The following is a 144,179-nucleotide window of genomic DNA, read 5'->3' on the forward strand; positions in this document are numbered from 1 at the left end:
TTTTCTTATCATGAAGTGATACCACACCAAACATGCAGACCTATGTTAGGCTTTTAGTGGCCATGAATAACTCTCTAAGCAAATAAAAATTTTTCTTCCATAGGTTTACATCCCTTTTGATGCTAGAAATTTTATTTGAATACCATAAGCTACATACTTCATCAAGAAATACAAAGGTCATTTTTAAAGAACAGAAACCATAGGGCAGCTAAAGTCACACCAACAAACCAAATCTTCAGGCTATTTGAACACAAGTGTGCAATTTGTCCTAAGTCTTTGTGTAAATCCCTAGGATTTATAATATTTACAGCAATGATTAATATATTTATGGAGCAATTAGAAGATGCTATTTACTGTTCAAAGTCCTTTATGTGTATTTTTATTGAATCTTTGCAGTTACATTAGAAAGCAGCAACTATTGTCATTTTTATTTTACAGATAAAGAAATTGAGGCAGATTGCTCAAGTTCACACAGCAAGGAGAAGAGCCAAGATTTAAGCATTTTGTTATAACTAATGAGTATTAGCCTAAAGAAATTAGTTAACTTTGTCTTCAAAGACACTGCTTCTTTTGATGTTCACAGAGTGCTTAGGATGAATTTGTCAACACTAAGGAATTAGGAAATTTAATAATTCAGTCTTTCCTTTCACCTATTCCCCAGGGGGGTGGGGGGTTACCTAGTACAGCATTGAGAAGACACAGTGGACATAATCAATTGCTCCTATTCACTACCATGGGCTTCCCCCACCCCCTACCCCCAAAGGGTAAGGCCTATAGGGTTATCAAGGGCTCACTGAGGAATTTTATCTGTCCAAATCAGAGTATGATAGCTACAAAAATTCTACCAAAGAGCTGGACTTCTGGGTTGTATTATACACACACACACACACACACACACACACACACACACACACACACACCCCTTTTCCTATTTCTCAAAGCAGTCACCCACCCTGAGGGAAACTTAAACTTGCTAAGAAAGTTTTTCTCCACACACAACGCTTAGCTATATCTGAAGGGTGAAGACAGCTCCCATATTTAAGTTTTCATTTTAAAGCAAAGGTGCGGGGGGTGGTAAGCATGGAAAATGGTCTATTCTAGCTCTGGCAGTTTATACTGGAGTTTTTGTTGTCACACGTAATCAAGTGTCAACTGGAGCAGCTATTCTAAAATAAAATTGGATCCACTTTTTCCTAAAAATTCAAAAGCCATCTTGTTACCATTTTCCCCTGAGGTTGCCATAGATCAAATAGAGAGATGAAAGTCAAAATAAACCTCATTCCGACTATCACCTAAGCATTGCAAGGAATGTACAAATAAAATGAAATACTGGGGCAGGGGGAGCTTGTAAAATTCTGGCAATAGAGTAATTAATGCCAGATGAGTGTCTGAAACACATTTCTTATGATGTTGACTGTTCTCACTTTTATAGTTTGTATTATCATTTTAAGTTTTTTCCCCTTCCTATTCTTTCAATTCTAATTCAAGCTAAAAGAGTAGCTATTTTCAAGGTTTAGAGCTTCAAAAACATCCAGTTTCTTATTTGAAGGCAAGATGGTTTTATATTCAAAATCTGTAATTTAGGCTTCCAACTGATTCCAGGCAATAAACATGCTATTCTTTTCTCTGACCTCTTTGCCCCAAATTTGGCTTTTGAAAATTAAGTTTGCCAGTGATGTAGACAGCTACAATGAACTTTAAAGCAGTACTTTTTTTTCAGGCAACTTTGAATGCCTAAGAGAAAAATCAGAACCCTGCTTCTATCCACTCACTGGGTTTCCAAGAAGTGTCAGGTACTGTGTCATTCTAAATCTAAACCATTATCGTCTTTCTAATAGGCTTTTGTCCTTTGACCCATTCCAGTCAGTCATACAGTGAAAAACATCATCAGTACAGTCTCAGAGATGCCAATCTAAGAAGCCACTGCTAAATTGTTCTTATTCTTATAGGTTTTTAAGTATAGATGAAAGCCCTTGGGCCATTCTCACTCCCAAAATTACACATGGAGTTTGCTCACTCAGATTAAGCCTAAAATGGTGCTTTCCTTCAGGCTATTAAGAGATTCTATATCCTGAATAAATAATGACAAAATGTAGCACCTCCAAAACTGGAATCCATTCATTTTACAGAGTAAGTTAAAATAAGTCACAGGATGGTATTCAACAGCATTCTGTAAAGGCCACTAGGGGTTTCTGTCCAAAGGATAATGACTATTGTCTGCATTTGCTCACTATATTCTTTCAGTGAACATGTTATTATTTCTAAAACTAAAATGTTACTTTATTAGAAAAAATCAAAATATGTTACGATTTAGCAGAGTTTCTGCTGAAGTATTTAATGATAAGTATCTTAGAAGAAATGTATATCAAGTAGTATGCAAATGTAAGCAGCTAACATTTTATCTAAGATCCTTTAACTCGGCTTTCAACAAAATTGTGATGCTCCTATTGTAATGTTGGCACCATTATCAGACAACAGTTGTGTTGATAAAATCTCCTGCTCAATGTCTAGATACCTGAGTGAAATGACAAGTTACTAAGCTAGCAGAAACAGTTCCCAGTTTAAATCAAACTGATCTGTTGCCACGGGTTTACAAAGCAAAATGACCTATCACCCCACCCCCCACCCCAAGTAGTTTGTGTTGCTGTAGTTAGGCTAATGTGTGGTGTGGGAATGTTCTGACTGTGTGGAGAAAGTTAGTCAGCAGAGTTTTCTGACAGTTCTATGAAGAATGGAGCCTGGATTAAGGCAATGCTTAGATTCTGAAGTTTTAAAGAAAACATTTTCTTTATTCAGAATATCGAGGTAGAATGACAAGTAAATCTTTAGCAGATCCAGCCTATTTTTTTTTAATATTTTATTTATTTGACAGAGAGAGAGAGAGCAAGAGAGGGAACACAAGCAGGGGTAGTGGGAGAGGGAGAACCAGGCTTCCCACTGAGCAGGGAGGCCGATGCAGGGCTCTATCCCAAGTCCCCGGGATCATGACCTGAGCTGAAAGCAGATGCTTAACGACTGAGCCACCCAGGTGCCCCAAGGATCCGACCTACTTTTGAGAGACAACAAAAAGCCCACCCTCCAAAGTAACAGGCTTTGGAGAGTAATACTGACTATATTCAAAGATACAGTTTTCAGAGGGATTGCAGTGGAGGAGACAAAAATGATGTAAGTGAAGCTCATACCTTAGGTTTCTGTTGATATTACTTGTCCACTAGAAACTGACTTGTCTAAAGATTGGTTGTCTATTAAATTGAATTCCAGGATCTAGGAGGCACTTTAAAGCCAAGTAAACCTCAAGGCTTTTATCCTGTTTTTACCAGTTTTGTTAAAACTAAAAATTAAAGAGCTGGTGCTCGTCACCATTGTGATTTACAACAGAACAGAAATGCTTGAAATTCTTGATGCCAACAGCTGTGTAATTTTTGTGTTACCCTGGCAATGTTCATGTATTTGTAATGATGGTAAAGAATTACTGGTTAGTTATGTACGGAGGAAGAAAGTCTCTGGCTCTAAGACCTTTCCAGCAGAAGAGATTTAGCATCATTATTTCTGAAATATGACCTTCCCCGGCAGCATTTCTAATTATACTCGCAAATTAGAACTAATACACTCTGAAGACCAGACTCATCATTGTGATTTAGTGTTCAGTTCTGTTGGAAAGTGAGCACTCATTGCAGAAAAAATGGTGTTAGGAATTGTGGACTGAAAAAAGGCAGGCTTTTGAATGTATCAATTCCCCTTGTTAGTAAATAACAGTAGCAGTAATTATGGACCATAGAGCACATTCTCAAGCATGCTTTGAGAGAAATACATCATTGTCAGCACTCTGGCCTTGGTTATGTTCTCCTTAGCATCGAGAGAAGGAGTTTGAACAAAAGTCATCTATGGAAACAGAGCATATGTTTAATAAATTTCAAGCTGCTGTATAGCTTCTCCACCAAGCTCTTTCAGAAAGGAAAATGAAGGACATCAATGAATTACTTACATCTATTTTATAAATTGGCAGTCCTTGGCAAGGTACATTTGAAAGGATAACAACAACCATCAGAACAACATCACAAACTGGCTTTTAGGGTTTTGGGATTTATAAAATCTCACAGTATTGTCCCCATAGAATTTGAGTCTTTTTTATTCTACTTTTCAAACCTCCATTAGTTCCAAGCCTCTTTTTTTGCTATTTTTTTGTATTTCACTAACTTTCATATGTGTTTACCCAGGTAGTTTACATCACGAAGAAAAATGGTGTCAAAGGAACACAGAAAGCAAAGGGAAAGGATAAATTTAAGATTTTCCTTGGAACTTCTCAGTGTTCTCATGAATTATGTGTCTGGGCCTCATTCCAGTGGTCTCTGATATACAGCCATAACCTCAGACTGTGCCAGTATTCAGAGCATTTTCAAAACATTGATACAATCACTCCTTTTTCAGCATGATAGAGGCAGATAGGAAATTTCCTTTATTTCGCTCCTTTTAAAAACACAGCTACATATAAACCCAGGGTAAGATACTCAGCTGCTTGATAATGACACCAGATAATTAGCAATTGCTTCGCATGTACTATATACTCATGTTCATTCATGAAATCCTCACAACTCTGAGGTAGGTATCATGGCTATGGTCATTTTTCACACGAGAGAATGGAGGCACTGACAAGGAAAAAAAATTGCCAAAACTTACAACTAGTGATTGGTTGAGCAGTTCAGCCACCATCTGTACCTATGCTTTGAACCCCCTTCAGACTACCCTTGGTTGCCTTTGAATAACCCTCTTGATTTCAGCCAAAATGGTCTTCCCGCCCTTACCCTAGAACCAATACACAAAAACAAATTCACATAACTGGAAAACACATTCATTCTGAATGTCATACTTGAGCTACTTGAGGTCAGAACCCTTGTTCGTGTTTGAGATTCTCTGGTATGTGGCAGGGATTCTACTGGACACAGAAGGGATGGTAGTCAACTAAGGAAATCTAGTCCTTGCTCTCAAAGGTTCTGGTCTCAAAGACTGTACATTAGATTCTCGGCTTTAGCTACCACGTATCAACATCATCTGGGAAACTCATTTCTGAGAGCCAGACACACCCCAAAATAATTACATCTGATTATCTAGGAGTGGAATTAGTAACTAGAATTGGCTTTTTTTTTTTTTTTTTTTTTTCTTTAAAGACCCCTAACAATTTCATGTCTGGCCAAGATTAACAACTCTCATCTTCTGGTCTATTGGTCAGATAGACGATATAGTCATAGCAAAAACCCCTATAAAACTTAGTACGAAGTATGAAAAAGTTTGATGGTAGATTATAATAGGTTTGGGATGGATGTCAAAGAGATTGCTCTAGAGAAGCATCCATTAAGCTAACACTAAAATAATGAACCGAATTTAGTAAGATGAAGTCACTCTTGTGAGCATTCCTGGAAGAGCGGAACATGTGGATGCCCAGGCCTTAGTGTGTTCCAAGAACAGACAAGGGCATTATTGCCAGAGTGTGATGCAGCAGGTATATGAAGTGAGTCTGAATAAATATTCATGGTTCCTGTTATAGTCTGGGAAAATAAAGTGAAGGAGATCCTCAGCTTTGATGTCCCTCTCCTATATTTTTAATTCTCCTTCCTATAAACTCTGTAGATAACATGCAGAAAAATAAAACCGGAAAGGTAGATGCAATCTCAAACGAGCTTACTCCATTTCCCTTGTAAAATAGTTCTCTTGATTGAACATTTCACAGATTCTGCTTTGTAGGAAGCAAAGAGGCAGCACGGTAGATCCTAGAAAAAGACATCACAGAACGCTTGCACACAGCCTGAGGGGCTGGCTATGGGCAGATAGTAGAGGGCTGGTATGAAACCGCCTCTGTGGACTTCTGTCTCTGTTCTAGTTTTAGTCTTAAGAATGATTTCTATATAAAGACCTCTTCTCAGCAATAGCCATTGACCCAATTGCTTGGTTGTGTTATTGTCATCACTGCCCTCTATCCTTCAAAAATACCATCGTCCACTAAAATTTTAAGTTATCCCCTCTAGAGTTGACCCCCAACCAGGTGACTGGGACAGCCTTGCCTTACTTTGGTCACCAAGTCATGCACTAAGTATTCTCAGCCTCCTCTGTTTTACCATGTGACAGAAGACACCATTCCTCCCCTATTAGCAGCAGGAACATATTGCAGAAAACTGGCATCTTGTTTGATTCTTAACTCTACGGCAGGCAGCCACAAGTCTCCCTGATGTATGTAATCATTTAAAAGTCAGATACCATTTTAAAATTTAGAAATTAAACATTCCTTGCTACCTCAAATATACATACATATAACATACATATCTGTAATATATAGATAGAAAATTCAATTTAAGAAGTTTGATGCAAACAATTTTATTTTAAGTTAAACAGAAAAGAACCACACATCAATTCAAGAAAGAAAATGTAGAATTGGCACAATGTTCTGTGAAGTCTCCAGAAATTTCATGTACCAGTTTATTCAAAACCTGAGGCCAAATGGGGCAGGATGCATCCTCTTTGGGGCTCTCACCTGCTCTGGCTCCTTCACAGCCAGCATTTCTCGACCAGAATTTACAGTATTTGCAGGTGGAACTCTGCTGGGCATGAAGCCCGCACACACTGGTTTGACAAAGGAGGACTGGGTTCTGAGCATTTCGGGAAGACCTATGTATGAGAGGTCTGGTGAGGCTTGCAGGAGGTAACCCTTCTTGGCTTGCAGGCTTTTGCCTGCTAACTCTCTAATCCTCCCCTTTCTCAAATTCCGTCTCCTTTCTTGCTCATCTAAAATGCATGTTCCTTCTTTTGGAAAGGTGCTTTAGATCATGGATAGCTGTACCTCTCAGGAATCTCAAAGGTCACAAGACATGGGATAGCTCTTCTAAGGTTGAATCATAAGAAATTGCCATTTATTTTAGGTCAAGAAAGGCCAAGTAACCATTCCATAAGTTTCAAGCTGCTATTGGTAAAGAGAATGAGGTTCTTCAAGTTTTCCAAGTTCCGTGGTCCCATTCACCAATATTCAAAACATGGGATTCAGAAAGCTTCTCTATGGATAAAAACAAAGTGTTTAGGCCTCTGAGATTATAGTGTATACTTGGGAGCTTGAGGTCAGAAAGCCAGAATAAACTTGACCCCGAAACCCACTGCCATTTTATTCATACATGAACATTCATAGGTCAGCTGATGGCTCCTAATCTAATTAGGTCCAGAACCTAAAAAATTCAGGAAGTACCTGAGGCAGGAAGACAAGGGGCTGAAAATCACGAAGTACCGGTGTACTAAGAGCTGTCCTTAATGTTCCTCCTGATGGCCTCAGGAGCTCTTGTCAGCTCACACTGAACAGGACACATGAAAAAGGCCTATTTTTCTATACTCACCAACAGTTTTAAAGAAAAATGAACCTGCTTGTTTAGATTCAGTTCTTTTCGAATACTTTGTTTAGAATTAAGATTCATATATACTTCAAGTTTTCGGTGACCATTTCAGACTAATATACTCTTTATTTTAGTGATGAGACTGATTATGTTAGCTAAAAATTGCAAAGAAAAGCCATATCGGATTCTAACCTGCAGGAGTTTTAACAGTCTAATATTTCTAGAACCTTGCCTGGAAACCAGAGTCATTTGATATATACTTAGTATTGGCTTGTCATGCAGAATATTAAATTTATGCTTAAATCCTAGGCAAGTGATTCAGAGGTACTGGGCTAATTTTGTCTTCCAAATTTGCATGAAGTAGACTCCCCACTCCCATTTGTAATACCTGCTACAACAGAAGTGCAAGTTCTTAATACTACAAATAGGTATTTTTAAGATACTTTAATTATAATCAAAGAGATTATCTTCTCATCTTCTGATTTTATGTTCTTCATAAAGAAACTTTGTATTTTGTTTTGGACTTTAAACACTTTAAATCCAGAATCCTTTATCTTATTTCAATAGTTAGCAAATATAAGCTAGTTGGAAAAAGTGACCTTTTGAAGAATTTTAATAGTTAAAATAGTTTGTGATGTCCCAGAGAAAATACCAACCTATTCTTTAACAATGTGAATTTGCTATTGTAACATTTAACAAAAATCTTAACTTGGGAATATAGACCTATTAGGTTTTCCAGAAAAAAATGTTTTTATCCTAATGATCAGCAGTATTACCACTTATAGTAATAGTACATATGTAGCTCTCTTGTACAGAAAATATGGTTAAAATTCGATATTTCATTAGAAAAATAGGGTATTTAAGTAAAGCAAAATGTTACTTAGAAAATCAAAAATGACATGCCTTATTTTGATTGTGGAATAGTGTGATGTTTTATTGTTTCTTCAGTGTTATAATGCTATTTTCTAATTATTTGAACTTATAAAAAATAGGTGATTGGGGATTTTAGTCCCATTTTCAGTCTTAGAAGGCAATGATAATCAAAATTTAATCTAGCCAACTTGAATTGTTAATTTAAGACAATGCTTTCTCAATTACATAAGTTGACAGATCTGTGGTTTAGTTCAGAAACCATTCTCTCACTCATTGACAAAATTTGTAATAGTCATGAAACCTATCTACCTACATATATCAGGAAAACATTGGATGGAAACCAAAAAAAATCATAAGGCAAACACTTAAAACTTATTTGCTATTATATATTTTTGGCTGATTATCCATTATCTACACAAATGAATGAAAATAAACTGGCTGGGGAAGGAAGCATGTGGGGAAAAAAAGCGAACAAAGTAGTATATCAGGATCTTGTCTTAAAATTGCATTTAATTTTGATACCAATTTAGCAGGTCAGGTTTTGAAAATACTTCAATATCCAAATTCCTATGTAAAGATCACAGGGTTGTTTTTTTTTTAATTTTTTAAAATTTTATTTTATTATGTTATGTTAATCACCATACGTTACATCATTAGTTTTTGATGTAGTGTTCCATGATTCATTGTTTGCGTATAACACCCAGTGCTCCATTCAGTACGTGCCCTCTTTAGTACCCATCACCAAGCTAACCCATCCCCCACCGCCCCCCCTCTAGAACCCTCAGTTTGTTTCTCAGAGTCCATAGTCTCTCATGGTTCATCTCCCCCTCCAAATTCCCCCCGTTCATTTTACCCTTTCTACTATCTTTTTTTTTTTTTTTTTTAAACACAGGGTTTTAATAGGTTATTCCTGACATTGAGAGAAGAGGGCGTAATTTAGGACATAAATGTTAATTAATGATACTGAAGTTTGGGCAGTGTCCCTATCCTCTATCATTGATTAGGGTGGTTATTGAGGACAGTTGGTTGATTCTATTTGAATTTGACTAAGACGCTTAAAATATTTAGATTTTCAGTTGTATTTATTGCAAATAAATTTCTGGAATACATACCTATCTGTCATAAAGCCCATGGATATACTGCGGTATAGTAATTTAGAGCCTTCCTGCTAGATGAACCAGCAGCAGCTGGAACTTAAGTAAAAATGTAGAATCTGAGGTGCCACTGGAGCCCTGTATCTTCCAGAACATTTAGATGATTTGTACATGTATTAAAGCTTGAGAAGCGCGGACATCATAACTCAACAGTGAAAGCTTGCAAACTTTTCCTTTAAGATCAGGAACAAGAGAAGAGTACCTATTCTCACCATTCCTAGTCAACATAGTACTGGAACTCCAAGCCAGAGCAATCAGGCAGGAAGAAGAGGCAACAAAATTGGACAGAAAAATGTGTTCATAGGACATTTTATATACAAAATTCTGAAGATTCCATCAAAAAGTTAGATGCAATGAAAGATTTCAGTAAAGTTGCAGGATACAAAATGGATATTGGAAAGTCAGTAGCATTTTTAGATACTAATATCTGGAAAAGAAAGGATCCCATTTACAACAGTATCAGAAATAGTATACTTAGGAATAAGTTTAACCAAGAAGGTGAAAATCCCTATACTAAGAACTATAAGACACTGATGAAAAAAGTCAAATACACATAAATGGAAATGTATCCCACTTTCATGGATTGGAAGGGTATTGTTAAAATATTAAGCTATCCATTCTACCCAAAGCCATCTATATAGTCAATGCAATCTGTCAAGATTCCAATGGTCTTAAAGGTGAGAACAAAAGAAAAACAGAACAATGATTTTAAAGTTTATATGGAACCAAAGAAGATCCCAAATAGCCCAAGTAATCCTGAGAAAGAAGTACTTGGAGGTATCACACTTCCTGATTTCACGCTATATATATATATATTATATATATATATATATATAATATATATATATATATATTACACACATATACATACATCTAGCATGGTGTGGTATTAAAACAGATATATAGAATGGCCCTGGTATAGGACAGTGTGTAGTGGCATATAAACAGACACATGGACCAATGCGATATAATAGAAAGCCCAGAAATAAAGCCATGCATATATGGTCACTATTTGGGGAGTCGATACTCAGTGGAGGAAGGAAAAAACTCTTCAATAAATCATCCTGCTAAACTGGTACTCACATTGAAGATTGAGACATGACCCCTATCCTAGACCACTCACAAACATTTAAGTTGTTAATCCATTTTTAGTTAATTTAAGACAAAAACTCCTAGATGAATATACAGGAAGAAAGCTTCTTAATATGGGTCTTGGCAATGGATTTTTGTATGACATCTAAGGCATAAGTAACAAAATCAAAAACAAGTGGGAGGATGTTAAACTAAAGCTTCTGCACAACAAAGGAAATGATCAACAAACTGAAAAGACAACCTATGGAAAGGAAAAAGATTTGTAAACTGTGTATCTGATATAGTTAATATCTAAAATATGTATAGAACTCATAGAACTTAATAGCAAAAAACCCACAAACACCCAAATAATCCAATTAAAGATGAATAAAGGATCTGAATAGACGTTTTTCCAAATCAGATCTACAAATGGCCAACAGGTTCATGAAAATGTATTCACCATCACTAGTTATGAGAAATGCAAATCCCAATCAAAATGAAACAGCCATTCTAACAGGCAGGACACGCTGCCAAGATGTGGAGAATCCCACTGTTGGTGGGATTGTAATTTGGTATAGCCACTATGGAAAACCGTAAGGTTTCTCAAAAACAAAGCTTCTGTAGGAGCTAGTAGGTCTACTTCTGGGAATATATCCAAAAAATAAACACATTTCAAAGAGATCTGCACCCCCATCTTCATAGCATTATTTACAATAGCTGAGACATAGGAAACAAACTGCCCCCTCAATGGATGAATAAATATGGGATATAAAATTGGTAATCATTCAGCCCTAAAAAAGGAAATCCTGCCATTTCCAACAACACAAATAGACCTTGAGGGAATTACACTTAGTGAAGTCCGAGACAAATACTATATGATCTCACTTCTATGTGGAATTTTTTAAAAAACAAACTCCTAGAAAAACATCGGATTTGTTATCAGAGTTTAGGAGCAGGTAAGTGGATGAAGATGGTCAAAAAGTACAAACTTCCAGTTATAAGTATTAGAGACCCACAACATGAGTGCTACCACACTGATGTATACGTGAGAGTTGCTGAGTAGATTCTAAGAGTTGTTATCACAAGGGAAAAACATCTTATCTATGAGATGAGCGTTAAGCATATCACGGTAATCATTTCATAATATAAGTCAAATCATTATAGTGTATACCTTTCACTTATATATAGTGCTATTTGTAAATTACATGTCAGGGAAACTAGAAAAAAGTCTTGAGAAGCACTGGCTTAGAGCTTGGTCTCTCAAGTCCGGAACAAACTTCTAAATACTGGTTTCTTCACTTGTAAAATAAGACTAATGATACCTTCTACCACTTTTCCTGTTCCATTTTGGAGATTAAACAAGACGTATACAGATTGATTAGCATGATGCCTAGCTTAAAGATAGCATTCAATAAGTAGTATTAGTGGTTATTGGTAAGCCACATAGCATAACAGGATCGTAGGCCTATAAATCAAGTGCAGTTTAATATTTGAGACTGTAAGTACTAACAAAAACAAGAACAAAACCTCAGTAGATAACATACATGTTCTAGGCATGAGTTGAGCAATGACCACCGATGAAATAAGCATTCTATTTTTTTCTTAAACATGAAAAACATTTGAATATATTCCTCTCCAAATATATAAGTATTTTTTAAGTTTCTTCAGAAACTTAAGACTTTTATATAATCTACCTCAGCCTCTGCTCTAATAACTTATACTTCTAAACATTTTGTCTTATGTGTTTTCTGGGGTTTTAGTAAATCATTGTGGTACCGTGAAATGAACGATTTTAACCAGTATAGGATCTACCTTGCATTATCATGTTCTGTGGGACTTTAGGGGAGATGGTAGGGGAAAAAATTCATGAATTCATTCATTCACACACTTGAGTGTTTACTATGTTTCAAGCACTTGTCTAAGCAATGTAGTTACAAAACTGAATAAAAGAAATGAATTTACCTGCCCACATTATTAGAGATGTACATATCTGAGATTGTAAAATGTAAAATAATTTTGGGTGGTAAAATTAGAAGTGGACCATGCTTTTTGGCTAAATTGATAGTATAAAATATAACCCATAAGTTATGAAGTCTTTTGTTATTTTCCTTCACTTATGCCTTCCTTTATCGACCATAACAATCTGATAAGAGGTAGTATGATATTTAGTATTTCTGAGTATGTATTAAAAAAAATCAAACCCACATTTAATGTTGTAATTCTTGTCTCCACCACTTTGTACCTTTTTTTTTAAGGTTTTTATTTATTTATTTGAGAGAGAGAGAATGAGAGATAGAGAGCACGAGAGGGAAGAGGGTCAGTGGGAGAAGCAGACTCCCTGCTGAGCAGGGAGCCCAATGCGGGACTCAATTCTGGGACTCCAGGATCATGACCTGAGCTGAAGGCAGTTGCTTAACCAACTGAGCCACCCAGGAGCCCAACCACTTTGTACCTTTTCAACCTTGGGTAACTTGGTTCATATTTAGGTCTTAGTTTTCTTATGTATGCAGAAAAAAAAAAATCAAGGAAATAGTACTGATTATCTGAGCTTTGAGAATACTGAATGAGGTAACATGTGTTTTGTACTTATAGTGTCTAATATTGTGATACTAGGTATGTAGTGCTTATAATTATTGTAATATATAATCAGTCTTCTGTTGGCCTGTATTCAGTTTTCACCATAATTTCATCATACACTGATTTATACTTTTAGTTCCACAAAATGATCCTCCTTTGGCCGTGAATTCCATCTGATAAATAACCTGCATGTACAGCAACATCGTAACATCGTTTCATAGGAGACCTACTATGGGATAAAGAGGTTGCTGGAGTGCTTTAGGGGACACTAATGGGGATAGATTAGTGATTTTAAAAATGGGGCCTAAACCATGAAAGTGTACTTGCACTCAGAAACATTGCTTGGCATCAATTGCTTGGAAGGGGTCAGGAAAAGATGTGACGTTCTTATATATAATCTTCCCAGTTACCTAAGATGTTGTAGGGATCACTTCCTCTCATAGATGAGAACGTAGGCGAGACAAAACTTAAGGTATCAGTGTAACAGAACTAGAGAACTGTTTAGTTTTTGACCTGAGGTAAATCACGGCTAAAGTCTAGGTTTCATTTTACTTCACATTACCCTCACAAAGACAACTAGAGATAATTCTGAGGAAGTTGAATGGGGTCATAGTATGGGTCATCTTGAATGCCCTGTAAGAATTTACATTTTAACCTCAAAGTAGTGTGGAGTCACTGAAGGTATACAAATCTAAAAATATCAAATAAATTGCCTTTATGAAGGACCAAAGGTCAAAGGAGAAAAGTGTTATTTTCCAAGCTTCCTATTCTTTATTTGAGTGACACGAAGGTTTTTTCACGGTTTTTCTGGAACTAAATATCTAACTTAGGTCTTGAGGCATTTGTTATCCTCTGGTTTGAAACCTGATTAAACTACCAACTTGTATGACCTAGAGTAAATTGCCTCAGTGCACTTTAAAATGTGGATAATATTTATTTTAAGAGTGTTGTGTGGAGATGAGATAAGCTAGTATGCGCAGGGCGTCTGACATAGTCATATGTTGTTTTTTACTATGTAGTGTAGGTTTTGCTATTTTTGTCAATGTTATAATATTCAGTACAACTATCTTGTTACATTTCACAAAAGGATATCAAACGCCAGGGGGAAAAATGTAATGGTGGAAGGAGAAATTCTGGCATATAGGGTAAGGAATTCCAGTAATAGCCAGTAACAAATAAACATTTACAACAGCTTACCTCTACTGTGCAGATTGCTATAACCTGGTACAGCTACTATAAAAATAATGAGTTTAATGTTCTTAATGGAAGACATGAATTATTCAACAGTCTTCTTTAAATCACTATTTTTTAGCTTTGGCAAGTATTGATATTATACGGTTTGTGTTCAGGTAGTACAGATCAACAAAATTTTAACAAAATGTAACAGAGGATGGGGTGCCTGGATGGCTCAGTCAGTTAAGCGTCTGCCTTCAGCTCAGGTCCTGATCCCGGGGTCCTGGGATCAAGCCCCGCATCAGGCTCCCTGCTCAGTGGGGAGTCTGACTCTCTCCTCTCTCTCTGACCACCTCCTCCCTGCTCACGTTCGCTCTCAAATAAAATCTTTAAAAAAAGAAAAAAAAGAAAGTAACATGTTTTTGGTCAAGTTGTGCAGTCAAGAAAGCTGGTGCTATTATGCCTCTTATACAAGTCTCAAAATATTAACAGAAATATACCCTAAGACAGTACATGTCATTTCTCATTTATAAAGGTCATCTTGATAATAACAAAAATATATCCAGTGTGTTTTGGAAGAATGGAGTAGGGAGACCCAAATGCAAGTCAAGTCAGGGACGACTCCTTAGAGACAATCTGCAACTGCCAAGGGCAGCCATAAAAGGGGGATGTAGAAAAAATCCATATGTGTACAAACACAGGAGGATCACCAGCCAAAGCCTTAAATATGGTTTTAACAGGAACCTATACATTCAGGGTTTTAATGTGACTGGGACAAAACATTAAGTTTATAATGAGCTCTTGTTCCACTAGAGTCAGTACCTTAGCTGTGCTAAATTTAAAACTGAGTAGTGATGTGTAATGGAAGACCTATATATTTGTTTTACATATTAAAGTACCTAAAATAAGAATACTGGACACTATAGATTTGAAGGAATGGAAAATGGGAAACAAAGCAAGGGAAAGAGTTTTGAGGACAGGGGAGCTAGTTGCCAAACTTTCAGGAAGTTTAAGAGGATTTGGGAAACACCATTATTAGCATACCAACATCCAGTCCTCATTACTGTCAAATAGATTCAACCCCAATTTTGTTCAGGTGGCAATATATTCAGGAGGTAGGTTTCTCTAGCACTCCAGGGAAGGAGTCACAGTCAGTCAAAACTGATCAAAGCATTAGTGTTTCAACTAATTACTTCCAGTAATTGGTTAAGGAGTGGGTATATTAGTCTGTCCAGATCAATGAAACTCAAGGGCAATTCTGCTGGGAGCATAGGGTATGTGTCTTCCAAAACAAAACAAAACAAGTTTCCCCCTGGTAAGGGGAGACATGCAAATAAATCATATCTTCTTCCCTTAGATGGTATCATAAAAGGACAAGGTACCTAGAGATGCTATAGTCCTCATGTGACCAAGAACTTGGGGGAAAAAAAAAGATTTGGCAATGACCCTGGGCAAAATGGAGCTCCAAGATTCACCATTGCTGGACTGGACTATCCCACTTTCACCAAGGTTGTATAAAGATCCTGGTAAGCTACATCCAAAGGAGTGAAAAGTTTATGAAAGACCTCTCATGCCATATCAAGTTTAAACTTTCTACTACAATTATACAGGAATCAATTAATTTAAATACATGAAGTGATATGGTCAAGGTTGCACTGTATGACAGGGCAAATGGGGACTAGAAAGGATTAGTGAGGGACAAGACTTGTGTCAAGAAAAACAGCAAAGACAGAACTTATAAAACTCAACACCCCCCAAAATAATCCAATTTAAAAAAATGGGCAGAAGGCACCAGCAGACATACCTCCAAAGAGGACATCCAGATGGCCAACAGACACATGAAAAGATGATTATTACTTACCAGGGAAATGCAAATCAAAACTACAGTATCACTTCACACTTGGCAGAATGGCTAAAATTTACAAGAAACAGGTGTTGGTGAGGATGAGAAGAAAAAGGAACACTTGTGCACGGATGGTGGGAATGCCAACTGGTACAGCCACTGTGGACAACAGTACGGAGCTTCCTCCAAAAGTTAATAGAACTAATCTACAATCCAGCAATTGCACTATTGGGTATTTACCCAAAGGATACAAAAAGACTAGTTCAAAGGGATATATGCTCCCTGATGTTTATAGCTACATTATTTACACTAGTCAAGATATGGAAGCAGTCTAAGTATTCATTAATTGAATAATGGATAAAGATGTATTACACACACACAGCATTATTCAGCCATGAAAAACAATAAAATCTTGCCATTTGCAACATGGATGGAGCTAGAGAATATATACTAAACAAAGTAAGCTGGACAAAGAAATACCACAGGATTTCACTCCTGTGGAATTTAAGAAACAAATAAGCAAAGGGAAAAAAAGACAACAAACCAAGAAACAGACTCAATTATAGAGAACTGATGGTTACCAAAGGGGTGGTGGGTAAGGGGACGGGTCAAGTAGGTAATGGAGATTAAGGAGGGCACTTGCAATGAGCACCAGGAGATACACAATAGTGATTCAATATTTCCATACATCTGAAATTAATGTAACAGTTAAGTGGAATTAAAATTAAGACTTAAAAAACCACAAATAGTTATTGTAGTCAAATACCAGGACAGGGTAAGAGATGGGTGGGAAAAGGGAATTTCATTAAATGTGTTAATAGTAGCATGCAAAAGCAATTTGTTATTACAAATAAAGATGGAATTAAAAATAACACTTTCATATTTCAGTACTTTGATTTGCAGGAAGTGCTTAAGATTACCATTCCTAAAAAAAAATTCATTTTTATCTAAGATACACATATTATACATATTATTGTAATCAAAATTCAGAGTCACTGTTTAAAATGTACTTTTTACTAATAAATCACAGCATGCTATATTGAATAAACAGACACAGACCAAATTAAAATTTTGTGGCATGAATTTGTTATTTTGTCATTATATGTAGACTAAAGGGAAAATTGTTTTCTTGGAATTACCTGCTGGAACAGGATTTTTAAAGTATTGACTCTGAATTGGATAAAGCATCTGGAGTTATGCTCTGATAATATTTAGAATTCATACCAATGGGATACCATTAAAATATTGAGCAACAATACTGAGATAATTGTGTTTACTTTAAAGTGTTCTCATTTTAATGTGAAAATTACACACATATTCTTTATACTTTCTTTATCATGCAATAAAAAGTTCCATTAGATGCTAAGAAAATCATACTTTTCAGTGCTAAAGAAAGAAGTTGGATCTTGGATGCCTAATCCAGTAGAAGTTTTAGTTAATTTTAAAATTAAGCGTTGATCATTTAAGATGCTTTAGATTATTTAAAATACAGCATTAGAATCCTATTAGAACTTATTTACTTTAATACACATCAACATAGGGAAATTTATGGGAGGCAGAGAGAACTCAGTGGTATATTTGCAATCAGAAGGATCCCGAATATAGAGAAACAACCGTCAGGCAACAAAGAATTTGACAAGAGCATCTTCTATTAAGCCGATTTTCTTATATCTGCTTAATAAAATGTCTTGTTAACTGATATCCAATTAAGGTTTATCCTCATTTGTCTCCCAGCTGGGTTTCTATCAAACCACACTCCGGAAGAACCATATAACTTTATTGGATTGTGTAAGCACTCCTGTGTGTTTGTGGTTGCATGTGCACATTTGTATATTGCATGTGTCAGACTTTTCTGTACCCAGAACTGTGCTAGCAATGAAGAATAATGAACAAGGTAGACATAGACTCTAAGCTCTCAGGGCAGGGCCAACAGGAAAGATGGATACTAAGCAAAGTTAGGATTACAAATAGGATGGGTGTATATGGAGCTAAGAGTTTTCAGAGGATGCATTTCTCTAGGATCAGTCTTTGCTGATAAAGTTTAAGGATTAGTGGAACAAATCAGAAAAATCTGTATGAGTGTTGGAGATGGGATAGGACACTGCATGTCAAGAACATAGTAGTGTCATGTATCTGGTATCTTTGAGGAACAATTTGAGCCTGGTTATCATTTTTAGAGTCAAGAGAATTCTGGAGAGTTGGAGAAGGCGGGATGAGACAGATCTGGAATGCTAAGTCTATCGTGAACAGTGTTCATGGAGTTTCGTCCTGTTTTAAGGGCACTGAAAAGGCTTTGAATGATTTATATGTAGCAAGAGACATAATTTTATATTTTTGAACACTGTTGGTTGAGATGTAGAGAGGAGACTGGAAAGGAGTAAGATTGGGTAAGGAAGGGGGCATTACCTAAGAGCTGCTGTCGAAGTTTAGGAAGATGGTGACCTAGACTGGGTCACTGATCATAGGCATTGATTAAAGCAGTTGGATTCAAGAGCTTTTTAGGAGAATCAAAGGATTTTGAGTAACTGATCAGCATCTAAGAGACTGAATCTTGGTGCCTGTGTTTCTACCTGAGCTTTATCATTTTCTACCTACAAAGAATAGGCAAATGGCCTTCTTTATCTGAAGAAAAAAAAAAGTAAAAATACTGCCTTATTAGGTTGCTGTTAATCTTGAAGGTGATCAGTGTAAGGAATTTAGGGTAGTCCCAAATAATGTAGTAAGTACTTTAAAATATTAGCATTTTCTACATGTCATTGATTAGATTTTGTAAAGGAAGGCAAGAGCCATGTATAGGACTTAGGTTTCTGGATTAGGTACTATATTGGAGTATTTTGTTATACCAGAATGGGAAGCATTTGGGCCAGAGTGGGGGGGGAAGGTCAGTGACATTCCAAGATGGTGAACTTTGATACATCAGATCTCCAGTGGAACATCAACCAATATGTAGGACATAGGAATGTATAACCCAGAGTAGAAACCAGCAACAGTAGGCCTTTATCAGCACACATTTCCTATATAAAGGGTAAGGGGTTAAACAGGCACATTAAATTAGACCTGGATACAAACCCCAGCTCTGTTAACTTCTTAGTTGTCCTGGCGAAAATCTTTGAGGCCCACTTCTCCTACTTTTAAGAAGTGATTAGGATAGCATCAAATTGTATGAAGTATTTGAAGCTATATGTATACATCAGTCGGGGGTAATGAGCTTCCAGGGATTTTGCCCATTTGTCCTTGACAGCAGCTTCTGCAAACACTGAACACTGTGTGGACACCAGCTGGTCACCTGCAAGCAGAGCCTCACGTATCAACCACGCAGCCTTGCTTCCTGCCCCAGGAAGGAAGGTATATTGAGGTTTTGCTAGAGCAAGACTTGCTTACATATACAACTAGAAAGTGCAAGGGAATTCTGTTTTTTCTTATTCCTTCCCCAGATCACCCTATCCTGAAAAGTAGTGGTCTTCTCGAGACATATTCTGGAAGAATCATACAGGCAGTCTTAGATAGCAAACAGTGGCCAATCAAGTAAAAACCCATTAGATTTGTTCCCCTTCCTATTTGCCTCACCCCCTCTCTGTGCTTGCTTTCTGCAATTCACATAAGAACATAAGACTTTTCCTCGGGCTTATGGTTCCTGGGACATCTAGGCGTGGCATTTTCCCTCTATGTGACCCTAGCACAGGGTAATGCCACTAGGTGACTCACTAATCTAACGGAAATAGGGGATGTCCTTGTTGGTGTTAAGTGGGCAGTGAAAACTGCAGTGCCACGATAATCACTAGGACTTTTACTGGTGGTAGTTCTGGCGCAGAACAGTGACACTGGAGGATCCTGAAAGGACTTCCTGCCATGGGCACACCAAAGCTATAGCTATATAGGGAACACATTTCTTCTGAAAGAAATTCAATAACTGAGCTACTCTTACAAACTAGGCAAATGAAGGGGGAAAAAAAACCCCACACTGAAGTAGGTAGGAGAGGCTGGCACACAGTCCCACAATGAACCCCACCCCTAGCATGGCAGGTCACAACTGGGAGGGCACTCATAACCCCAGGCTTCTCCCTAACGAGAGAAAATTTGAACCCTGCATCTGGCACCCCAACTTTGAAGACTTGTTCCTGACAAATAAGACCCCCAAAACAGCTAGTTTTGAAAGCAAATAGGTCTTGCTTCCATGAGACCCACAAATCTACAGCAAACTGAAAAAATGTTCTAGAAGGACTCATGTGTAGAGGCAACCACAGAAAGCACCTACTCTTTTTGTGACACTTAATTGCTCATCTTAACTACTTGGCCTGAGGGATAGGTATCTAATTTAACACTTCCGAGAGACTCTAATCCTTCCCTCAGAGCGCAGGCACTATCATCAGTTTTCCTCGGCCTTGCTCTAGGTCAGCAGTATCTTCTGAGAAAGAAGTTCTGAACTGATACTCCAGTTTTTGCAACTGCCATCTGATGGACACAACTTGATCACCCAACTCTGTTAGCCAAGTGGGGCTTACATCTGTGGGCCGCACCAGACTGCATCAAATGGAGGAAGAGTTATTAACTGGCTACCCACCCCCAGGGCACAGCACAGACAGCAAATTGAAATGCACCCCTAGTCTTTCTATGACAAAGGCTTATTAGCTTAACTTTCAGGGCTGTGGTCTGATGGTCAGGCTTCTTATTAAATAGATCTCAAAAGTGACTAATTTCTCCAGGGATCAGAGACACCAACAGGTAACCACCTTTACAGTCTTCCTCTGCCCTACCAAAGGTTGGTGTTTGAAAAAGGAGCATGCATACACATCAGGCACTCTGGCTTTTGTCGCTGCTGCCCAAAGGACACATCCCCTGGTAGTCTGGCTCTGTTGTCCATCACAAGCAGGGCTTGGGTTCCCAGGTTCAATGGGACAGTGGCAAACAGACTGTTCTTAACTGGCTATCACACCAGGACTTCTTGCACAGGCAGCAAACACACACGATCAACCAGTGTTCCCTTGAAAGAGGTATATTTGCACACTTAAAGAGCTACTGCCTGAGTAGCTCAGATGGAGGTCCTCCCCTTTGAGACACTGACCAGTATTGGCACACCTTCCCCTACTGGGAGATACTAAGGTTAACGTAGATGTCTTAGACAACAAAGAAGGTTTGAGAGCCAACCAAGAGCCAGGGCAGACTTGACCAATAAGGTCCATCCCCTACACATGGCCACACCTTCAAGATTGGGAGACATGGCTGTTTTACACCTGATACAAAGAAACCAGCAGTCCAGCAAAATGAAGAGGAATATGTTCCAAATGAAAACAAGATAAAACCAAAGAAAAAGACCTTAAGGAAATGGAGAGAAGTGATTTACCTGATAGAGTTGAGAATAAGTCAGACGATCATGAAGCTCAGGTAGAGAAGAATTAATAAGTATCAAATAGGAGTCCCAGACTGAATAAACTGAATACATTTGATAAATTAAACTAGATGCAGCAGGGAGGAAAAAGGATCAATGAACACTCAAACACAGGGCAGTGAAACCACCCAATCAGAGTAAAGAGAAGACAGCTTAAGAGATTTATGGGACAACACCAAGCAGAACAACATTTGTATTATAGAGGTCCCAGAGGGAGAGGACAAACAGGCAGAAAACTTCAAGAAATAATTTCTGAAATCTTCCCTAATCTGGAGAAACACATCCAGATCCAGGAAGGCCAGAAAGTTCCCAATAAGATGAACCCAAAGAGACCCACAAAGACACACTAAAGTGTCAAAAGGTAAACACAGGGAATCTTCAAAGCAGCAAGAAAAAAAAAAAAAAAACTTGTTACATACCAGAGAAGTCCCAGAAGTTTATTGGATTTTTCAGGGAAACTGGCAGGTCCAGAAGAGAATGGCACAAAGTATTCAAGATGCTCAAAGAAATGGCCAACCAAGAATTGTCCTTCAGAATGGAGACCATTTTCCAGACAAGTTAAAGGAGTTTACCATGAGACCGGCCTTATGAGAAAGGTTGGAGAAAGTTTGCTGAGCTGAAAAGAGCACTAATTAGAACAAAAATTATAATCCTTACTGGTAAAGGTACAATAAAATTTAGAATAATGTTGTAAATGCAATGGGTTAGTCACGTACATGAAAGTTAGAAGACAATAGTAAAAATAACTATAGCTGTAATCATTGGTTAATAGATTCACAAGATAAAAAGATGTAAATTGTGACATCAAAAATATCAAATATGGGAGGAAAAGTCAGTAAAATTATCGATCTTCATAACACATTCAAGCTTAAGTTGTAATCAACTTAAAATACATTGTTATGTACAAGTTGTTTTACATAAGCCTCATTAACCACAAAGCAAAGCCTATAGTGGTTACAAGAATGGTAAAGGACTCTAAGAAATACTGTAAGATCTCACATGTGAAATGGGAAAAAAAAAAAGAGCTCATAGACACAAAACAGATTAGTGGTTGCTGGAGGTTGGGGGTGAAGACAGAAAAAAAAAAAATACAACCTTTGTTAAAAAACTAGTCCTAGGGATGTAATGTAGAGCATGGGGACTACAGTTACTACTGTATTATATAATCGCAAAAGTTACTAAGGGTAGATCTGGAAATTATCACAAGAAAATAAATGATGAGTGTTAACTAGACTTATGGTCATGTAGCAATATGTACAAATGTCAAATCATTATGTTTTACACCTGAAACTAATACAATGTTATCTCTCAATTGTAGCTCAATAAAAAAAAATCAATACCTTCCTGTGTGCTAAAACATGCCACAACCAAGAAAACAAGAACCACACAGCTATATTTAGGTAGTGGCATGTTGATTGTATCGAAAGGATCATGTAGCTTTTCTGCCCATGGACGCCATGAGTAAGCATCATTAAATTCTCCCCTCCCACCATGGTCCTAAGAGTCTCCTAAGGATCCTGAGCAACTGTGGAAAGTTTGAGCTTTTGAAACAACCCGTGAGAGTCTGAGGAGCCATTGTGAGCAATGGGGAATGCTCACGGACTGTGTGGTAATGAGCGCGCCAAACAGGAATCACTCCAGAGGCTTTGGGTAGGTCACATAGGCCACCGTGGAGGAAGTGGATGCTGCTAGGAATGCAAGGCCACACAAAGTGGACAGAAGAGTTGTGGAACCAAAGAGGGCTGTCTCAACTGAGGATCCTCCAAGACCTGGTGCCTACTTCACAGTGAAGAAGATTTGTGTTAATGGCATTAACGACAACACTGAAGAACATCTAAGAGATTATTTTGAACGCTATGGGAAAATTGAAATGATTGAAACCATGACTGACCAAGGCAGTGGCAAGGAGAGAGGCTTTGCTTTTCTAACATTTGATGACCATGCCTCCCATAGACTGTCCTTCAGAATGCCACACTGAATGGCAGCAACCGTGAAGTAAGGAAAGCCCCACCTAAGAGATGGGTAGTGCTTCATCCAGCCAAAGAGGTCAAAGTGGTTCTGGAAACTTCGGTGGTGGTCATGGAGGCGGTTTTGGTAGGAATGACAACTTTGGTCATGGAGGAAACTCATGGGCAAGGCAGCTGTGGTGGTGGTCGAGGTGGTGGTAGATATGGTGGCAGCGGGGGTGGCTATAACAGATTTGGTAATGACGGAAGCAATTTTGGAGGTGGCAGAAGCTCTGGCCCCTACAGTGGTGGAGGCCAACACTTCGCCAAACCAGGAAACCAAGGTGCGATGGTGGTTCCAGCAGCAGCGGCTATAGGCATGGCAGTGGCAGAAGGTTTTCATTACTGCCAGGAAACAGCTGAGTGGGAGAGGAGAGCCAGAGAAGGGACAGGGCAGGTTACAGCAGATTTGTGAACACAGCCAAGCACAGTGGTGGCAGGGCCCAGCCGCTACAAAGACTCCATGTTTAGTTTCTGTTCTGTGGAAAGTGTAAAGCATTCCAAATAAATGGTTTTAATGTAGGGTTTTTGTTTTTGTTTTGCACCCATACTATTGGTTGCTAAATGTAGTAGTCTGATTGGGATACCAAGTAAGTCTTAAAAAAAAAAAAAAAAGACGACCAAGTACAGTCTCTATTTTGATGGTTATGTTCTGACCTACACTCCTTGAATATACTAAGTATACAACTAATTCTAAACCTAGCACAGAAACCCTCTTATCAAGAGCATGAGTCAGTTATGCACTTAATGAGATGGCTTTAAATTTTTTAAGTTTGCAATTCTGAGGATTGTTTTAAGTATAAAAAACTCCTTTGGAAAAATGTCTGTTCATGTCTTCTGCCCATTTCTTGATTGGATCATTTTTTCTTTGGGTGTAAAAAAGAAGATAATAGGAAGGGAAAAATGAAGGGGGGAAATCAGAGGGGGAGATGAACAATGAGAGACTATGGGCTCTGAGAAACCAACTGAGGGTTCTAGAGGGGAGGGGGTGGGGGGAATGTGTTAGCCTGATGATGGGTATTAAAGAGGGCATGTACTGAATGGAGCACTGGGTGTTATACACAATGAGTCATGGAACACTACATCAAAAACTAATGATGTATGGTGATTAACATAATATAATAAAAAAGCAAACAAAGAAAAACCAAAAACTCCCATCCAAACTAGGTAAGGATCCTTAATTTTGACAATTCAGTATTAATAGCCATGTATTCCTTTCACCCTAAAATTCAGACTAGATATTTCTATGTGGATAATACTGTCATCATGTTGAGCTTCTGGGAAGTTTTGTTATGTGATAAGCTTATTTTGAAAAAGGAAACTAGGACGCCTGGGTGGCTCAGTTGGTTAAGCGACTGCCTTTGGCTCAGGTCATGATCCTGGAGTCCCGGGATTGAGTCCCACATCGGGCTCCCTGCTCAGCAGGGAGTCTGCTTCTCCCTCTGACCCTCTTCCCTCTCGTGCTCTCTATCTCTCATTCTCTCCCTCTCAAATAAATAAATAAAATCTTAAAAAAAAAATCCAAGAGGACTGTTTAAAAAAAAAAAAAAGAAAAAGGAAACTAAATGCATCAAGAGCCTTTCATTTCACATTTATGTGCTCTTAACCAAAATAAATAGTTCAGCATTTCAATTAGTTTTGGTGTTAAAATTTTAAAGATTCTGTAAGATATAAGTTTAACAAAACTGAGGTTTTCAAATTTGTTATTCAAGTTTACAAAATGATTATATAAAATAAATTTTTTGTCTTCTTTTAAATATCTATTCATTTATTCATATTTTTATCAATACTTCCTTTCCTTAGTATCCTTACTCCAAAAGTACCCCACACATAAATGGTCAATTAATCTACAACAAAGGAGGCAAGAACATACAATGAGGAAAAGATCTCTTAAATGGTGTTGGGAAAACTAGACGGCTCCCTGCAAAAGAATGGGATGATCACTTTCTTACCCGATACACAAACTCAACCTGTATTAGTGATCTAAATGTGAGACCTGAAACCATAACACAACACAAAACAAAACAAACAAAAAACACACAGGCTGTAATCTTAGACATAGGCCTTAACAATGTTTTTCTAGAAGTCTCCTCAGGCAAGGGAAACAAGAACAAAAATAAATGGTGATTACAACAAAATGAAAAGGTTTGGCACAGCAAAGGACACCAACCAAATGAAAACTTTCTGAAAGAAGATATTTGTACAGGATTTATCTAATAAGTGGTTAAATATCTAATCTATATAAAGAATCTATAACACTCACTGCCAAAAAAAGTCTGATTAAAAAATGGACAGAGGATCTGAATAGACATTTTTCTAAAGACCTACAGATAGCTACTAGGCACATGAAAAGATGCTTCCCCCATCACTAATGCTTCCCAGTTGCAAATCAAAACCACAGTGAGGTATCTCACCCCTCAGTCAGAATGGTATTAAAAAGTATGAAGTATCAAGACAAGAACTAGTGTTGTCAAGGATATAGAGAAGAAGAGGAACCCTCATGCACTGCTGGTGGGAACGCAAATTGATACAAACACTAGAAAATACGGAGTTTCTTCAAACAAGTTAATAGAAATACATATGAACTGATAATTCCACTACTGTGTATTTACCCAAAGAAAACAAAAACACCAATTTGAAAAGATGTATGCACCTCTATGCTTACTGCAGCATTATTTATAATAGTCAAATTATGGAAGCAACCCAAGTGCCCATGCATAAATGAATAAAGATGTGAAATATATACAATGGCATATTAGTCATAAAGAATGAGATCTTGCCATTTGTGACACATGAATGGAACCAGAGGATATTATGCTAAGTGCAATATGTCAAAGACAAATACCATAGGATTGCACTCACATGTGAAATCTAAAACAAAACTAAAGAGAACAAACTGGTGGTTGCCAGAGGGTGGGGGGAATTGAGGTGATGGGCAAAATAGGTAAAGTAGATTAAGAAGTCTAAACTTTCAGTTATAAGTTACAGAGATGAGGAGCACAGCATAGGAAATCTGGTCAACATCGTAACATTGTATGGTGATTGACCCATGGTGACTACACATACCATGGTAGGCATTGAGTAATCTATAGAACTGTTGAATCACATTCCTGAAACATATACTATAGGTCAACTTCAGTGAAAATATTAAAGATAAATATTTAAAATATATTTAAAAGCCATACTGCTTACAATTATAGACATTTATACACAAATATCAAAATACCCAATCAACTATCACCAACACATAATGTAGAAGCTGTTTTAATTTTGCACTTACAGTTTTATAGGCAGATAAAAGGTAAAATAGATGTTTTATAATATTAAAGTCAAAGAAATAGTAAAGAAGGTGTTATACTTTCACACACATGCTCTACGTTTGATAGTAAAGTTACTGCTCTAATTACCATATCAAGTTTATGTGTATTTCTCTTTGAACACATCCACTCTACTTACATTCCAAAATTTTGTAGCGTTTTCTTGACTATCCAAAGAGCTGATTTTCATTGTAGGCTCATTCCATTATAGAAACAGGCAAAACAGAATACTCCTTTTCCCAAATTAAAACAACTTTGGACAGAAGCCAAATCACCAGGACCTAAAAGTGTTTTGTCTGGGTCCAAGAGTAGGTGTTGGATATAAATTTTGGCATTTCTGTTACTCAATGCCATTAGTCCGTATCCCCCAAAACTATTCCTTATAATGACTATTTTTACAATTTTGCCTTTTATTTGGCAAGAAAATGATTAAGGTCATTTGAATCAGAGTTAAGACCACTATCCCTCTAAAAAATCTGCAGGAATCAGTCACTCATGAACTATTCCCTCTGATGCTCTTTGCTGGGCTTCACATTATCTGAATAGGTTTTTAACACCTTGGATATGGTTTTAAATTATAGTATCAGTGCTAGCACATATGGGGCCTTTCTGAGAATGGGAAAAAACCCTGGGTCTCTGTCCTTGGATATTGGACTTGATGAAAGGATTAAGATACTTGTATCTACTACTTATTACTGTTAAACTACCCCAAATCACATGGCTTTAAGCAATCACCAACCTACCCCCACCCCGATTCCGTGGGTTGGCTGGGAAATTCCTCATCTGTTTTACTTAGCCTTCCTTTGAGACTACACCTAACTGGCAGATCAGCTGGTCTCTCACACCTACCTACTATAAGTGTTGGATGCTGCTTAGGGCACCTTGCTTCATAGCTTCATGTAAGTCTCTCATTTTCCCAGAGTCCAGACCGATTTCTTTACATGGTGATCTTAAAGTAGGGATTCAAGAGGCCAAGATGAAAAGCTGCAAAGCCTCTTAAAGCCTGCTTTTGCAATTCACAAAAAGTCACTTCTACCATATTATAAATTTGGTCAAATCAATACACAAGGACAGTCAAGATACAAGGTTAGAGAAACAGACTTCACCTTTTGAAGAGAATTGCAAAATTATATTACCCCACTTTTAGATTTAGAACCACACTCCTCTGGGCTGACACAACATTGGGGACCATTGTTCATTTCAGAAAAAGAGGCTTCTGCCTCCAAAGGTACCTAGCTGTATAGCCAGATACAAGAATGAAAAGTAGAGGGGAGATAAGCTTGAGTTCTGAATGTCCACTTGGCTGGACGTCTTTGTTCAATGTACAACCTGTACAACTGTATTTGATGGCCTAGCATGTCCCCTTAGATTAATTCCTGAAAGTCCTGATGGATAGTATTGAGGTTATTTTCATGAGGATAACTAGAGAACAAGATAACTATAGTAAAAGCATCTGGGTACAACGGTATGATAAATCAGCTTTATTTTGTGCTAATCAAGTATTTGGAGTAATACTGTTTATATTTTCAGGTGTCAAGTTTCCTTTACATATTTGAAGATCAATGGAAAAGGCATTCAAATATATCAACAATTGAAATAACTAAAAGAGATTTTATGAAACACTCAAGTGGCTATGTAACAGACCTCACCAACATGAGGGTTTTTTTTTTTTTAATTTTATTTATTTATTTGACAGAGAAAGAGAGACAGCGAGAGAGGGAACACAAACAGGGGGAGTAGGAGAGGGAGAAGCAGGCTTCCTGCCGAGCAGGGAGCCCGATGCGGGGCTCCATCCCAGGATCCTGGGATCATGACCTGAGCTGAAGGCAGGCACTTAATGACTGAGCCACCCAGGCGCCCACCGACATGAGGTTTTATCATCTGGCAAAGCCATTAAACCAATCTATATAACACACAGATTACTAAGAAATGCAAAGCAAATATATGTTCAGTACTCATAGTACTTGATGTATAGGTGTTAAATTAGTACTTGAGGATTGAAGAATTAGGGATTCCTCAGCAACACTGATTTTGATTCGGCACTTTACTACATGTGAGAAACTTCATTCATGTTATGGTGTTCCCAACACCATCATATGAATATTTTGAAGACTAAAGTAATTTGCTATGGAGAAAACCCACCTTTTTATATGCCAAAAGTTTCTCTAGAAGAATGATCAAGAACCTAATATAGCTGTTAAATTTACGCACAGAGGGAACTGTGTGGGCAGTAAGGAGGGAAAGAATTTTCACATATACCCTTTGGAAACTTGAGATTTTTACATAAACATATTACATAAACACATTTATTGAAGTAGTGCTGAGATTCTATGACTGGGAGGGGGAAAAAACCCCAAAAAACAATTGCACTGTATTGTTTCCAAAGCATTTTAGCTCTTCATTTTCCAATTTACACCTATCCAGCACAAAAGCAAGGCACCTGACCTCTTCAAATGTTTCTTTTACTTAAGAAAATTGGCCAATGTACAAGACGACAGGAATTTGAAATTCCTCCCTCCTCCAGCTAATGGTGGAAGGTTTCTGCTGACTCATTGCATCCTCATTAACTCCATCTTATGTTTTGGCCTAGGTAGAAACCCAGTGGGTAGTCATGGGATAATATATTTTTATGAATAAAGCTAATTGGCATGTATGCGACTTTACTCCCTGACCCTGCCCTCATTAGAGCTGATCTCTAACCACCTTAGTGAGTTAGTTGCTTACAGCTTATCAAGTGGAGTTCTGCCTTTTAATGTAGAGAGATAAGGTAAAGAAAATAACAGTTCTTGACTTTCATATGGGGAAAAAAATGGCAGTAAGAATAGAAAATATTTCCCCGTGAAAGCTCAGATATCGACAGATCTTTAAAAAAGCCACAAAGCTAGGAAGAACTCGGTTCCTATACTTAGTACCCATGCCAACAATAAATTAAGGTCCAGTTAGAGAGGGTTGAATTCCTACTTTTTCTGGATATCTTGTCAATCAAGATTTATTCTGATTTTCATCAGCTGGCTCAGTATCTTCTTACTGATTGATTAAAGAGATGTTATAGACGGACAATAGGGATGAAAAGCCAAGCTAACAAATTATATACCCTACTTGCAAATGTTGATAACCACATACCACCATCCTTCTGAAATATGCAAAGTATTTTTGCAACGGCAGAACCAGCCCACACACGTACAAGTTCAGAGTATCAGCCGTGTGTATACAGCCAGTATAGAAAGTTTTAAGATCAGAGAACTCAGACCACCTTTTCTGTTTTTGTACAGAGTCCAAACCCACTCCATGAAATGAGAGCTATATAACGTAGAGCACTAAAGAAAAATAATCAAATGGTAGTATTTGGGGATATTTTATCTAGTCCTTTTTCTGACTGGATGTATAGATGTAGGCGGTAGCAGTGGGTAGTGGTGGGGATGGGGTGGTAGAAACAATTCTGGTAGGTGTGTTATTTTGGCAAAGCTCACTTAGGTTTCCACTCAATAGTAGTCAGCATTTTATTGTTGCTACACAGGGCTAAACACTTGGGGGGAAAGCTAGTTGTGGATAAGTCAGCTACATTTGCTACTGTGCAACTTACTATGTAGCCACTTATTGTAACGGAAAAATCCTTAAGAGATCTCTAAGTTGATCAGACGTCAAAATCCTATGCCCAGCGGCAATGACAAAGAAACCAAAAGGACAAGCATCAGCCTAGAGCCTTATAGAATACTGTGGCAATTCCAAGACAGCCCTGGACTTGAGTCCTGATACTGCCATTTTCCAGGTGTGCAATTTGAAGCCCTTTGTCCCCTCTAAGCCTTTAGTTATATAAGTAACAGGATATGTTCTGAAGGATTGTCAGGCTGATTGAGAAAACATGTCAAATGCTTACATTAGTATCTGGCTCAGTGGCTATTAGTCTTTTCTATCATATTGCATAGAAGTCAACTCTTCTAGAGTTTAGAGTGAATATGGCATTTTGTACTTTAATAACCTAGGAGGGTTGTTTGTCCTTGTCCTTGGCAACATTCTAACTTTCTAAGTATTGCAAAATGGAAGTGTGTGAAGTTGATGGTTTTAGTTTCTAATTACTTGTGAGATTGAGCACTTTATTTTTTTTTAGCTTTTTAAGCTTCTATTAGCCTGAATCAACTTTGTATCACTTATGTTTTTCTATGGTTTTCCTACATCCTATTGATCACAGAACACCCTGACAGGTTTTAAGTATCAAGTCCTTACTTTCAAGTGTCAAAAATATGTTCTCATTATAGAGTTCAATAGCATCCTTGATTGAAAAATAAAACTTTAATGTAATCAAATACTTTTACCTTTATTATGTACTTTGAATTATTTAAAAAAAAAACTCTCATCTTTCCAGTTATTTTTATTTTTTTTCCAGTTATTTTTAAAAGATTTTATTTATTCTAGAGATAGAGCTCTAGCACATGTGCTAGAAGGGTGAGGAGCAGAGGGAGGGAAAGAGAGCCTGATCCAGGACCTGATCCCACAACCCTGAGATTGCAACGTGTGCTTTAAAAAAAAATGGGGTCCTTAACCAAATAAGCCACCCAGGCACCCCCAGGTTTCTAATTCCTTATGTCATGAATTCAGTTTTTTCATTTGTCTGCTAGAAAAGAGACTTCCTCCCCATGGGTGGAGCCAATTTTCTCCCTCCATTAGTCCATCCTTGCCCTATATGGATTAATACCACCCCTATCATACTAGTTCCCATACATACACTTCTGTTCTAGGCTCTTTCCAGATGCTCTGTTCCTTCCTTTGTTTACATAACACTGTTATTGCTCAACTATTCATCATGTCATATCTGGCAAGACAAGTCCCTACTATTCTTTGTGGTTTCTTTAAATTTTATGTTCAGTTTGAAAAGGATTTAAAATACTTTCTGAAGTTTAGCACAGGATTGGATATAATTTATAAACAGACCAAAATCACTTAATACTGTGCATTAATGACATTCTTTTAAGTGTCATAAGAGTTTTAAATGTTCTAAATAATCATGGTGTCTTTCTTCCTTGGTTAACTTCACTATAGAAATGAGCAGTATTTTAACTTATATTTTCTAATACTAGTTGTATATAAAAACTAGGATGACAAATCTAGCAGTCTTCCTGAACAAGCTTGTTTGAAGATTTTTTTTGTGTTCAATCTACTGAATTTTTTGAAGATTTTTATTTATTTATTGAGAGAGAGAGAGAAAATGGTAGAGAGCATGAGAGGGAGGAATGTCAGAGGGAGAAGCAGACTCCCTGCTGAGCAGGGTGCCCGATGTGGGACTCGATCCCGGGACTCCGGGATCATGACCTGAGCCGAAGGCAGTCGCTTAACCAACGAAGCCACCCAGGAGCCCTCAATCTACTGAATCTTCTCTGCAGGATGAGGAGCACTTAAAAATGCTGAAGTCCCATTTATTAAAGTATTGATTCCTGAGACCACTCCAGGATAAAGTCCTTTTAATGTACTTTGGTAAGTAGTATTTCATTTAGTTGTCATACTTAAGTATAGTTATATGGACTTTAACCTTACTTTATACCATTCTTATCCAGTATTAGAATTAAGATCACCATAATCACCTAAAATTAGTGTTAGTGGCTTAGTTTGGTTTTCCCAAGAAATAGAGCCTAAGAAATGGGTTTATGTAGTATATTTGGCAAGAGATCCAGGAGTAGGGAAATATCAGGAAGAAAGCCAAAGAAGTGTTTCAAACCTACTGCTGTGGGAAATGGGGACCAATTCTGCTCTAGGTCCCCTGAAAGGTGCACACAGCGGCTCCCAGAAGTCGGTGTGTAGAACAGCCAGGTGGAGCACCTGTCAGGTCTCGTCTTTCAACTCTGGGAGCATTAAGTCGCCAACAGCGTTTAGGCTGCATTTGTGTGTGGAGCCAGCCGGCACTTCACACCTTGGCAAAAGTCAAAAGCCAATAAAAAGCTGGTTAGTGTAGGAGGTGGTGGGAGGGTCAGAACTTGAAAGAAATGGCCTAAGATCTGCTGACATCAGACGGGGTTGCGGGGATAGACATGGGGGTGCCAAAGCAGGTTACTACAGTCCATTTTTCTAAGCAGATCCACTTGTGTTCATTTTGTTATCACTGAGTCTTTGATATTAAGGCTGACTTCAGTCAAAAATGCAAGCCCTGTTGTAAGCTTCAGTCAATACCTCTGCAACTGACCGAAGGCTATTAATTTGTATTGATCTTGCTCTTCAACCCATTTTAGACTTCTTAGCCATTACTAGGATTTCTGCCGGGCTAGGTAACTTTCTAGGTTGGGGTGGTCTTGGCCTTTGATCTTAGCATTTATGGTTCCTACAATTGCCCATTCATCATTATCACCAGGCATGGAGGCACTAGGAGATGCCCTGAGTTTCCTTATGAATATAAAAAACTTACAAAATGAAACCTATTACCAGATAATATATGAAGTGTACATAGTTGTAATACTTTCCCAACAGGACTCCCTTTAACAGAGAATATTATGAAGTTTGTTTAGAGTTTAATGGCTATTTGTAATGAACTCTAATTTACTAGTTTTAGCATTTGGATATTAAAACGTTCATATAAGTGTTTTTTATTTCCTTATATGTATATGTTTTGTGGTGTAAGTACAAAGTCAGAATGGGTATTTTTAATACCTATCATCCATCAGACACTTATCCTTCCACATTTTAAAGAAAAATGAAGTTGAAAGGGAAGAAAATTTGTACACATGGTGAGTTTTTGTGAGCTCATTTCCTCATGGAAACTTGATGTATAGAAGCCAGCTTTCTCTTGGCAACTGAGGTGGGCACAGTACTCCATTCTGAAAGCTACTCAGATCTTACTTCAGTCAGGCTTTGACTTGGCACCAACATGACTCTGTTGAACATCACTGCACAGACTTGGCATGAAGGTTAATTTTACTCCTTTACAACTTTCCACGGATTTCAATGGGGAAAAAATACCTTAGAATGACAAGAATTTTACAATAGTTTTTCCTCATTTAAGTCCAGAAGTTATTTCCTGTTACCTCTTAATTTCAGATTTTAAGGGTGAAAAAAAATTACCCAAAAAGTACTGGTAATGCAGAGGGTTTAAAAAAAAAAAGAAAAGAAAAGAAAAAGAAAAAAAGAAAGTGCTCTAGTTCACATCCTTTTAAACTCCCTGAAGTCATGCCTAGGATATTCAGGTAAAACAAGGACTCAAATATTTCTACTTATTTTTATTGAAGCTCTTCAGAATTTCAGAAGCACAGAGACTGAGAATTAGTTCTAAATTTCAATCTAGATTTCAATAGTATTTAAAAAAAAATGCCTCTCTACACTTTTTTTTAGCCACTAGTAATTTAAGAGCCAGCTCTCTTGGTCTGTAAGAGATCTTGGTCTCTTTCAGTAAATACTGTCAGTTGTAAAATAAGATGTTTTTAAGAGTTCTTTCCCAGTATTTCAAGAGTGTTACTGCCAAGAACAAGTGTTACATGATGTGCCAATTTCATAAGTTAGATATTGAAACAAGACTGCAAGTTGTGATCTAGTATCATATTTTCCAGGTATCAGAACAGTGCTGTCCAGCTATTAGAAAAATCTGTTAAAACCACTGATGCTCCAGGTATTATAAGGGGCATAAAAAGTTACTCTCCTTAGATTTGCAAAAATTTAAGCACACTTTAGATCAGATATTGTACTACAACCTCAGTGTAAAAATTCAGTGGCAGTTTACCCCTATTTGAAGATTGTTTTGAGCTTGATTTTATGGAGGATCTAGACGAATCAGGTTAGTATTTTACATTCTCAAATCTTTTAAAACCAGTATAGATGTTTTAAGGGTCAACAAATTACATAAAGATGACGAATGCAGAAGCATTAGCCTTCAAAATACTTTGAAGGTTACACATTTTCTAGAAGTGCTCCTAAATATCAAGGTACCAGTTTAAAAAAAAAAAAAAAGCAATAGGGGCTCCTGGGTGGCTCAGTCGTTAAGCGTCTGCCTTCGGCTCAGGTCATGATCCCAGGGTCCTGGGATTGAGCCCCGCATCGGGCTCCTTGCTCTGCAGGAAGCCTGCTTCTCCCTCTCCCACTCCCCCTGCTTGTGTTCTCTCTCTCGCTGTCTCTCTCTCTCTCTCTCTCTGTCAAATAAATAAATAAAATCTTAAAAAAAAAAAAGCAATAGATTTCCAAACAGTTCACAAAGGAAATGTATTTAGAATTCTCCTTTAGATTACCAGCTATCCCTTAGAACTGTAAGGGTTTAAGGGATTTATTTCGGTCACAATTACATTCAACTACTTTTGTGCTTTTGACTTGCTGGTATTTTGAGGAAGTTTCATATAGAATAAGTTTCCCATGTATAGCCAACTATGCAGTCACAACTCAGTTATGTTTGTATTTCTCTATATGGAAAAACTAACAAGTTCTACTTAACATAAATAATGCTACTCTCGAGGCTAATAGAATCATCTGGAAAAATCATAGCATACAGAGAGGTCTACAGTGATCTGTAAGTCCATTGCTTCTCTAACAGTTCAGGAAAGCTTGTTGAACTTTTAGGGGAAAGGTCAATCACAACTTCTCCCATGTTTGCAAGGAGTAATGCAAGAATAGTACATAGAGGCCAAAAGATACTCTCAGTATTCTTAAAGTTAGAATAAAGGATATAGTCCTATTTGTGCAAGAATGACTGAACTTTAGACTCAACTATCCAGTTCTAAGGTGGTTGTGAAATGGGACATACCCCCTCACGTCAGCAAATACCACACATTGCTCTCAGGAGGAGGACTGGGGAGCACCTTAGAGTTTTCTCCTCAGAATGGTTATGGGTGAGAACACATTAACCCGATCTATCCAAAGGCACTACATAACCAACTTCTTTCCTTATTTTCCCCACCACAAATTAGGTTGTCACATTGTTCAATCTAATAAAAATCAGATGTTTATTGGAGGTTAAGGGACATCAGATATTCCAATAAGATGCCTAAATGTATGAAGACTCTCCAAGGGAAAACAGACATTGATTTCATCTCGAAAATACTCTGACCAATTCAGAGTCCTTAAGTGCTGGTACTTAAGTCTGACTTGTTCCTCCATTTTTGAATTCCACACATTTTCAGGCATATTTGCCCCAATAGGAAATGCCTATACACCCACTTGTAAAACCTGCGTCACATTGAAACTTGCAGTATTATTACCTTTCTACTCTTAGACTCCATCTCAAGCCAAGCAAATCCAAGGTTTATTATGAACCACTTTCCTTGGACTCAACGAATTTGAGCATCAGCTGAGCTAGTGCTTCTCTTGGGGTCTCAAACTAGTAGTTTATGCCTCAAGACCTCCCTAGCATTGTGTATCTGACACCATCTTGGCTGCTAATCATAACTAGTTGTTTTCTATTTGTCTTTCCTAAATGGCCTACAGACTGTTCTAGCCTCTAAACCAGTGGTTTTCAACTTAGCCTGCACATTAGTGTTACCTGGAGCTCTTAAATAGGTCGATGCCTGTCTCATTGCATCCCCTGAAGTCAGAAGCTCTGGAGGTGGTGAATGAGGTTTCTTAATCTTCTCCACACTCCCCACCCCATGAAAACCAATTAAATAAAGCCTCATTTTAAATGGAGTCCAGAAGCTCTGAAAAAGGAGCTCATATACATACCACTGGCAGCAACTTGCATAAGGAGCCGGGAGAAGGAAGATAATTCTTACCTGACAAAGGCGGACACTTCTCTCGCAGAAGCTGATCTCACTTTTAGCGGGGAAAAGAAAGACGATCTTCCCCCAGCCCCAACAACGCATTAGTGACTGCTTGCAGCCAGGGAGAAACTGCTACAGCCTCAAACTCTTGTTGTTTTCCAAAGAACTTCTGTTCAAAACTACCCTCCCCAGTTTCCTCTTAGAACCAGTAAGAGCGGACCTTGCTTCCCGTCCTTCCAACATGCCTATGGTTTTGCCCCGGCTGACAGGCCCTGAGCTGAAATTCTCTGATATCCCTAAAAAAGCCCCATGTTTGGCTAGTAACATAACTACTTTTAAGGTCTTCATCCCCTATCCCCATCCCAAATCTGTGACTCAGCCATCAGGGCTTACTAGCCCACCCGAGGCCCTCCTGGCAGCCTCTTAAGGAGGCCATAAGCAGCCCCTGTGGCAGGTCCTAAAAATACCCCTGCTGGCACAACTGAAACCCCATTAGCTTCAGTCACCTATCAAGTTCAACTACCTGCACAAAGCAAGCTTAAAGACTTTTCGAATTAGTCTCCTACTGTTGCTGTAACAGATTACCAGTAAGTTAGTGGCTTATAACAAATGATATTTATTTGCTTACGGCTCTGGAGGTCAGAAGTCCGAAGTAGGTCTCTCTGGGCTAGAAGCAAGGCGTTGGCAGGGCTGCATTCTTTCTGGAGGCTCAAGGGGAGAGCCGCTCTCCTTACCTTGCCTGGCTTGCAGAGGCTACTCATACTCTTCGGTGGGGGGGCAGCCCATCGACCTGAAAACGGGCGACTGCCTCACTCTGACTTCTGCCTCCTTCTTCAGCTTATAGGGACACTTGTGATTACTTACATTGTGCCCACCTAGGAAATCCAGGCTCCTCTCCCCATCTAAAAGTCAGCTGATCAGCCACCTAATACCATATGCAACCTTAATTCCTCCTTGCTGTATGATATAACTTACACTCAGGGGCTAGGGATTAGGATGTGATAGCCTTGGGGGCGGGGAGCCCTGTTTTCCTCTACCAATCTCAGGCTTCAGAATTACAAACAACTGTGCTACTATAAAAGCCTACGTCTGGCTTCAAATAAAATGCCCTCTGCCAAATGCCACGTCCACAATACCATGCCTCTCAGGCCCCCAAATGCCTTAATCACTTCATATATTTTACTCCCTTAGCATTTACTCCATTTCTCTCAGTTCTAGATATTTGTCTGTTCACACCCACTATCAGCAACATATTTCCAACCCCAAGTTCTGCTCTCCTCTTCCAAAAGTCTTAGCAAAATGAAAGAGTGTGTTTTAAGTTCAATATGGTGTTCAGGATAGCGGGAAGTTTTAATATCTTTCATCCCTGTTCAAAGAGCTTTTGTTTAATTTCTTAGAATAATATCCGATTACTCCAAAACAGTAAAACATTATATTCCAAATATAATATCCTTGGGATAATACCTCAAAGGTGTATTTTTTATTCATGGTACATGTGAATGAGAGGGAGCTCTGCTTCCCATAGTCATTCTAGGACCCAGGCTCTATCTGTGTACGTGGCAATTCTACAACTTAAATCCTATAAATATTCAGCTCTTGTATGTGAGTAAACCCCCAAGTTATTTAAAAGCTAGGAATTATCCTTTCTTTTCCACATATAACTCCTTTTCATTAAAAGGCTTGTCAGTCTTATGTACTAGATATTCCAAATTCAACCACTTCTTACCACGTCCACCATTACCAATCTTTTCTCAGTGGATTTGGGAGTATACATCATATACACAGTGAAATCCTCTTTTGTTTAATACTTTTAAATGTTTTAAATGGCATGCATGTCTTTTCCAATTTCTTTGTGTGTGAGGGGGGATAGTATATATAAAATAATACATACAAAAACACTTCCTCATTATATATCTAAAGTTATTTAATAGCATTTATTCATGTATGGATTCATGGTATACTTTATAAAGCAACATATTGCTGGTATAGGGAATCCACATAAAATGCAATATTACATTTTATAAAATATTTTTTTAAACTAAGCACCACACTGAAAAAATATAGATAGAATTACCAAATAAATGAATAAAATTGAACAAAAATTCACTTTATTACATCAGTTGGTAGGAAATATTGCATTTATATCTGATTGACGGTATAATCAGTGTCACTCTTCTATAGAACTAGAAGCAGTTTAAGCAATTGAAGCACTCTTTCTCATTGATAGCTTTATTTATAAATGAGCTCTGTTTCTCAATAACAAAATTTTCTTTTTTAAATTCGTCTTACGTGGCTTTATTAGGATGCATTAAAATAGAAGATAAATTTTATAAAGTGCAAAAGACAATTACCTAGTTTTGGGAGTGTTAAATTAATCATTACATATAAATGTTCTAGGAGGAAAACGCACGCCCGTAGTAAGTACCAACTCTTGATATAGCAATTATTGATATTATAGCAGTTTTCATAGACTGGTAGTGGGATAAAACTAGTTGCAGCGTGTTACTGTAAATGGGTGGAAAGAAAAACTCTTATAAGACATGTAAATCACCCACATTGAAAAAAATTTCATAATGTTAATGAGTCTTGCATGGCCATGATATTCTCTAGTACCAACTTGTTTCAACTCTCAACATGTTAGAAGTATGGTCCACCTCTCCACAACCCTTATTTGGAAGAGGGATGAGCAATGTCCAAAGAAGAAAGTACTGGATTATGTCAATTCTTGAGATTTTTTTTTTATAAAGATTTTTTATTTATTTATTAGAGAGAGAGAATGAGAGATACAGAGCACGAGAGGGAAGAGGGTCAGAGGGAGAAGCAGACTCCCTGCTGAGCAGGGAGCCCGAAGTGGGACTCGATCCCGGGACTCCAGGAGCATGGCCTGAGCTGAAGGCAGTCGCTTAACCAACTGAGCCACCCAGGTTCCTAATTCTTGAGATTTTAAGGAGTGTTGAAACCCTGTTTCCCAACAATTTGGTTCTCTCATAGAGCTGCCAATCAGACTTTTTTCCAGGAAGGAATAGGATGTGGGGAACAAAGGTAGAAGGAAATGTAGATAAAATTAAATGTCCTTATAACCTGCAGCCCATTGACAAATACTTGAGGCAGGGAGAGTGTAACATTCCTCCAGGAAGCTCCCCGCTGTCTTAAGGTTAATGATTTGCTAGAGGGAGAAACACCTTGGTTTGACAATAGCCAGGCCTCCAGGATTCTGTAAGTCTCCTTTAGCATATGAGAATCCTTTTGGAAACTTCCCCTTGTCATTACCTCACCCAACTCCATAGCATATAATCAGTTGCTCCTCACTGTCCCAGGTCAGCCGCTCTTTCTGCCCACAGGTCCCGTCCCCATGTTTTAATAAAACCACCTTTTAGCACAGAAGACATGTTAAGAATTTTTCCTTGGCTGTTGGCTCTGAACCCCACCAGATCACATCAGAATATATTATGATGACTGAAATTCAGGTGATGAAATTTGAGTGGCTAAAATTCAATTATGCTACATTTAATTTAATTTACATTACCTCAGCTCTAATTTATCTACTGCTGTTTACTAGACATTTATAAAGATGAAGTGCATCACCTGCTCTTGAATCCTGCTGTGGGGAAAAGAGGTGTATTTATTCACAACTCAGAAAACTAGATTGTCATACATGCCACAACAATGGCATGAAAAGGAATTTTTACCAGGAAATTATTAATAAGAAAAATTACCATGGAGCTCGTCCCTAAACAGTAAACAAAATGTTGAATATATAGAGAATATAAGAAAAAAATTGCAAAGAGGGGGGAAAAAAGAAGAAAGGTATCAAGTTTCAAATAAGAATGCAGGTAACTGGACTTCTCTTTCTGTCAGCTAAGATAACATCTATGGCCTAATCTAAGAGTGAAAACAGATCTTAGGATCCATCTCCAGCTATATTTTATCTCCTAGAACACATTTATTATTTAATCCTGTAAGATAAATGGTGATGGCTTGTTATGATGACTTTTTTTGTGTGTGCATTTATCAACCCCAAATTTTCGATTCTGAGGATGCTTTTATTATAGCACTAATCAAAGGCCGTTGCTCAAGTGGATTTGGCCTCTTCAACCATAATGTTACTTGTTCAATTTGCTTTTATCAGATTGATTACAGAAAAGCTTAGCTGTTTTTGTGTCTGAACAAAGAGCAGAGACTGCCTAGCTCAGAGACTTGTTTAAATCTGATAAATTACTTAAAGAACCCTTTTGGGTTCATTTTCAGTGATGCATTTTTACGTTTATTTTACATTCATTTGTTGGGCAACATTCAGGTTGTTTTCAGTTACCCTCCATAGTAACACTAAATATCATTGCCATTTTATCCATGTTTCCCCTTCTATTTTCTTTTTTTTCTTTTTTTTTTTTTAAAGATTTTATTTATTTATTTGAGAGAGACTGAGAGATAGAGAGCACGAGAGGGAAGAGGGTCAGAGGGAGAAGCAGACTCCCTGCTGAGCAGGGAGCCCGATGTGGGACTCGATCCCGGGACTCCAGGATCATGACCTGAGCCGAAGGCAGTCGCTTAACCAACTGAGCCACCCAGGCGCCCTATTTTTTTTTCTTAAAAGTTTTCCTTAGGAAAGAAGTGCAATTGTGTCAAATTGTGTGAATAAGTCTAATATCCATGGTAAACACTGCCAAATGCTTTCCAAAAAAACTGTGCTAAATTCCCAATATAAAGGTAATTATGCCTCTTTCTCTGTTCCCCTGTCTCAGTCGGAAATGCTGTATGGGGTCAAATAACCCCTCCCCAAACTTTGAGATTCATACTAAAGTGCCGGAAAGCTAATACAGAGAGTATTTTTAATTTTAATTTACAGATGAAATATATAGGACAAGTATAACTATGTCCAGAGGAACTAAGAATAAAATTAGATATAGAAGAAACTTTTCTGGGGTGCCTGGGTGGCTCATTTGCTTAAATATCTGCCTTTGGCTCAGTTTATGATCCCAGGGTCCTGAGATCGAGCCCCTGAGCAGGGAGTCTGCTTCCCCCCCTCCCTCTACCCCTCCACCCTGCTTGTGGTCTCTCTCTCTCTCTCTCAAGTAAATAAATAAAATCTTTTTTTTTAAAGAAACTTTTTTTTTTTTTTAGTTTGAAAACAACCCGTTTACCCTGCTTGTGATCTCTCGCTCTCTCTCAAATAAATAAAATAAAATAAAATAAAAATAAAAAAGAACCTTTTTTTTCCCTGTATTTTGAAAACAACTGCATAGCAGGATGAGTTAATAAGAACTACCCTGCCCAGTACAAACAGCTAGGACCTCCTAGATAAAAAATGTAACAACAAAAATAAAGTTAAATTCAAACTTGATCTTGAAAGAAAGGATGATTCCATTTTGTGGAAACTCCTGAGCTGCTACCATAGCAGCTTTGGGTAGAGAGAGAGAAGAGTAGGAATTTTTCTTGGAAATGGGCCTATGTTCTAGGTCTCTAGACAGAGACAGGAATTCAGGTGCAGATGATTTATTCATGAATGCTCTTCAGAAAAGCCTGCAAAGAGCAAATGAAAGGAAGGCAGAAAAAGGAAAGGCCTTGCCACAACCCATAGGGAAGATTCTGGAATATAAAGCCTATTACAGAATAATCCATCCCTTGGGGCAAGGGGTTTACACTTTTATAGTCTGACTTCCCTGCAGCATGAGCTGCGGCCTGGGGCATGTCAGTCAGGTACCCTCAGATCAGATGGCTCCCTTCAACAAAAGGCAATTTGTTAAGGGAAGAGGGCAGTGGTAATTTCATATCATCATTCTGTACTTAGAGCAGCTGGGGGATTGATAGCCTGGTGGGGAAACGGTATCCGTGAGGGAACTGGAGCGTTCGCTACAAGCATCTAAAGTTGGTGCTGTCACTTTGGAAAGCTTGTTGTCTCATAAAAGAAAGCAAAATATTCTACCTAGTGACCCAAAGAAAACAATGAAGCTTGTCTCGCACTGTGACTTTAGTTGGAAAACAGAAAAAAAGTCTTTCATGAAAAGTACAAATCTCAAGCCCCCTCCTCGCATGGATATGAACAACAAATCTAAATTACTCACATGTGAAGGTAAATGACAAGCCCAGAAATTGATATAAAAACTGACACTGGTGTGGTTAATACCATTGCAAAGCCCAGGAGGAACGAACACCATGTTTTTTCTTGATTTTTTCCAGTCCCCCCTCACTTGGTTGGATGACGACTGACAGGACACTGAAGATGAGCTCTCCAAGAAAGATAAAGTCCACATAAAGTAACACCTCCTGTGTGAGATGAGTCAGGAGAGACCATACTAACAAGAATTAGAAGTGGAATATTAGCTAGAAATAGTGACTAGCAAGCAGATTCCCTTCCATAGAGAATCTTTAAAATATTTGCTTTTGCAAACCCCTTCCACTGCTTTTTAAGAAAATAACCAAGCTAATTGATTATTGAATTTCCTATCTAGAAAATGGTACTGTGTATTTGTGTATATATGTATTTACGTAGGAGTATATGTATGTTTGTATGTGCAAGGTATTTGCCACCTTGTGTCACTTTGGCCTGCTTTTCAGAGTCCAGAGCTCTAACACAACCCAGACTGTGACCAGAGTCAAGGCAGTTGTGTCTGGCTCTGGGGAAGAGTTAACCTGCTTTCTGCCTCGTAATGAAAAGAGAAGAATCTGATGTCCTCAGTTCTAGAGCCTTCCCAGAATTCGGGAGTGTAAATTAGCCAACTCAAGTTGGTTCATCCTTAGCTGAAATTCCATCTTTCCTTTTCCCTGCTGTTGCCATTACTGTTTGCTCGTTTGTTAGCTCTGTTCAAGATGATGACAGCACTGGTCTGTTGTTTCTTTGCTTGTTCTTTCTCTTTGGTTTTAGGGTGTGTGTGTGTGTGTGTGTTTACTCCTTTATTGTGATATTTGTGGCATTTTAACAAATTAGAGATTAAAGCATGCACTTAATGTGTCAAATTGACATGGAATTCATTCTTTTTACTTTCAGGATCAATATTACCAGAGGGCTGTTACTAATCATAACAGATCACTAGATTGTGTAGATTGTGGCTTTCCTCTAAGTCACCTGTGTTTCCCAGTTCATTAACCTATGGTTTTAATTTTATTATTTCCATCCTTCTGCTTGTAGTGTCATTATTCTACTTTTGTCTCTCTAACTTCTTTTTTTTAAAGATTTTACTTATTTGACAGAGAGAGAACAAGCAGGGAGAGTGGCTGGGAGAGGGAGAGGGAGAAGCAGGTTCCCCACTGAGCAGGGAGCCCGATGCAGGACTTGATCCCAGGACCCTGGGATCATGACCTGAGCCGAAGGCAGCTGCTTAACCAACTGAGCCACCCAGGGATCCCTGTCTCTCTAACTTCTTATACTGAAATATTACCTCATGATTTTTGCCCTTTCTTCCAGTTATAAATGTAATGGTTTAAGGCTAGAAATTTCTAAGCTCTGTGTATATATGTATATATCCCACAGTTTTGGGTAAGAATATTTCTACTATTCAGTTCTAAAGAATTTCTCATTTCCAATACAATTTCCTTTGTAACTAATAGAATATTAAAATGTTTTCATCAACCTAAGCAGTTATATATGAATGTATGATATTTTAGGATCTCTGATTTGAATTGTACTTAAAGGTTTGTGGAGTGTATGAAACCAAGTTTTTCACATTTGTTAAAATTTACTTCGCGCCTTGTCAGGTGGTTGATATTGAAAAATATTTAAAGTGGGCGCCTGGGCGGCTCAGTTGTTTAGCGTCTGCCTTCGGCTCAGGTCATGATCCCAGGGTCCTGGAATCGAGTCCCACATCGGGCTCCCTGCTCGGCGGGAACTCTGCTTCTCCCTCTCCCACTCCCCCTGCTTGTGTTCCCTCTCTCGCTGTGTCTCTCTCTGTCAAATAAATAAAATCTTAAAAAAAAAAATATTTAAAGTATGCTTAAAAATGTGTATTTCTAATGGGTAAGTGTAAAATTTTTATTAGGTAAGATGATACTTAATGCTGTTATTCAATATTTCTAAATCATTACTCTTTTGATTGTATTTTTCCATCTTCTTTGAGAATTGTTCCTATTAGCATTGTCTTCAAAGGCACTCGGGATTTTCTATATAAGCCATCATGCCATTTGAAAATAAAAGCAATTTATTTTTTGTTTCTTATATTTTGCCTGTTACATGTTTTATTTATTTTTTTGCATTATCATACTGGCCAGGTATTTCAGTCAGATATTCAATAAGTGCAGTAACAGTGAATCTCTTTGCCTTGGTCATAATCTTATGGGGAAAGCATTCATTCTTTTACTGTTAAATGGAATACTGTATTAGCTCTAGGTTTTCTGTACATGCTCCTTACCAGTTCGAGGAAGTTCCCATTCTTATCCACTGAGAGTTTGTAACATGAATGAATGTTCCATTTCATTAAATGTGTTTTTCTGCAAATAATGATATTGTCAAATGCCCCCCTCCACCTAGAGTTAGTTGATGTGTTGAATTATATTGAAGAGTTTCTGAATATTGAGCTGGGCTTATGTTTTTTTAGATAAACCCCACTTGATATTGATATATTTTCATTTTCACATATTGTTGGATCCTGTCTGTTAATATTTTGAAGAGTTTTGCATCTTTATTTACGAAGGATAGTGCGGTTTTCTCATGTTTTGTCTACTTTTGGTAACTGGGTGATACTGGCCTCATATGGCGAATTGGGAAGCATTCTCCACTTTTCTATATTCTTGAACAGTGTGTGTAGAATCGGTATTATTTCTTCCTTAAGTTTTTGGTATAACTTACAAGTAAAGCTCTCTGGATCTGAAGTGTTCCTTGATTGAAGGTTTTTAACTATGAATAGAATTTCATTACTAGGTAAGGGATTATTCACGTTATCTCTTCTCGAGGAATATTTAATAGTTTGTACATTTCAAAGTATTTGTCAATTCATCTAAGTTGTCAGTTTTATGGGTATGAACTATTTTGTAATGTTCCTTTATCGTCTTTGGAATGTCAGTCTTCAGTGATGATATCACTTTCATTTCAGAAACTTGTTATCTGTGTTTTCTCACTTTTTTTCTTCCTCACTATAGCTTCAAGTTAATCTGTTATACTGAGCTATGCTTTCACCAAATTCAAAATGAAATAAAGCCTCGATTTATTCATATCGTTCAACAATAAGGCCAGACTGGCAGGTGGTTGTGGAAGCCTTAGGTGGTTCTCTTTGTATTTAATGATGAGTTCGAAGCTTGAAAGTGTTAACGTGCTATAGTGGATAATTACATCTTAAAAGAGCACTGTTTTTCCATTTTAATGCCTGATGATTTCAGTTGGTAAAAGAGTGAAGTAATCCTGGAAAATACTAATGGCAGTGGAGAACCTGCATTAATCCCAAAGAGATAGCTTATATTCTCCAATCATTTCTGATGAGCCAAGAGAAAATGTAAAATATCTACATTTATTACAAACAATTTAGCTTACTGATTATTGTGATTTGCATTCTATTTACATATTTGCTTTTCAGAGCTAAATTGATCCCAACATAAACTGTTCAAGAATTTCTGGTAATTAAGTTACACATACTTAGTTCAACTCCTATTACCCTATGTGTTAGTATGTATCCCCCCCCTTAGGCTGGGGAGACAGCATTTTACAGCTTACAGTACTTTATCCTCATCAGGACTCTTGATGAAGCTGAGACTATGGTGGGAAAAAATCACCTTGTCTGGTTCTCAGTGGAGAGCAGATATATCTGGTCAGAAAATGGCTTCATATACTATGACAATGTCTCTGTACTGTACTGTATTTGATAATCAAAATCATTCTGTGTTCCTATCATTTAAGTTACAAATTCAATGACATGCTAGGCCTGTCCTTAATGGTTTAGTAGTATATCAAAGCCATAATCCTAGAGACGAGAGCACTCTTTAGGGGACCAGGTCCATGCCAGTCCTCCCACTTATGCAAGCAAAACTTACATCCTCAGGTTTCACGTGGGCCACATCCCCAGATCTTATCGCATAGCCTGAGCTTATTAAATGTTATTTTGAATCTAATGGAAGGGATTATCCACATCTGAAGACTTCTTCTAATAAGATTACTGTCACACATATTTGATTTTGAGCCTGAATATCATAAAATGCATCATTCTTTACACTGTACTGAAATTTGTCTCTCCATACCCTTGACCCTTCTGTGCTATTTCTGCCTCCTAAAGATGAGCAGTTACTCTAATCCCTTTTCAAATCAGCCCCATGCCAAATCTATTCAAAGACATTTCCCAAATGACTTCTTTTTTAACTCCCTGATTCCTCAGATTTTTCTCCAGATATAATACTTTCAAGAGCTCTCATTATTTGACTTCTTTTTCAGTTATATTAGGATTTATGATTATATATTTATAATACAGTAGCCCCTTCCAAAGTAAAAGGGTTAAGTTTCTAAAAATTCCTCTGAAAGTGTATTAAGAACATGTATGATTATGTTATAAAATGAAAAGGATGGGTAGGCTTAGGTAACAAAAATAAGCTTTTATCCAACCCAGAAGAAGAACTTTATTCCAGGGGTTGTATTTTGTAGCTCATCATCCAGAATTATTTATCTCCTAAAACTACAGTGGATGTTTCTCTGAAGCTGCTTTTCCAAGAATAGGGTCTGTTATGGACAGAACCGTATCACTGAAAAATAGATATGTTGAAGTTTGAACCCTGGGACCAGTGAATTTGACCTTTTCAGAAACAGGGTCTTTGCAGACATACTTGAATTAATATGAGGTCATTGGTAGGGAAGCTAATTCAATATAACTGGTATTTTTATAAGAAGAGGGAAATTTGGGTACAGACACACAGGGAGACCATCATGTGAAGACAGAGGCAGAGACTGGAGTGAAGAAGAATCCATCAGCCAAGAAATACCTGGGGATAATAGAAGCTGGAAGAAATAAGGAATGATACTCTCCTAGAGGCTTTGGAGGAAGCAGGATCATGATGACACCTTCACTTGAGACGTCTAGACTTCACAACTATAAGAGATTAAATTTCTGTTTTAAGGGGCACCTGAGTGGCTCAGTCGTTTAGGTGTCTGGCTCTTGATTTCAGCTCCAGGTCTTGATCTCAGGACTGTGAGTTCAAGCCCCGTGTTGGGTCCCACATTGGGCTCCATGCTGGGTGTAGAGCCTACTTAAAATAAATAATTAATTAATTAATTTCTGTTGAAAGCCACCTACTGTGGTCATTTGTTATGGCACATTGTTATGTGAATCTAAAACAGGGTCAAAATATTCATTAGCAAAACAACTCAATTGCTACAGCAATTTGGGTTCTTGTCTTCAAAAATTAGATTTATGATGCTACACTCTGATTTCATCATCTTCTTGAGCTCACTGACTAGGGACATACTCTAACTGGGGGCTTTTATATTTCTGAAGTTGGCCATAAATGGCTAGTGTCAAACACCAGAGCAAAAAAAGCCTTCAGAGAAGAAAGCTGGATAGTGGGACATAGAGGCAATGTCTTTCTAGGTATCCATCTCGTTGGTCTGACGTACTAGGAATATAGCCATGGTTGAAGGTAACCTTCCATTTTTTGAGGCTATCAGTATCTCTTCAGTTTTCTAGGTTTTATTTTTTACTAATAATACTGAATAGGTAAGGAAAAAGAGGGACATTGCATGAAATAATGATATTTTAACAAAATAAGAAATACTCTCTGGCAGTGAAGTACAGGATAAGTGAGAGTAAAGAGACAGTGGAATCAAGAAAACAAACACTTGGATTGTTGTTGCAAGATGCTAATGGTGTAAAACGAGAACCATAATCTATAGGAAAGAAACTATAGGCTATTTGATTTCGAGAGAACACAAACTTAGTACTGGAAAATCCGTGAGCTTTTTTCGACATATTAAGAAAAAGAGAGTGAGAGACGCTTCACATTTATTCATAATATGACTGATGCAGTGCTTTACAATTTTCAGGTTTAATTGGTTTTATCTCAGATGAGATGAACTTAGTTTTTAAACCTTGAATAACTAATGGGAAAAATGAAATGTTTTAATACCTATTCATTTTTAATGAGCAAACAGTATGTTAGGGGAAAATTACATAAAGAATTTTTAATGATGGCAGCTCAGGGTCATTGCCTTAGGCCTGGTTCATTCTCCACACGCCTGTTCCTCTGTGGCCTGATAGCCTGCTGTCTGCTCATTCGGCAATCTCAATTAGAGGAAGAAACAGAACCAAGATTATTTCTTCTTGCTTTAGAATTGAGAACAATTTTATTTTCAGAGAAATCTAGAACCACTACTCTAAATTCTATGAGGATATGTGCATATAAGAGTTAAAAGAATTCCAAAAGTGATGTACTCTATTTATTGCCAAAATATAAAGCTGATTTATATTCATTTATACTGAAAGTAGGACACACTTGACAGCTATTAATCCATACAGTAATTAACATTAGCTTTGCAAGCTGAAGATAATATAAAAAGCTTATGCTGTGATATAAAATGTTTCAATGGATCATAATTAACACACAAGTTGAGTTTCTGATTAATCATTTTTCTTAGATTGTTTTATAGGTTATGCCTAATTAATGAAAATGAATATAAAATTTTGGTACTGTATGCTGGAAGTCCAAAAAAAGAATTACTATCCTTTCACTTTTTTATTATTCTTCATGTATTGTTTAAAATTTGGGTGGTTTCATATGAGATTATTATTACCACAAAGTCTTATTTCATTAAAAAAAAAAACCAGCATCTTGCTTTCTTTCTAGAACTCTAAAGAGCATATTAGGAGTGCTGCTATAGAAAAATTTAATTCTTAAATCGTACTTTATAAAGACTAAATATATGCAGGATTGTCACTCACTGACTACTTGTTTATAGAAAAGTATTTAAATTTTTTATATTCTATATCAAAATCTATTCCAACCTCTTAGGAAAACATTAAAAATGTAGATGTTAAAAATCATGTCATAACATATAAAATCGAATTCCTTAAACAGCTGTTTTTTTATTTTTTCTTTCTTTCTTTATTTTTAAAAGATTTTATTTATTTGACAGAGAGAGACACAGCGGGAGAGGGAACACAAGCAGGGGGAGTGGGAGAGGGAGAAGCAGCCTCTGCTGAGCAGAGAGCCCGATGCAGGGCTTGGTCCCAGGACCCTGAGATCATGACCTGAGCCGAAGGCAGACGCTTAACGACTGAGCCACCCAGGCGCCCCAATAGCCATTTTTTTAAATGAGAAATATGTGGTAATTTACTACTAAAATTGCTATAGTACTGTTCTTGTACCCAGAATGCCCCCTTTAAAACATCTAATATGACCTCATTATTTTATTTGAAATATTATGAATGCTAACCAAATTTCTTTTGAATATTAACATGCTTTGGTAAAATGACTGAAATAATGAAGATTTTGTCTCTGAAAAAGTAACTCCAATCCCTTTACTTGTGTTCCATGGATGATAGATAATAAGCCAAGGTCTGGATGCCTTTCCTACGTGGGAAAGGTAATATTTTTCTGTTTTATGAGGACAAATTACATTCCTGGTCTATTTAGTCACATTCAATGAATACCACTTTTTTCAAAGAATTTATATAAAGTCATAAGTTATTACTACTGCAAAACAACTCAAACCCCTACAAAACGCCCCTGATTAGCAATGAATTTGAGGTATTGCAAATTGTTATCTTTTTATCCTTTTTAATCAAATTAATTTTCAAAGTTTTCAATTATCTATTCTTAGCTCTCTGATTACCATTCAACCTAGATATTAATTTATACCCTAAAATCAGTAAACCCCTTCAGGACTTACATGAACATCTGCAGGGCAAAAGTCATTCAATGCATTTTAGCTTGGAGTCAAAGGCTACTGCTGAAAGAACATTATATCCCTTTGGTTTGAATTTATATCTAGATTTTAATCCACCATAACAGTCTCATTCTTTCTAAAATAACCTTGCTTAAGCAAAAAACCATCTGTATATCAATTTATTGGTAAAATTTCTGTGATGGCATTCTTCATATTATTTCAGCAAGTGCTGGGATTTATTGACCATCTCAGTGCAAGCCAGTCAGTGAAAATAGAAATCATAAATGTGCAAAGAACCCCAGCATGCCTTCACTAAAGATGAGAGTAAGCTAACTCATCCCAGGGGAGTATAGGTGAGTATGGAGCTTTCCTGTCCAGAAGGTAGGGACATCAACACAAGTTGTGCCCTTAGGCAGAATGTGTCCCTTCTGGAAACTCTCTTCCTTTCTCACATCACAACCTCCATTACTGCATTTGGTTCTCTGGTTCTTCATTTTTTTTAATTTTGTTATTGTTATGTTAATCACCATACATTACATCATTAGTTTTTGATGTAGTGTTCCATGATTCATTGTTTGTGTATAACACCCAGTGCTCCATGCAGAACGTGCCCTCTTTAATACCCATCACCAGGCTAACCCAACCTCCCACACACCTCCCCTCTAGAACCCTCAGTTTGTTTTTCAGAGTCCATCGTCTGTCCTGGGTCATCTCCCCCTCCGATTTCCCCCCCTTCATTCTTCCCCTCCTGCTATCTTCTTCTTCTTCTTCTTCTTCTTCTTCTTCTTCTTCTTCTTCTTCTTCTTCTTCTTCTTCTTAACATATATTGTATTATTTGTTTCAGAGGTACAGATCTGTGACTCTCTGGTTCTTTTAACTTCCCTGCTCTACCCGAAATCTCTGCCTCTCTTCCATTTCCAGCACCTCTTGGATCTTGACAGTCTTCACAATTACATTGTGGGAAATAAGCTAAGCCTGTTCCTTTTCCCATTGGCTTTGACCTTGGGTACACCTATACCTGGGAAGTACATGAGTTTTCCCAAAGAGTACATGGACTTGGACACCTGAGATACATAGTTTCCACATGAAATTCTTCCCACTGGTTTTCTCTCTCACCTCACCCTTCCTAGTTGCTCTCTCTCACACTCTACAAAAGAAGTATAGACTTCTCGGCCAGGCTGAGTCTTCCTATGCTGCATTTTTAAGTGTGTAAAAATCCCTAAGGCACCTAATAAAGGGATATTTCCAAATCTTTTCTATTTCAGTAAGATCTATTTTCCATCTTTTGAGAGAGAGTAAATTTTCTCTCTCCTTGAATGGAAACTAAAAGAGAACCAGTGGTCTTAGGGTCTGTATTAATACAAATATTTAAGGTGAAAAATGTATTCAGTCTTTTCATGATAGAAAGCAATTCTAATTTAGGTTCTTGGTTAGACAATGAGGACTGGGTTTGCCAATTAGTTTAGGTGGTGGATATATTTGATATTAATTGAGCTAAACCTGCAGCTCCAAAGTTTTCCTGAAAATATATTTAAAGCATGTGATAAAATATATACCTTTTAATAAAAAATATAAACTTAGAAAATATGTATTGAGATTAAAAACAATTTGATTTTCCAAATTAAATGTTTTAAACAAAAATTCTTTCTCAGAGGAAAATTAACAGGTATAATATACTTCCAAGAAACTAAAAACATGATTGATTTTAATAATTGGGGAAGAAATCTTTTTATATTTCTTTGCCTCCACAAAACTGAAAGGGGCGGCAAATGGAATTGTCAGAAAATAAATGAACAAAAATTAACTTGTAATGATTAATCACTGTGTGCTTTCTGGCCTATAACTCCAAAGGCATGGAAATCCTTGAATGAAATATTATAATGAAACACCTTCCATTCTCATTTACATAAACACGTTTTCTCAGGGCTGACATCTGAAAAATATATTGCTATAAAATTTATTATGTACTTGTGTATCATTCTAGCAATAAGTATTAGGTTTTTCCTGTCATTAATTAGGTTGCTGATTAGTCATCAGCAAAATTTATAGCATTTTATGTTGTTTTTTATTAATCTATTAATAATTGAAATGAAAACTCAATTTACATAACATCCTTTAAAACTTGGAGGCTTCTAATCATAGAAATAAAAATTGCATTTGAAGTGTAATGTGGAGTATGATGAAGGGTTATTCATTGCAGGGATGTATGATATGGGGATCAGTGAAAGAAACTGGCATAAAATTCTGTTACGAAGATCAAGTGTTAGCACAGATTTTAAACAAAAAGGAGACATCAAAAACTTGCCACCTGTTAAAGAAGTGCTCATTTAAGTATTTTTTTTTTAAATGCATGGTTATTATTGTCAGCACTGTGTCATTGGATTACATTGTATACAGGTAAAATCTAAATGTGGTCTTTGTATGTCAGAGATAATGTACTATGTTGGGAATTAGATACTTAGCGAGTCTTTAAACTCATGATTAAACTCGTTAGATTGTAGCCTCAGTTGTGCACCAGTGTGCATGACTTTTCTAAATCGTTTTGGTCACTATTAAGAAAAATTATTTGCCAGCTGGCTGTAGGATTCTACCGGTTTCCTCTGTGGGTGAGGGAAGGGGAAGAAGAACAGGAACAGTTCCGGGTGGCTCAGCTACCCTCCTTCCTTGCTCCCCTTCTTCTCCCTTTGCTGCCTCATTCCCCTCCCCTTGTTTTCTTTTGCCCCAGGCTACCATATTTAAAAAAAATTAAAATCATACTAACATAACATAATAAAAAAATTAAAAAAATTAAAATCAGACATATGGAATTACAAATCATTTTCCACCAAGCAGCTATTGCCAGGTCTCTACAGGCAAGTTTTATATCCCCCTGGCATATCTAGTGTAAGTTTTGAACCTTATTATGATGGAGAATACCTGCCTCCTTCCTAACCTTAAGTCGAACTACCAGACCATTTTTAATTGAGTCCTAGGAAATGTCATAAAAATGACCAAGGCACCTCTTTTCCTTTCTTTAATTTTTACCATTCTTGACTTTTTAAAAAAGATTGTCTTATTGAGATACAATTGATAGAAAGCATTCTATTATTTTCAGGTGTACAACATAATGATTTGACACACTGCGAAAGTATCACCACAGTGAGTCCAGTTAGCGTTCATCACTACATATAGTTATCACTTTTGTTCTTTTGGTGAGAACTTTTAAGATCTATTCTCTATAGCAAATTTTCAAATATGGCTAACTGTTGTCACAATGCTCTACATTACATCCCCAGGACTTGTTTATTTTACAACTGGAAGTTTGTACCTTTGACTCCCCTCACTCATTTCGCCCACTCCCAACCCATGCATCTGACAACCACCAATCTGTTCTCGTATCTATGAGTTTGGTTATTGTTGTTTTTGAAGACTCCACATATAGCCGAGATCATATAGCATTTGTCTTTCTCTGTCTGACTTTTAGACTTGACTGGAAAAGAACAGGGGAGGTTTACTTTCTTTCTCTTTCTCTTTGTCTCTCTCCTCTTCCCTCCCTCCCCCTTTATAAATGGGACTCAGCATAAAGAATGTATATAGAGCCTACACACCTTTTTATATTTACTGTTTCTTGTTACAATTCAATGCCAGGTGATTAGCCACTTATTAGTCCGGATTTCTTTAATTATTAACAAAATTAAAATGTACAATACAGAGTTATTTCCTGGGGTTCTACATTATGATGAAAATGTGGGCTTTGTGTGGGGTTTGTTAGATAAATTTAATTATGATGCTGGATTCTGTCCTTAGGCATTTTCTAAACTCTTTAGAATAAAAGCTTAACACTAAAATAAAAGTATAAAGGAAGTAATTATTTGTTCTCAAGGCAGATTTGTGTCTGTACCTTTGTACTTTATTAGAAGAGATTAGCTTCCAAGGAGACAATTTCTATGATTATTATATTTTGAATTTGCCCTCCTTAACCTCGGTTGTTAAATGCAAAGGGAGTGTTGGTAATGAAACAGTAGATAGGACCCTTCATATTTATAATTATTGCTTATTATGTAAATTTTGAGCTAATTTAAGAACCATATTAGGATAATTCATCTTAATAGAGCCACTTAATAAGTACATCTTAATAGCCCATTGGCCTGGTTTATGAGTAAGATTTAAACTTTAAACTCTGTATGATGGTTTTACCTTGATTTTCTTCCATGTTATGAGTAAGTAGAAGTGGAATGATATTTTAATTATTATCAAATTTTATGAAATATTTACATTTTTATTTAAAAGTAAAAATTTAAAAATGAACATAGTTAAATTGTTTTGCAAATGATTATTCTCAACATATGCAACTGAACATTTTTTTGGAGGCTATTTTAAAGATTTTATTTATTTATTTAATTGACAGAGAGAGACAGCAAGAGAGGGAACACAAGCAGGGGGAGTGGGAGAGGGAGAAGCAGGCTTCCCGTGGAGCAGGGAGCCCGATGCAGGGCTCGATCCCACGACCCTGGGATCATGACCTGAGCTGAAGGCAGTCGCCCAACCAACTGAGCCACCCAGGTGCCCCAGAGGCTATTTTATTTTGTGTTTTCATACTATCAGTTGACTTTATTCAATTGGAAAAAACAAATCAAAAATCAAACAGATAGTGCTAAATGCCTTAGATCTCTCTTGTTTCAAAGGAAAAAAATGTAAATAGCTTTTTCACTGTTACACTACACAATGGCTTTTCTCATATTCTGAGTTTCTTGCAAATATCAGTGGTATAACTATTAGTAATAAGGTTCACCAAGCGTATGGCTAAGCACTTTACAGACTTAATCCAAACCAATACCCCATGACGTTAGTTCTCATGCACCAAATTTAAGCACGTTGTTCAACATTGCAGTACATGTAAACAGTCATATCCAGGAAGTCAAAAAAGGCCTGAATGCTCTGAAGAGTAAACCACACTTCTAAGTTTCCACTATAAAAAAAAAAAAACAACAAACAATTTGGGTTTCAAAGGTCAGATTTTGAGGTCATTTATTCATAAACAACAATTTAAAAATGGACTGTGTGTGATCTCCTGATATGTTTCAACAAGAATTCAGATTCAGTGGTATAAAGCAGACATTATCCTCATTTTCTTTGTCTTATATTCCATACAATAATTTTTTTAAAATTATGGGTGACTGAAGAACTATATAGAAAATTCTTAAATAAAATCGCTAATTGGTCCTTTATCACTGACAACTTTTTTGTTTGGTAAATGCAAACAGCCATGACTTTTTTTTTCCTTCAGAAAAATCCTGAACAATCTAGGAGAATTGTTAAGCAAAAGAGCACTCTTACAGCCATTGCATCCCTACCCACCCAATAATTTCAATGTTGCAGTTTATGTACAGAAATGGATTCAACTCAAGTCAATATAATTTAATTTGAATAGGACAAATATATTTTAATTTGGATATTTTATAATTTAATAGAATAGGATGGAATAGAATAAAATAGAATAGGCAGACCAGACAAAATTTTAATAAGCAAAATATGATAAAAATTTTAACCAGCATGTGGAAAAGCCAGCCAAAATTTTCATGTTCACTTCATTTTCCTTCAGATGCACTGGCAAGTAGAATTCAAATATCACCTGTTCTCTGTTCAGATGGCTACTAGCAATGTCTCTGTGCTACAGAGCTATGGTTATTATTTAATGACTGAGGGCAAATGGGACATTGTTACTGTAGTCTGCTGAGGTTAAAATACCAGGGAGTGTGAGAGAGAGTGTTCTATTTAATTACATTTTCTAGTGCAGAATTGGGCCCAAGTTGAAATCCAATTACAAGTTTCTTTCTGTTTAGGAAAACAAAAGACATCTTTTTCTCCTTTTTGTTTAGTGGAACACTAGGGAAGAAGATTCCTAAACAAAAGGAGGATTATCCAGGGGATTAATAGATATTAATTTCCCTTCAACATAGGCTAACAGAAAATGGCCCAAAGATCTTGACCAAATATACTTAACAAAAATAATTTTAGTTGATCTTATTAAAAGGAAAATATCATAATTAATTTGAAGCATGATTTCATTTTTCCATCATCAATATGTACCAATTTACAATCTCTTCAGAATTTGGGGGTGTTATTTATATTTTATTTTGTTATTTATTCATTTGTTTACTTGTATACTTACTATGACTAGGAGATCATATAGATTCTTAACTACTACTGGGAATTACCTTGTGAGAAAAACTGTTGATGATACAAGAGGAAAAAAGAAAGAAAAGGTAATAGTTTCAGGTATAAAATCCTTAAGGAGGCCAGAATGGGTGGATTCCAGTAGAGAAGAAAGTATGTTAGCTCAGTGGTAGATCTAGGAGGCAGAGGAAAGCTTGATAGGTGGGCGTGATATTTGAGCTTGGTCTCGTAAAATTATCCCACTCAGTGGTTCACATTCTAAATCAATAATAAAATATTATGGTCAAGAATGATTAATAATTCCATAAAAGTACATGTTTTTAAACATATTAGTTTAGACTGTTCTCTGGTTAAGATTCTTCACAATATTGAAAAGTTGAATCAGAGAGGAAAAGGTATCATCACTGTTAATACGAAGAAATGCATGTTTAGTAGGTGAATTTTCACTCACATTAATAGCTAAACTACTTAATTTTACAACCTATATTTTAGGCTTTTATTACATTATTTTAAAATGTTAAATAGTTTTAATAAAATTATGTTTTGTTTTATATGTTTGAATGTTAATTAGTATATTCAGAGACCATGAATCTGAAACTCTTTACATATTCCTCAAATATATCATGACAATATTATGACAATGATCAGATCATTGTCATCTCTTTTTTTTTGTCTTTGTTATGTGTATTTGAGTGTATTTCTTCTAATAGTGCTACCTAACCCTGCATTTCTTTTTGTGGCTTCTTTGTTATTTTGTCAACATACTCCACAGTGGTTAACCCACAAGTTGTAACATCAAAGCTGTACCAAAAATTACCATCAAAACACTGTTAGGGCCCTGAGCTTTCAAGGTTTCAGTCATTCATGCTGTTTCATTGCTCCGTTGTAGAGACAGGTTATACTTACTTGACAGCTGTGTTCAAAATTTTAGTGACCAATGGTTTTTCATAGTTACCAGAAGGAAGAAAATAGCTAAACTTATTATAATACAAAAGTTTCCTTTAGAATGATTTTGTAAAAATTCCTAGAGAAGGATGAATAAACAGAACCTTGAAGCCTTCATTCATCACATCAGTTAAATCTCAACTCTTTATTGTAGTTAATACTAGGACATCTCTTGTGGTTGAGCCCATCTTCCCCAGCAGGGAAATCTGGACTGCTTTCCCTGGAGGGAGCTTTGCTAAGTCCCTAATAGTCTGGATAGCTATAAACAATGTAATTTCAATGCTGAAGTATCTTCCTCAGTTTGCTCAGCACTGGGGAGTTTCCTGGGACCAGAACTCTCAGCGCTAAAACTAGACAGTCCCTAGCTGACTGGGATGGGTGCTCAATGGATGCAATAATTGTGGGTGTTAAGTGTTTTAAAGGTGTCTTGGTGGTAATAATGTTAATAATTATATATTTGAATTTTATTAGTGTAATAAAGTGTATTTACAATATGGAAAAGTCACACTTCCCTCTGTACTATACAAAACCTCTAATAAGGTTTTAGGGTTTTGGTTAATACAGAAAAAAACACCATCTGATTGAGGAGAACTAGCCCTTTCCAAATGGGGCACTCAAAATCCTAGAAGTTTATATCCCTTGCATTGTGTCTCTCTTCCAGCAAAACTCTCCTTTCTCACCCAAGACTCCTGAACTTTCATAGTTATCATTTCCTTGCTTTTCCTCAGAGTTTATCATCACCTATGATTGCCTCCCTTAGCAAGAGAGTTGTTATGTCTGTTTGTGAACTTTATAGAAATGGAATGTATTTATTCCTTTTTTGTTTTTGTACATCTTGCACAATTTATATTTTATTTCATTAAAAGAATTGTACTCATTTACTTATTATGCAGAGGCATTTGCTTTGGTTCCAGTTCAGGTCCCTTATGAGTGCTTTGAATGTTCTTGTCCATGTATTTTGGCACATATGCACCTGGTTTCCTTTAGGCTATACACCCAGGAGGAAACATACCGCGTCATCATGTTTGCACATGCTTAAATTTACTAGGTAATGCCTATTTTCCAAAGTCTTTTTGCCTTTCACACTTTGGCCATCAGTTAATGCAAACTCTCTTTGCTCTACATCTTTGCAGGCACTTCATCTTCTCAGCCTTTTTAATTCTTGTCAGCTGGTGGTATCTCATTTTGGCTTAAATTTTCCTTTCTCTGATTATTACTGAAGATGAGCCCAAGGAATCTTACCTTATCCCCTCATTGCTTACCCTTCATTGCCTCTAGACCCCTGACTTAGCGTCAAATCTCAGAATAGCCTTAGCAGAAAAAAATAAATCTCGCTTAGTGAGGAAATATTTTCTTCACTCAATGAATTGCAGGATCTGGCTAACATGTTTGGTAGGATTAAAGAGAAGGCATGAAGAGACTGAATTTGAGGGTGTTGTACTAGAAGGGTGAGGATGTAAAAATGTAGGGCTGACGTGGGAACAGTCTTCAGTGACCTGGGAGGTAGCCCTGGAAAGAAATCTAAGCTGGTCCCCATACTCTCCTGTGGTACCTTCTTGAATGAGGAAGTTAGAGGCTCAGAGAAGTAGAAATGTAATGAAACCATAAAACCAGAGATCTACTTGATGAATATATTCCACCAGAGGCTCCAGAGAAAACTCCCTTCTCTCTGTAATAAGTGAAATATTGATGGTGCACTTGGCTTTTTTTCTCTATTTACACTGTACCTTCAGGTGATTTTGCTGTGGGGCTACAAGGCACTAGATGCTTTGCATGTGCCAATGAGCTGGACTTACATACTGAGCTCTAGATTCATATATTCCACTGCTTGTTTGGCATGACTTCATAGAGTTACAGCCATTAATCTCAATTAAATATGGCTAAAATAAAGCAGTTGAGCTATCTCCTGCAGTCTGTTCCCTTGTTAAATGGCACCACTAGGCACCAATTTCTCTAACCGAAACATAGAAGGTATAGTTGATCCCTTTCCCTCAAACTCTGTATCTGATTCTTCAGTATGTTCTGTCAGCACTATTTCCAAAATATTTAGAAATAAATATTTCATCATTATCTACCCCTCTATAGCCTTGATCTAAGGTCATACACTTGCCTGCCTATATTACAATAATAGTTCCCTAAATTATCTCTTTGTTTCCACTTTTTCTACTTCTTCCTATAGCTCTATGTAATGTTTTTAAAGTATTACTGGGTCACATCACACCTCGACTCTAAAGGGCAAAGGGATTGTCATCAATTGTAGAATTAAAAAAAAATTCTGATCATCACCTTCAAGAGCCTATATTATTCACCCCTGTCTATCGCTTTGACTTCTTTCTCTTCATGATGCTCTTTTTTTTTTTTTTTTTTTTTTCAGTATTCTCTAAAGTGTCTGGTCATCTTCCTGGGCTCTAAACATGATGAGCTGGTTTGTATCTCAGGTCTCTAATTCTCACTGTTCTTTTTACTTGGGACACCATTTCTCATACCTGAGCTTGGTTGCCTCTTTTTCAACCAGAAGAAAAGCCTAATGTCAATTTCCTGAAGCTCTCTCCTGAAAATTTTATCACATATAGTATGCTTCTGAGTACCAGTAGCTTTTCATCATACTATATTACCTCACTTCTGTAGAGTTCTTTTCAATACCTGAAATTGCCTTCATCATTTATTTTTTTATTGCCTGCATGCTACAGTTAGAATGTAAGCTTTTGATGGCAGGAACCCTGCCTGTCTTGTATACTGCTCTACTGGGCCAGATAGCAGCACTTGTTACAGATCAGTTACTCAGTGGTGACTGAATTCTCTAATATAGGCTGTCAAGTGGAGTGAATAATGGAGTTATTATTCCTCTAGCTGTGGAAATTATACTTTCCATGTACAGTATTATTGTCAAGGTGTGTGTGAGAGAGTACATGTATGTTCTGAAAAAGGCTTCTGATGCTGAGCAGGTTTGTCATTTCTTAGCCTCCTTTTTAAAGTAATCTCTATACTCAATGTGGGGCTCAAACTCACGACCCCAAGATCAAGAGTGGCATGTTCTCCCAAATGTTTGTCCCTGTTTCTCAGCCTCTTTTAATGAAGTTTCCACATTGAATGACTCCTTTCCAGAGAGATACATCAACTGACGGGGTAGGGTGGACATCTCCAGTAGAAAATAAGCTACAGTCTGATTTGTGCCATATGATGTGACCTGGCTTGAAACCTCAAAACTTACATGTAAATTCATTCTGGGTGATGCCTAGGGGAAATGACTGTCCTTTCTCTTATGGAACTTAAAGGTGAGACATACCAAGGTCGTGACCAGGTGCCAAGGGATCAACTGAAAATAAGCAAAAACTTTGAGAATGAACATTACAATATTATGTGAATCTTCTTGGCTCAGATAGATATAAAATAGAAAGAGTATGAAATAATAAATTTATAATATAAAATAGGAAATAATATTTTTAAGTAAAAGAAAATATTGTTGGACAAAATATAAAAGTGGATTCTTCAGAAGAAATTCATATTACATTGTGATTCATGTCTATGGTCACTTTAGAAAAAATGGTAAACTATCTTAGAGACATGAGTTGGGCATTAATTAACATTAACATATCAAACCAACACATAAGTGGTCTGTCCAGATCTGCAAGGATCCTTTCTCTCTATTCCCCAATGTACCAACAGGGTACATGTTATACTCAAAAAAAGAAGATAATATGCGTGGGGCACCTGGGTGGCTCAGTTGGTTGAGCATACGACTCTTGATTTTGGCTCACATCATGATCTCAGGGTCATGGGATCGAGCCCCACAGCAGGCTCCATGCTCAGCACAGAGTCTGCTTGAGATATGCTCTCTTCCTCTCCCTTTGCCCCTCCTTCTGCTCCCACTCTCTCTAAATAAATAAATAAAATCTTTTTAAAAATAAAAAAAATGCCACTTCCTAATATTACATTTAATTGGAATCCTATTATTTTTATGTTAAAAATAGACCCTAAAATAACCAACAAATCTATTGTGGTAGAAATTAAAAGCAGTTTTAAATTTTAATTAGTTTTAAAATACCTTCATAAAATCTTTTATTGTATGCCAAAATACATCACAGGAAAGAAGGATGATGATTCTCATATACTACAGATTACTTTCCATTTTCTTTCTATGACTTAAATCTATCTTCATCTCCTTCTGATAGTCAAGATAATCTGATTGAGTACTGCTGAAACCTTTGGAAACCCTCACAATGTTTGGGCAGATGGAAACTTTCTATCAATACATCTTGCTGTTTTATTATGAAGGTATTGATTTCTTCCTTTCTTCCCTTTATGGTTATACCTTCCACAAATTTTTATATTATTATATTAAAGTGCTTTCCAGAAATAATTGTGACTGCAGTAGCCATTGTCAAGACATTTGAAAGAACGCACTACTACAGTGAGAAATTAGCTTATTGTTTTCCAGGTCTCTACTGTAAATCCTAAGGGTAGTTGGTGCACATATTCATACAAGTCTCTCAAGGTTTCATTATGGTCTTCAATTTGTTGTGGGCTATTACCTAGGGTAATCACTTTCCTCTCTGAGCTAAAGCCTCCATAAGGTAATAAATTCTTTTACATTCAGCTGGCAAGTCTGATACTGTATTCATTTCATATATAATTTGTTTATATAACCTAAATATACTTTTCAAATTAAAGTTACAATACTATCATTGTGAAAAGTCAAAATCTTTTATGCATTAATAAAAAAGCATATTGGGCGCCTGGGTGGCTCAGATGGTTAAGCGTCTGCCTTCGGCTCAGGTCATGATCCCAGGGTCCTGGGATCGAGTCCCGCATCGGGCTCCCTGCTCCTTGGGAGCCTGCTTCTCCCTCTGCCTCTCTCTCTCTCTCTCTCCTCTGTCTCTCATGAATAAATAAATAAAATCTTAAAAAAAGCATATTAATAAAAAAAAGCATATTAATTTGCAAATATGCAAAACTTTCTTCTTAATGCAATAATATTAGTACTATGGGCTTGATTCTCATAAATATTTCTCTGCTTAGTCCAAAATCTTTTCAGGCTTAAAAAAGGCTTATCCATTAAGGGAGAAGTTTATTACTATCCCAATTAATTTAGGGTACTTACTATGGGAGATTTAGGCTAGATATAGTAACTGGATGGGACCCTCTAAACGATAGTTTTAATGGTTGCATGAATAATTTCATTACTCTGGGAAGTATGCGATCACTTAGCATACATGTTGGATTTAAGTTACACCTATTCCTTAGTCATCTGTCTACTTATAGAAATTTGCAGTTCCACTCCAATTAATAAATTAAGTTATATAAATGTCTTTCTATTAACTCTGAAGATTTTAAAACTTAATAGAATCCCTACCTATATATATTTAACTTAAAGACTTTTAGCTCTGATGAGTTCTCGCATTTTTTTCATATTATTAGTGTCATGGAACACTGAAAGATAATTAAAATGATATTCAATTGATTTTCAGATATTTTGCATGGTTTTACTTGACAAATATTATCAAACTGATATCCTTCCTTGAGTCAGAGAAAAATCTTCCAACTTTTGTTTATAATGTTAATTAATTTCTACATACTCTATTGATAAAATAAGTGTGCAGATAATACCACATAGGTTAGAGGGCTCAAAATAATCATATTTTTTCCTATAGTAATCTTCTTATAAAATAAATATAGCCATTATTTTCCTTTTGATACCCAAATTTTCACAACTTCTTTTGGTTGGCTTCTTTGTGCTCTAGCATGACTCTATTACTACTTGGAAGTGTTCTTTTCTTCTGACTCAACAAACATTATGTAAAAAATGTTAAACAGGAATTTTTTTATTAATTAATGTTGTTTAATTAAACATTGAAATATTATTGATTCTGTTTGTACACTCCTGCTCCATTCATGGAATCTACCAGTTCTACAGAAATCCCTGGTTACTTTCAATTGAAAATTAGTATTAGAGAACAGGATCTAAGTATAGGCTGACTTGATCTGAGTGCATTTCAATGACAGATCTAGGGAGGACTTTTAGGTGATAGATACATTTGATAAAATATGTACAGTTCAATCCAACTTTGAAGTGCTCCTTCATTTTTTTTCTTTCCATATTTTTTCTACTTTCCATCTTACACTTGGTAACTTCATTCCTAATGAAAATGGCAAACTTCTTACGTGAGAAAACTTTTTATGTGAGAAAGAAATAGAAGATAACAGGTCAATACTAATGAGAGTAATGACAGTACCAAACAAAACTCTAGGGTCTATCTACATTTTGTTTGTTTTTTTGTTTCATTTTTTTTGTGTGTGGGTTTTTTTTTTTTTTGGATGCACCTGGATATGTATGCATAGTCAATTTATTTTTTCTAAGATGTCTCATTAATCATCATTCTCTGTGACTCTATAATTGCTTATCTGATAGACCATTTAGTCAACTATTCTAATTTTCTTTCCACTTGAGGACATTGTTATTACAATATTTGACAATTCTAAGTCCTAACTTGGTAGAAACTCTAAGACAATGGTATTTTCTTGGTGATCATATTCAGCAACTGGAAGAGAAACAAGAACCCACCTACTAGTCTACTTCAAGATGATAAGGAAATTCCAACATGTTAATCCCCAAAGTTCTGTATAAGAATTTCATTTTGGGGTGTCTGGGTGGCTCAGTCAGTTAAGCATCTACCTTCAGCTCCAGTCATGATCCAAGGTCCTGTGACCGAGCCAGATATCAGGCTCCTTGCTAGCTGAGAGTCTGCTTCTCCCTCTCCATCTGCCCCTCCCCCCCACTTGTGTGCTCTCTCTTTCGCAAATAAATAAATAAATAAAATCTGTAAAAAAAATTTCATTTTGCAACTATCTGTTTATCTGTATTATGATTTATTACGGAGTTAGAAATATTTACATATAAGTTGTAACTTCATAAGGTTAGTCTATAATTAGACAAAATTTCTGCATATTACTATTTAATATTTACTACTATATTACATTTATATTCCCATATTTTAAATTAAATTATAATTTGATCAAATTCTATTCTGAATTAGAGCTTTTTAATTTATCTTACTTTCTTTTCTGATCTTCAAGCTTTTCTTCTTTTATATAATACACTATATTCTCTTATCAGTGTAACATGCTGTATTGTTATAGTAATCTCAAGATTTATTTTGCATTAGCACACTTGATTTCCCTAATAGTATTAGCTTATCCAGTATTAATTTCAGTCTTAATTTTACTGTGTAAGTAAAAGGATCAAATAGTAGTTTGCTGCCCTGTATTATTATCTAGAAAAACATGTAAATACAGGCTTTTGTGTTTCTGTATTAAATTCTTTTTAGCTCATGGGTGAAAATCATACTTTATACAATTGTTTGTAATATTTTTATTTTATGTATACAGACAACTTTAGTGTAGTACTCCAATTTCTAAGAGTTATTTGAATAATATAAACACAATTCTCCAATCCTATATTTCAATCCCCAAGGATGTTTAAAATAAGCAGAGCATATGAAAATAAATATTATTATAATCATCAATAATTATCAGAAAAATCACATATTCCATATTAACTTATCTAGAAAGTTCAAATCGAATCCTTTGTCTTCATTCATATATTTTTCTTATTATCTAGATTTTACAAAAATGAACAACAGTTTTTACAAGGCTAACATATTTCAGTCTAATATGTTTTTGAAATTGAATGATTTATCATTCATTCACATTAAGCTATTTATTTAGCTTTGGTGTAGGATTTCAACAACTTTTGTGGACTTAAATATATGGTTGTTCAAGCTCTTAATCAACTCATATAACTCCATTTAAAACATCAAAATCATCATGAACTTTCTTTTTTTCTTTTGAGAATGAGAAAGTGTGTGTGCATGTGCCTACGCAGGAGGCGGGGTGGAGGAGCAGAGGGAGAGGGTGAGAGATCTTCAGCCGACTCCTCTCCCAGGGTGGAGCCCAACATGGGGCTCATCTCACGACCTGGAGATCATGACCGGAGCCAAAATTAAGAGTTGGTTGCTGAACTGACTGAGCCACCAAATCATTATGACTTTATGACTCTGCCCGAATCATTATGAACTTTAAAGTAGAACATTAAATTTCCCAATTTTATTCAATGATAATATTTTATTGACTTCTGAAAATATCTGGATAAGAAATTACCTATTTTACAATAATTTTTTATAAAAGAAGCAGAATTCATATATGACTCTTTTAAGAAGAAGATTGGAGGCTATTTGTTCAAAGCCAATCACCTAGAACCAGGACTTTAAGACCCTAACCTTAATGACAAATCTTTTTCTTTCCATGGCCAGTAGCTTGTTTTAATTTCTGGATGTTTAAGTTTCTCTCTACATAGCTTAATTCACAAAGTACTTTTTGGCTTTGTAAACCCTGCCTTTTCACTAAAAATCCTCCAATATTATCAAACTATGATTTGAGCAAAATATTCTAACAGAATTCTTCACATTATGCCAGGTGTTATGCTGTGTTCACTTTGTTGTTGGTGGTGGTGGTGGGGGGGTATTGGCCTTTATTGATGTTTTAAACCTTTCTGAGAGTATTTTCTTGGAGAAACTTAAGGTTTTAAAGCTCTCCTGGGTTTCTTTGAGGAATGTAATTATGGGTTTGGTTTGGTTTTTCTTTTATATGCCTCATCTTTCCAGAGATATCTTAGCTCCATCTGGAATTCTAACTATTTCTATCAGGTATTCCAGGATATTATGGTCTGAGGATTCATGAAAGCAAATGATCAACTTGGGGTCATTTATGGTATGAAAAGATGTTCAAATTCATTTTTAATTAGAGAAAGGTAAACCAAGACCACAAGGAGACACCAATTTACAATTAAAAATTCAGACGATACCAAAGATCTGAGTAGTGATTCAATGGGAACGCTGCTTACATACAGCTATTAGGAATTTGAATGGGTACCACTGCTTTGGGAAATGCGTTTGTAGTTTTTTTGTAAATTGGACCATCTTCACACCTTATTGCACAACAGTTCAATCTCTAGATTCATAGCTACATGGCACAATTGAAAAAATGAACAGATGTAGGCGTGGCTGGAGCTTAGTGAGAGGAGGGGTTTGAACTCTGCCAGAAGGAAGTCTCCTGTCATTAACAGCAGTGCGTATAAGTTTGCTTTTGAAGCAGCAGTCTGAGTTGACACCGAACACAAAGTCAGTGTTCTGTATCTCCAAATATCCTGGTAAGTATAATTAATGAACCACAGCAGAGTGTACATAGGGGTCAATGAGAACCGGAGGGCCAACAAGGAAGGCAAAGACTCAGATGTATCACATTTAGGTTTAGAAATGGTGGTACAAAGGGTCAGGAATTCATTTTAATGGGAACTTGTCAGTAAGATGACATTCATCTTTAGTGAAAACTTTTGAAGAAATAAAATTAGATCCTCATAAATGCATGGGGACATCAAAAACAAAAGTGGAAAAGGAAAAGTGTCCACTGATACCAATAGACACTCTATTTATGCGTGGAAGGGAATTGAGGGAGCAAAGAGGTTGTGTCTGACAGCTCCTGATGTACAGAGGAATTCTGCTTTGAACATTATCAGTTTCTCCGTTACCTACATAAAGAGGCAAACCATTATTTGCAATCATTATTTTAAAACTGTTTATTTACAGAGAACAATTTAAGTTGTATTCCAAAAGTCAGACAAAGTTGAGGATGAAATGCTTTACTAGGCAATCTATTTGACTATTAAAAGGTAGTAACCTGAGCCCAGAGATTGATGCCATGTAATCACCGATGAATGACTGAACGTTAAACTGCCTAGTGCCATAAATCAGTTTTTATGTTGCAGGTCTCATTCAGGTGTGTTTTTAATCTAAACTTAGAGACTGAGTTTAATAGTGTGTGAAGAAAAGCAAAGACAAACCCTTCTTCACAGGGGTATCTTATATTTCCTTTGTGCAATATGAAAGTGATGCTTTTACTTTCTCCCTCAGGAATGTGATTTCTCTCAAGGCAAATTAAAATTAACATTAAAAAGCAAATTTACTGTCTTTATTCAACTAACACCAAGAGAAATAATGTGTGTGGAGATTTCAGGAAAAGAAAACGGCTTACACTTCTTAATTGACTGATATTTCTTTGTATTCTCAGAATTGGATTAGCAGTTTCAAACCTCATTCAAGATTTTTAGAAAAACACTAAATAATAAGCTTTTAAGACTTTTAGCAGTAACACTGAATATCAGAGTAAATGGAACAATATCAAAGTTTTGAAAAATAAAATTAGAAGCTTAGCATTCTATTCATACCTAGTCAAACAAGTGGACGCAAAACGCCATAAAAATTTTAGCTAAGCAGAAATCCTTAAGTTTTCTAAAATGCATGTATATTACTTGTATAATATATATTTATATAGAATAAAATACATGAATATGAATATGAAAACAGAAGGTGAAACTAATTAGAAAAAATTAAAAAAGCATCATACAGTCAGGTTGTTTTTAAATGTGGCTGCTCATTAGAAAAACATAGGGAGTTTTGAAGAAGAAAAAAACAATACCTCAAGCATTTGTATTTTTTTAAACACTTCTAAAATAATCCTGTGTCACTGAGTTTTAAAAAGTGACTGAAGTTTGGTAGTTTTAGTGATCTACATAGAATTCTATTTAATTCTCTGTGGACTAATCATGAGACATGGAATGAAAGGGAATAATGGTTATTTAATTACAGTAGTAAAAGAAGATGTTTATCCATTTTCATGATTCAGTAGCCAGACCAAAAAAAAAAAAATAAAAGATAATTACAATTGCAAACATAAAGCAAATATAATTTTTTAAAAGCATTTATTTATTTGAGAGAGAAAGAGAGAGCATGAGGGAGAGGCAGAGGGAGGAGCAGAGTCTTTGCTGAGCAGGGAGCCCAACGCGGGGCTCGAACCCGGGAAACTGAGATCATGACCTGAGCTGAAGGCAGCCACTTGACTGAGCCACCCAAGCGCCCCTGATTAACCTAACAATAGAAAAATAATGACCTAAACTTTAGGGGCAAGGTGAGTGACCCAGTAGGTGAAAGTACCTGTATGCATATGTTTTAATTGTTCACAGCTGTAGCTCAGTCAACACTGTTTGAATTCATTAAGTCAAGTAGTAAGGAATGAACATTTTCAAAGATTTAAAACTTTTGTGTTATAAAGATATTTACTAAAGGAACTAAAACTAATAGCAAAACCAAGTAGAATGGGAAGGGAGAGAAATTTATTTTAGTAAGTAAAGAGCATCATGAAGGCCATCATCAGTGATATAAAATTTCAAAAACATTATTTATAAACAATCCATGCCAAACTACATTACTAATGCATAAGTAAGAAGAGGAGAAAAAATCTCTAGCTATTCTATAAAGAAATGAACAGCTAGTCTTAAGGTAATCCTCCAAAGTTTTATAAGTAATATTAGAAATAAATTCAAAAGATAATTGTGGTAGCATTTCTGATACTAGTCAAGGTAGAATAATAGATCCAGACATATCTTCCTGACTGAAACAATTAAAAAACTTAATGAAGTAAAAAGGGAATGGTTCTCATGAATCAGATATCAGTCAGTGGAAGACTGAAACCCGAGAAGGGGAAACAGAGAAAATGATCTGTATGGTGGACAACGCTTCCTCCCTAAGAAGAGTAAACTTAGCCTCCTGCTAATTTAGGAGAAAGAATCTGGCCTCTCCCTGAATTGAGAGATGAGGCTGGGAGTCTGGGGAGGGCAAGGTGACAAGAGTTTGTAGAACAGATTACCACAGAAGACAAATCTGCCCAGAGAAGGAACTCTGGTTATCTACAGGTATTCCCTTCGAGTCGTTAGCTGAGTACTGATCAATGGATATGTGTGAGGAAACTAGCCAAGGCTCAGACATGAAAAACTTAATGAATGTAAGGTAGCAAGCCCCACAGTTTATATATGACCAGGAATAGATTTGTTCTACCTACCCAGAATAAAAACCCTCCTGATTCATTGGTTAGAATATTCAGAAGGGCGTTGCCTTGGAAGTGGGGCAAAATTGGACCTGGACTGAAGGCTGTTTTTATACTGCCTAACAAAACTTAAATGCAAGCCTTGCCAAGTAATTTAGATGTATCCAGAACAATACTCAGGAATATTTATAGTGATACAAAAATATATACTACCATCAATTTAAAATCATAAGGCCAAGTATCCATCAAAAACTATCAGGCATGCAAAGAGGCAAAATTATATATAATCTATGTAAAAATCATTGTATATATAATAAAATATAAATAAAATGACATATGTATGACTCATATGTATTCTGTATTATCTATCATATCTAAATTATTTCAGTTATTCAGATATATATGTCTGGATTATCTATCTATGAATTATAGATCAAAGTTCTAGATATAAAAATCCATTATATAAGATAAAAAATACATGAACCAAACATTAGACAGCACAGAAGCAACAATTAGTAAACCTGAAGGCATAACAGTAGACACCATCCAAAATTAAATGCAGAAAAAATAATCGAAAAAAAAAGATCAGAAAAACAATGATCTGTGGAGCAAATTCAGGTAGCTTAATGTACATACTATTGAAGCTCCTAAAGGAAAGGAAGGTCAGAAGGAAAAAAAATTTGAAAAAAGTAATGGCCAAAATTTTTACCAACCTCTGCTCAATAGATTCATATTAAGAAGATAGTTAGTTATAAAATGATAGCTGGCATTTCTCAAGAGCTTAAACTGTGTCAAAGCTCTGCTACAGGGGCTCCTGGATGGCTCAGTCAGTTAAGTGGCCGACTCCTGGTTTCTGCTCAAGTCATGATCTTGTGGTGGTGAGATAGACCTGCCATTGGGCTCTGCACTCAGTGCAGAATCTGCTTTAGATTCTCTCTCCTTCTCCCTACAGCTCGTGTTCTCTCTCAAATAAATAAATAAAATGTAAAAACAAAACAAAACAAAACACCAAAACAACTCTGCTACACGCTAGAAATTAACCACATTTAATAATTTAGCCCCCATTAAATAGGCACTGTTATTTTTTCCCACTTACAGATGAAGACATTATAGCTCTGAGATGGTAAGAGACTTGCTCAAGATCGAAACGAACGCATGTGTGGAAGAGGCAAAATTCAAAAACAAGTTGGTTTGCCCTCCGGTTGCAGAATTACAACCATTATGCTAAACAGCCTCATATTTTAATTACATTTAATTTAAAATAAATCTGATATGGGAACATGATATTTGCATTCAGCGACTTGAACCTGAAAACCACTGATTTAAACCTTTAATGGAGGCAAAAGATGAGGTGAGTCTTTTAGCTATGACCTTAACCATTTCTTAGTGAGCTACCTGACTTTGCTTTGATATTACTATTACACGGACCAAAACCTCAAAACAAGATTTTTAACAGCCTTCTTAACCACAAACCTCCCACTTCACTTCCTCATCATCCTTTCCTTAGAGCTGCCAAAGTAATAGACAAAATGTAAGAGAGAAAAAAGCCTTTGAGAAGACTAAACTGTTTTAAAGTTTATCTTTTAAAATATTTATTTAAAATTTATATTTACATTAATTATAAAATTTGTTTATTTGAAATTAAAATTTATTTAAAAAATTAAGAGGAAGAAAGGAAATGGCAGGTACTATAAGTAATCTGGAGACTGGAAAAAATATCAGAGTAATTTTAGAGAAAAAGTATAAAGTTTTGGAGGCAGCTGCCAGGTGAGAAAAACATTATGGAAACTCTCATTATACCGCATAAGTCCCCACAATGTCCTTAAGACTTTTTTTTTTTTTTTGGTAAAATGTTTACACATTTCCAAAACTTTTGGGAATTGGATTAATGTGAATGTTACAATGTATGAAGTAGAACTTCAAGTCAAGTAAAATAAGGTTAGTCTTCCTCTGGTTATTTACATTGGTGGCAAACATTCCGCGCTGTTACGTTTTTACCTCTTTTGACTGCCCCACATGGAAGGCTCATTCAACACTAGTAGCCTTTTTGAGATAAAATATAAGAATTTTATAACTTTATCTTATGTCATCCTTATACTTCTCACACTGAGCTGGTTTCCACTTTTGTGGAAAATTTCCCACAAAGCTTGACTTTTCTCCCCAAGAGAATCCCTTTTAGACTTCTTTAAACACCTTCATGCATAGGCCCCACATCCTCGTATGAGCTATGTAATATGAATCCATTTCTAGTGACAATCCTAAAACTGAGCTGCCAGCCTGCATTATGGCATCGATTTACAAGAATAATGCACAACTTTAAACGTTTTCATTTAGAGCCAAACTTCACATTTTCTTTAAGATCGAGTATCTTATAAGCTTAAGGAGCTACTCGTTTGTGGGGAAAAAAGAGCTTCAGTTTTTCATTTTTTAAACAATGAACTTAAAATATTTTCTTTCTGTACTTTTGAACATGCAGATGATAACAGTACTATAGAGGAGTGATTTATTATTATATTATTATTATTTGTTTACATTTAATGGACACACAAATCACCTGGAAATTTTGCTACAGTGCAAGTCTGTAGATCTGGTAATGTAGATTTCTAACAAGCTCCTAGGTGATATCAGTGAGGCTGGCCTGCAGGTCATATTCTGAGTGGCAAGAGGCTACAGAGTAGTGGAAAAAGGGGTAGAAGGAAGCTGGGTCTCAATATATCCACATAGAGCAAAATTATTTCACTGTCCTGGACTGACTCACCTGAGAATTGTTGAGTGAAAGAGAAATCAATTTAATATATCTCTAAACCACTGCTTTCTTCCTCCATTCTATTCCTAGTAGTTATAGCTACTAGCATCCACCTTAACTAATACACAGGGTTTCTATCCTTAAGTTTTCTCACAATCCAAGATAGCAGCTGAAAGGCTAATTATTGTCTCTATGTTCTATATCGGCAGCAGGAGACAGGAAGGCAAAGGGGGTGTCTTTTTGTTCCAAGGAGACTTCCTGAAAGTCCCATACAATGCTTTGGTTTGTATCTTATTGTCCAGAGCTTAGTCACATGCACCTACTTTTCTGAAAGGGAGGCGGAGAAATATAGTTTTGATTCTGATCAACTATTGTTTTGTTGTAAATAGGATGATCACAGAATTTATTGAACATTTAGAATATATTGATAGTGAAATTGGGTGCTATTATGAATGATCCTGAAACAAGAGGGGCGCCTGGGTGGCTCAGTTGGTTAATCCCCCCTCTCATGTGCTCTCTCTCTCTCTCATTCTCGCTCTCTCAAATAAATAAATAAATAAAATCTAAAAAAAAGAAAAAAAAGAACGATCCTGAAACAAGAGATTTAACACAAGTCTGCTTAGGCAAACTGGAGTAGATATACATCCTTCTTCTAAAGTAGAAAAGAAAAGTTATCGGAATAGAAAACTAGTAGTTGCTGTCATATAGTTTTCCCCAAGAATTTTTTGGAGAGCCAATGTGAAAGGATTGAGATAAAACATACAAATCACATGCTTTAAAGTAGCTTTCCTTAAAATGCTGGCTTAACTCCTGGAGGGTTTTATGATACATTTTATTTATAAAGTCTCTTTTCGAGTGCTGAGCATCTTCTGAATCATCAAAGATTAAGCATAGAATAGGACAGACCCTTAGAGAAACTATGCTTTTTATAACTGAGAAATGGTGTTATGGAAAGCTGGGGCTATTTCTAGGAAGTACTACTTACTTGTGGTTAAGGAGCAATACTTAGATGCTGCCAAAATGGCAAGAATCAGAGTCTGATATATGAGAGAGGCTGGTGATGTGTTAAAATCCCAACCTATGAGATTATTTGAGTCCTTTAAGGAAATAGACCTATGATGACTGAGTTGAAATGTCCAAATATTCATGGGCATGAGGGATCCAGGGAGCTCTAAAGCAGTAAAACATGAATATCTATCAGAAGGCTTAGAAACAGATGTCTATATACATCATGGCACTGGAGATTTGGGTGTAGGGCCCTCTGACCAAGGGGCTTTCGATACACAAATAGATTAGTTTGATTCTGTTTCAGGCTGCGTTTACTTTAATTGAAACCTTTATTCTGAACTTACCCTGACACAATGTTTTGTGTGAGAAAATTCCAGTTTTCTTTTCTTTTTTTTTTTCTTTGGTTTTGGGTTTGGGGTTTGTTTTCTTTCTTTCTTTCTTTCTTTCTTTTTCTGGTTATTTAAACTAGCTGGACTCATGGAGGAGAAAGACTAGTTGTCACTCTCTTGAGGAGGTAATGCACGATTTGGAAGAAGGCATGTTGGTTGTTCCAGTATAGACCCTGACAGGCAGTGTGGGACAAAAGCACAGGCAATGGCTGAATGTTTTACAGGCATACCAGCTGCATTTTGGGAACGTGGATATGGATGCTCTTACTCAAGCTTCCAGTGCTACCTGAAAAAGTCAGAAAAACAGAGTATGGGCATACCTTGTCTTAACGGGCTGCACTTTATTATGCTTTGTAGAAGTTGCATTTTTTACAAATTGAAGGTTTGTGGCAATCCTGGCTCCAGCAGCTCTCTCAGGGCCATTTTTTTCCAAGAGCATTTGGTTACTTTATGTCTTTGTGTCACATTTTGGTAATTCTTGCAATATTTCAAACTTTTTCCCTATTATATATTTTGTTAGGGTGATCTGTGATCAGTGATTACAACTCGCTGAAAGCTTAGTTGATGGTTAACATTTTTTAGCAATAAAGTATTTTTAAATTAAGTTATGTACATCGTTTTCTTAGACATAATGCTATTGTAAACTTAATAGACTACAGTAGAGTGTAAACATAACTTTTATATGTACTGGGAAACCAAAAAGCTCATTTGACCCTTTATTGCAGTATTTGCTTTATTGCAGTGTCTGGAACCGAACCCGTAATACCTCCCAGGTCTACCTGTAAACCAAAAAGCAGGTGCCCATGTAACCTCTTAACATTGTGATTTCCCCAAAGCAAAAAAATGGAACTGTGATAGGAAATCATCTCTGGTATCTTAAAGGGCAGAAGGCACTAAAAATATGCTGTAAATAGAAAATGTTCTGAAGATGGGAGTCTTTCTTCTGTCTTTCTGTAACAATTTCAATTCAGGTCACTCTGCCAGTTTACAATCTTCTTCAAACTTGCCTTCTCAGGCAAGTCCCTGAGTGGAGCTGGCGTTGGAGGCAAAGACAGAAATTTTGAAGAATAGTCATCCCAGATAATGCATTACATGTTATCACTATGTTCAAATGATCCTAGACAAACACATGGCCTATAGCACTTTATAAAATGGCCTGTCCCTTATAGCTTGTTTGCCTAAACCTATTCATAAATGCTTTATGTAATCACCAGACAAGTATTCCCTGAAGAGCTAAAGAGCGTGATTTGGGTTCATTTGAAAGTAAGTATCACTTTTATATTTTTTTTGTTTTTTTTTTTAAAGATTTTATTTATTTATTCATGAGAGACAGACAGAGAGAGAGAGACAGAGAGAGAGAGAGGCAGAGGGAGAAGCAGGCTCCCCAAGGAGCAGGGAACACGATGCAGGACTCGATCCCAAGACCCATGGGATCATGACCTGAGCCGAAGGCAGATGCTTAACCATCTGAGCCACCCAGGCACCCAATCACTTTTATATTTTGAGCAGATGCAAGAGACCTGTAGGGATGCACAGAATAGAACAAATTCTAACTTCCAGCAGCATGCTTATAGCACATCTCAAATTAGAATTCCCAGGAACTATTGACATGGTGTGGTGAAAGATCTTTAGAGGTCATTTGGAGTAGATTCTAAGAGATGTTCGATGACAGAGATGTTATAAATTAATTTAGTTACTCTCCATTATTGGATGAGTGTTTCAGGTTTATTATAGAGCAGATCTCAGCAATATGAGTATTGATTCCTTCTCATAAACAGACCCATCTGCATGCCATTCAAATGAGTTTTTACAAAGGGAACAGAATAATTTGGTACCAGAGCAGGGAGGAGTAAAATATGATGCTGAAGAAGATGTAGCTAAAACATTGACTTTCTCCTCACTCCAGGCTAGAAGTAGAGTCAATTACCTCTGTTGGGATGAGCAAAAAAAAAAAAAAGAAAGAAAAAAAAATGTGGATAGTGGCATAATGGACAGATTTTGAGGTGGGGATAGATTAAAGGAAAAAATAAAACAACAGAATATTCTGCCCCATAGATTTAGGACATTCTCCAAAGACAAATAAATTTTGCCAAATTACAAAACAAATAGAACTCACTAATGTGGTGCTATCCTAATTAGTAACCTGGAGTTCATCTCACTAATGGAGAACTATATTAATTCGTAACTGCAAAAACCGAGGAAATAATTGATGTTTCCCAATGAATAGCAATGCCTGGTTTTGAGAGCATTGCATAATCAATTTAATCTTATTAAAAATGGCTCTAAACTGATCTGGATCCAATTTATCCGGTCCCAGATGGTGTAAGAAGTCAAACTTGAATTTGAGACTCTTTTCTGCAGTATTGGCTTACATAAATGCTATTTAGAAGTTCCTAGAATTAGAATATATGGACAACTTGTCCTTAGAATCCTATCAGAATACAGGAAACATTATGTTACCATTAAACCATTTCCCCTTAGACTCAGGCTTAACTAACCAGGAAAAAATGTCATCGTAGTTGCTCATTTCCTTGGGAAATAGAGAACGAACATCACATTTTTACACATTTCTAATGCCACCAGAAATAGTGTCACTGACATTTCAGCTGTTCCTTGGAACTTGAAAAGGAAAGAAAAGGAATGAACAAAAAAGGAACATAATGTTATCCACCCGTTGATCTCTTCTTGCGGATGGATATGTACAGGAAGTGAGATGAGGCACTGGGGACACTGCAGAGGAAAACTCTAGGATTTCAGCCAGTGGAGTGTGCTCAGCTGAACAAGTTCTAGAACCTTTAGTTGGGAGAAGGCTTGGTGATACCTCATTGTTTAGAACTTAGAGATTTTACTAAATGTTTTAAGATAATTTTAGCGAACAGATGATGAGACAGAAAGTAGTGTCCATGCATGTACTGCTATTTTTTTGTTGTTGCTTATCATTTTCATCACTTTTATTCAAAGGTTTATCAGGAATTCTTCTCATGTAGATATTGATGCATTACTTTTTTCAATATTCAATTAATTACCCTATGTAAAAGAAATTACAGAGGAAGTAAATTACATGTGTGTCTATATGTGGGTAAATGATCACATAAATATATACATATGTACTAAATTCTACCTATCTTGCTCTAAAAAACACAGTACTCTAACTTTTTAAGAAAGGGTATACTTGTGGATAGTCTCACATGTAACTTTTATTTCAAGGACATTTTATTGGTTGCCTGCTTTACTATTTAATGTCATAATTGAAAATACTTTTTTTTAAAAGGTTTATTTATTTTAGAGAGAGAGCGCATGCACTTTTGTGCCAGTGAGGGGAGAGGGGCAGGGAGAGAGTCTTCAAGCGGACTTCCTGCTGAGCTTGGAGCCTGACACTAGGGCTCAATCTCCTGACCCATGAGATCACCACCTGAACCAAAACCAACACTCTGTCGCTTAACTCACTGAGGCACCCAGGCACCCCAGCAATGTGCTTTCTTTACATACTGACAACATAGAACAATATTTCAGTGCCCTAGGGAAATGGCACCTTTGTAAGATAAAATAATTTAAAATTTGGGGCTCCTGGGGGGCTCAGTCATTAAGCATCTGCCTTCGGCTCAGGTCATGATCCTAGGGTCCTGGGATCGAGCCCCGCATCAGGCTCCCTGCTCTGTAGGAAGCCTGCTTCTTCCTCTCCCACTTCCCCTGCTTGTGTTCCTGCTCTATCTCTCTCTGTCAAATAAATAAAAAAATTTAAGATTAGAAGTCTCAGTATTTAATATTTATGTGATTATGGTAGAAATTTGGTTTTCAAATCTCCTCTTGTAAAATTATCCAATTTCATTTTAACCTGGCATGACAAAGCAAATAAAATCTGACAGATTCAAAGCTTCTGACCTAGCTTACTAATAATTAGTGTCTAAGATAAAGGAAGGAGCAGAGAAAATAACAAATTAAGAATAACCCAGGTATATACGGTCTTTAAATATAGTGTGAACTGATGTCTTCAAGAATTACTGTTTAGGTGGAAAGGAATGCACATTGGTGCTTGCTGCCATAGAATCATGCCTACCTGCTCATAATTGCCTAAGAATTCTGTTCCATCCCATTTCTTATCTTCTAGAAACCAACTTGGAAAGATATCTTTCAGCTGTGATAATTGATCAGCTTTCTACAGCTCTAGAATTCTGCATTAAAAGCTAAAACAATCTTCTTGTCCGAAAGAGAACAAAATGTGACCTCTAAATAATACAATTTATTTTAGAGACCTCTGCTCTGGAATAAACCTGCTGGGATCCTTTGACATCCAATGGAGAAAAACCTGTTTATTTGCTCTACTTTATTTCTATCCAAAAAAGATTAAAATTAAAGTATAAAGTTCAAGTGCTTTACTAGCAGTAGGAGTAGAGTAGTAGGTGAGTAAGGTGAAGTAGTAAAGAATTCAATTGCCAATAATTGTGGAAGTCTTAAGGAGGGGACACAAACCATTTTGATAGAATTTCCTTTCAATTTGAATGATCTCATCCACATACAAATAGTGACTGTAGGAAAATGCTGAGTCAATGGAAAGTCAATGCATGACAAACAACAACAACAAAAATATGTGTAGTTATTAGATTACTACATTACTAACTTTTGGTCATGGCCTGTGGTCAATGAAGTGGAATGAAAACAACAAAGATCTTAAAAGAGGTCCCTTGTCCCTTCTGCTAAAGGATGAAGTATAATTAACTATAGTGCCTTAAATATCTGGCTAAAAATGTAGCATATAGGAGTTTTAGCAACCTAATGCCTAACAAGCAGAAACTCGGTAGCATCTTAACTAAAATATTTGATTTTGCTTGTATTCTTTGCATTCATTTATAAGTTCTTTTTATTTAGTGTTGAAAGGACTGTTGTAGGTGTCATTTATTTTAGCCATAGTGATCAGCATCAGCTGCAAATCTCAAGTAAGTTGATCTTGAAATAACAAAGATGCTAAGTTAGTATATCTGCTAATAAGCAATTTTATAATTTGCAGTTCCAGGATAATGACAAACACAAAGCCCTATTTCTCATGAACATCAAAGTGTTTTGACTTTCTCAGGTCACTTGGAATTACGTTATAGAAAGGAAATAATGATCCTGATGTTTTGAGTCTAGGAATACACGATCAGCAAAGCTGGCCGCACCTAGACCCAGCCTTATGGAAGCAGGCCCGAAAATTCACAGTTTTTCCTTGTAAGTTGAGGTGAGTTTTTGAAATACTTGATTACCAATTTATGGTTTGTTTTCTCCAGAAAAAAGGGTGTTGCTTTAGGAGAGTTATCAATAACTAAGCCTGTTATGAAGCAGTGACAATATAAGCCTGTTGGAGCTGCCGTAGCTGCCTCTCCCATAACCAAGTTACCTGCTTTTTATGAAAATAAGAAAAGAGAAAAAGAGTTTTAACTTCTCTAATGGTTTTAGGAAGACATTGATCTAAAGAGATTATGTACTGCTTTCCCTAAATTGCTAAAATACACCAGGGGCATTGACACTGAAGACCGTTCTTTCTGGCAGCCATAATCTGCTTTTGGACCATATACCGTTAGTCAGCATCTCTCTGTTTTATTTAGTTTTCTTTGATAGTGTTCAATGATGTTTTATAATTGTCTCCGCAAAACTTATGCAAGTCTTTTGTTACATTTAAGCCTGGGGACTTTTATTTAATGGTACTTTAATTTATTATGTACTTTTTATGCATTTTAATATGTATATAATATTGGCAGATGTTCAAAGAATTGAGTTTCATACATGATTTTTTAAAAAAATCAGACAACTTGCTATAATTATTAATTAGAACCTTTGGGATTTTTCATGTTGACAAGCATCACCTACATATGAAATTTTTTGTTTCTTTCTTTCTAATTTACATATCTTTGATTTCCCTATTTTGCCTTACTCAGCTGCCTCAGCAGGATAGAGTACAAAGTCAAGTGTTTATCTTGTACTTGACTTTACAGGGATTACTTTCAAATTTTAACCATTAATAATATTTGCTTTATATTTTTATAGATACAACTTATAAGGTTAAAGAACTTTCTTTTCTATTACGCTAGTAGATTTTTTTAAAATAATAAATTAGTATGTTTATCAAATTCTCTTCCTACATTGGTTTAATTGTGTAATGTCATTTTCCCAAACATTTAATATGTGGAATTACATCGATTTCCTAATGCAAAATAAAATTTTCATTTTTTGAATGAATATGATTTTCTCAACATGAAACAGTACCATTTACAGTAACTTCAAAAAAGTGAAATAGTGAGGTACAAATTTAGCAAAATATGCGCACGATCTATATGCTGAAAACACTGTTAAAAGAAATCAAAATGTTCATGAACTGGAAGACTCAGTGTAGTTCAGATGTCCCAGTTCCCCCCCAGTTCATCTACAAATCGAACACAAATCCAATCAAAATACTGTTGTGGAAAATGATCAGACCTGCGAGAAACCAAGAGACACTCGGAGAAGCAGGAGAACTTGGGTTTATTTTATGCGGGCGGACTCAGACGAGCATGCACTCGAAATTCCGGGCCCCGGGTAGCGGGGTTACAGGGTTTTTATAGGGGAGTGCAAGGAGTCAGATTCCAAGGGCTATGCTGACTGCTGGTAGGTGGGTTTAAACTGGGGAAACTGGGGTTGTTTTGGGTAGGAATAGTGGTTAGGGTAGTGCGGGGAGGGGGGGGCGGCGGCTGTGGCGAGAAGCCTATTCACAGAAGCAGAAATGGCTGGTTATCTCTTGCTGGGGGGGCGGGGAGGGTTCTGGTTATCTCTTGCTTTTTCTAGTAACTTTCTATCTACTGGGGCCTGTCAGCCTGGGCCTGGTCTGGGTAATTTTCCTCTTCAATACAAGCAGTAATCTTTATACATACAGACAAGCTGATTCTAAAATTTACATGGGGATGTAAAAGAATTAAAGTAACAAATAGTTTTGAAGAAGAAAAACAAAGTTTAAAGAATCAGACTAACACATTTTGAGATTTACTGTAAAGATTCATTAATCCAGACAAGGTGGTCTTAGTGAAAGGACAGGCACATAAATCAATGGAACATAATAGAGAGTCCAGAAATAAACCCACAGAAATATGATCAATTGATTTCTAAAAGCTGCAAATAGGATGCAATGGAGAAAAAGCTTTTCTAGAAATAGTGCTGGAATAATTAGATGTCCACATTAAAAAAAAAAAAAAGGAATCTTGGCCTATACCTTACAATGTTATATTAAAATTAACTCAAAATGGATCAATAGAATAAATATTGTCTGGGCAGAAGACCTCCCTCTGTGCTATGGTCCTTTTAGCTGGATTTAGAATCAAATTGTCATGAGACAGACAGGAGAAAAGCAAATTTAATAAGCTTATGTATGGGGAATCCACAAAGACATGAAATTCCAAAGAGGATGAGGCAACCAGAAGCTTATGCGAGCTAAGGAGAGGGGTAGGGGCCTGATGATACAAAAGAGAGAAACCTTCTTAGGTCAAAGGAGATATTTGGAAAAATAAGGTTATCCTGTTATGCAGGTAAGTTCCTTAGGAAAAGGACAGTCTCTGTTAATAGCTCTCTTTCTGTTACAGGCTCTCCTTTCCAATGTAAATTTAGGCAATTGAAGGAGAGGCAAATAGCTTTTTTTCCCCTTGATGGATTTTCATTACTTTTAACTCAAAATAATCTTTGTGTCAAAGTGGCCCATCTTGAGGTGGCCTGTTCTGGGCCCCTACAATGTAAAATATATGACTGCAAAACCCTGAGAATGTAACACGAGAGAATCTTCATGAACTTGGGTTGAACAAAGAGTTTTTGATACGATACCAAATCCATGATTTAAAAAAGAAAAAAAATAATAAATTGTAATTCATCAAAAGTAAACACTGTCACTTTGTGAAAGACACTGTTAAGAAAATGAAAAGATAAACCACGGACTGGGGAGGAGATAGTTTCAATTTAAACATCCAAAGAAGTCTTGTTTCTAGATGTATAAAGCACTATCTAAACTCAACGATAAGAAAAAACAAACACATTTAGAAGTGGACAAGATATTTGAAAATGCATTTCACCAAAGAATAAATACATATGAAAAGATCCCGAGCAATCAATAATATTAATAAATTAATAAACAACACTTTCTCCCTTCCTTTTTCTCTCATTTTGTTTTCTTTTTCATTCCTCCTTCCTTTCTAACTAATTTTCATTCCTGTTTTGATCATTCTTTTTTGACAAAAAAATGATATAATAACACATTTTGAATTAATCGAAATCCTTCCAATAGAAAGAGCTATGCAGGGAATGAATTTTTAATAGTGATACTTATTCAAATAAAAAGAACTACCTTTTCAAAGCAGAATCTGTGTTTATCTAAAAACTGGTAAGAGATTAACATATGTTACTGATCTTGCCTTCTTTGACACTGCTCTACATACTCCTTGTCTCTCATTTCATCTCATTTTATGAAAAGTTATCTTGTCCAATTTATCTTGGCTTATCTTCCATTCTGCCTCAACAAGAGGCTTCCTCTCTCCCAAATGTACTAAAAGTTGTTTGTTCTTTATGTAAATAAAAACATACAAAACAAACCAAATTCCATTCTGATTCTTCTTATGATCTAATACTATCTCACTGCTAAAATATATATATATATATTATCTTACTCCTTATCACTAATTTCCTCACTAATATTTTCAAAGACATTTTAATTGTTTTAATCACCCTTTTAATCCTCAGTTCTTTTTTTTATTTTTTATTTTAGAGAGAGAGAGAGAGAGAAAGGGCACACACACATGCGCATGCCCAGGAGTGAGGGAGGGGCAGAGTGAGGCAGAGAAGCAGACTCCCCTCTCAGCAGGGAGCCCGACATGGGGCTTGATCCCAGGACCCTGAGATCATGACCTGAGCAGAAACCAAGAGTCAGAGGCTTAACCAACTGAGCCACCCAGGCGCCCCTAATCCTCAGTTCTCTTGTTTTCAACCTCCTGCCTCCTCCCTCCCACACAGACCTGGTTTTTTATATATGCCCTTTTCCTTTCTGGCTGTTTGGACTTCAAAAAGTTATTTAAATGTCTAAGTCTTGATTTTTTTCATCTATAAGTGATCAAAATACCACTTTCTTAAAATAGAGTTTATTGAGCTAATGTATATATGTATTTGGTTACACAGTACAGTTTGACAAGGGTTAAGTGTTCAATTATTATTTTAGTGATGACAAATATTAATGTTATACATACTTTTAAGTAACATTCAATTAGATAAAATTCAAAGTGATTCTAAACACCTAAGTTTCTTTGCCCCCATTTCTCTTAATTCTTTGGGGCTTTGCTAGACTCACCCTCAGGCAAAAATATCTTTTGCTTTGAAGTTCATTTTATTGGATTATACCCCCTGGATTTGTTAGTGTGACCTATTAGTGTTTAGATTATTTATTTTCATTTATTAAGGCTTTTCTATAAGACATTCTCTTCCTTCGACAAACTCTTTCCAGAATTCCTAACATTTGCAGAATGCACAAAGGCTAACCGGTCCTCAACCCTGGATTCCTCTTTAAAACAATGTGGCAGAAGGGAAGGGGTGAAGGGATGGGCAAAATAGGTGAAAGGGAGTGGGAGGGACCGATTTCCAGTTATGAAATGTATAAAACATGGGATTGAAAGTTGCACCACAGGGAATACAGTCAATGATATCGTAATAACTATGGTGACAGATGGTAGCTCCTCTCTTGGTAAGCATAGCATAATGTTTTTAAACTTGTCAAATCGCTATGGTTTACACCTGAAACTAATATAACATTGTGTGTCAACTATACCTAAAAAAAAATGTACTGCGGCCCCTAGGTGGCACAGTCGGTTGAGCATCTAACTCTTGGTTTCACCTCGGGTTATGATCTCAGGGTTGTGGGATCCAGCTCCAAGTTAGACTCTGAGCTCAGCGTGGAATCCACTTGAGTTTCTCTCTCCTTCTCCCTTTGCTCCTCCTGCTCTTTGTCTCTCTAAAATAAATAAATAAAATTTTTTAAAAATGCAGGGGCACCTGGGTGGCTCAGTGGGTTAAGTGTCTGCCTTCTGCTCAGGTCATGATCTCCAGGTGCTGGGATCAAGCCCCCTGTCAGGAGTCTGCTTCTCCCTCTCCCTCTGGGCTCTCTCTCACATTCTCACTCTAGTTCTCTCTCAAGTAAATAAATAAAATAAAAAAATAAAAAATGCATTAAATCCCATAAATTAATAAATAAAACAATGTGGCAAGTGATCAACCCCAGTCAACCTCAGCAACTCATCAGTAATGCTATACATCAAAATAGTGTCCCATACTGTAATGGGACCTCATTAGCTAATTCTTCCATCAGTTATTTTTTTTATTTTTTTATTTTTCTCTTAAGTAAGTCTGACCATGTCTTGATCTCTCCTCTTCCTTCTTTGTATATATCCTCTATATCCAATTTCTTCTCTGCATGGGTTAATGCCCCTGCTTCATGACTGTAATAATTTTTTCTAGCAGGACACTCAATGTGCTCAACTCTTTTTCCATTCCCTCTCTCTTCTTCAAAACCCAGCAACCTTATTAGATTAAGGCCTTTCCTTTGAAAAATCTCTTGTTTGTATATCTTTAAACCTGCATTTCTTAAATGTTTCTCAAATATTTTAACAATTTTCAAATATTTCTCAACCAACTTTACAAAAGGTTTTGGTCATGCTTGGCTTGTTCACTTGCTTTTAAACAACACCTATAATATTTTCAGATTGTTTTCCTTTTAAAATTTATTTATTTATTTTTTTAATATTTATTTATTTGAGACCATGTGGGGTGGCGGAGGGAGAGTCTCAAGCAAACTCCACGCTGAGTGTGAATGGGGAGGGGCAGAGGGAGAAGGAGGGAGAGAATCTTAAGCCAACTCCACACCCAGCACAGAGCCCGACATGGGGCTTGAACTCACAACCCTGAGACCATGACCTGAGCTGAAATCAAGAGTGGGATGATGAACCAACTGTGCCACCAGGCGCCCTTCAGATTGAGTTCTGAACACAGTTTGAAAATATATCCCCAGTCAGTGTTTAGTTTTAATCATTGCAAGAGTCAATTAAGCTTTGCACTACACTTCTCCCCCTTTTAAACATTCTCTGATCAGATAACCTGGACTCCTACTAAGGAGAAATGATCGAGGCTCTATGTCATGAATTCCCTTAACTACCTACTTTCTCCACCAGTAAATTTCCTCTTTCCTCTTTCCCGTCAGTTTAAGTGGAATTGATGCGTCTCCTCTGATGCACACATAACTCTTTTACCTCTGCTCATGGTTTCGTCCTCTCCTACGGTCTCTGAGTGACCTAGCTCTATCAGCTCTCTTTATGACACCAACTTCTTTTCTCCTGAATCTTTGTTGCAAACATATAATAATACTTAAATCTCTTCCATCACAAAACTACACAGACGAACAAAATCATCAAACCACCAAACTCTCCATTGAGAGTTAAATTCCAGACGATGATACATCTCTCCTTCTAACTTTACAAGGAAAGTTTCTAGAGATAATGCTTTATGCTCACCGACTTTATTTCTCACTTTTTGTATATTTATCCATCTGGCTCCAACATTTATGTCACTCTGAAACTGCTCTTATATAGGCCAACAGGCCAGATGGTCCTGAAAACATGTACTATGAGCTGGTAATGCTGAGAAAAATCTAACTGGGATTTTTTTTTTTTTTTTTTTTTACAATTTTAGAGAGGTGTGAACACTATCAGAATCAGAAACACTATATAGGATCACTTTCTATTTTATAGGCAAGGCTCTAGCAAAATTCAGACTCGTCAATATGGGTCAATCTCATGTGCTCAGTAGCTACTCCATACCATTTTCTGTTTTTGTACATCTGGCTACATGGTTGAAAACTTGTTTATCTTATTTCAGTGAAAGACAGGTAGAGACAGAATTAAAATATGGTATTAGTTAAAATAATCATCAAAGTTATACAATGACCATGAGTCCTTGATCTAAAGTTTTAAGAAAATTATGATAAATGATCTTGCACCATGAGGAGATATGGTGATTTGTGGAAAGCCATGCTGATATCAATCCAAAGAGCACTTAACTGAAGCAGGTCTGATTTTGATGATAGGATATAGATGTATGTATGTATGTAACTCTTTTTATGTAAATTTGGAAAATATTTTAAGGCTAAGTATATGAGTATTTAGAAATAAGACATTCATACATTTCTAAAAGTAGAATAAACTGGTACTGGGTTTCTTGAAGAGTATTTGTTTTTGTTTTGTTTTGCTTTTTGTTTTTAAAGACTTTATTGATTTGAAGGAGAGAGAGAGAGCACAAACCAGAGAAAGGGGCAAAGGAAGACGGTGAAGCAGACTCCCTGATGAGCAGGGAGCCCAACATGGGGCTCAATTCAGGACCCCACAATCACGACCCGAGCCAAAGGCAGACACTTAACCGACAGCCACCCAGGTGTCGCTTGAAGATCATTTGTTAATAAATGTCAAACATCTTACTATTTAACTTTGGTTTTAATAGAAAAATACTATTTTGGGAGGTGTTTAAAGCTGTATAATAGTGAAAATTGAAAACAATCTAAAATCCATGAGTAGGTGGTATGCTAAATAAATGTACATATGTATAATGGCATAATTGGAGGCGATTAAAGATTCTATAGTACCAAAGTATATACTACTTAGAAAATATGTCACCTACAGAAGACTTAAGTGACATATAGTTTACAAGATAGTATGTATCATAGGATTCCAATTTTATAAATTAAACATAATATCTGATTTATACACTCAGAGAGAATCCTGAAATCATTTGCAATTGTTGATCTTGCCTAATTTTTGGTGGTGGGATTATGAATAATTTTTGCTTTTTGCAAAGCTAAATATCCTAATTCTAAAATATAATACAATATATTAACATAAGGCAATTATCTGAGGAAATACTGAAATTGTTACTTGCACTCAATCACTTACAATTTAATAAAGAGGTGAATTCTACATATGACCATGTCTCAGACGAAAATCTATCAAACTATCTATTATATTTCACAGGTGGGGTTACATAAATTATACTAGAGGCCATAACAGATTGCCAGTCCAGATGTTATTCAAACATTGTGATTACCCTCATGCCTTTAAAGTCATTGGGTCAAAAATGTGCACATTTCAGCACACATGTCTATTTAAAGTAATTTGGACATTTGAACTATTTATTCTTAAAATCTGGGCATATTTTCTGTGCCTATGTAAGGGTTTGAAGTATTTGTCACTGCTCCTGACCCATTATACACAGTCTCATAAGTTTTATCATCTAGATATAATTTAAGCAACATGTATTTGTATTAAAATAGTGTCCATATTTTTAGGGTTCATGTAAGATGATCAAATTCCATTACTGAAGAATTAAATGAAATTCCCTAGAGATAGATGATAGTTTTAGGAAAAATAAAAGGATATTAACTTGTGCGGAATTCATTACTCAAACGTTATATATTCTTCTAAATATGCATGGCTTGTTTAAGGAACATTGTGTCAGGAATGCATTGTATTTTTTTACCTGTAGAAAGTTTTCACAATTTCCCATAAACTTCCCTCTGTTACCTGGGAGAGCCAGAATGCCATTTTAAAAAGGGGAGATACAAAAATATGTTTCTTTCAGTTCTTCAGCAACAATTTATCCTTAGCTTTCTTCAGAATTTTCCATCTATTTTGTCTTTATAGTATGTCTGTAGAGGTTGATTTTTTTTACATTTACATGCTGTAATATTTATTGCTTTAATTTTGTAATCATAAAAGCAAAGGAAAGAAAACCAACAGTATGTGTGTAATTCTCCTAAACTAAACAGATTCCCTTAAGCTCCCTTAATACATGACCTGTATAGGCACAATTTCTTCATATTTATCTCCAACACATCACATTTGTTAACTCAGCAAAGCTACTTCTGGTGTCTATTGTTACACTATAAATATCTCCCTATTGTAGAATTAGGAAGATATGATTTAGATAAACTCAGAGTAAAGAAAATTCAAATAAAGGCATATCTTCCTCTCCATAAAACTTATACATACTATAATTTGGTCAATATAGTCAATTTCATAAAAATAGATTCATTTTTATATTTTGGAAATATGGTACTATATCTAATTGTTCTGTACTTAACCATTTCAACTCATTGATTGTGTTGATACTTAACTTGATATAGCAATTCTTAACTGTAAATGCTGGGGCAACAGTCAAAATCTTTCTCAAGTTTTAACTAACATTTTGATGCTGATATTTATGACCTCAGTAGAGAAGAATCAGGAATGTAATGAAAATGTATACAATCATAATGTTTCTACCATTTTGTTGTAGCTATGATTCTTGATTGATACATTGCATCTATTACTGTGTTTATCCTTTGTCATGAAATTCTTTGCAATAGCACTCACAAAAATACCAGGTCATAAATTTTAGCCCATGTAATTTTCTTCTAAGAAGTCAGGCTTGTAAATTAAAATTGAAAGCAAACATGGGATTTAATTAAAGTCAGAGAAGGCTGAATAGTGCGTCTTACTTGTGTGAGGTCATGTTTTCCTTAGTACATATGTACATTTTATTTATTTTTAAAAGATTTATTTATTTATTTGAGAGAAAGAGAGAGAGAGCAAGTTGGGGAGAGGGGGAGAGGGAGAGAGAAACTCAAGCAGACTCCATGGTGAGTGCAGACCCCCAGTGCAGAGCTTGATCTCATGACCCTATGATCATGACCTGAACTGAAACCAAGAGTTGAAGACTTACCGTACTAAGCCACCCAGGCACTCCTGTTCATATATTTTAAAAGGGACATTCAGTTTCATAGAATTACACACTTTTAAATATCAAAGAAACATTAACCTATTTAAACTAAATAGATCTTTTTTTCTAGTTGAAACTATATAAAACTGGTACAATCAATATTATCTAGTTTATTTTGTCATTTTAATAAATTACTTTCTATAATATTAACAGTGAATCTATAATATTGGTAGACATCCAAATTCTGGGTATATGAGGAAATTATCAATCTTTAAGCAGGAAAGTATATCTAAGAGTTAAGAGAAACCAATTGTTTTTAGCTAAAATACTTAGCCTACTCAATATTCCAATGATCAAGTATGAAAGGAAAGTGAGCAATGCAATGCTATGGAGCCTGCCGAAACAATTTAAGATCCTTGTTACTTTTACATTTGACCCTCCACTTTAAACTCCAAGATGACACTTAATTTTGAACAATCAAAGAATAGATAGATTCACAGAACAGAGCAAGTACACATTTAAATACTCTGCTAATTTAGAAGTGAAAGAAAATTAATTGACATGATCCAACACTTTACAATAAAGTTCAGTGCCTTCAATAGGAAGACTTGCAAACAGTTCTGTGTTAACAGCTTGTCTTGTTTCTAAAATTAATTGCCTTCAGCTGTATTAACAATAGAGTATGATCAAGTAACATGAAGGCTTTGGACAGATCAATAATAAAGGCATCCTAATTTATCCTTTCTTCATCACCATCACCAGAAGATTAATAAATTTCAAAAGAGCCAGTGAATGAAATCTTTAGCCTAAAATTGCTACTAAAACATCATCCAAATACAAAGCACAAACAGCTCCTCAGAATTGCTAAACCAATCAGGCAAAAGTAACAAGGAAATTAGCTGTGGCTGGAGGGGGCATTCGAAAATACACATTTCTTATGCATTTGCTATAAAATGCTATAATCTGTAAGAGACTGAACTGTTTTTTCCATATGCAAGACTCAAGGAAGGGAAAACAAATAGAGAAATTAATGACTTGGTGGCCAAAAGATTTTGTTGTACAAAGAACCATATAGGTTTACCTTCATTTTTGTCTTTTTCTTACATAGTCCCGGTTGTCTATGATAATAAGAGACAGAGCTATATAAAAAGGTAGATGATGCAAATGCTACATTAAGAAAACAACTCAATTAAATATGTACTGAGCCTACTCTACCAAGCTCTTGATATATGCAGACAAATATATATAAATTCATGAAAAGCTCTGTAAATAAAACATTTCTATCAATTATGGCTTTAGGTATGTCTGCTTAAAAAAAAAAAAAAAAAAATCACTGCACCAGAGTTTAGGAGAGCTTTATTCTAGTCCTATATTTGCCTAAGGAGAGTTTTCTGATCTTAGGTAAATAATTTGTGCAATATATGTCTTAGGTTGTTTACTGCCCTCTAATTATATGATACCACCCATAATCTCGTCAGAGAACAGGAAAGAAAAGCAGACCAGTGACTTATTGTTCCAACATGTTCAAAAGGGCCCCCAATTAGATCAACCGTTAGATCTCCTGCAAATATTTGGTGATTTAACCGTAATATGCATGTATATCTATGCATACATAGAAATTTAATTTTTATTTTAATATGTATGTATTTTATTTTGTACCATATAAATCTCTCAGGTTATTCCAGAGTAAAGAAATGATGTATATGATCAAAATGGACATTGATTCTGAAAATTTTAGAATATACTAAATTACCAAATTTAGTCTTGTTTTGTTATGAAAATATTTTCAGTGGTGATTGATGTCTTAAATCATTCTAAAACACAAATCCCCTTTTATATAAAGTGACTCCGTTGAATTTAGTATTCTACATTTTGGCTTAGAATGCAAAGATTCTAAAAATAATATATACTCAAAAAGTAATTATATATTAGAAGGTTGAATTTGAAATCCAATGTTTTATTTTTATTTTTTTCAAGATTTTATTTATTTATTTGACAGAGAGAGACACAGCGAGAGAGGGAACACAAGCGGGGGGAGTGGGAGAGGGAGAAGCAGGCTTCCCGCGGAGCAGGGAGCCTGATGCGGGGCTTGATTCCAGGACCCTGGGATCATGACCTGAGCCGAAGGCAGACGCTTAACGACTGAGCCACCCAGGTACCCCCGAAGTCCACTGTTTTAAAAAACACAACTGTAGATTATCATTTATTTCTAATATTGCTTAGCTCTCTTGCATTTATTAAAGTTATTTTTATATAATTTAGTAGAATAAATCCTGAGTTTCTATAATTTACTGAATGACCTCTAACTCAAATATCATCTCCTTATATGGTTATTATCTTTTATTAAACAACAAAACATTAATGAAATTAATGAAGAAAATTGAATTTACCATTCAGAATTGAATTATTCATTAGAGATATTTATGTAAAGATAAATATATTGATAAATTGATTCCAAATGTAAAACCTCAAACTTGAAGAAGGAACATTCAGGGAGATTTAGAACAAACTGAAACTGAATAATAGAATGTGCTAAAAGTTATTACTGTAGTCATCTTAAGAGCATACCTAGAGACAAATTTATATTAAAATATATAAAGTTTCTTCTATACTCCATTTGCTCAGGTAGTCGACAAGCCACTCTATCTGAAATAGTTTTAAAATGCCATTATTGTATTATTTAATGACTTTTTAAAAATGTCACTGCTAGCCAAAATGATCAAATGAGGTAAGATTGACTTTGACACCATTGTATTTCTTCCTATACCATCTTATAACGCTAGATGAATGGGAACAGACAGACCGGGGAGGTTGCTGGTATGCAATGCAATGTCTGACTCTGAATTGACAGGACAATTCTGTGGACCAGAAATTCAATTGAGTCACTTGAAACAATTCCCTTCCTTCCCTTACATATAGGTTCTACCTTATAATGGTCCATACCTTCCAGCCTCCAACCAGGGACCATTACTTTTTTTTTTTAATTTTTTTATTGTTATGTTAATCACCATATATTACATCATTAGTTTTTGGTGCAGTGTTCCATGATTCATTGTTTGTTCATAACACCCAGTGCTCCATGCAGAACGTGCCCTCCTCAATACCCATCACCAGGCTAACCCATCCCCCTACCCCCCTCCCCTCTAGAACCCTCAGTTTGTTTTTCAGAGTCCATCATCTCTCATGGTTCGTCTCCCCCTCTGACATACTCCCCTTTTCTTCCTCTCCTGTTATCTTCTTCTTTTTCTTTTTTCTTAAAATATGTTGCGTTATTTGTTTCAGAAGTACAGAACTGTGATTCAACAGTCTTGCACAATTCACAGCGCTCACCGTAGCACATACCCTCCCCAATGTCTATCACCCAGCCACCCCATCCCTCCCACCCCACAACCACTCCAGTAACACTCAGTTTCTTTCCTGAGATTAAGAATTCCTCATATCAGTGAGGTCATGTGATACATGTCTTTCTCTGATTGACTTATTTCACTCAGCATAACACCCTCCAGTTCCATCCACGTCGTTGCAAATGGCAAGATCTCATTCCTTTTGATGGCTGCATAATATTCCATTGTGTATATATACCACATCTTCTTTATCCATTCATCTGTCGATGGGCATCTTGGCTCTTTCCACAGTTTGGCTATGGTGGACATTGCTGCTATAAACATTGGGGTACACGTACCCCTTCGGGTCCCTACATTTGTATCTTTGGGGTAAATACCCAGTAGTGCAATTGCTGGATCGTATGGTAGCTCTATTTTCAACTCACTCTTTGTCCTCATTGCCTTCCCTTCTGTTCTTTGAAATGTTTACTAGGAATCCCATTCACCTGAGAGGAGGTCCAATGCTGAGATTTTTAGTACCCTGAAAGCAACAATGGACATATTACTTCTTCAAATCATTTTTTGAAAAGCTTTCTACCTATTTATAGGCCCTATATGCCATTTTCTCACAGTGCAAAATAAATACAATAAATTCAATTAAATCACATTTAATGTAGTCTCCAAATAGAAAATACAAGTAAGACAAACCTACCAACAGTCTCAGTTATTCAGTTGTTCGATCGGTTCCACTTTTAAAAATAGTATCAGTTTCCTCCTGATATAGAAAATAATTATTTTGATCTACAAAATGTAAATGATTGGATAGGGTAGTATTGCTACAAAAACACTTTGAAATTCAACGCAGGTAAGTATTTTGAAAAATGCTTTTGATGGATGTCTGTGTGGCTCAGTCAGTTAAGTGTCTGCCTTTGGCTCAGGTCATGATCCCAGGGTCCTGGGATCAAGTCCCACATCAGGCTCTTTGCTCAGTGGGGAGCCTGCTTCTCCCTCTGCCCCTCCCACCACTGGTGTTCTCTCTCTCTCTGACAAATAAATAAATAAAATCTTTAAAAAAGAAAAGAAAAGAAAAATGCTTTTGAAAAATAGTTATTTAAAAAAGAAAAACAGTGATTTGAAAAATCATCATAAAATAGAGCATCATTATACATATGTAGTATATCTTAATTAGATGTACTGTAATGTAATAATGGAGAGACTGTGATATAAGAAATGAATTCAGTGAACTCTTCATATCTTTCAGAGCTTTTAATACAATTATTTTACCAGAAACAAAACTTGAATTACTTAAAAAATAATACCTGAAGATTTAGTTCATGAATGCTTTATTATATAGTTCTCAATGTACAGCTAACACCCAAATACATAACAGAGAGGTCTCCATCGATATTGCTACTTATATTAATGATAGCTAAATATCCCTTGGGGCTTAAGTAGGGTGCCACACCAAATTATTGTAGGTCTAACTCAACTAGTTCGTGCAGGTCTAGGAAACTGGATAATTAAGAGGAAGCCTGAATGTGGTACAGAATACAGGCAGGCTCTTCTTGAGAAGATAGCAGCAACTTTTCAGCTTGAAAAACATTTTCTGACAAGTTAACCTTTAACTATATGGATAAGTGGAAGTGCTCATGATGAAAATGAGATAAAATAGCAGGAGAAAAAGGAAAATGGAATGAACAGAAGTAATCCGTCCTCCTTTAGGCCACTGACCAATTTCACCAGGTTTATTAGGCCTATATCAAGACACTGGCCCTTGCGTCATTTGGAGGCATTTTGCCCATTTCAGTTTCTCCTCTTGGTTGTCAGTCTGTCCCTTAATCTGTCTCCCCTCTATAGCCATTCCTTAAAGTCATAGTACATCCTTTCAGTCTCAAACATTTCTAGATAAATATAGCTTTTATGTTTGTGACTATATTATATATTGCCTCTTTATAAGCCCCTTCTCTTCTTCATTTCTTTTCTATTTAAGACTTGGGCAATTCAGTGCTTTTAATGCCTTCTCCCTTCCCCCATTTAAAAAAACGGGGGGCTCATAAATGTTGAGTTTGACTGTAAAGTCTTTTTTTTTCTTTTAAAAGAAATTTTTAATTTGAAAAAGAATTGAACATCAGACATATGCTCATAAAAAGTCTGTACAACCAGTTTCTCTTTAAATTTCCACTGGCTAGTAACTCTAGGTGAGCTGCATGCAGGTTGGTACCATCTGCTGTTCCTGTGCTTGGAGTTTTGCTCACCTGTTGCCCCAGTCTCCACCACTCCCTATTACTTATCTTCTTGGCTGCTCTACTCATTTTCTCTGTTAACTGCTCTCTGGAAGTGTTTGATATTGTATTCTTGTAAAGAGCCCCTGAAGCACTGTGTTAAGGAGGTGGAAATGGACTAATGAGTTAATATTCAATAAATAGGTACCCTCTCTTGGAAGACTGGCCGGAACCAACTGGTTGTTCACTAATATCTGTATTTTCATTTCTTTGACACACTTCTAGTTTACATTTCCAAGACCCTTTTCAGTTACATAGGGTCAAATGGTATACAGAGGGAAATGACGAAGTCTGTCCTAGGCTTGGCTTCTAATGCCTCTCTGACCTCTTTCAAGCTCTCTTTCTTTATGTGACTGTAAACAGTTAAGTGGAGGTTTCTGCGACCTTAAACATGGCACAGCTTTGAGATGGAAGGGGCCAGTGTCCTTGATTGACAACGTGGAAGAGCGACTACTGCTTATCTGCAGCATAATATGGCATGAGATAGGCACAAAACTTGAGGAGATAAGCCATGGGGAATTGCAGGATATCTGTAAGACAAGATAGATTATCCTGACTAGTACAGCTGCACTACATGGAAATTCTAATTTATAACAATTGCTATTGTGTTAGGTAACTGATTTTTTTTCTTATACTTACAGTTTTTTTTAATCACAAATTAATGGCATGACTATTTTTAAGAGGTTTCCTTGTCTCTTGGAAACATTATTCTTTTTGATTTCTCTCTTTCTTACCTTCAAATCAAGAAATGGTATTTTAATATGTTGATACGACATTTGTTAAATTAAATTGAAAGAGATCTATATGTATTACCACTAAGTTGGACGGGTAATTTACTGTCCAAGCTAGAACACTTGAAAGTAAAAAGGTTTGCTAAAAATAATTGGAAATACAAATTTATAATAAATTGTAAAACAAAAATTGTTGTAAAACAATCATTTTGCAATAACAAATTGGTTGATTAGATAGATATTTGTAAAAACCTTTCAATTTATTTTAGTTTCTAAAAATAAAATTCTTGGGGTGCCTGGGTGGCTCAGTTGGTTAAGCATCTGCCCTGGGCTCAGGTCATGATCTCAGGGTCCTGGGTTCGTGCCCTACATCCCTCCCTCCCCTTCTCCTACTCGTGCTCTCTCTTGCCATCTCTCTGTCTCTCAAATGAATGGATAAAAGCTTTAAAAAAATGAATTAAAAGATAAAAAATAAATAAAAATAAAATTATTTATAAAAAGTATAAAGTAATATATATACATATATGTCAGCAAAATCTTAAAAATAACTTTTTTATACTGATTATCTAAACAAAAATAAGCAAATCAGAAAACTTATTCCGGTCACATATTCACACATTTTAGTCACTTTCCCAGGCATCTGAGTCTCTAATACCAAATGATTTGTACATATCTGAAGAATGTATCTCTTCAACATTCGAAGGATCAGCATTTAAAATTTTTTAAATAAATTTGATCATGACCTTCATCACAATTAATTTGTATGCTTAATTAATTAAAAATATTTGACACATTCAATTGACTCATAAGCTTAAACCAAAATATTTTTAATTGGGAGAAAGCTAAAAAAATCCTGGTAAGAAAAAATAGTATCAATTTCTTTTTCCTATTCAAATGTGAAAATATTATAGCCCAAATGTTTAACAGCTACTCTCCTTTGCCTGTGAATTCCAGGGTGTCTTTTTTTGGATAAATACTTATATGAGAAAAAAAGCCATTCTATTAGTCTTTCTTATTTCAAGCTTTGTTTTAAATAACTGCAATATCTTAAAAGGTTAAAAGGATTAGATTTTAGTTCTCCATTCACAAGATATTTTATTAAAATTTCTACCTGATTTCAAATAAATTTTAACTAAAATACAAAGTGCTGCTTTAAAAAATTGTCTAAAACCACACTGGGTTCTTGAAGGTGATTCCTAGAAGTTTTTCCAAAGGTCAGATATTTTTTAAATACAACTGATAATGGGCACAAGAAGAAAAAGATGTAATATAATGCAGAAATTCAAGACCTACATAACAAAAAATTTTTAATTCAGTTACATTCAGTCTTTGTGAGTGTGTGCGTCTACATGTGTGTATATATATGTGTGTGTGTATGCAGTATATGTTAAATTTTGATAGTTACAGCTTCTATTTCAATTGTTGGAATATGGCAATTTACTTGAATGTAATAGTAAGTTATGTCCATGTCTTGAAACCTATTTCAAGTATACTTTTTACTCCATAAGTTTTTAAATTTATTAAGGATCATTTTTTAAAATATGGTACTCTGGGGTGCCTGGGTGGCTGGCTCAGTTGGTTGGGCGACTGCTTTCGGCTCAGGTCATGATCCTGGAGTCCTGGGATCGAGTCCCGCATCGGGCTCCCTGAGCAGCAGGGAGTCTGCTTCTCCCTCTGACCCTCTTCCCTCTCGTGCTCTCTCTCATTCTCTCTCTCAAATAAATAAATAAAATCTTTAAAAAAAATAAAAAATAAAATAAAATATGATACTCTGCCCCACCAAAATTTATCATTAATATTGACTTTATGGTAGTATTAACTAATGTTTGATGTTTAATCTTTGACAAAATGAACTCATAGCTTCATTCTGATTTCATAAATTGGATGAAAATACGCAACTGATAGCAAGTATTAAGTAACTTCTTATTTGAAGTATCTGATAGCATCGATATAAAGCTGGAATAATTTCATTACCTATGAAGGGTGTTCTGATAACAAAGCTAGTATACTGACTATTTTTCATGATGTATAAGAAAAATTAAAGATGAAAATAGAATAAAAATAATTCAGTATGCAATCTTAGAGTAAAAATTTGGTTTTTTTGCATAATGATATGTAAACACTCTTTCATAGCAGCTGTAAGTGTATAAAGATAATAATAGAACTTGACCAAAATAATAGGGATATACAACAGAACTCTAACCAGGTGACAATTTCAAATGTGGTTCTATGGTAATGAATCATCATTCTTTACCACTGAACCTTCAGTTGCTAAATCCTTATATTTGAACACATACTTCTTCATACATCAAATAGCTTTATTAATTCTTCCTCAGCAGGCTTGATATTTTAGACTTCCTGTACTGAATCTTGTCACCATGGTGGGCAGTAAGTATTGGCCAACATTCTGTGCGGCTACATGATCAATAACAACTTTCTTGAATAATAAAAACATATAACTCAATTTACCATTAAATGTATATACTTTTTAGTTTATTGCTACTGAATTTTTTTTTTAATAACACAAAGCGGCCCAACAAATTATGACCAAACCATAAATATAGAGTTGTAACTTTGAACTGTAAATGACAAGAATAATCAGTGTGACAGAAGCATCCACACCGATATGTTCTACTGCATGGCTACTCAATTTCTACATAATATATTTAAAATATAGTTAATGTATGATTTCTCCTTATTCCTGGTGGCTTTTGGAATTGTATAAACATCATCAGGTGCCATGCATGACACAGCTAGCTATTTATCTAATGGTCAGCAAGGAGAGCCAAGTGAGAGAATGAACTTCATGTTATTAGTTAGAATGCTATCTTTAAAGAGATTAGTTCCCTTGGGTCTTGGGAAGGTTAGGGAATGAGAACCGGCATGTTAGTTGTCTTTCAGATTTAAATGTATGTTAGAACTCAGTTCACTACCCATGAGTCTCTACCACCCCAAGGACAAATGCAGAAGATGAAAGTACAAAGGGAAAATATGCCATACCCATCCTAGGTGAATACAACTACTGATAATATTTTTTAATAACCACAACAAATCAGGAACAAATGCTAAATAAACCAGATGGGTCTCAGGGATGGTAGGTGTCAACTGGATATATCCCAGGTAAACCAACATCTTGTCACCCATGATATTGACACTTCTGTACCATAGAACCACATTTGAAATTGTCACCTGGGTAGAGTTCTGTTGTCTATCCCTATAATTTTGTTTGATTTCCATTATTACCTTTATAAACTAAAAACTGATATGAACCTTGAAGTTCCAGGAAAGAAAGATCTCAGTCTGATAGCTACCAATAGTGAGTGTCAGTAGCTGGATGGATTGCCAATCACAATAAACAACCTAATAATATCATTTTTAATCAGTTACATTTATGCGAGTCACATAAATTTAATCTGGAATTACAATTATATAATATTCTTATCATTCAACATTCAAAAGTTTTAAAAAATGCTGAATGTATTACAAAGTAAGAAAGCACATTGGATTAAAGAATACTTGGGTGTTCAGTTGCTTGCTCAGTGAGGGAGTTGTGAAAATGGAAGACTCTAAACAGTAACACAAAGGTCCTTTTGCCATTAACATCTGTGACAGCCATGGTTATTAATATTATAATGGTTTTTCACAGCAGGAATAGTTTCAACTTCCATTGTATATTACAACAAATAATTTGGGACATGATTAATGAGATTTTAAATTATAGACTGAGTTTATCTTAAAACAATCTGTGGCACTACAGCTGGAAAGGATCAGGCTTTAATTACATCCAGGAAAACTCCACAGTGAAACGAAACATGTCCATTTTAGGGTGCCCAGACCGTCTCCATGACTGGTTCACCTTCACACTTGGCTGCTTAGCTCTGTTTTTTAGCACATGGTGCTAATGAGGCCACGGTCATGTTTTCACTCCCCATATGTGCCAGTTAGCTTCTCTCTGCTCCCGTGCTCCAGGTTGTTTTCCTAAACTTGTGCTGCCAGCTCAAAGATTTCTCCACTCGTTCACCCGGGAGATCTGGCAAAAAAACCATGGAAGATTCATCATAAAATTAGAACTACTGCTGATTGCTTGGAGATGGGGGTAAGAAGGCTTACTTGGAAAAATCAGTGTCATTATATTCTTCAAAATGGCACGTTACTTCAGAGGCTTCCTCTGACTTGATTACTGTTAGTTTTACTTCAAAAAATACTTACTTAAGGGAGACAGCATAAAATAAAAGGACACTAGACTAGGATTTTAAAACCCAGATTTTATTCTGATCATTTTGCCAAAGTAACTGTATGACCTTGAAGTGTTATCTAATTAACCTATGCTCATTATCCTTATCTGTGAAGTTTGAATACTGCCTCAGATAATTGTCCACCAGGTGAGCTCTAAGGGTTTATAATTCCGTGACTCAAGATGTCAAGCACTGGGAGCATTATTGGACGTGAAGCTGGAGGCTAGAAGAGGGGACCTGATGCATCTCACAAACTCAAACTGAGTCTTGGGCAGATGGTTATCAGTTGTTAGTTGTCAGGATCTCTTACTGAGCAAAAATGTGCTCCCACTGACTTCCAGGTGCCTCTGTTTTGTAGTGCTCGTTTGCCAGTTTGTTGCTTCCAGGAAGTGTGTAACATCAGCCTTCAGGCCGGGGGGGGGGGGGAGAAATACATGATATTGGTCTCGATGTTACTAACTATCTTCTTTTTGTTTATCTCAGCAGACTTCTGCCGCCGGCAGGCTTGGATTGAACACGTTCTTCCTTGTCAAGTCCTGGTAATTATTTTTCACCATAAATAAGCACAGAGCCCTTTTCAGCTATGCATCACCGAATAACTGTCAGAAGACAAGCGCCATGACAAGAAATGTCCCTCCTTAAAATGATCTATTTATTTCTATCCAAAGACACCTTGTGGAGGGGAGAGGTTGACATGAAGTCTTTCCGCTTCACATAAAAAAAAATGTTCTTGTTTACTAATTGAAAGAGGAATAAAGCTATATTTAACATAAGTGCTTATCATAAAGACTTAGTGTTCGTTTTAACAAATATAGGCTGAATATGAATTATAACTAAAGCAATTCTTGTTGAGGAATATAAATTATTACACCTAAAAAACAACAGTACCCATTTTTAGCTTATTCATAGTAACTATGACGGGTGGGGTAGACTGGGAATGCTTTTATTTTGGAATGAAGGAATTTCCATGTTTTAGTGTTCATGAGACATTTGAGTGTTGTTCCACAGATATTTAGCAGTGTATGTACATAATACAAATATTTGCTTTCATTCACTCACACACACAGAATATTAATGGTCATTTATCCTAACCTTTCATTTCATTCCATTGATTCTTACTCCTGGTTACACATAAGAGATGGACAAGCAGCTTTGTCTTTCTGACTCTGCAACTTTTGTTACTCTCTCTATTTCAACCCGGTTCTGTGTGTGGAATGGAAATAATTAGCATTAGGTTCTATTGCCAGAAATTTTACAAGGATCTAGCATATTTATTTTTTATAAATTTGTGGAGAATGTGGTGAAATAATTAAAGCGGAAACACCGTTCTTGATGAGGAAGAGGGCTCATTTCCAGTTGGGGAAACATATAGACCAGACCACGTCAGTATATTTCCTGCCTTTGAAATTTACTGTTTATGATGTTGTGCTAGTAAAATAACTTCATATTTATAGGAAACAGATAAATGGATTAATTAATTTTAAATGAGGATAATTTTTTTTGACATTTTCATTTTGATATGGGGACTAGAGCTGATTAAGTATCTGTTTATATCCTTTATGTAGAGTTTAACTGAGTAGGAGGAGACTAATACGTTTTGTGGTAGTATTACTGATGGTTTATTAGCAATCTTACTACATTCAGATTTTGGAAGAAAATAGGTTTTGGAGAAAGTATAAATTCTAAGTTGTCAGGACAATCACGTAGAAAGGAATGTTAGGATTTTTCCTCCTACGTCAAAACTCCTCCTCAGTTCTCTCTTCATGACGTCACATATTGGATAAGAAAATATTTATGAGAAATAAATCAGAATCAAAATTTAATGTTAAAACACTGAAAGCACTGTGTTTAAGATTAGGAGACAGAGAAGAATGCCAAAAATCACCTTATTATTATTGTTCTGGAACTAAGGGAAGAAGCTATTAGAGCCAAGAAAGAAACGAGAGATGTAAATGTGAAAAAAAGGCAGAGTGAAATTTATTATTCTCAGTTGACCTGATTATGTGCATAGAAAATCTAAAAGAATCACATAAGTTTTTTTGAGTCAATAATCAAATTAAGTAAGAGGGCAGTAAATTAGTAATTGAGAATCAAGAACTTTTAATACGTTATCACAAGATAAATCATATTTTGGAAGAAAATGTTCTATTTCAATAGCAAATAAAAATATTATAAAAACAACAGTTCTTCCTTAATCTATCTTTTGAAAACAATAACAAATAAATCACAGAAGGTATACTAACTTCCTTGTGGAAAATGAAATAGTTTGCCATGAAAATCTGAAAAGTATGAATGATAAAATAACTAGATTCTTGGGTAACAAAATATATGTTGAAGAAATAATATATAAAATAAATTTAGGTAATTTATGGACTTTTATTCTTGCATTTCTTTTTTAAACAACAATCTGATTGGCAATAAAACATGTTTAGATTATAAGACATTTTTATGTTTTGGGTATTAAACCTCTGACTATTAAACAAAGGTTGTTATTTTCAAATCTTTATGTTACCAGTATATCAAAGGCAGAGCACGAAGGGCATAAAGTTGCTTTAGGTCATGTTTAGGGACTGTTTAACAGCTTTTTCTTTAGCTGGTAACCCATCATGAAATTAAGAACCAGGTTTAAATAACTACAAAGCCAATTCTAAAATTATACCATTATGCTCTATTTTGGAAATTGAGCACATATTCTGTTGAAAAGTTAGTGGAGATTTAATTGATTTGTCACATTTCTTAAATAAAACAGATGCTTGTTAACTATTTTGCATTGTGTTTTCTTCTCCTATCAAATGGCAATTGTGCAGAAGAATTGGAAGAACATATTTGAAAAGGCCTCTGCATTGACACACGTCACTGCTCTTCTTCCACACATGCTCCTTAGTCATCATAAAGCGGGTGGCACCAGGGGCAGAAGATAAAGAAATACCAAGGATTAACCGTCCCTCACGAATACCCAACAGTTTACCTTGTCCTTGATATTTGGAAAAAATAACTCCAACTCAGTCTTAAATATCAGTGTAAACAGTCATATGCACTTCAAAAAAGTGCACTAGAAGCAATGTACTTTACAGTTAATTCAGTTAACCAGCAGTTTGATGGTTTTAAATCCAAAATTAGAGAAATGGAAGAAAGGGTAAAACTACTGGAAAAACTCAGTAGGGAATGTAAGTAGAGTGTGAAAACTGCTGTGGAACAGATTGCTGTTATAATTAGAGACAACATTTCACTCTCCTTTAAATACAAGTCCCTGGAAATTGCTCTGAGTAAAAGAGAGGGAGACAGCTGCTTCAGTGTACAGCTGGTGGGAATCACAAAGACCATAGTCAGATATAAACCAGTTGAAAAATAAACCAGCTAACTAAGTAAATGGAACACCTGGCCAGACCTTAGATGCAAATACATATTGTTCTTAATAGATTACTGTAAACCCACCTGAGAGTGTTGATCATGAAGAAGATGCTTACCTGGTACAAAATATTTTGCATGTATATAATGATTTCTCTAAATCTTCATGATAGATAGACGTGAAAAGCCTAACTCTAAAAGAATGAGCTATTTGAAAATTATAAGTTCGATAGGGTTAATTGTAGCTTTAACATTAAACTATGTCTCATATAAATCTTGAGAAGAAGCAACCAAATATTTGGTGATTAATCAAGATTCTTCCCCTTGTCAGTTAAAAGAACATCGAATGCATGACCAGGAAGGTCATTCCGCATGCACAATTTCTGGGCTCACCAGCCCTCTGCATGTTCTCTGGAGGATCACACATCCTCTACCCTCTCTCTTGTGTTGTCTTCCTACATCACTAGGCAAATAATAAAGAATACAGACTCTTTTGGGTTAGAGTTGACCTAAATCTCAGAAATAGCAGAATTCCTCATTTTGTCCTCTCATTTTTTAATGTTATCAAATAATGACACATACATTAGAGTTTTCTTCCATCTCCTACTCCTCTCCCCCCCCCCTCCTCTGCTAGGGAAGAAAGGAGTGTAAAGAAGAACAATCCTCTGATGAGAATCCAGACACTCAAATAGCCTTTCTTCAGAGTGTCTCCCTTCTCTCTGATTGCTGTCCCACGGAGCACTTGTACTTCAGCATCATGAGGAAAAGAGCAAATCTTTTCTTCTAAGTTAGGGACATGCTATGTTTTCCTGGATATGGTTTAATCAGCTGTTGTTGATAGATCTGTGGTACAAAAGTAAGAGATGTAGTAATCCTAACCCCATCTTCCGTTCCCTAATCCTTGCATATTAAGGAAGTATTTGCCATATCTCTATTTCATGTGCTAACAGTCACTTGTTTGTAAGAATGTCTTGACTACCTCTCCTGATCAATAAAATGATTCTATCTTATACTTTGACAACTGTGAAACAGGCACAAAAGAAAGAATGAAGCCAAGTTACTGATAAAAAAAAAAAAGATGTGGAATATAGTATGAAAACAATATTAGGTCAACAAACAGTGACTCAGACAATTTTTGAAAACACAAGGCATTGCTTAAACTTAGGAACTTTTGTTCATCTGTAAGAATAGAATTTTAGTGCAATTCCTTAGTTGAACTCTGAAGACCCAGATGATATGATGTTATACTCTTTAAAACTTCCCACAGTGCTTCAAATTTATTGATCACATTCAAAATAATTTACCTAATGGCTGTATTTCCCACCAGAAGGATTTCTGCATGAAAGCAAGGAAAATATCTTCCTCTAGGGCACATACTAAATACTAATTAAACACTTCCTGATTTACTATTTATTCATTCATTCACTCATTAACTCCACAGATTTTATTAAGCACCTGCCATTGTGGAACGTAGATACTACAGTAAGAGAAGAAGATGATAAAACAGGTAAGTCATCCATTTTGTTAAAAGAAGAGAAAGGTTACAGGTAAAAGGAAAAACAGAACAGGTTAAGAAGGATTGAGGATCCTGGCATACGGAGTAGGGTAAGATAGACCTCATAAAGAGACTGTGATTAGGACAAATCTGAAGGAAGCGAGCTAGATTTCCACTCGAATTTCTAAATGAAAACTGCTCTAGGCAGAGAAAAAGCAGAAAAATATCTAATATGTTCAAGGAGCAGAAATTACATTGGTTGAAGTATTATTAAGACTCTAGATGTATTTTTATGTTCTCTCCTCTTCCTAAAGTATCTCTGTATTTGCGGGGTTTTTAGGATGGCTTTAGAGATGACGCATGAATTATTTTCACAGTTATGATGTCAGGAATCCAAATACTATCTTTTGACACCACAGATCTGTTTTCCAACGGAGACATTCACTCCTTCCATCTGAAACGACCATGGAGAAAATAGAGTTGAGGTGTAATAGAGCTTAAAATCAACTTTATTAAATTGAATTTCTCCAGAATTGAGAAGACATCTTACTTTTTCTATAGCCTTCAGGTAAACACTTCCAAAGTGGTATTTTAATAACCATTTAAGCACACAAGGACAGCTGTTCAGGTGGTCTCAGAGAGGACGAAAAATTGCATATGTCATCTGCCAGAGCACATACTAAATTACCTTGGCCTACAGAAATTTTTTATGTGCCTAGAAGGTATTATTTTCCCACTTGAGGTGTTGGAAAAACAATGGCCTACACTTCCTGTGACAGAAAATATATCAGTGAAAACTCAGCATCATTTTATTCTTTTATTATATACTGTTACTAGTGGCCTAAACTTTCTATGATAGAACATCAATGAAAATAGCATCGCTTTCATCTTTTACTACATCCTCTGTTACTATGTTTCTAGGCTTATTGATAGCATATGCCAAGCATTTGATCATTTTCTTAATATGCATTTCTTTAGCATTTCACATCGCCTATTCAATCAAAAGAACACTAGTTCACAGAGATTTAAATTACATATTTTCTTCTTAAAGTTTGTTTAATTCATACATCACATGCTACTTTTCTAAGTACTTTTTTTTTTCTTGGAGTCACTTCAATATAATCAACCTTTTGAGCTTTGTTAATGCACTGAAAACTAATTAATTGAAAATATTATTTCAGCATTACATCTAACATTGAATGTCTATAAAAATACCTTGGAAAATTTGTGGTGATGTATGCCAACAGAGGGAAAGGAATGAATACAACAAGATAATTATTTTTGTTACTTATTAAAGTGTCTCTCAGTGTTGCATATAATTCTCCATATAAAGCAAATTTTTATTTTATATAAAAATGTTGATTTTTTGATTATTTGAATTAAGAATAAGAACAAAGCACCTCACACCCATTAGGATGGCCACCATCAAATAACAAGAGTTGGTGAAGGTGGGCAGAAACTGGAATACTCATGCACAGCCGGTAAGAATGTAAAATGGTATAACTTCTGTAGAAAACAGTATGGAATGTCCTCTAAAATTAAAAATAGATTTACCATGTGATCTAGCAATTATACTTGGAGGTATTTACCTAAAATAATTGAAAGCAGGGTCTCAAAGAGATATTCGTATGCTCATATGTGTAACAGCATTACTCACAAGAGCTACAATGTAGAAGCAGCTCAAGTGTCCGTTGATGAATGAATGAACAAGCAAAATGTATATACACAAAATCTGTATACACACAATGGAATGTTATTCCGCTTTGAGAAGGTGGGAAATTCTGACAAATGCTACAACACAGATGAAGCTTACAGATATTATGCTAAGTGAATAAAGCCAGTCACAAAATAATAGTTACTGCACGATTCCACTTACATGCAGTACATAGAATAGTCATAATTATACAGACAGAAAGTAGAGTGGTGGTTACCAGAGGCTGGGGGAAAGGGAGACAGCAGAGTTATTGTTGAATGGGTACAGAGTTTCAGTTTTACAAGATGAAAAGAGTTCTAGAGTTGGGTGGTGGTGATGGTAGCACAACATTACGAATGCACTGAATATCACTAAATTGTACATTTCCCACGATAAGCACATTGCAGGAAAATTTTAAAAAGTAAAAGCACGGGACCTTGATGTCCTTCCCCTCACACTCGTGTCTGTATTATTTTGCCATCATGGTTGCGCCTGTTTCTTAGGTAGTTTTGTCCATACTTAATTTCTGTCGAGTTTCAAATTAACATTATGTGAACATACTTCATTATAAGTGGCTGCTGAATATCCTGCTAATGAATGTTTTGTAGTTCCCTTTTGTGAGGAGACTTCTTCCCCCCCCAACCCCCGTAATTTGATAAAGCTTCAGCCAATTGCTGTGCATAACAGATAGGATCATTTCCTTAGATATGCAGATGTGAAATAAATTGAATCAAGGAATATAAACTTAAGGTACCTTTTATAAATTGTATGACAAAGTACTGTTTTAGTCTCTGTTGCCCGGAGAAAGTGGAGTGCTAGTTACAATACACTTTCACCTGCAGTGGTTGTTTTAATTATGTATCCTTTGTGCCTACTGAGTTATAAATACAAATCACATTCATTATCAAATAAGATGTGAAATCCTTTCCCAGGCTTATTTACTAATTATTACTTTCTTGTTTTGCCTTTTTTCTCACTTTTTTTGTTTGTTTTCGACAATGTATTTGAATCAGCTGACAATGTAATACAAATATTATCTATAAAAATGGTTAAATGGTGGGGCACCTGGGTGGCTCAGTCAGTTAAGTGGCTGCCTTTGGCTCGGGTCATGATCCCGGGGTCCTGGGATCGAGCCCACGTCCGGCTCCCTGCTCAGCGGAGAGCCTGCTTCTCCCTCTCCCTCTGCCTGCTGCTCTGCCTACTTGTGCTCTCTCTCTCTCTGTCTGTCAAATAAATAAATAAAATCTTTAAAAAAAATGGTTAAGTGGTAAATTTTGTTATGTGTATTTAACATATTAAAAACTACTGAAAAAACAAATCAGTGCAGAAGAATTAATATAATTTTAAGATATAAATTTTGATTAAATGATAACCACATGGAGCAATATTAACCATATCAATGTCACAAACTGACAAGAATAAGATGCAATTTCAGCTCCCCAGAATCCTAGCATCACATTGACGGGTTAGGATCCACACATAACAAGAAAAATGATGTTCCTAGTGGGAATATATGTGTGTGATTTTGACTAAATTTCATTATGGAATTATAAATCATGATTGTACTTGATAAGTAATCTGATAATGAGAAAAACGTTACAGTTGTAAGCTCTTCAGACAATTTCAAATATCATTCTGGCTTTTTCATTTTTAATGGTTAAAAAAAGAGGCGTTATATAAAATGTATATTCCTAAACTGTGTCTAATAAACCAAAGTCCACTTGGGAGGAAAAAGTAGGTATGGCCAAGGGCTCATTTAGGATTTTTATGATACATATTCAAGGTTATGAATTGTTTTCTTACGATGACTTTTATTCAATGAGCATGTTGAAGGAGGTCATTGAGAGGACATGACCTCGGATTGACCTGCGAGCCCATCCGCGCAATTGGAGGCTCCTCAGCCCCTCTCCTTGGGGTGTATGGTCCGCCAACCATTCCCGAGGTGGGAGCAGTTTCAAGGATGCAGCCCTGAGAGAGCAGTGTGTTGTCCAGGCCCTCTGGACGGGTATCTATGGCAGAACCCCGTTAAGGGCTCTCCATAAACCTTTAAGATGCTGGCGGCAGCCACGGAGATCTGCTTGTCCGGCGGCTGCCTAAGACAAGCCTCCTAAGTAAGTTCCCTTGCTTGTTCAACCCGCCACCTACCAGTCCGAGGGGCTGGCTCTCTGTGCGTCTCCCCTTGCCCGGCCAGTGTCGGATTTCAGCTGGAGCGCTCCCAGGGCTGCGAAGCGACAGAGCCTGAGCAAAATCTCCTCCGTCAGGCTCGTGCATGCCCTTTTTAACTGGAGGACCCACAACAGTATAACAAGTTAAAGAGTTTGAAAATACATGATCGTATTTGTCCGCTTAGACAACGTAAGAACTGACGAGTTGTGTAAGTTAACAGTGCAAATCCTGTTTGACTTCTCCCTTTAGCAGAAAGTATGTGACGGCTTTGTCTCTCCCTCCTCCCGTAGAGGCTGCATTTTCAAGAATTAGGGTGGCCTTGTCCAGAGCTGATCCAAACACCACGCAAGGATCCATTTCTTCCACAGTATCCATCGATAAATATCAAAATTTCCAGAGTTAGTCAGGTGATACAGAACTCATGCTATTATAAAAGTCCACATAAATATTTATCATACAAAATGTTAAAACTTTTTTTCTTCCCAAAAGGGATGAATAAGCGAGCTGAATCATGACAAATAATCCTGGTGAGCTGCTTTAAGTTGAATGTAGACTAAATGGACATGGAAAAGGATTTTTCATATCCTATATTCATTAAATGAAGGATGCTGCTTAATTTTGCCTTGGAAAAATACATTTATGTGTCCATATAATTGATATAATAAATTGATTTTGATACATGCTTAAATGTTTTATTAAATAAAAACATTATTTTACTAATATATCTAACACTGAATATCTATACATTTTTAATTTGGGACGTTTGTAACAATTTGTGGCAATGTAGGAAAAAGAATAGATGTAAACTTATACCTCATTTCACATACCTGTTTCTTCATCTCAATTTTTAACTTCTGTATAATTCAACAAATGTCTGCAGTAGCCATATCGGCTAGAATTACTCTTTAGGCTACACGAGCAGATAATTTGACTTCATCAAATAGAATTTTCTTCCTGTCGTATAAAGGAGGGCTGTTCAGACAAGATGTGGCAGCTGCATTATGTCCTCGGTGACCCAACCTTCTTTAGGCTTCTCTCCCACCTTCCGTAGTGTGTAGCATGCATCCTCGTTCTTGTAAAATGGCTTGTGTCTCTCTAGCTATCATACTCGTGACCCAGAGTACGAGAGAGAGGGAAGATGAAAGGTGATAATCAGAAGGTGTGCATGGATTCTATAGGTCTGTCAACTCTGCCAAGCTAAAAGCAAGAGGTAAAGGTTTTATTATATGAAAAAAATATATGATGAAAATTTTTAATTTTCTTTAGGCATAAGAAATTGGAATTAGGAGTCAGATCATGGACAGCAATTGGGAAGGTTAGCAACCTTTTCATTATAACTATGAATAGGGCTATAACACAAAAGATGAAAGAGTGGGTCAGGCATTTGTTATTATTTAGAATCAGGAAGGAGGCCAAGAAGAAAGAAACAATTAAACCAAAAAGAATCGATGCCAGGGTTTAAATTGCATAGAACTGTAGACTTTAGGAAATCAACATCAAGATTGTGGCTGGTTACAGAGATTGCATTGAAAGAAAACATGAAATAGGAAGACAATCTTTATACTCCATATACCTTTTAATTTCTTTTGGTGAGAAAACTAGACTAAATATGAGTGATTCACTACTATTAAGAAGCAGTGATATCAATTTGTTGCTAATACGAGGATTACCATAAACATTTATTTTTTTATCTAGGCTGGAGTAAATGTGAGCCTCTTAGAATTATAATATCTATTCCAGATACTACAAAGCATTCAAGTGCACTTTTTAAGAAACATAGACTTGCTGACCGCTGACTGAGTCCTATGATGAGAAATTTCACCTGTGTAAACACAGTAGGGGGATATATATTGGTCCCATTAGTCTATTGAGCCTCCTGCTGTTTCAACCCAACTGTGGCAAGACTTTTATGGATTAGTGTAGACCACAGTGTTTGGCTGGAGAAAAATTAACCGGCAAAAACAAAAATCCCAAGAGGTTCTAAACACGAAACTGAATTTTAAAGTGACTCTCAATCTCTCTGTCCCTCTCTCTCTCCATATATACGTGTGTGTATATATATTTCTATCTTTAAAAAGAATAATTAAACTCTTATTTCAATTAAATAGCTTACAGAAAGTGCTAGCAAAGTATCTGTTCCATAGTAAGCACTTGCTCAAAAGTAGCTCATATAAAAAAAAAAGATGGATCATTTTCCTGGAAGAATAAAATACATTTATAGATACAATTGTTTCTTAAGAGTTTAGTTAGAAGGGGCCATTTTATACATCACTGATTTTTAAAATTTGGGGCCTCAAAACTCTTTTGTAAAAACCATTTTATGGAGAATTCCAAAGTCAAAAAAATGTAAAAAATTATTCTAATTAAAACAGAAGTCTGGAACCCTGCTCCCTCTGCCCCTCAGTCCAATGTCTTTGAGACTCCTGGGGCAAGTGCAAGTTGCCCTAGGAGTCCTCAGACATATTAAATTTGGTAGAACAGGCCATGCAGAAATTTATACTTCTAGTTTTAAAATATTTCAAAATTGGAATGTTCTTGTCTATCTATATTGTTGATTGTTCAATATCATAAACTATGAACCATAGCTACTTCTTGTAGTTTTATTGAAATCTCCCATTGTAATATATTTCAGAAGACTTTAAGCTGGTGAGAACCAAGCTATTAAATTAGGCTGCTGGTCTATACTCCCTTGTGTTAATGTATTATGATGGGCCACTCCCAGCACATTTTTTTTTTTTTTTTTTTTGGTACAGTTCTCTCCATTCTCCTCGTATACTAAGCTGGGGATTAAAGTGTCATTCTTCAATTATTTTCATTTGGATTCTCATTCAGCTTTTTAAATCGAGAGCAAGTGACACACACACACATAAAATTGGATTATTTGAAATTTATGTCAGTGGCAGTATCAGGTACCAGAGTGCAAAAGTAGCCTTCTAAAGAAGTAGTGACTTCTTTAGATCATAATTCTTCTGGGATCTGGCCTTCGTTCTTATATATTTTCCATACTTGCTTAATGTTCTTCCCATTAGTTTTATAAACTGAATAATAACTTTCCATAGATTCCATTTTTAAATAATAACAAAAGTCAGACCTGGTTTCTAATAACCTGATTTGTTCCTTAAACTTTATGTATGTATATACATATACACACACTTATATAATCACAATTCCATTTAAGTATTGGGTTATTGTAGAAATGACTTGTTATGATACTATTCTCTTTATTTTATTTCACTGATTTTATCAAATTCTCAATCTATGATTTTGGTTAATAATACTATTTTAACTTTAATAGTAGATTTCATAAATTTCTAAATTTGGTGGATCACATACATCTTTAATTTTGGTAATTGAATAATTGTGTTAAACAGTGATGCTTCTAATATATACATTTAGTTTCTACCTCATACTACTAAATGTATAAATGCTCCAAATTCTTAGCCTAAGCCAGCATGTATTTTGAAATAGTTTTGAAGAGTAATGCCTTTAAAGTATATTCCCATAAAACTTAAAATATGAAACTTGTCTATTTTTTTTTTAGCAGTTTTAAGTTAACAGCAAAATCAAATGGAAAGCAGGGAGTTCCTACATATCTCTTGCCCTGTTACACTCACCAGGATGGTACATTTACCACAGTTGATACACTAGCATTAATATATCATTATCACCCAAAGTCCATTGTCTACCTTAGACTCCACTCTTGGTGTTGCATATTCTATGTTTTTTGACAAATCTATCATGACATATATCCACTATAGTATCATACAAGATAGTTTCACTGCTCTCAAAATACCCTATTCTCTACCTATTCATTTCTCCCTGCACACAAACCCCTGATAACCATTAGTATATTTACTGTCTCCATAGTTTTGTCTTTTCTAGAATGTCATGTAGTTGGAATGATACAGTAAGTAGGTTTTTCTGATTGCTTTCATTCACTTAGTCCTATGCATGTAAATTTCCTCCGAAGACTTTTCATAGCTAAATAGCTCATTTCTCTACCACTGAATAGTATTACATTGTACAGATGTATCACAGTTGATTTTTCCATTTACCTACTGAAGGACATCTTCGTTGCTTCTAAGTTTTGGCAATTAGGAATAAACTGCCATGTATATACATGTGCAGGTTTTTATATAGACATAAGTTTTCAACTCATTTGGATCATACCAAAGAGCACAACTGCTTTTCAATTGTATGGTAAGAGTTTGTTTGGTTTTATAAGAAACTGTGAAGCTGTCTTTCAAAGTGGCTGTAGTATTTTGCATTCCCACCAGCCGTGAATGGGAGTTCCTGCTGCTACACCTTTTAGTCAGCATTTGGTGTTGTCAGCATTATAGATTTTAGCCATTCTAAAATTGCTGTCTATTTTGAATGATGTTGTTTTTCTGACGTCTTGCTATTATTTTCCTGTTATTTTGGTTTGTTCTTCATAAAAAAAAGTCTTGTCAATAATACCTAATCATAAAGTATATGACAAAAATCCCATTTTTCATGAACATATCAAAATATTGCAGTGATTTGCCCAAGAAATTTTCCAGTGGTTATTTCCTATGAATAGTCCCAATGTCCTTATTGCTTCTTTCCCCGAAGAGAGCAATAAATGTGGTTTTCTTCCCTTACATTATGTTCAATTAGATAATCATCTTTATTGAAAATAGTTTCCCAATCCTTCTTTGGGGAACCAGATTTTATCTTATGTAAGCAAGATAATTTCTTGCTTAGTATATACCTGTTTTCTTACTATGGCAGACACTGTTGGTTGCATTCTTGTCCTTCCTTCGTCCTCACCAACTGACTCCTGATTTTGTTTAGGTGCCAAAATGACCAGCCCCAGGGAAGTATCTGAGCAAGTCACAGAAATCTTTCCATTCTGCCTCTGGTTGGAGCACTGGAACTCAAGTTCTACTCAAGCAGAGAGGTAGGGTGCAGTCCATGAGGACTTGAAAAATATATTTTGTTTCTTGATAAAAATAGAGACAGAAGTTCCTTTGGCTGTCTTCTTTCTAAATGGGTCTATGAGAATATGTTCACTGGAGCTATGGCAACTATCTTGAAAGAAGTAATGTGTTGAAAATACAGATGGAAAGATGATAAGAGCTTGGTTTTTTTATGTGATTTTTGAATTATGGAATCACTCACAGTACTGCCTATGTCCAGATCGTTTGCTTTGTGAGATACTTATCTTAATATTGAAGACACTGTGATCTGTTATTCTGTTACTTGCAGCCAAATGGATCCTAATTGAAACTCCCCTCTTAATGGAAGGCGTAGTGCAAATGGCCTTGCCCATATCTTTGAAACATTATCAACATCATTTACATCACAAAAAGATGTCAGCTGGCTTTCTTGCAGTCCATTTAAGGCCTAAAACTCTCAAGGACAGGGTATTACTTAATTACACATTTTGCCTCCTCTTAAAATTCATGTTTATAAGAAATTTAAAGCAGCTTTTTGTTTGTATTTTGCATTTGTGTCTTCACTTGATCTCAAGAGACTTTAAACAGAAAAAAACCCAAGATTTTCGGTGTATGTCATCTCTTAAATTGTATCCCCCAAATCTAGAAAATATGAAGACAAAAGTTCATAATAGCTCTAGGTGAAATTTCTAATATGTATTGTTTCTTCTTCTTTGTTTTTTATCTTACAATATTTATTTTATTTTAGTCTTCAAGTAGAGCCAATGGGCTACACAACCCCTTCTTGATGATCAGCAATCCCTACCCACCCCACCGCTAAACAACTTTCACACAAAACATACATTTTATTAATAGAGTTCTTTCTTTTTTGAGATTAAGATCAGTAGCAGATGGACTAAGCCACTCTCTGAGAAAAACTCTCATTTTCTTCCATGTGCACTTGGAATAAAATTCAAAGTCATTACCACTGGGGGTAATGCTGCTAACTATCTCTTTAGTTGTATCTTTATAAAATCTCTCCATAGAGTCTCATAGTTGCTGAAATTCTCCAAAATATTTCCAAACACAGACCCCAAGACTTTACAAACACAGAGCCTGGGATTGTCCTCTCCCAGAGTGCTTCACTTCTCATCATTTATCTTTCCCTGCGAATATTTCCAACTGAGAGCGATCTTTCCTGTTCACTCTCCTGAAGGTTCTGCTTCCCATCTGCTCAACACTAGATGGCTTTTACTCATTATTTCATATCACTTTTCTTATCCCGAATACATATTTTAATCTATGTCCCTACTTCATTATTGACGACCCTTTCCTCCCACTACCGACACAAGGTATGACCCATGAGAGTATCTTGTAAATTTCAGTCTCACTCATCATAATGCTTGGCAAACAATTGTTTGGAAAATATACTTTTGAGTAAATACATGAATAGATGAATAATGATTCATAATAATGATATAAATGAAAATGACTTTAGACTCCCTTTCCTTCTTTCATTCTCAGTAGCTTAATCTTCAGTCCATTCAGCAGGTTGGTTCACCTTTTCCTTTCTCTCTCAACATTACCGCTTCTCTGAGTTCCTTTCCAGCTCTCATTACTCTGCTAAGACATTTAGTAATGACTTGAGTATGTTCTATCCATGGTCTTGACAACGAAACCTCTATCTCCCAAAAGGCTTATTTGTTATTTTCATGAACAAATATGATCTACTTCTTAGAAGTGCTCTGGTGTCAGTTGTTAAATTGATATTTTTCTGCCATACCAGATAAGATAACCAGTGTCCTTCTGGTAACGTTTACCTAGAGATAAAGAGTTTTTATTTTCATCCTTCCTACTGAACTATGATTGATTGAATTATTTTTGAACATTCTAAAAATATTTTTAAAGTTTAGATAGTTTATCTGATTATCTAACTAATTATCATATTTCTCATATTCATAATAAATATTTTATAACACTGAATTATTTTTCTGGAAAAATCTATTTATGCCTCTTTAGTAGCCATTAAATTAACAAACAAAATCAATTTATTACTATCAGAGAGTTTGTAAGTATTATTGAGCATAATTGAATTCAGGAAATATGACAAACACAAAAATAACAAAAACTTAGGGGCACTCTCACCTAGAAAAAAAGTATGGTGAACATTTTTTCATATTCAAATACTTTCTTGTTTATATAAATCTATTATATGCATGGATACCCACAATCACAACATTATACATCCATTTAATATAATTCTATATTACTCTTTTCCTCCAATATTATGTTTCAAATATTCAAACTGATATGGGACCTTATCTAAAATGGCCGTGCGATTAATTGTATTGGCCTGTATTGGCATTAGACCAATTTATATTAAAATGTTATTTCTGGGGATGCCTGGGTGGCCCAGTTGGTTAAGTGTCTGACTCTTGATTTTTGCTCAGGACATGATCTCAGGGTCATGAGATCCAGCCCCATGTTGGCTCTGTGCTCAGCAAGGTGTCTGCTTGAGATTCTCTCCCTCTCCTTCTTCATCTTAATCTGCTCCTCCCCACTGCTTGTGCACTCTCTCTCAAATAAATAAATAAATAAATAAATAGATATTTTAAAAATCTTATTTCTGTCAAATATTAATTTATTAATACATACATTTAATATTAAAATAGACATACATTTAGATTGGCACAGAAACGTTTCTCTTTTTTTTCCTTTAAAGATATTATTTATTTATTTGAGAGAGAGAGAGAGAGAGAGAGAGAGAGAGAGAATGAGCTGGGGGGCAGGAGCAGAGGGATAAGCAGACTCCCTACTGAGCAGGGAGCCTGACACAGGACTGGCTCCCAGGACCCTGAGACCATGACCTGAGTTGAAGTCAGAAGCCTTTTTCTTAGTTATTCTCCAAGATCAGCTCTACTTATATTAAGGAACATTTACATAATGCTCTCCTTTCATAGAAAATAACTTTAAAATTCATGTACTAAAAAGCATTTATTGGAGCCACTTACAATGTCTTGAGAATATAAGATATATATTGCATATTGAATAAAAGATTAATATGGTAAAGAGATATGCTTCCTCTAGATCGGTGTTTATCAACAGAGCATGAGTTCCCCTTCTGCCCTTTCCCCCCATCCCACTTTGCACAGGTGGTTTAGGAATATGCAAGGCTTTCTTGAAAGTTCCCGTGATTGAAGTTGGGGTGGGCATTTAGTTTTGAGCTGGCAGAACTGGTAAACACCCTGAATTGCACATGACATTCTACACAAAAAGAGTAATCTTTTTTAAAATGTCAGAACTAACCGCATTTGAAATAATGAGAGGTAGATATATAATATCTATATGGAATTAAAATTAAGATTTCTGAATTTGTCATGTCAAATGATACCAAGCCTTGAAGAAAACAATAGTATCAGAATCTTTTACCTTAAGTTAAAAGAAAACTTTTCAAAAAATATATTAAATTTGTCATCTTGGGTTTTCTTGTTATATTATCTTGTCTAATGGAACCACATATCATTCTCAAGACATGAAAAATTTATTTAGCACTTTCCAATTTTTTTTTAACTTCTTCTATGTTTTACATGTTTTTGTTTTGGCCAGAAATTCCAAACAAAAATGCTAAATAAAAAAGTTTAGAGTGGTCATCATTTATTTTGTCACTTCTGGTAATAGTTGAAAAAATTAGAAATTCTTTATAATACTTTGTTAGTTTAATAAAATTTTAAATATCTCACTATTTTGATTAAGACTTTATCTTACAACCTTTTAAAATTATCAAGCATTCTGACATCTTTCATAGTTTTTAAATTGTTTTCTCTATAATAATTAAAATAGTGTATGTCTAATGTTAAATTTTTCAGTTGTGTAAAAATTCAAATGATACATGTGACTATAGATACATATGACTATGTTTTAAATTTTTAAAAAGGAATAATGATTCTTTTTAAGATTTAACAGGGAATATAAGATCATTCCTTCAAATAAAGACCAACTATCATGATATATATGTATATATTATTTTATATTCTTTTATTTGTTATTCTTATTAATCTTTAATTCAATCCAATTTTTTTTCTGGTAGAGTCTTTAGTCTTCTAATTCTTTAGTAAGTAAAATCAGTGCTGTTCTTCATAGATCTTTCCCTCCTTTTGTTACAGCTGCTTTTATGTTCCCTGGTGATTTGTCAGTCTATGTGCTCAAATCCATATTGCCTTCTTTCTCAAACTGTTTCAAGTTTATCATCCAATTCCATCTGGTCAGTGTAATCATGTTAACCATTTACCATCTGTTTAATCTGCTTATACTCTGTTAATACCACTGAAGGAAGACAAGGACTCTTAATCTAGAGATCCCTAACCTCTGACCTCAGCTGCCCTTCAGACTGGACAGCAAATATGCTGGACAGGCCAAACACCATACTCTAGAAGCACTTTCTTTCACTGGCCTCGTTTGCTTTCAACTCCAAGGTAACAGTTTTTCTACCTCAACCTCAATTCTTCATCCTCTATATTACCTAACCTCTCTAAAAATCTGGTCAAGCGAAGAAAAACTACAGATACTTATGGACAAGATTTAGAGGAATGTTAAATAAAGTAATTTAAGGTCTTAGCAGTGTGTCTGGTAAATCAGCAGTGCTCGGTAAATGTTAGCAATTATTATTATTTAATTATCACAATCACCAAACCTTCCCCAAATTATTTTACTTTACATAAATGACTACTAGTGGTATTGGAAAATCCTTCATTATTAAAATAGTATTAAAACATTGATATTATAAAGTATAAGAAATGTGCTATGAAGTACATTCTAGTCACTTAAAATTAGACTTGTTCATGAAATAGTCTGTTACACATTAAAGGCAGAACTATAGAATTTAAGAGACAGAAAGGACTTAAGGTTTTCCTATTCTGGGTGCCTTGGTGTCTCAGTCAGTTAAGCATCCAACTCTTGATTTTGGCTCAGTTCATGATCTCAGGGTCATGAGATTGAGCCCCTCCTTGGGCTCTGTGCTCAGTGGGGAGTCTGCTTGAAGATTCTCTTCCTCTGTCCCTCTCCACTGCCCCCCCACCACTCGCATGCTCTCTCTCTCAAATAAATAAATAAATCTTTTAAAAAAATTTTCCTTATTTTAAAATCTTCAATGAATGGAAAAGCCAGAAAGAATGACATTTGCCCAAGGACCTTCCATCAAAGCCTCATTAAACAATTAATGTTGGAGGAAAATAGATTTGGTACATGTTGAAAATCAATTTCTATGTTTAATCATTCACCAAGATTATCAAAAACTATAGAGTATCAAACAGGCCCTTATTTCAGTTATCATTTCTAATGTTATTTTAGTGTACATTTTAAGAGTGTAATTTCAACTCAGGATTCAATATCACTGGCTTATTAATGTTTTTATATTAGAAAAACAGAGTGCCTAATATGTGCTATCATTAAGTTAAGTAAGTATTTTATAAATAATACTGATCTTGAGCTTCACATAACCCTATGTGAAGTAATCCTTGTATTCCCACTTTTTAAAAGATTTTTTTAAAGATGAATTTGCTCTTTCAAACAAACATTGGTCCCAATTCTTGCATGCAAACCTCCTCATATTTCATTGTTTCCCAAACTGTATGTATCTGGCTGATCAAGCCTTCTACTTCCAGGCATAATCAGGTAAAATGAGATGAAATCAGGTGTATGAGTTTATAACCAGTTTTTTATCATTTACCTTCTATGATTGTAGTCTAGGAAGACTATGACCCTAGAAAATGACTGTATAAATATATGTATGCAAGGTGCTTGTTGAAAGACTCTTTGCCAGGTTCCATATCTCTTCTATTATCAGGTGGCCTACTAAAAGAAACCTCATATACATCTAATAATTGAACAAATAAATTCAAGAATTATTGGCTACAGTGCACTAAGGAGTAATTTACCGAAGTTCTGATTTCATAGTGTAATAGCATATATTATAGTACCTGTCAACATACCATAATCCTTTTATCCAGTTTCCTACTAAACTTTAAAGTATTTAAAGTTGCCTAATAACACAGTGTGGTATGACTCACCTATGTTACTCAATCAGACTTTGGTTTCTCTTTCTTAAATTTTTTAGTATCCTTTTCTATTGATTTCCTTTACCAAAAAGTGTTGGTTCAGCTTTTGAAATATGCAAGAGATTAAGGTTGCTCATTCGCTGATTACCATTTTATTGCAGGATTTATGAAACATGTATCTCCTTGTTATATACATCCCAAACCATAGCTTCTGTGAAATACCTAAGCTTTAGATTTGCATTTCAAAGAGGATTGCAAGCTTTCTGTTAGAGTAAAGGTAAACTATTTGATGCTTTCATGGAAAACAATGTTTAAATTCTATTTAATCTGCAAGGTCAACTCTAGATCTAGCATTTTTATTACACAAAGTTAGGATTCAAAGTGTTTATATGTGGAGGCTTTTTTTTTCTTTTTAATTTTTTATTGTTATGTTAATCACCATATATTACATCATTTGTTTTTGATGTAGTGTTCCATGATTCATTGTTTGTTCATAACACCCAGTGCTCCATGCAGAATGTGCCCTCTTTAATACCCATCACCAGGCTAACCCATCCCCCTACCCTCCTCCCCTCTAGAACCCTCAGTTTGTTTTTCAGAGTCCATCATCTCTCCTGGTTCGTCTCCCCCTCTGACTTACTCCCCTTCATTCTTCCTCTCCTGCTATCTTCTTCTTTTTCTTTTTTCTTAAAATATGTTGCGTTATTTGTTTCAGAAGTACAGATCTGTGATTCAACAGTCTTGCACAATTCACAGCGCTCACCGTAGCACATACCCTCCCCAATGTCTATCACCCAGCCACCCCATCCCTCCCACCCCCAACCACTCCAGTAACACTCAGTTTGTTCCTGAGATTAAGAATTCCTCATATCAGTGAGGTAATATGATACATGTCTTTCTCTGATTGACTTATTTCACTAAGCATAACAGCCTCCAGTTCCATCCACGTCGTTGCAAATGGCAAGATCTCATTCCTTTTGATGGCTCCATGATATTCCATTGTGTATATATACCACTTCTTCTTTATCCATTCATCTGTCGATGGACATCTTGGCTCTTTCTACAGTTTGGCTATTGTGGACATTGCTGCTATAAACATTGGGGTGCACGTACCCCTTCGGGTCCCTACATTTATATCTTTGGGTAAATACCCAGTAGTGCAATTGCTGGATCGAATGGTAGCTCTAATTTCAACTGTTTGAGGAACCTCCATACTGTTTTCCAGAGTGGTTGCACCAGCTTGCATTCCCACCAACAGTGTAGGAGGGTTCCCCTTTCTCCACATCCCCGCCAACATCTGTCGTTTCCTGACTTGTTAATTTTAGCCATTCGGACGGGTGTGAGGTGGTATCTCATTGAGGTTTTGATTTGGATTTCCCTGATGCCGAGCGATGTTGAGCACTTTTTCATGTGTCTGCTGGCCATTTGGATGTCTTCTTTGGAAAAATGTCTGTTCCTGTCTTCTGCCCATTTCTTGATTGGATTATTTGTTCTTTGGGTGTTGAGTTTGATAAGTTCTTTATAGATTTTGGATACTAGCCCTTTATCTGATTGTCATTTGCAAATATTTTCTCCCATTCTGTCGGTTGTCTTTTGGTTTTGTGGACTGTTTCTTTTGCTGTGCAAAAGCTTTTTATCTTGATGAAATCCCAATAGTTCATTTTTGCCCTGGCTTCCTGTGCCTTTGGCGATGTTTCTAGGAAGAAGTTGCTGCGGCTGAGGTCGAAGAGGTTGCTACCTGTGTTCTCCTTTAGGATTTTGATGGACTCCTGTCTCACGTTTAGGTCTTTCAACCATTTGGAGTCTGTTTTTGTGTGTGGTGTAAGGAAATGGTCCAGTTTCATTCTTCTGCATGTGGCTGTCCAATTTTCCCAACACCATTTGTTGAAGAGACTGTCTTTTTTCCATTGGACATTCTTTTCTGCTTTTTCAAAGATAAGTTCACCATAGAGTTGAGGGTCCATTTCTGGGCTCTCGATTCTGTTCCATTTATCTATGTGTCTGTTTTTGTGCCAGTACCATACTGTCTTGATAATGACAGCTTTGTAATAGAGCTGGAAGTCCGGAATTGTGATGCCGCCAGCTTTGGTTTTCTTTTTCAATATTCCTCTGGCTATATGTGGAGGCTTTTATTTAACTATTGATTTTATGCTTATCTTTTTCTATCTCATATAGACTGAAAATGCAGAAGTAATGTGAATAAGTACAAAAGAGTATTCAGTAAAATTTTTAGAAATAGGTATAATGGAAAAGCACTGTTAGCATCTAGATATATGAATTACATTGGAGTAAATGCAGAACTAAGACACTCGGTAGGGGTGGAAGCAGCCACAGGCCATTTCCTTCCTAGGAAGGATTTGTCATTTTCTTTATTGAATTTGGATCATTTAGATCTCTTAACGTCCTTGGCTCTATGATAGAATCTGATTTTCTAATTTATCCAATTTGTTCTCATGCTTAGGATGGAAGAATGGCCTTTTCAAATTCATTCTTTACTAATACAAGCACCTATAATCTTCAGGCCTTGTACTATGTGTTGGGAATACAAATATGAAAGTTGTTTTCCCCTTCCTATTTAGAGGATTAGTAGGCTCCGCACATATTTGTAATCAATATAAGCATGATAGTAGAGATTTCTCACGTAGCACATACGTAGTGGGTGAGATGGAATCCAGTTCTATTTAGAAAAAAAAGAAATAGCAAGCTAGGGATGAAAAAGAGTTTCAGGGTTCCTCCACCGGTTCTGGGACTAGTGAAGAGGACTCTCCCTTCCATGTATATGCCACACTCTCTGAATCTATTCACTTATTGACAGATACTTGAGTTATTTCTAGTTTTGGGTAATAACAAATGAAATTCTTGTGAACATTCATGTACAGGTCAATGTATAAACACATCCTTTCATTTCTCATGGGTAAATGCATAAGAGTGCATTTTCTGGCTCATGGGGTCCATGTATGTTCCCTTTTAAGAAAATTCCCAACCGTGTTCCAAAATAATTGTACCATTTTACGTTCCCACAAATAGTGTGTGAGAGTTCCTTTTGTTCCATATGTTTGTCAATACTTGGTAGTCAGTCTTTTGTGCTTTTAGCCATTCTAAGATGGTGCAGTAGTATCATATTATGATCCTAATTTGAATTTCTCTAGTGATTAATGATGTTGCGTATCTTTTCACACACCTATTTCAGGTCAAATAGTTTGTTCATTTTTAAAATTGGAGTTTTGGTTTTCATATTGAATCATGAAAATGTGTTTTATTCCAGATACAAGTATTTTATCAGATTTATTATTTAAAAATACTTTTTGATACAATCCATATCTTGTATTTTTCCTCTTCTTGGTATATTTCAAAGAGCTGAGTTTTACATTTTGGTAAAGCAAATTTATCATTTTTTTGGCTAGATTGTGGTTTTGGCATTGTATTTAAGAAATTGTTGCCTAATCCGAGTTTACAAAGATTTTCTCTTTTCTTTTGTTCTAGAAGTTCTGTAGTTTCAGGTTTTGCCTTTGTGTCTATGATTCATTTTGAGTTACTATTTTAATATGGTGTGAAGTAAGGAACAACATTCTTTTAAAAATATATGAATATCCAGTTTTTCCAAAACAATTTCTGCAAGATCTATATTTTCTCCCTTGAACTGCTTTTGCTCCTTTATCAAAAATCAGTTGTCCATGTAAGTCAGTATGCTTCCACAATGCTTTATTCTGTTCCATTGTCTATTTTCCTATCTTTAAACTGAAATTTGAAATCAGGCACTGTTAGTTCTTCAACTTGGTGCTTTCTAAAAATTATTTTGGCTCTTTTAGGTCCTTTGCATTTTGATATGAATTTTAAAATCAGATTATCAATTTCTGAAAAATTGTAGTTGGAATACTGATAAGGAATGGTTCCATCTATAATAAATTTGGGTGGTATTGCCATTTTAACAGTAGTAATTTTTCTGAGTCATGGACACTGGATGTTTTCCATTTATTTAGAGCTCCTTGAATTTCTCTGACCAGTGTTTTGCGCTTTTTTTTTTCCTGTCTGAAACATCTTCTTTTTTTAAAAATTTTTTATTGTTATGTCAATCACCATATATTACATAATTTGTTTTGGTGTAGTGTTCCATGATTCATTGTTTGTTCATAACACCCAGTGCTCCATGCAGAATGTGCCCTCTTTAATATCCATCACCAGGCTAACCCATCCCCCTACCCTCCTCCCCTCTAGAACCCTCAGTTTGTTTTTCAAAATCCATAATCTCTCCTGGTTCGTCTCCCCCTCTGACTTACTCCCCTTCATTCTTCCTCTCCTGCTATCTTCTTCTTTTTCTTTTTTCTTAAAATATGTTGCGTTATTTGTTTCAGAAGTACAGATCTGTGATTCAACAGTCTTACACAATTCACAGCACTCACCGTAGCACATATCTTCCCCAATGTCTATCACCCAGCCACGCCATCCCTCCCACCCCCGACCACTCCAGCAACCCTCAGTTTGTTCCTGAGATTAAGAATTCCTCATATCAGTGAGGTCATATGATACATGTCTTTCTCTGATTGAATTATTTCACTCAGCATAACACCCTCCAGGTCCATCCACGTCATTGCAAATGGCAAGATCTCATTCCTTTTGATGGCTGCATGATATTCCATTGTGTATATATACCACTTCTTCTTTATCCATTCATCTGTCGATGGACATCTTGGCTCTTTCCACAGTTTGGCTATTGTGGACATTGCTGCTATAAACATTGGGGTGCACGTACCCCTCCGGGTCCCTACATTTGTATCTTTGGTGTAAATACCCAGTAGTGCAATTGCTGGATCGAATGGTAGCTCTAATTTCAACTGTTTGAGGAACCTCCATACTGTTTTCCAGAGTGGTTGCACCAGCTTGCATTCCCACCAACAGTGTAGGAGGGTTCCCCTTTCTCCACATCCCCGCCAACATCTGTCGTTTCCTGACTTGTTATTTTTAGCCATTCGGACGGGTGTGAGGTGGTATCTCATTGAGGTTTTGATTTGGATTTCCCTGATGCCGAGCGATGTTGAGCACTTTTTCATGTGCCTGTTGGCCATTTGGATGTCTTCTTTGGAAAAATGTCTGTTCATGTCTTCTGCCCATTTCTTGATTGGATTATTTGTTCTTTGGGTGTTGAGTTTGATAAGTTCTTTATAGATTTTGGATACTAGTCCTTTATCTGATATGTCATTTGCAAATATTTTCTCCCATTCTGTCGGTTGTCTTTTGGTTTTGTGGACTGTTTCTTTTGCTGTGCAAAAGCTTTTTATCTTGATGAAATCCCAATAGTTCATTTTTGCCCTGGCTTCCTGTGCCTTTGGCGATGTTTCTAGGAAGAAGTTGCTGCGGCTGAGGTCGAAGAGGTTGCTACCTGTGTTCTCCTTTAGGATTTTGATGGACTCCTGTCTCACGTTTAGGTCTTTCAACCATTTGGAGTCTATTTTTGTGTGTGGTGTAAGGAAATGGTCCAGTTTCACTCTTCTGCATGTGGCTGTCCAATTTTCCCAACACCATTTGTTGAAGAGACTGTCTTTTTTCCACTGGACATTCTTTCCTGCTTTTTCAAAGATAAGTTGACCATAGAGTTGAGGGTCCATTTCTGGGCTCTCGATTCTGTTCCACTGATCTATGTGTCTGTTTTTGTGCCAGTACCATACTGTCTTGATGATGACAGCGTTGTAATAGAGCTGGAAGTCCGGAATTGTGATGCCGCCAGCTTTGCTTTTCTTTTTCAATATTCCTCTGGCTATTCGGGGTCTCTTCTGGTTCCATACAAATTTTAGGATTATTTGTTCCATTTCTTTGAAAAAAGTGGATGGCATTTTGATGGGGATTGCATTGAATGTGTAGATTGCTCTAGGTAGCATTGACATCTTCACAATGTTGGTTCTTCCAATCCATGAGCATGGAACGTTTTTCCATTTCTTTGTGTCTTCTTCAATTCCTTTCCTGAGTATTTTATAGTTTTCTGAATACAGATCCTTTGCCTCTTTGGTTAAATTTATTCCTAGGTATCTTATGGTTTTGGGTGCAATTGTGAATGGGATCGACTCCTTGATTTGTCTCTCTTCTGTCTTGTTGTTGGTGTATAGGAATGCCACTGATTTCTGTGCATTGATTTTATATCCTGCCACTTTACTGAATTCCTGTATGAGTTCTAGCAGTTTTGGGGTGGAGTCTTTTGGGTTTTCCACATACAGTATCATATCATCTGCAAAGAGTGAGAGTTTGACTTCCTCTTTGCCGATTTGGATGCCTTTGATTTCTTTTTGTTGTCTGATTGCTGTGGCTAGGACTTCTAATACTATGTTGAATAGCAGTGGTGAGAGTGGACATCCCTGCCGCGTTCCTGACCTTAGGGGAAAAGCTCTCAGCTTTTCCCCATTGAGAATGATATTTGCTGTAGGTTTTTCATAGATGGCTTTTATGATATTAGGTATGTACCCTCTATCCCTATACTCTGAAGAGTTTTGATCAAGAAAGGATGCTGTACTTTGTCAAATGCTTTTTCTGCATCTATTGAGAGGATCATATGATTCTTGTTCTTTCTTTTGTTAATGTATTGTATCACGTTGGTTGATTTGCAGATGTTGAACCAGCCTTGCAGCCCAGGGATTAATCCCACTTGGTCGTGGTGAATAATCCTTTTAATGTACTGTTGGATCCTATTGGTTAGTATTTTGGTGAGAATTTTTGCATCCATGTTCATCAAGGATATTGGTCTGTAATTGTCCTTTTTGATGGGATCTTTGTCTGGTTTTGGGATCAAGGTAATGGTGGCCTCATAAAAAGAGTTTGGAAGTTTTCCTTCCATTTCTATTTTTTGGAACAGTTTCAGGAGAATAGGTATTAATTCTTCTTTAAATGTCTGATAGAATTCCCCTGGGAAGCCATCTGGCACTGGGCTTTTGTTTCTTGGGAGATTTTTGATGACTGCTTCAATTTCCTTAGTGGTTATAGGTCTGTTCAGGTTTTCTATTTCTTCCTGGTTCAATTTTGGTAGTTGATACATCTCTAGGAATGCACCCATTTCTTCCAGGTTATCTAATTTGCTGGCATAGAGTTGCTCATAGTATGTTCTTATAATTGTTTGTATTTCTTTGGTGTTGGTTGTGATCTCTCCTCTTTCATTCATGATTTTGTTGATTTGGGTCATTTCTCTTTTCTTTTTGATCAGTCTGGCCAGGGGTTTATCAATCTTGTTAATTCTTTCAAAGAACCAGCTCCTAGTTTCGTTGATCTGTTCTACTGTTCTTTTGGTTTCTAGTTCATTGATTTCTGCTCTGATCTTTATGATTTCTCTTCTCCTGCTGGGTTTAGGCTTTATTTGCTGTTCTTTCTCCAGCTCCTTTAGGTGTAGGGTTAGATTGGGTACTTGAGACCTTTCTTGTTTCTTGAGAAAGGCTTGTATTGCTATATACTTTCCTCTCAGGACTGCCTTTGCTGTATCCCAAGGATTTTGAACAGTTGTGTTTTCATTTTCATTGGTTTCCATGAATTTTTTTAATTCTTCTTTAATTTCCTGGTTGACCCATTCATTCTTTAGTAGGATGCTCTTTAGCCTCCATGTATTTGAGTTCTTTCCGACTTTCCTCTTGTGATTGAGTTCTAGTTTCAAAGCATTGTGGTCTGAAAATATGCAGGGAATGATCCCAATCTTTGGTACAATTGAGACCTGATTTGTGACCTAGGATGTGATCAATTCTGAAGAATGTTCCATGGGCACTAGAGAAGAATGCGTATTCCATTGCTTTGGGATGGAATGTTCTGAATATGTCTGTGAAGTCCATTTGGTCCAATGTTTCATTTAAAGTCTCTACTTCTTTGTTGATTTTTTTGCTTAAATGATCTGTCCATTTCAGTCAGGGGGGTGTTAAAGTCCCCCACTATTATTGTATTGTTGTCAATGTGTTTCTTTGCTTTTGTGATTAATTGCCTTATATAATTGGCTGCTCCCATGTTAGGGGCATAGATATTTACAATTGTTAGATCTTCTTGTTGGATAGACCCTTTAAGTAGGATATAGTGTCCTTCCTCATCTCTTATTACAGTCTTTGTTTTAAAATCTAGTTTGTCTGATGTGAGGATTGCCACCCCAGCTTTCTTTTGGTGTCCATTAGCATGGTAAATGGTTTTCCACCCCCTCACTTTCAATCTGGGGGTGTCTTTGGGTCTAAAATGAGTCTCTTGCAGACAGCATATGGATGAGTCTTGTTTTTTAATCCAATCTGATAGCCTGTGTCTTTTGATTGGGGCATTGAGCCCATTTACATTCAGGGTAACTATTGAAAGTTATGAATTTAGTGCCATTGTATTGCCTGTAAGGTGACTGTTACTGTATGTTGTCTGTGTTCCTTTCTGATCTTTGCTGCTTTTTAGGCTCTCTCTTTGCTTAGAGGACCCCTTTCAATATTTCTTGGAGGGCTGGTTTCGTGTTTGCAAATTCCTTTAGTTTTTGTTTGTTCTGGATGCTTTTTATCTCTCCTTCTATTTTCAATGACAGCCTAGCTGGATATAGTATTCTTGGCTGCATATTTTTCTCGTTTAGTGCTCTGAAGATATCTTGCCAGTCCTTTCTGGCCTGCCAGGTCTCTGTGGATAGGTCTGTTGCCAATCTAATATTTTTACCATTGTAGGTTACATATCTCTTCTCCCGAGCTGCTTTCAGGATTTTCTCTTTGTCTCTGAGACTCGTAAGTTTTACTATTAGATGTCAGGGTGTTGACCCATTTTTATTGATTTTGAGAGGGGTTCTCTGTGCCTCCTGGATTTTGATGCCTGTTTCCTTCCTCACATTAGGGAAGTTCTCTGCTATTATTTGCTCCAATATACCTTCTGCCCCTCTCTCTCTTTCTTCTTCTTCTGGGATCCCAATTGTTCTAATGTTGTTTCATCTTATCGAATCACTTATCTCTCGAATTCTGCCCTCGTGATCCTGTAGTTGTTTCTCCCTCTTTTTCTCAGCCTCTTTACTTTCCATCATTTGGTCTTCTATATCACTGATTCTCTCTTCTGCCTCATTTATCCTAGCAGTTAGTGCCCCCATTTTTGATTGCACCTCATCAATAGCCTTTTTGATTTCGACTTGGTTAGATTTTAGTTCTTTTATTTCTCCAGAAAGGGTTTCTCTAATAACTTCCACGCTTTTTTCAAGCCCAGCTAGTATCTTTAAAGTCATGATTCTGAACTCTAGGTCCGACATCGTACTAATGTCCGTATTGAGTAGGTCCCTGGCTGACGGTACTACCTCTTGTTCTTTTTGCTGAGGTGATTTTTTCGTCTTGTCATTTTGTCCAGAGGAGAATTGATGAATGAGAGAACAAAATGCTAACAGGTTTACAACGTCCCCAGCAAATATACTGTATACAAATCAGAAAAGACCTGAAACCAGGGGAAAAGAAAGGAAAAGAAAGAAAAAAGAAAGAGAGAGAAAAAAAAAGATAAAAACAAAAACAGAACAATACAAAAAAAGCAGAATGTGATCAAATATGATCGGGCTAGTGTATAGATCAATGCCACACACTAGATTTTGGGCATATTTTGGTCTGTTAGAAAAAAGTGCCTCCTAAAATTTTAAAGGAAGAAAGACATATATGCACAAATTAAGGGTTGATACAATGAAGGGATAGAAGATGACTGTAAAGATGAAAATTATAAAAGATTTTATAAAAGGACTTGATAAGAAGTTGTTTGAAAAAATAAAGAAGATTTAAAAAAAAAAAGAAAAAAGGGAGAGAATGTGATCAGGCAGGAGACTAGAACAGAACCATACACTAGTGATTTAGGGTATACTTTTGTCTGTTAGAAGAAACTGTATCTCAAAATTTTAAAGAGAGAACAACTTATATATATATGCCAAAAATAAGGGTAACTACTATGAAGGGATAAAATATGACTCTAAAAATGAAAAATAAAAAATGTTTTTTTTTTTTTTTTAAAAAGAGATTGATAAGATGTTGGCTGAAAAAAGGAAAAAGAAAAAGAGAAAAAAAAACAGTTAACAAAAATTAACTTTGATGAACTAATGAATCATGGTAAAAAAAAGCCATGAATTCTATGTGCAGTATTCCCCTAGCACTGGAGTTCTCCCGTTCTCCTTGATCGGTAAACTTGGTCTTGGCTTGCCAGCTGTTCGTGCTGATCTTCTGGGGGAGGGGCCTGTTGCTGTGGTTTCCAAATGTCTTTGCCAGAGGCTGAATTGCCCCGCCCTTGTCGGTCCGGGCTAAGCAAGCTGCTCGGGTTTGATCTCAGGAGCTTTTGTTCCCTGTAAGCTCTCCGTACAGCCTTGGAGGACCAGGGCAAAAATGGTGGCCTCCCAATCTCCACCCGGAGGAGCTGAGAACTCGGGGCCCCGCTCCTCAGTGCGCCCCCAGAGAAAAGCAGTCACTCCCTTGTTCCCGGTCTCCGGCCACACTCCGTGCTCACCCGGCCTGTGACCGAGCGTTTGTATCTCTGGCACCCGACCCCGTGTGGAGTCTCCAAACCCAGCAAATCCCTGCGGTGTGTTCCCGCGCCGCTCCTCCCGGGGAAGGAAGGGGAGTCTCCCCAGATCTGCCGCCTGTTGGGTCCCTGCTGCAGGAGCAGTGGCCCGACTGGGCCGCGGATCACAGTTTATGGCAACCCCGATCTGAGAACCCAAACCTCGGCTCTGTCTCTGCAGCCGGCTTACCCGCTCCGATACCTGGGAGCTCTGGCGCACTCAGGCTCTCCCGGTCTTTCTGTGACCCCAAGGGTCCTGAGACCCCACTGTCCCGCGAGGGTTCCACCCCCGCTTAGCCACTGGAGCGACGTCCCTCAGCGGAGCCGACTTCTAAAAGGTCCGATTCTGTGCTCCGCGTCCCTATCACTTGCCAGAAGCGGCTGGCGGAGCCCCCCCACCTCCCGCCGTCTATCCTCCCGAATATCGCCTCGGATTCACTTCTCCGCACGTCCTACCTTCCAGTAAGTGGTCGCTTCTCTGTTCAGATAGTTGTTGCTAATCTCCTCTTTGATCTCCTGTTGAGTTCGTAGGTGTTCAGAATGGTTTGATCCCTATTCAGCTGAATTCCTGAGACCAGACGAAACCTAGGTCTCCTTCTCCTCCGCCACCTTCCTACCACTCTTCGTGTTTTGCACTTTTCACACCATTTGTCAAATTTATCCTTAAGTACCAATTATTTTATACTTTGATGATATGGTAAATATTATTTCTGTCTCAGTTTTCAATTGTCCATTGCCATTGTATAAAATACAATTATTTTTTGTACATTCCTCTTTTATTCTGCAACCTTGATGAACTCACTTATTTGTTTGAGTAGCCCCTTACATAGATCTCATTGGATTTTCTATATAGACGTCCATGCTCTCTCCTATTAAATATAATTATGTTTCTCCCTTTACTTTCCAGATGCCTTTTATTTCTCTTTTAGTTTGCTAATTTAGTGAATTGCATTGACTGCTTTTCAGATGTTAAACTAAACTTGCATCCATGGGGTAAACCACACTAGGTCATGGAGTATTTAGATCGATAGGTGGACTGGTAAGTAGATAGAGTCAATTTGCTAAAATTTTGTTTAAAATTTTGGCTTCTGGGTTCATGAGGGATATTTGTACTATTTTTTGTTTTGTTTTTTTGTAGTGTGTCTCATTTTTTAAAAATTTTTTATTATGTTAATCATATATTACATCTTTAGTTTTTTTATTTTTTATTGTTATGTTAATCACCATATAATACATCATTAGTTTTTGATGTAGTGTTCCATGATTCATTGTTTGTGTATAACACCCAGTGCTCCATGCAGAGCGTGCCCTCTTTAATACCCAACACCAGGCTAACCCATCCTCTCGCCCCCCTTCCCTCTTGTACTCTCTGTTTGTTTTTCAGAGTCCATCGTCTCTCATGGTTCATCTCCCCCTCCGATTTCCCCCCCTTCATTCTTCCCCTTTTGCTATCTTCTTTTTTTTTTTTAACATATATTGTATTATTTGTTTCAGAGGTACAGATCTGTGATTCAACAGTCTTGTACAATTCACAGTGCTCACCATAGTACATACCTTCCCCAATGTCTATCACCCACCACCCCATCCGCCCCCACCCCCCACCACTCCAGCAATCCTCAGTTTGTTTCCTGAGATTAAGAATTCCTCATATCATTGAGGTCATATGATACATGTCTTTCTCTGATTGACTTATTTTGCTTAGCATAACACCCTCCAGTTCTATCCATGTTGTTGCAAATGGCAAGATCTCATTCCTTTTGATGGCTGCATAATATTCCATTGTATATATATACCACATCTTCTTTATTCATTCATCTGTTGATGGACATCTTGGCTCTTTCCACAGTTTGGCTATTGTGGACATTGCTGCTATAAACATCGGGGTGCATGTACCCCTTTGGATCCCTACATTTGTATCTTTGGGGTAAATACCCAGTGGTGCAATTGCTGGATCATACGGTAACTCTATTTTCAACTTTTTGAGGAACCTCCATACTGTTTTCCAGAGTGGTTGCACCAACTTGCATTCCCACCAACAGTGTAGGAGGGTTCCCCTCCCTGCCAACATCTCTCGTTTCCTGACTTGTTAATTTTATCCATTCTGACTGGTGTGAGGTGGTATCTTGTTGAGGTTTTGATTTGAATTTCCCTGATGTCAAGTGATGTTGAGCACTTTTTCATGTGTCTGTTGGCCATTTGGATGTCTTCTCTGGAAAAATGTCTGTTCCTGTCTTCTGCCCATTTCTTGATTGGATCATTTGTTCTTTGGGTGTTGAGCTTAAGAAGCTGTTTATAGATTTTGGATACTAGCCCTTTATCTGATATGTCATTTGCAAATATCTTCTCCCATTCTGTCGGTTGTCTTTTGGTTTTGTTGACTGTTTCTTTTGCTGTGCAAAAGCTTTTTGTCTTGATGAAGTCCCAATAGTTCATTTTTGCCCTTCCTATTGTGAAGATGTCAGTGCTACCTAGAGCAATCTACACGTTCAGTGCAATCCCCATCAAAATACCAGGAACTTTTTTCAAAGAAATGGAACAAATAATCCTAAAATTTGTATGGAACCAGAAAAGACCCTGAATAGCCAGAGGAATATTGAAAAAGAAAAGCAAAGCTGGTGGCATCACAATTCCAGACTTCCAGCTCTGTTACAAAGCTGTCATCATGAAGACAGTATGGTACTGGCACAAAAACAGACACATAGATCAATGGAACAGAATAGAGAGCCCAGAAATGGGCCCTCAACTCTATGGTCAACTAATCTTTGACAAAGCAGGAAAGAATGTCCAATGGACAAAAGACAGTCTCTTCAACAAATGGTGTTGGGAAAATTGGACAGCCACATGCAGAAGAATGAAACTGGACCATTTCCTTACACCACACACAAAAATAGACTCAAAATGGTTGAAAGACTTAATGTGAGACAGGAGTCCATCAAAATCCTAAAGGAGAACACAGGCAGCTACCTCTTCGACCTCAGGCGCAGCAATTTCTTCCTAGAAACATTGTCTTTGTCTCATTTTGTTGTTAAGATCTTGCTAACCCAATAGAACAAGTTAAGAACTCTTCACTCTGTTACAATTTTTTGAAGATTTTTTTTTTTTTTAGAATTAGTATTATTTTTTCCTTAAATACTATGTTCACTCTACTAGTAAAGCCTTCTGGATCAGGAGCATTCCTTGGGGTAAGTATTTTAACAAGAAATGTAATTTCTTTAGTATCATCTCTCATTCCTGATACCTGAATCTTTTGTTCTTTCTACCCCTGCCCCCACCAAACTATCTGGGTAGAGGTTTATCAATTTCATTGATCTTCTCAAAAGATCACTTCTTGGTTTCATTGATTTCTCTATTTTCCTATTTTTCTAGTTTATGGATTTCTACTCAGCTCTCTATTCTTTCCCCTCTTCTTCTTTGAATTTTATGTTTCCTTCTTTTCCAGTTTCTTATGGAGGTAAATGACTTAACAAGGCATTTCTGTTTTTATAGTATAAACGTGTAGCACTATAAATTAATTATCCTCTAAGTATCCCTATTGCTTCATCAGTATCCCACATATTTTAAAATATTTTGTTTCCTTTTGACTCAGTTAAAATACTTTATAACTTCTGTTTTTATTTATTCTTTGGACCATGTGTTATTTGGATGTGTGTTATTTAGCTTCCTAATATTTTGTGATTTTATAGAGATCTGTTACTGATTTCTAAGATAATTACATTATGATTAGAGACAATACTATTAAAATAATTGATGTTTGTTTATGGCCCAGGGTAAGATCTATCTCAATAAATATTCCACCTATTCTAGAAAAATATGTGAATTTCACTTTTGTTAGATATAGGGTTCTTTATCAAGGTAGTAAAGTTAGTCAGTATATTCTTACTGATTTTATGTGCTCTTGTTCCATCAATTATTATTAGAATTGTATTGAAATCTCAATTTGTAATTGTGGCATTGGCTAATTCTCATTGTAGTTCTATCAGTTGCAAATTCATGTATTTTGGATTTGGTTAATAGATGTGTAATATTTAGGTTTGTTATGTCCTTTTGATAAGTTGACTACTTTATCACTACAGTATTATACTTTTTTGCCCAGACATATTTTGTTTGATACTCATATAGCTTACCTAGCTTTCTTTTGTTTGGTGCTAGCATGATATAATATTTTATTCACTTACTTTTAAGTAATTTGTGTCTATATTCAATGTACATTTATTTTAGGTAGCAAATAGTCAGGTCTTGCTTTTCAAAATTCAACCTGACACTTTTTGACATTTAACTGGGCTTTTCCATGCTGGAAAACAACTTGGCAGTATCAGCCATTTTTATACTTCATGGTTCAAAACGCCAAACAGAATTCCCATGAATTTCTCAAACAAGCCAGAAATGAAATTTTTAATGCAATATTGCCTGGTGGTAAGAAATAGGGGACAATCTAGGGGCCCATTTTTGAGAAATGGGTAAGTATACGAGGATACAAACTATTAAATACTTTGAAGTGTTCAAAAGCCAAAAAATCTAATGTGATAAGCAATGTGGTTAGACCTTTAAACAATGTTGAGTAAAAATATCACACAGAAAAATATCTAAATCAAAATGCCATTTATGTAAATGTATGTTCAAAATACATAACAGGCTATATATTTAAAAGAATTTATAAAAACTCAAGGTTATATACTAAGCACTTAAGATAGAGGGGAATATAAGGGAATATGCAAAAGAGAAAATGAATTGTTGCATGAATAATGTGTAACTAAAAGTGAAATTAAATGGTAGTTTACTCCTAGGATCCAAAAGTTAATTAAAATCAATTAATTATTTATTAAAGATTTTATTTATTTATTTATTTATTTAAGAGAGAGAGAGTGAAAGCATAAGCAGGGGGAGGGCCAAGGGGGGAGGAAGAGAGAGAGGGAGAGAATCTCAAGCAGAGTCGGTGCTGAGTGAGGAGCCAAAAACAGGGCTCAATCCCATAACCCTGAGATCATGACCTGAGCTGGCACCAAGAGTCAGACACTTAATTGACTGAGCCACTCAGGCACCCCTAAAAATTAATTAAAATTTAAAATGAAAACTGAAATAATTGTAATATTTTATCACAATTATTTCATTTACCATTAAGGAAACAAACCTTTGAACCAGGTGTTTGTAAGACAGGAGTTGTACTTGTGAAGTTACTGATTATTTATTGCCCTCTAGAGTATGCTCATATTAGTTAGCATGGAAATTAGCTTAGTAAATTACAGAAATATATTTAAGTGCTATATGTTTCTGTTAATTCATGCATGCCCTTGCAATTATCAAGAAATGCTAAGCAGAGATCAGACAATTACTGACCCTAATCAATATTACAAAGTCAGACTTTACAATTAACTAGAGTTAGATGATGAGCTTGAATTTTAGTCACCTCTAGACATTTTCTAAAATAGCCTTCTTAATCATCCACACCCAATATCTCTGAAAAAAAAATTAAAAGGATGGCACTAAAACTGAGACTCAAATGCAATGTGATCCCTGAGTTTGAACCAAACTTCACCTTACCATGTGTTTGATGGATCTGAACTTTAAAAACCAATCTTTTACACAATATTGTATGTCAAGTATATTTCAATTAAAACCCTATCACCATTGCCGGCAACCGAGGCCTTGTCTGAGGAGAACAGCCTGAGCCGCATCTTGCACATGGAACTCTTCAGGGGGGCACCATTCACCTCACCATTTCCTAGACATGTATATTTATTATGACAGTTTTTGGCAAATGGCAGTCAACTCGCTAAAGAATGAGGTGATTATTCTAATGCTCCCATAAGTGACATTCAGGTCAGCCTCAGTCCTGAGAGCAGCATCACCAGTTTAAATGAGGTATTGATGTCATTTTCATTCATACCTACTACCTCCCCCAATTCACGTTATCTTCTCTTTTACTTTATTCTTGAAAAGCAAAAAGACCTTTTACTATCTCTCCTGGGTAATCTAGTACTTAGGTCAGTACGTATATCTGTTTTTACTCTTTAAAGGACAGGCTCTACCCTGACATGATTGGTCTTTACTTCATACAGCAGAATGGCAAGTGTGAGCTCCCTCATTTGTAATTTCTCAGATATAACCAAATTTAGATAAAGAAACCCAATAGACCTCACCCATAGCCAAAAATAAACAAATGAATAAATAAATAAATAACCTTTAGTTTAGTACATTCAGTATATAGTTTTCATTGAGCTTTATGAATTTTGTATCTTGCTTGTCCTGAGACCTCCAGCCCAGTGTCCTGGTGTGTGTGCATGTGTGTGTATGTATATTATATTGTTATATTTGGGGTACACCGAGTCTTCCCACTGGTTTTGCCAAAAGTACTCATTATCTAATTTTCTTTCACACTGGAGGAGCAGTTAGGCTTTATTTTGAGAGGAGCAGTTAGGCTTTATTTTGAAAGTATTGTGTCAGGGATCCCAAAGACCACAGTCAGGTTTGATGATATTCTGGAAGGACTCACAGAATTCAGAAGAGCTGTTACACTTATGATTACGGTTTATTATAGTGAAAAGATCCATATTACCATTAAGGAAGGAAAAAGATGCTTACAGTGGAGTCTAGGAGAGTCAAGGATAATCTTCCATTTGTCCTCCCTCAATAAAGTCACAGGGATAGCGCTTTACCAGCAACAGTGTGTCACAACACATGTGATGTGTTGTCAATCAGGGAGGCTCACCTGAACCTTGGCCTCCAGGGCGTTTATTGGAGGTCAGTTACTTAGGCATGTAGCTCCCGAAAGTCAAGCTGATACCTGTGATCCAAAGCTCCAGGAATACAAAAACAAAAACAAACAAACAAACAAAAAAAACAAAGGACACTCACCATAAATTATATTGTTATTATAAACTATCTGGCATGCTCCAAGATTTCAAATATACAAAGATACTTTCATCAGGCAGGATATTCCAAGGATTCAGAGATTATCTCCCAGGAGCTGGTAAAGGTTAGTTCTGAAGTCTTGGGAATGCAAAGAATTTTAGCAACTTAGGTCTGCTGACTTAACTTTTGCACAGTAATATTAAAAGATACAGGGATATGGCATTGTGAGCTACTCTTTCTCATTTTTGCTTAGTGGCATCTCTATAAAATGATTGAGGCAGTAGCAATTGGTAAAATGGCCTGACAAGGAAATATTCCTTAAAACTACTATTTTTACTTAAATTGAACATATACTCAGGAGGATAAGAAGAGCTGCAGTTAATCTCACCATATCTAAACTGACTCTTGATAGTTCTATTTCTCTAATAACTTCTGAAGAAAATTTCCAGTGGGAAACTTCCAGAAGAGTGGACAACTGTTAAGTATGATTCTTATTTTCCTATTGACACACTTAGTCTGGAATCTTACACCAGCTAATGGTCTACATGGCATCCTTTTCTTACTGAGTGCATACTCTGGGAACCATAACTGTATTTTCCGGATCTACTCTGATTCCCTGGCATTCCTCTATTAGCAATTTGGATGTAATGGTGTAGTGTGCTTGGCTCAATTTGATGGCAGGCTTTCAAGTGAGGCTGCTGATTATTACATCACAGTTCAACAACTCTGGGTGATAGTGCACAAAAACATAACCTTTCCATTATGCCTATGGCATTTGGCAGGGCACACAAGTGCAGATAGACCATTAACAGAAAGAACCCATTATCATTCATAGTTGATCCTGAGCACTCAGAAGCCAGGATGCGGTGCAAAACATGGCTTTCCTCTTTCCATCTGCCTCTTTTCAGTCTATGCACAACCTCCTTTAAGTGGTTTCCTGAAATCTTATTTCTTGAACTCCCCATTTCACTTTTATCTCTCTCTCTCTGGGTTCTGTACAGAATTCCAGCCTCATGCTGCTTATGGCCAGTTTAGTTGATGTCTTCGAGCTAGGTTTGCTCCTTATGTCCGAAACCAGAGCTATCAGGTGATCCTATGTGGCCTAGATTAGAAAGACACATTTAACAGTGAACACTATAAAGGACCATTATATCCAAGAAATTGCAAGGAAAGAAACTTCTCTTCAGCTAATATGAACATCACTTTTCTCTCATGGCCTAAATTTGATGTATTTTTACGTTCAAAATCCTGGAGACCAGATTAGGGATTTTAACTATCCTCTTAATATCACGGTATGAATAGGATATTCTCAAAATTTTCTTTGCTTTTATCTAATGGAACCATTAGTATTAACTGAAAACTTATTAGAAACGCAAATTCTTGGAGCACCTGAGTGACTCAGTCAGTAAGCATCCAACTCTTTTTTTTTTTTAAAGATATTATTTAGTGTTTATTTGAGAGAGAGAAAGCACGAAAGGGAGGAAAGTCAGAGGGGGAAGCCGACTCCCTGCTGAGCAGGGAGCCTGATGCAGGACTCAATCCTGGGACTCCAGGATCATGACCTGAGCTGAAGGCAGTCGCTTCACCAATTGAGCCACCCAGGTGCCCTGGTAAGCATCAGACTCTTGATTTTGGCTCAGATCAAGATCTCAGGGTCCTGAGATCAAGCCCCATGTCAGCCTCTGTGCTGAGTACAGAGTCTGCTTAGGATGCTCTCTCACCCTCTCTCTCTCTCTGCCCCTCTCCCTGCTTGTGTGTGCACTCTCTTAAGTAAATAAATAATTAAACAAAATCTTTAAAAACAAAAAGAAAAGAAACACAAATTCTCAGGCCCACATAGACATACTGACTCAGAAACTCTGGAGGTGGTTCCCAGAAATTTGTGTTTTAATAAATCCTTCAGGTACTTCTGAGAACACTCAAGTTTGAGAAGCACTGCCTTAGAAAATGAGAAAATGGAAAACGAGTATTAGTTTAGGAATTGGGAATTGAGGATTAATGTTATTAGTATAGCTTATGCTCGAGATAAAAGAAACACAAATCATGGCAGTGAATTATGGTTTGGATGGTGAATATGTCTAGGAAGACAATGGGTGATCGATACATATAATATTGTCCTACTCATTCCATCTAAACAAAAATGTTTGCTGCTTTTGCCAAAATTTCTTCCTTATATCTAATAAAGCAGTTCATCCATGAACAGTAATTTTTGATTTGAGAGGGCTCTCTTTGCCTCCTATGGATCTGATAATTGAGAAGCTCTTTCTCCCCATTTTTCTGAATGCAGATCATGTGTAAATATGTCGATGGAATTATGTCCCTGCTTCCAATGGAACAGATTAGACTGCCTAGAGGGATGGGATCTGGTCAAGGTCAAGCTTGTTTCTGACATGTAGGAGTTGTGTAGCAATGAAGAAAGAGGATAGATTGCATATGTTCTTGGAGGATTATCTAGATTACTTATGATGTTTCCCACAAAGGGAAACAAAGTGAACGGTGGTGCAGACCAAAAGAAGGCAATTCTTTTGGCAGGAAGGTCAATATCCACCCATCCATTAGAGATTTATCAATCCAGAAGACAGACACCTTTGTCATAAGGTTTCTTACCCTTGGCCCAGGAGACTAAGATTTTGCTTCTACTTTTGTTTGGTTTCCAGGTCTAAGAGAAATTTATTTGTTTGAAATTTTCAAGTATGCTAAAAAAAATGGAAAGAAAATCTAGAAATTGCTCACCTCAGTCTTACAACCATTTTAATATATATACATATTGTTCCTCCCTGTTCCAATTACAAGAAACAACTCTGGACTCAAAATCAAGAAACCATGTATAGGCACAGCAGGGTATCTTTCATTAAGTATGCTGTTAGTCTTGAAAAGTATCAGAGGGCCAGCTAAAGTTGCTATTACATATTATATAAGATCTACATATGTCCTGCATATCAACTTAGCGATCTCATTGTCACTCTATGGGGTTGGCAGAACAAACATCCCACCAAAGATCATGTCTTAATCCCTGGAATTTATAAATATTGTACCTTGTATGGAAAAGAGGGAACAGCAAATGTGATTAAGGTTATGGTATGGGTATTATTCTGGATTATCTGTGTAACCATGAAGGCTTAAAAGCAGAGGGACTTTCCTGGTGGTGGTCAGAGAGAGATGTGACTGGAAGAAGTTCAGAGAGATGTGGCATAAGAACAATATGTCTCCCTTTTTCTAGTTCTGAGATGTGGGGGCTATATCCAAAGGCTGGAGAGAGTTTTCTGGGACCCGCAAATGGCCTTTAGCTGATGGCCAGCAGGGAAATGGGGACCTCTGTTCTTCAACTGCAACAAACTAAATTCTGTCAACAGAAGAATGAGCAAAGAAACAGAGTCTCCCTACAGCTTGCAGGAAAAGGAACACGGCACTGCTGACACTTAGATTTTATACTAGTGAGGCCCATACCAGACTTCTGACCTCCAACAACTATAAGATGATAAAATTGTATTTCTTTAACTAGGTTTGTGGTAATTTATTATGGCAGCAGTAGAAAACCAATACCCTTCATACTTAATATTTCAAAAATTTATCTCTAACATCCCCCTAAACTGGATCCTCCCCCAAGTTTTCCTATCTTCATGAATGGAGTCATCATTCATTGATGAGCATGCCCTCCCATCTATTTTAGGCATATCCATCTAAAGGACAAATGCCTCTGTCAGCATTATCTTTCTAAGAATGACTAGGGGAACTGGGCATTGGGCAGATAACTGGCAGTGTCTACCACGTGCAAACATGTGAACAAACCCATTGCTGAGATATGTGTAGCCCAGGACACAGGTACAAATGGAGGCTTATGTGCCACGTGTCTGCATATGTCGAGTGTTATACATCAGTGTAACAAATCCCTAATATGCTCTATCTTCTGACTTGTCAGATATATCTTCCTAAAGTCCAGGTAGACAAAATTTGAATTTAGGATTCTCAGACTCCTGGTGGTTCTATGTCTGTCTGTAGCAGTGCAAGGAGAGCTGGCATGCACCCAGGCCCTAAAGCGAAGAAGGGGGGGCCAGAGAAGGGCCCCCTCGGCCTAGTTACAAAAGATGAATGAAAAAGTAAAAATGCTCAGTCTTCATCATTCTTTTTTTTTAAAGACTTTTTTATTTATTCATTCGAGACACAGAGATACAGAGAGAGAGAGAGAGAGAGAGAGAATATGAGCAGAGGGAGAAGCAGAGGAAGGGGGAGAAGCAGGCCCCCCGCTGAGCTGGGAGCCCGATGCGGGCCTCCATCCCAGGACCCTGGGATCATGACCTGAGTCGAAAGGCAGATGCTTAACCATCTGAGCCCACCCAAGTGCCCCAGTCTTCATCATTCTTATGCTCTAGTTGGCAGACAGGGAATAAACAAGAAACATAAGTATGTAGTGAGTTGTAGATTGCAACCATATCCAATTTCATTAAACATCATCAAATTTTTATGAAAGTGGTTTTATTAGTTTTCTATTGCTGTGTAACAAATCACTACGAACTTAGTAAGTTAAAACAATATATGTGTATTACCTCACAAGTTCTACATTCAAAAATTTGGGCATGGCTTAATTGGATCTTCTGGTTAGGGTCTCCCAAGGCCTCCATCAAGGTGTTGGCTGAGCTGAATTTTCATTCTGGTGAGTCAGCCGAGGAAAAATCTAATTTCAAGCTTCTTGCTGGCAGAATTCATTTTCTTGCACCTGCATGGTAGGGGACCTGTTTCTCCCCCACCTGGCTGTTAGCCAGAAGTTCTTCTATTGTTCTAGAGATCACCCACATTTCCTAGGTGCTGCCAACAGTTCCTATCATTAAGGCTTCTCCAACATGACTGCTAACTTCAATAAAACTACACAGAGTGCTTGGAATCTTTGACCTCAGAGAAGGCCAAGCTACTAGGGACAGTCAATTCACTAAGGCAGGCCAATTCAGGATATTTTTTCCTTAACTCAAAAACAAGCAATAACAAACCTTAATTATATCTGCAACACTTCTTGACCTCTCCATATTTTATAGGTTAGAAGGAAGTTACAGGTTTCGCTCATACTCAAGGAATTATACAGAGGAGAAATACCAGGGGACAGGGATCACTGGAGCAACTTTAGGGTCTATATGACAAATGGAATTTATGATGTATTTTACGTTGTTAAATATTCTTTTTATTTTTTTGACATTGTTGAATATTCTTGACAATGCTTGGTATTGTCAGCTGTTTTATTCATCTGTGGGGTATGAGTTGCTTTATCTTAGTGGTTTCAGTTGGCATTTCTCTAATTATTAGTCATATTGGCTTTTTCATTTCTTAATTTTATATTCCTCATTAGGATTTCCTTTTCATGCATTCATTGTTTATCTTTTTTTGCTCTTATTCTCTCAGATTTTTAATAACTGTTTACTTTTTGGGATGCAGGCAATATACAGTTGTATGACATTAAAATTCCTCCCACTCCAATTTCTGTTGTCGCTGTTTTTTAACATTAATATAATTTAAGTAACTTATCTTGTTATGTTTTGTGATTTTTGCAACGTTTTAAAGAAATGTCCCATGAACAAATTCATAAAAGAATGCTCTCTTAAGTTTCAAATATTTATATTAGGAATTAGTTGTTTAATTGACATGGAAATTTTTGTGTATGAGTAGTAGGAATTTATATTTATGTTTTCCCATATGTATGCCAATTACTAGATCTATTTATAGAAGTATCATCCTTGCCTACTTTTTACTTTTCCATTCCCTCCAATATCCGATTCTAATCTTGCTTGGAGTTTTCTTTTTGTCATTGGACGATTTTCACCAATGCTACAATAAATCATATAATAAGCCTTGATATTTAATGGAACTTAATATGTGGAATTTCCATTTTTCTTCTTCAAAGTTGACATTTTTGGTTTTGGTCTTTTCTTTTTAATATACAGTTTAATATTAAATTGTCTTCTCAAATCAAAGGGGTTAAAAATAAGATGGGAATTTTGATTAGAAATGCATTGTCTTTATGGATTGATGTCAGTATAATTGACTTTATCATATTGTATGTTCCTATAGACAAACATGAGATATTCATTCATTTATTCATTAATTTTCCACAAACGTGAGATATATATTCATTTATAGGCTTTCCTTTTTTTCTTTTTAAGATTTTATTTATTTATTAGAGAGAGAGAGTGAGTGAGAGAGAGAGCATGGGCAGGGAGAGGGGCAAAGGGAGAAGCACACTCCCTGCTGAGCCGGGAGCCTGATGTGGGGCTCGATCCCAGGACCCTGGGATCATGACCTGAGCTGAAGGCAGATGCTTAACTGACTGAGCCACCCAGGTGTCCCTAAATTATATTTAAAGATTTGATTGATTGATTGATTGATTGATTTTAGAGAGAGAGAGCATGAGCAGTGCGGGGAAGGGTAGAGGGAGAGGGAGAATGAGAAAGAATCTCAAGTAGACTCCTTGCAGAGCTTGGAGCGCAAAGTGGGACTGGGTCCCACCACCCTGAGACCATGACATGAGCCAAAACCAAGAGTCAGACGCTAAACCAACTGAGCCACCCCGGCACCACTAAAATGTATTTGGAAGTATATTTTTCTTTTTTGTTTCCAAACATAGGTTTTGTGTTTATTTAAGAATTCTTGATCTCTTATTTACTTTCAGAGTAATTTACAGTTGAAGGAATTGAGGAAAGAAAGGTTACAGGCCCAAGGTGAAAGCAAGTAGGTGGTAGAGGGAAAAATCATACACTGACTATGTGAATTCATGTCTGAACTTTTCTAATTACCCATGCTGGCCCCATTTCACTTCTTTTCTTCGTGTATTTATGAATTTTGAATGTATCAAATCATGTAGTATCTATAACAATAAAGTATACTTACACATTCAGGTATAAAATGACTTCAACAGCTTAACTGGAAAATATGTCAACATAACTTATAATTGACTTTTAGGAAACATGAGGCATCTGAATTTATTAGAGGGGCAAATATATGTGCAATTACATATCATAAAAGCAGTTACTGAATCCATATTATCAAATAGGTTAATTACAGTGGCCAGATATGTATATATTATTTTGAGTTCATTAGAAAATTTCAGAGAGATATTAGCAAAAAAAAAGTCTGTAAATTTAATATCAAATTTCCATTGCAAGTGCTAGGAAAACTCCTGAAATGCTCCATAGGCTTATTCTACTATAGTAATTCAGATGATCTGAATTGATTGAAATGGAAAATTATTGACTAAAGCTATTTCAGGAAAAACCAGCTGTTGAAGTCAGCTGTTCTGATATAAATAAACAAGTTAAACCATAACAGCAGAATCTTAGAAATTTGGAAACTTAATCATGCCATCTGGAAATAAATAGACTAATCAGAGAATGTAGATTTAGAGAAAATAAAATTATAAATAACCTAAAACACAATAAGAAAAATATATTATCTTTACCCTAAATCCCATTTGCTTACTACTTATGGGATGAATGTATCTTTTTTATCTCTATTGCACTGTACCATTATATTTCTATTAGTACAAATAGTTAATTTTTTTAAGGAGACAGATGGTAATTTTGTAAGTTTTATTTTCCATGCCTAAACTAAGTTGCATTTCATTATGTGACTAGGGTTTATTGCCTATAAGTCAGTTCACTGAAATAAAAGATGCTTAGAAATTTTCAAAATGGAGATCAGAATGCTGGTGTGTGTGTGTGTGTGTGTGTGTGTGTGTGTATGTGTGTGTGTTTCTGTGTATGTGCGTGAGAGAGACAGACAGAGACAGAGACAGAGAGACTTAGAGTATCTTAATTCCTCTGAAGGATTTTTTAAAATCTCCTTGATCTTTAAGTTCAACAACGCTCCTAAGTGGGAAAATGTCCAAGAAATAATGAATACAGTTGTCTGTACAGCAATAAACAAAATCATCAACATCCCCTTATATTAATAATAACAAGATTAAATACAACATGCTATATAATGAATGACTACAGTGAACATGATTTCAGTCGATTGAAGAGAATTAAGAATGCATTAATTTGTAACAGTCTTATGAATATTGATTACACACATATATGACTAGAAATATACATGATCTAATGATCACATAAAAATTCTGAAATTTCAAATTGCAGTCTGTATATTCATGATGAATTTTGCAATTTGCAAGATAGAGAAAGACAAAGAAAAATGGAAGAGAAATACAAAAGACAGAGTGGGTTTGATTCAAATCTCTAACTCTTTGATCAGAAATAGAACTGCCATAAACAGTTAGAGAGATTTTCTACTCTGAATTAAACCAATAATGACAGTTCTCTCTAGTCATTTTGGCTCCCAACAAATCCCTTTTCCATGAGTTCTCATAATTCCACTTTGATAATATTAAGTTACAGAGCTAATATTTTTTCAAAGAATATCAACACTGTTTCTTTATAATATTTCAATGCAGGGGGAAAATGACATTATTTTCCTTT

Source organism: Zalophus californianus, chromosome 3 (assembly GCF_009762305.2).
Source record: "Zalophus californianus isolate mZalCal1 chromosome 3, mZalCal1.pri.v2, whole genome shotgun sequence".
In the NCBI taxonomy this organism is placed as follows: Eukaryota; Metazoa; Chordata; class Mammalia; order Carnivora; family Otariidae; genus Zalophus; species Zalophus californianus.